A 144,179-nucleotide genomic window follows, 5' to 3' on the forward strand; every position below is an offset into this window, starting at 1 on the left:
GAAAATTGATATATAAATGGACAGAATTTTGATTTCGTAAATATAGATATTTATGTAGATAAATATATACTAAATTGCCTTTTTTTGGAATACACCTAAATACACCATTAGAGACAGCATGAATATATATTTTTGCTATTGTTATCAGTTTTTATTTAACTTTGACTAGGGTAAGGGTTATTGTGTTTTCCAGCTACTTAGTCTTGTTCACTCAGCCATCTGCAAGCCTCTATTTACAAAATCAATATTTAGGTGAAAAAACACCCTCTACTTCAGTGTGTTTAAACTTCTATTGCTCAATGCCAGTAGCACTAACAATAATACTGACTGCTGGGGATAAAAATTCAGAGTGTTACCTTTCAAAAGAAATTAAAACCATGCATTTACGCCAAATAGCTCAAGAACAACCATGAATTTACTTTGGACATGCCTTGTATAGGGCGTTTTAGGCTCATCTTTTACTGGAAAGGTAAGGGGTCAAATGACTCTGCAGTAGTCATAGGTATTTATTGGTTCCAGTTCCAGTCGGCTGTGGTGGAAACATGACACCTGGATAGAAGTTGATGTTGGTGCATAAATAGCCAGGAAACTCGAACAAATGTTCGAACATTGTTCAGTTAATATGGAGGTAAGTTAGAAAGAGAGACTGACATAAAAGACATGAAGAAGTAATCACTGTAGCATTGTCACTGGCCTCCATGCTGCTTGCTACTGTTTGCTGGTTTTGGGCAAGTTTATGACGTTGACCATAGCACACCAGAAAAACAAAACAAAACAGAAAGGCAAACTTGTGTACTGGCAAACACTGAAGAGGAGTCAATTGCCTCTTTTAGTGAGTGTTCCCGCATTTAAAAAACCTGTACATACGTGCTTGTTTTGGTGTAAAATTGATATTAGAGATAAAACCTCATTCTTGTGTGGTATGATGGCTGTGTGGTGTCATGGTGTTTATTCTTGTAGACAATTATTTGCATAGATGAACAAGGTACATTCAGGCATTTGGAAATAGGTACGATTGTAATAATCACTTGTGTCAAGCACAAAGTTTGTGTCTTAACTGACTTTCCAATTCAGTTAAAAAATATATTACAACCTAAGTGTATGTAAACTTATGGCTTCCACTTTGTTGTTACAGTGGAACGAGTGAGTTCCACAACACAAACATTAGGGTGACCAAGTCTAGTCAAGTGGAACAGCTGCACCAGGCCATCAGGAGCCTTGAATCCACAGTTTTACATGAAGGGAATCTAGTATTCTAGTATTTTTGATCTGTGGGTTGCCATTTTCAGTACAGTACATAGTGATGTATCAATAATAAGAGGCTCACGCGACCTCTAGGCCAATCAAATTTCCTTTTGTGTGCTCTTTATTTTCCACATTTTCTTAGATTGTACACCACTGATTCTACATGCAAAATGTCGGGTTGTTTCTGCAGTATAATTTTTAGACTTCCCTACACTGCATTCCTACATATATCATGAAGTAGGAGAAACTTTGTTTTGTGTAGTTAAAATACCAAGCTGCATATTGTTGGTTTTAGGCAATCATATTAAAGAAAATATACATTTCAGGTCTGTATGTTGGATGTTGGTCAATGCAGAATTTTACTACTAACTGAAAGTGATTGTATTTATGAAAAATACTTGACTGTTTTCTGTGGTTTTCTGTACTAAACTTTGAAAATACAGCTGTGACAGGGATGCAGTATTTCATGATGTGAACTTAACTGTGTTCTTTGTGTGGTTTTGGGAAGGCTGTATAAGTATGTAAGTGATGTGTATCTTTTTAGATAAATTATTTTGCTGTTGTGTTGTGGAAGTATCCAACAAAACAAAATTGTGGAACTGAAGAATGTAACATTAATCCCGTAGTGGTGACTCATTACTGGGCACATGACCTCCCTAATTTGTAAAATTAATAAAGTTTGCCCTCATCAAAGGGACTGAATTATGTTATCTTTACTGCTACACTGACATGCATACAAATGTTCAAAATGCAGACTCTAAATCATGATACAGTAATGCAGTTTAGACAATGACAAGACAGTAAAAAGATGCTAAAATAGCAAGTTAAGATGTGTTGTTCAACACAGATGCTGAAGGATCCAGATAATTTTTTCAGGAGTGGAGGGTGAATATTGGGCTAACATTCATCACACAAGCTGTCTGCTGGGTGTGTGAACAGGGAAAATGCTATCATGTTTACCGTTATAGTATACAATATGGTGAAAACATATCAGGGCTGTGGGTCCATCAGTTTGCTTTAGAGTTCATCTACTCCAAAGGGACACAAACAAGGCAAACAATGCAGCTTAATAGTTTGAAATGAGGTGGCTGTTTCTGTAAAATAATAATTCTACAAAAATATCAGTTACAGTTTTTTTTTTCTAAGTTTTAATATGCTGTACTTGCATAAAATCTTAATGAGTAACTGTTGATTGGTTGGATTTTAGTTTTTGTTCAGTTTTTTCAATATTCTTTTATTTCATTTCATTTATTTTCACATTGTCATATACCATGATCACTGCAAAGACCACTAAATTATGAAACATTACATTTTCCACTTTAACCTTCCACACTTAATGCAACCCCAGTTACAACACTAGATGGCAGCTTTTTCCTGATCTTATCTTTTTCTCCTCATCTGTTTAGACTGACTTGACATTTACTGAACTTTCTTAGCATCTTAGTATCAAGATTGACGCTAATTGGTAAACAAAGATTTGTTATTTTAATAGGATGAAAATGATTATTTTATGTTCATTTCAGGTCTTGCCTTATTTAGCATTTTAAAAATTGTTTAACCAGCCTGTTCATATTCTCTGCCTTCACAAGAATTCCCTCATAGTAGGTGCCTATACCAAATTTTAAACTACAGGTCTATTTAGAATGTTTAAACATTAGTACATAGGTGGGAACACAGAGACAGCTCTTGTGACAGTGTCGAGGTTCGCCTTGACCTCTGTCACCACTGTCCCATATAAAATACACACAAACATGGCCTTTACCGTTTCACAGTTGCAAGATTCCATACTGTATTTGACAGTAAAGCTCAGTGTTTTTTAGCATCTTTTTGGGAGAATGTTAATTGTATGGATTATATTAGGTATACAAAGTTTGGAATACGTTTTGCATCCCTGAATAGTGTCTGAAAGTATTCCTTTCAGGATGCTAACACACACAGCAACCTTCACCAATAAGATTTGGCGGTTTGCCTGAGAAGCAAAAAGAAGCAAAGCAAAAAAAGTCCAAACAGTGCTTGGTGCACCACTTGCTACTCCTTATTAAACTAATTGCTTGGAGTGCACTGTAATAACTGAAAACAAGCATATCAACATTTTTGTCAACTCTTCTCTTATCAGGACTGTGGTGGCTGTGCAATAGAGGACAATGTTCTGAACCTAAAACAACAAAAGTGAGTGGGACGAAAATCGGATTCAATGCTGCAAAGCAGTTTGACATGTAAACTGAAAGAGAGGAGATGGGTGCTAGGTTTAGCGATTAGGAATAGACTTACTGTCAGTTATCAGGCCAGGGATCAAACCACGACCTTCTGATAAGTGAACAATGGCTCTACCTCCTGAGCCACAGTCGCCCCTTACCTTACCTTTACCTTGCCTTTTTCCAGTTTGTTGAGTTGAATATATAAGTGCTGTTCTTCCTCTCATCCCAGTTGCACCAGTTTGCATGGTGCTGTTCTTCTCTCCTGTTATCTGTGGTAGGTGTTGCGTGAAGTGGGTACTCTATGCCAACATGTTTCTCCACATTCACCATGGATGGCTACTACCAGCCATCCTTCAGCACTCCCCCACATTCTGGCACTGTCAGCAGGATACAGTGATGGTTTAGGTGAGTTTATGAGAGTTCAGTTAGTTAGTTCAGTTAGTTTAGATTTTTTTTTTTTTTTTTGTGGTTTAAATAAAACAGTAGTGTGCACAGTGAGGGACCTTCTGAGCTGCTGCTTTGCAGCCTCATAAGTTAAAGTGCTTCTATGACCTGTGCCCCTACTGACTCTCCTCATTTCAGCCACAGCCAACAAGCTCGAAGAGTTTAATGACTTGATCCAGATGCTGCAGGCTAAAAGGGATCAGCTAATACCAGAGTGAGCAGCAGCCAATCCACCTCAGTCAGAGCTGGAACCACAGTAGTCCAAGTGGTTCTGAAGACACTGTTCCCAATCATCCTTGATGATCATCTGGAGGGGTAAATTAAAGACAAGATTAGGTACCAGCCTTTGGTAAATAAACAACTGCCAACCATTAAGCATGTGAGAAGATGGTCAGAGGAGTCCAGCATGGCACTGAGAGACTGCTTTGACACCACTGACTGGTAAGTGTTGTGCAGTCCACAAGGTGAAGACATTGACAGTCTGACAACCTGCATCACAGGCTATATTAACTTCTGTGTGGAAAACACTGTGCCTACCAGGAAGTTGCAGTATTTCCCAAACTACAAACCCTGGGTGTCCCCTAACCTGAAAAGTCTATTGAATGAGAGGAAGAGGGTTTTCAGATCTGGGGACAAAACTGAGCTGAAGTGGGTACAGAGGGAGTTGAGGAAGGAGATTAGGAGAGGCAAGGACAGCTACAGGAGGAAGCTGAAGGAGTGCTTGCAGGGGAACAATGACAGAGAGGTTTGGAGGGGCCTAATAACCATCTCAGGCCATGCAGTGACAGCAGCAGGGGCTCTGAATCTGGAGATCAGGAATGGACAGTCCTCTACCCACCACAGCCCAGACCAGGTGGTGTTACTTCTCTCTACTCCCCCCGCCCCCCAAGAGCATTCCTGACATCAGCAGCTCCATCCTCACAACACATTACCCCCTTCCACTCCACATCACAGACCACTGAACCCTCCCCCTCCTTTTCAGAGATAATCTCTGGGCATGAAAGCATATGGCTTTCTAGACGACTTTATTCAAATGCTCAGGTGTCTGTATTTCAAATCAAGTGTTTGTGTCAATGTAAATGGAGTTTTAACTGAGAGTTTTGAAATTGAAAGAGGAGTAAATCGGGGTTGCCCTGATTTGTGTGCTAGCAATGAATCCTTTAATTAAGAGAAGTAACACAGACAGTCCGATTTCTGGCACACATGTGGGGCATGAGCACAGGGTGTCCACCACTGCTAATACAGATGATGTCTCTGTCATAATGAAAAATCAAGCTGAGATGTCTATTTTAACCAGTCAACGTATATGAGCAAGCATCTGGTGCAAATTTGGCAAAACAGAAGGAATTTGGATTGGAGAGGAAAATAATAGACAAAAACTTGACATTCAAATCAAACAAGAGATTCAAATTCTGGGTCTGATCATCTGTAATGGTGATATCAGCAATAGAGCCTGGGAGAAAAAATGTGTGAAATTAAAGATAAAGTACAGAAGTGGGACAATAAAAACACAAATTACAGAACAAGAACAAGAAAAAATATTGTAAAAACCTTGATCTTGTCCAAACTCATTTTTCTACACCCTTCCCCCAGCTCACAAAGTGATTACGTTAAATAAATTGTGCGTCAATTTAATTTGGGGAACAACCAGAGAAGTCACCAAAAGAGAATTATTATATAAGAGCAAACAACATGGGGATTTGGGAGCCATGGACATAGGTACCAGACTGAAGATTTCGTTTATTAAAAATGTATCTGCCGCCATCTCCAGAAATGCTCTGTTGGTCAGAGACATGGTCCTGATTATAAATTACTGTATTGAGACTTTACCGTACAATACCAGCATCTACATTGAGACTGGTGTGGCTTACCAAGCTAATTGATTTTTAAAAAGATAAATGATTTTACAAATGGTAGTTTAATTAGATAAAAAAAATTTAGCTGAATCAGAGAGACCTGAGGTGATAAAAATTAAAAAAAAAAATCTTCTCAAAGAGCATTAGAGATGACTTATCGCTGACATATCTCTATTAACAGACTCGAGCTGTTGTCTCATGGAGTTGTTATGTGACAGCAAAAAAATGTCCCATGATTTACTGTTATGAAGATGAAACAAAGCAGCACCTTCTGATGGACTGTTACAGAGCTCAGATGGTCTGGACTATGATCCAAAGCCGTGGCCTGGTCTTGAACTACAACTCAGTCATGTATGGACTGCTGGAAGAAAAGATGCCTTACAAGAAAAGAGAATTATTTCAACTGATCATTGGCATTGTGTGTACTAAACTTTGGAAAACCAGAAGTGCTATGATCAGTGTGTATTTATATATTTTTAATATACTTTTGTTTATATACATATATATATTTACTTCTGTGAAGTATGTCGCTGCTGTTTTTTTTACTTCCTGTTTGGTCATACTTCTTGTTTGGTTCTCTCTTTTCTTTTACACCTGTAAACTGCAGCTGGACGGAGTCCAGGAAAAATGTCCCCACGGGGACAATAAAAGTTATCTTGTCTTGTCTTATCTTATCTTATCTTATCTTTTTTTTATCTTATCCAACAGACTGTAATTGACAGTGAAATGGTCATCAAACAGGTCCTTATTGGCCTCAGATGCAGAAAAAACCTTGGATATAGCACAGAGCCTGCCTTGGTATGTATTAGACCTTTGATCTGGGAGAAATCCTCACACATTGAATTTGGAGATAAAATATCTGACTATTGAACATTCAGCCCTTTAGCAACTCAATTTATTATTATTATTGTTATTGTTTTTCTGTGTTGTTTTTTTCTGTATGTATATTTCGCCTTTGAACCTTCAGCACTTTAGCAACTATATATATTTTTGTATTGTACCTTCTGTATATTCTTCCTTGTGTCTTACTGTAAACATATTGAATAAAAAAAAAGTTTTGTTTAAAAAGTGAAAAAAAAGAAGAAAGAGCTTCGGAGGATGAAGGCGAGGAAGGCTACTAGCCCTGATGGCATCAGCTTCAGACTGCTCAGGGACTGTACAGGTCAACTTTGTTTGCAGCACAGGGGCTCCGCATGGCACTGTGCTCTCTTCTGTCCTCTTCAAACTGTAAACATCAGAGTTCAGACACAACACTGAGAGCTGCCACCTCCAGAAGTACTCCAATGATACATCCATTGTTGGATGTGTATCACAGTTGAACGAAATGGAATACAGAGAAGTCATCACTAACTTCGTCGACTGGTGTGGATATCAATGGCAGCAAGACTAAGGAGATGGCGATGGTGGATGGTGAATTTTGTTTTTTTTAGTTTACTTTATTGATCCCTGTAGCAACCAAAAACGTATTAACGGCCAATAATGTAATAACTACCAATAACGTAATAATTTTCGCCATTTTAAATGTAATAAAACCAATAATGTAATAACTTGCCAATAATGTAATAAAACCTTTGAGCCAATAACGTAATAACTTTTTGCCAATAATGTAATACATTATTACATTATTGGCTATTACGTTGGTTATTACGTTATTAGCCTAGTATTTAAAAACCCTTTGAAAATGTAATAACTGGTGCTGATAATGTAATAATATTATCTATGACTGCAGTTCTTGGGAATAATACACTTTTTTGTGCAGTTCACTGAATTAAAATAAGTACAGTAGACAAATTTAAGATTTAGATTCTCTCTCTATCTCTCTCTCTCTTGCCTGATCTCTCTCATTATTAATATTGATCAGATAAAAATGATATTTGATCCTGTAAGATCCTGTGATGTCATCCAGGTGTTTAACAGAGGGTTTAGCACAACTCTATGATATAACAGCCTATAGATCACATCTGGACTATGTAAGGAACTGGAGCTGTTTTAAAAAATATATGTTTATATTGTTGATATATATCTCATCAATTAATATCCATGTAATGTAAGGTGATGAAGGATTTTCACTTCCACTGCAAACCTCTTCATTAGCTCTCTCTCTCTCTCTCTCTCTCTCTCTCTCTCACTCTCAATGTTGAGGCGTCAAATGAATTAACAATATTTTTTCTTGGACTTCTCAACTGTAACATACAATATACAGCATACTGTGTGAACAACAAAAATAAAATTAAAACTGAAAAATGGCTTCACAGTATGTGCATTCCAAAAAGCTGAACTGTATATATATGTATATATATACTGTGTGTATATATATATATATATATATATATATATGTAGAAAAACATGAACAACAAAAATGAAACTAGGGGGCTGCTGGTCTTATTAACTGAATCAATAAACATGAATGAATGTAATGGAAATGAACCATCTCTATTATCATCCAAAGTTTCCTTTTACTAACAGAGCTAACAGTGCTAACGCTATTGGCACTAACAGATCAATGAAGCTAATGCTAACAGAGCTAACACTAACAGAGCTAACAGCTAACGGCGCTAATAGAGCTAACGGTGCTAACATTTCTAATAGGGCTAGCAGAGCTAATGGTGCTAATGCTAACGGTGCTAATAGAGCTAATAGAGTCTATGTATATGAGGCTGTCTGTGTGCATTTAACTGTATTTGTGTGCGACTGCGTATGTGTGTGTCTTCGTCTGTGTGTGTGTGTCTGCTTGAACTACACATTTATCAAATTGTCCCAAGTATTTTGAACAAGCAGCCCAACCAGTTCCTACATGGAGATGTGTCTGGTATATGTGTGTCTGAATGTGTTTGTTTGTGTGTGTCTAACTTCTGCCCCACCTGCTGATAATTACCTCGCTACCTCTCCCACTTTTTACCTGTTCCTGAACAGCTACTTTCTCGCTGTCGGTTTCTTCCGAACAACTTGTGATTGTGACAAAACAGTAGCTGCTACCAAAAAACCGATTACACTGTGAGATGCGGACAAGTCTGGGCCAGATGTACGTGTGTTTTATGTCCAGATATTCTTTAGTAAAATGACTAAATGGTTGATTTAAAAAGACACTGTCCGGCAGGCTGCGACTCGGAGAACAGGAGATTGTATGGGTTTAAATGGAGCAGCAGAGCAGGGCAGCTGGTGCAAGATCCCTCTTTATTTAAATTTGGTGGGGGCTAACCCTTTAAAATTGAACTTTGACGAGAGAAGAAAGGTTTGTCTCCAAAAAGATCCAAAAATGATGTGTCTCCTATTCACGTTTGGATTTTACGGCAATTTTAGAAAAAAATTTCAGGCGATTTCACTCTAAGTGATGATGTCATCCACTCTAGGGGAAGAAATTCTGAGCATTTTTTTGAGAAACTTTATGGTCTTGAGATGGTCCTAGGTCGAAAACCGTAAGAGATATCAAAAAATGTGCTGAGGTTCATTTCGACCCGACAAAATTATCTACGTTTTAAAGTTTGAATGAAGTCTCTAGGAGAAAGTATGGCAAAGCAGCGGACAATTGAAAAAGGCTGAAATTTGAGGACATTTCCCATTCATTTCTTATGGGAAATTCTTTGCAGTTTTTTGCGTATAACTTTGCGAATTATTGACAAAAGAGCTATAAAAGTCGTAGCACACCATTCCCGATTGAGCCGCACGTTTTGATATATAGTTTGCGAGGGTTTTCTCAAAGCTGCGGGACTAGTTACGCGCCGAAATTCTGGTGGAAGATGAAAAATGGGAAGAAAAAGCGTGCAGGATAACAATCTTTGAGCTATAGAGGCGAGTGGCTCTTGCGTTGCCTTGTGCCACTAATAAGACTGGCATTACTTTTTCCAGTAGATATCCTTAACTTTGTACTGCCCAAAACTCAGATAACTTAGAATTAGCCAGGCTTTCATCCATTGGCTATGTTTGCCAAACAACTCCCTTATCCATGCACTGAGACCACTGCTGCGTCCAGCAGCCTTGTATAGCTTCATAATACTGATGGTGAAGTCATTTTCTTTGTCCAGCTCTAGGCTCTCCTCAAGTGTTTCTCTTATATAGAGGTTGGGATAAAATGCTGCCGACAGTGCCTGGAACTTGACTGAATGTCCCAAGCATGGACATATCTTGGATTAGAGCAAACTCAATAAATTTGGAATTTTGAATGGGTAAAATTCTGCTGCCACTTAATTAGCAACTTCAGTGACTATGAGTGTTCTGGAGATAACACTAAGCATCATCCATTGCAAACATATAATTAGCATGGTAGAAGTTTGCATCTCAATGTAGATTAGAAACAGGCATGCAGTGCACTTAAAATGTTTCACAATTGTGTTGAAGTCACTGTGTGGTCATTCAGTGGCATCAACCTGAGCATAAACTAGACATATTTGACAGCGAAAATAAAAAAAATAACAGTCATATATAATATTATTACATTATCAGCACCAGTTATTACATTTTCAAAGGGTTTTTAAATACTAGGCCAATAACATAATAACCAGCCAATAATGTAATAACGTATTACATTATTGGCAAAAAGTTATTAAATTATTGGCTCAAAGGTTTTATTACATTATTGGCAAGTTATTACATTATTGGTTTTATTACATTTAAAATGGCCAAAATTATTACGTTATTGGTAGTAGTTACATTATTGGCCGTTATTACGTTTTTGGTTGCTACAATCCCAAACTGGGAAATTACTTCTCTGAATTTAACCCATCAGTGATTGAAACACACACATGCCACATTCAACATGCAATGAAACACACAGGAGCATTTAGGTGCTCGGGGAGCATATTGGGGGTTAAAGCGCCTTGCTCAAGGGCACATCATCAGCTAATGGAGGGGGAGGGGAAACCACCACACCCAAATTTTCCACCCCCGGTGAGGGAATCGAAACAGCAACCTTCCATCACAAGCCGCTTCTCCAACCTCTAGGCCTAGGCTGCACCCTAATTCCACAGGAAAGTAACACGGACTGCACCCGGTGTACATCCAGGGTTTGGACATTGAGACCATGGGGGAGTACAAATACCTTTGTGTGTACCTCAACAATAAACTGGACTCATCCACCAACACAGATGGCCTGTACAGGAGGGGCCAAAGTTGTCTTCATTTGCCGAGAAGACTGAGGTCCTTTGGAGTTGTAGGACACTGTTAAAAACTTTTTATGACTCTGTGGTTGCATCTGCAAACTTTTACACAGTGGTCTGCTGGAGCTGTGGAAGCTCTGAGAGGGACAGAGAGAGAGTGAACAAACTGCTCAGGAGAGCTGGCTCTGTCCTGGACTTCCGTCTGGATGATGTTAGCCAAGCTGACATCTATCGTTGACAACTCCTCTCACCCCCTGCATGATGCAGTGGGGGCCCTCAGCAGCTCCTTCGGGGACAGACTGCTGCATCCATTCTGCACTGGGTCCATATTCAGACTTCTTTTTCTGCACTTATGTGTGATTTATGTTTACTTTAGCCTGCAATCAAATGCATAAAGTATCTTGTGCAATTACCTGTCATTCTCTTTTAAGCACTCAACCTATACATATATACTTTTTCTGTGACACATATATATGCATTACTCTCAGAGTTCTTTTGTGGCAATATATATTTTCTTTTATATTTTTTATAGCTCTTGTATAACAAAAAGCTCCGACGATACTAAGGGACTACTATGCGGCTAAAGGCAAGCAAAGAGTGATTAGCCTGTACACTGAGCTAAGTTCCCTGCAGAAAGGTGCAGATGAAAGTGTTATGGACTACTTAATTAGGGCAGAAACGGCAATAACAGCACTCCGAAATGCTGAAGAGAAATTAAATGACGGACTGTTGATTGCCATGATACGAGGTGATTACTCGAGTCTTACAAGCCATTTACTATCCACATTACTCAAGGCGAAGAACATTTAACATTCGCTGAATTCAAAACCAAGTTAAGGAGCTTCGAGGACACAGAGAAATATTGTGCCAACTCAGATGATAACATGATGAAGGCGAGTGCTGCAGTACGAGGGAGAGAGATTGCTAAAGGCTCCATCATTGTCTGTTACAACTGTGGAGTGAAGGGACACATTTCCAGGGCATGCCCAAAAGAGCCACAGGAGAAGCAATGGTGCCGGCATTGCAGAAGTGCGACGCATAAAGAAACACAGTGCCTCCGCAAAAGAAAAGACAAAGTGAAACAAGTGCTGATGAACAAAGTGAAAAACATGCATTTATTCAAAGGGAGCCATCTCCAGCCAGGCGGATTGAAACATGGAAAGCTGATGGTCTACACTGGAGCCACATCGCACATTATTACAGACATCGGAAAGTTTAGAAAATTCGACTCCACGTTTCAGCCTGAGAAGCACTTCATTGAATTGGCGGCACCAGAGCCAATGACGTGGCAATGAAGAAGGGCGACCCGGAGGTGAACCTGGTGAGCCATGAGGGGAAGACGGTGAAAGCTACACTGAGAGATGCGCTGTTCGTCCCGACATATCCCCAAGACATCTTTTCAGTGAAAGCGGCGACAGCCATCTGAGCTTCAATCAAGTTCCAGCAAGGCCATTACGAACTAATTCATGAGACTGGTGCTGCGTTCGACATAGTTGAACACAATAGACTATACTACTTGGACACTGTAAGTAATGAAACTGATGATTTTTGCAATGGTTGTTATGACATTCAGACTTGGCACAAAATACTAGGTCACTGTAATTATGATGATGTTTCCCGGTTGCAGGATCTGGTAGAGGGAATGCAGATAAAAGGAAAATTTGAAAAGTTCTCAAACATCGATTGGTGAGGTTCGTTACAAAGAGTGTAGCTGAAAAGGAAACCCAGACGGTCACAATGATGGATGATTTTACTGAGAGAAGGTATGTGTCACCCAGAGCCAGTGCATATAGCAAGACTAGGCAGGAGGCAGGGAGTTCAGGGAGTATGTCACAGATGTTCAGTCTAATGACCAGGTGTCAATCAGTATTGATTTTTGTTAAAGGATGTGTGATGTGCCACAGACATACTAGGAGGCTATGAGTTCACCAAAAGCTGAGGTTTGGGCTAAAGCCATGCAGGAGGAATTTGAGTCTTTAAAAGAAAATGATACATGACCACCCTACCAGAGGGTAAACATGAAGTGGGGGGCAGATGGATTTATGCCATTAAGACTAATGTAGATCACTCAGAAACTTACAAGGCCAGGTATGTAGCCAAGGGTTACAATCAGGTGATGGGTATAGACTATAAGGAGACTTTTTCTCCAACTGCCAACTTAACGTCAGTTATGATCCTAATACAAATGGCAGCACAATATGATCTTGAATTGCACCAGATGGATGTCAAGACCGCATACTTGCATGCGCCTATAGATTGTGATGTATACATGGAACAACCAGAGGGGTTTGAGGTGAAATCTGCCACAGGCGAAAAATTGGTCTGTAAACTGAACAAATCATTTTATGGTCTGAAACAATTTGGCAGAAACTGGACCAAATACTTAGTGATTACTTGACTGAGAATGGATTTGTGCAAAACCCTGCAGATTACTGTGTGTACACAAAACAAGCTGGAAAAGAGAGAGCAATACTGGTCATTTGGGTTGATGATTTACTTATTGCCACCAGTAGTGATGATTTATTGAATGATGTGAAGAATACACTTGCTATGAAATTTGAGATTGAGACATTTGAGACATTTCTTAGGAACTGATTTCGAACAGAACGATGGAATGGTGAAAATGAATCAGACAAGGTACATATCAAAGGTTCTTGAACAGTTTGGAATGTCACAGTGTAAACCTAGGTTAACCCCATGTGAACAGAAAATTGAACATGACTGTGATGCTGATTATCCTGTTGATGCCAAAACTGTGAGGTTGTAGGCAGTCTGATTTACATAATGACGTGGACAAGATCTGATTGAAGTTGGGTTGTGAGTAAGTTGTTACAACGTTTGTCTTAGCCAAATGAACAACACTGGGTGGCTGCTAAACATGTGATGAGGTATCTGAAAGGTAAATTGGACCGTGAATTGTGTGACAGGAAAAGTGAGACAAACCTAAAGCTTGTAGCATATCGTGATTCTGATTGGGCTGCAAATTTGAATGATCCGAGAAACACAACAGGCTATTGCTTTAGCCTAACTGATGAAGGTCCACTGATTTAATGGAAATCTAAAAAAAAAAAAAGCAGGCTACAATTGCTTAATCTACTTGTGAAGCAGAATACATGGTGTTGCTGCGACCACGCAAGAGAGATTGTAGTTTACACAATTGATGAATGGGATTGAGAAATATGCATAAGTAAAAATATTTGAGAATAATCAGGGAACAATCGCTTTGTCAAAGGACCCAGTTTGCCGCCAAATGTGTAAACATATTGACACCAGGTATCATTTTGTCCGTGACGCCGTCAATGGTTGAGTACTGTCCCACTGTCAATATAGTGGCAGATGCTATGACTAAGCCAATACAAAGTTCAAAATGAAAAGATTCATGAAATGTATGTTTGGTGACTGAAGGTATGAATTCCATCCAGAAAGAAAAGGAATAGGCTCTGTTCTGTTCTATACTAGTGTATGTGTAACAGAGTTAAAAATAACCATCATGAGTTTCTTCAAAATTTATTTGCTTGCCCTGTACATAGTTTTGGAGCCACCTGGTGGATTAATCATGTAACAGCACAGATAGGGTTTCCTCATGCGCACTGTCGTTGACTCGGCAAAGGAAATATATCCAGGCTGGAGGTGCGTGCATGTGAGCGATGTTGCGATCGTTAATTCTTTGTTTAATGTTTTAAAATTGTTTTTGCAACTGTCCGTCACATACAACATGACTATAAACAATACTAGCATGTAGCGTGCTTATTTAGAATATTAAATAAAATAGCTCTTGGGTGCTCTGTGTAAGGTCATATTATATAATAATACCACTATACGATCATGTTTGGTTTGTAGAATAATGTATAGAGAAAGACTGTAATGACACTGTGGTGTATATGGGTGTTTATACCAGTCTTTTAAAAAAGAAAAGAAGGAAATATATCCAGGCTGGAGCTTTCAAAGGTTGCAGCTGCGCTGTTGATGACCACTGTGTGCTGTGTGTTAAATTTTCTTTACCAGCTCCAGAATAAAGGCAGTGCAAGAGCAAGAGCAAATGCTGTGTGGGTGTGCCATTCTTCCTCACTGTGACACTGGTGGTGACTCCATGATTCAAGATCAGCTCAACGCAGATCACCTGACCGAGGTTGCAGCATGGACTACATGGAAGAAGTTCATGGTGGATCATCATCAGTCTTGGAGTTTAAGTTATGGTCAGGTACACTAGACTATCAAATCCCCACTGACTAAACAGGACTCTCGCTGAACTTTTTATATTTACGCCTCTGAGTCAGAATTTAAGTTTTATTTTATTGTCTTTTATTTTTCTCTGTGTTTTCATGGTAAAATGGCTAGCAGGTTTCAGCCAAGTGATAAGTCTGAAAACAGTCGCTTCCCTTTGGGGAGGGGTAGAGGTGTAATGGGAGTTCATTCACAGTCTGGTGGGTTTGTTGGGAGAGATGTGTCATGTCATGTCTCCCTTCTTTGTCCCAGAACCAGCTGCAGTCTTTCTGCCCAATCCCTCAAAGCCATCAGCCATATCTCCCTCCCTTGCCACGGAACCAGCAACAGACTCTCGAACCAGCTGCCACAGAGTCAACAGCAGGGCGGTGATGCTATGCTTGGTGAGATGATGTCAATGCTCAGGGAGCTTCTAACGAAAGTGCAGGTTGGAGATGGAAGATGCCCCTAACGGCGTGGTGGCAGACAAGTTCGGAACCAGGCCCACTCTGTCCATGAAACCAGCTGTCGGGTCTGCAATGATGGAAGCCACATCACAGAGTCCCACTGTCGTTCTGCCCGTCTCTGTTTCACATGCCTCAGGCCTGGTCATACAAGGCGCTTATGTCCAAGTAAAAATGAGGCCTGTGACAAGGTACACGGAAACTAGATGACCTGTGCCTTGAGGGAGACCGTACAGTTCATGAAGAAAACTCCCACTTGCATGATGCAGCTGAGCTTTACAATAGTGTTAGGAATTTGAATGAGTCTGAGACTGTTGTTATTCAAAACACACAAAAAGTTAGGAGCAGTGACAGTCTATTTTATACTACTGCTACAATTGGGAACAGAGTGACTCTTCGTGCCATGCTAGATAGCGGTTCGATGGCCTGCTCATGAGTCTGAGACTGTTGTTATTCAAAACACACAAAAAATTAGGAGCAGTGACAGTCTCTTTTATACTACTGCTACAGTTGGGAACAGAGTGACTCTTCGTGCCATGCTAGATAGCGGTTCGATGGCCTGCTCATTGAGTGAAGAAGCACAAAAGAAGCTTATCGGAGCTGGTGTTGTAGATCTGAGCAGTCAGGAGGTGACCATTGTTGTTTTCGTCGGATGTGGTGGTGCTCGTGTGAAGCCAAAATCTGTGGTGAATCTGGAGATAGAAGTCTATGGATGTAGAGTATCAGTCCCCACTTTTGTTGTTAAGAATCAACAAGATGATTTGATCATTGGCTCAAATGTCATCAGGCATTTAATCCGTCAGTTCAAGAAAGATGCAAGCTACTGGGAAGCCGTGTCAACATCGAGCTTAGGTAACCATGAACTTGAACGGTTCCTCTCTCTACTCGCTGGCCTGGAACATTGGTCTGGTCAGACATAGTAGGCACAGTCAGATGCAACAGAGCCATCACCCTGCCGGCTGGCAGTGAGTACTTAGTGTGGGGGAAACTTCCTAAAAATGTAAGGATATCCCCAGGCAGTACTGTTGTGACTCCTCTCTGGGGGTTCCACTTAAGATCCTTAACATCTCGGACCGCCCTGTTACCCTGCGGAGGAACGCCAAGCTCGCTGATGTCCACACCTGACTTGCACTGGAGGATATGGAGGTCCCAGAGCTCAGCTGCTCTCACCAGGCTACATCTGTCGAGCCCACTGGAACATCTACTCTGTCAGGGGATGTCAATGCTGTACAGGAGAGGCTAGAGCATGTCTGCCTAGGGAACCTAGACCTCAAGTCCTGTGATGTCTCAGCAGATTGGCAAAGGAAGTTGGCTGATCTTGTAATCAAGTATGAGGATGTCTTCTCTCGCCTTCATCTGGACTCTGGTGAGGCTACAGGGTTTGTGCATAGGATACGGCTCACAGATGAGAGGCCATTCCGGCTGCCCTACTGACGTGTGCCACCTGCTGAATACCAAAAGCTCCGCCAGGTTCTTAATAAGATGGAAGAGAAAGAAATAATCAGAAAATCCAGCAGCGAGTTTGCCTCACCCCTCGTCCTCGTGTGGAAAAAAAATGGTGACTTGCGGGTGTGCACAGACTTCCAATGGCTGAACAGACGCACACTGAAGGACGCTCATCCCCTGCCTCACCAAGCTGACTTTTTTTCAGTACGATGGACCTGACCTCTGGTTTTTATAACATGCCACTTCATGAGGAGGACCGCAAGTACTCTGCTTTCAAGACACCCATGGGTCTATATGAGTACAACCGTCTCCCTCAGGGCCTGTGCAACAGCCCGGCCAGCTTCATGAGGATGATGACTTGTATATTAGGTGACCAGAACTTTCTCAGCCTGCTCTGTTACCTTGATGACTTGCTGGTATTCGCACCATCTGAGGAGTTAGCTCTGGAACGGCTGGAGTTGGTTTTCAGTCGCCTTCGTCTACACAACCTGAAATTGGCCCCAAAGAAGTTTTGGCTGCTCAGGAGGTCTGTGAAATTCCTTGGGCACATCGTTGATGAGTCTGGTGTGTCCACGGATCCCGCCAAAGTCAAGGCCGTCAGCAACATGACCACTGCAGATCTAATGGAGCCTGATGGAGCCACCCCGTCTCAGTCTCGCATCAGATCATTTTTGGGAATGGTGACCCCCAGTAGATATCAGCCCACTGCCCCTCAGCACCGGGAGAGTTGTCTGGAGCCAAACCCATCTGTGAGTGAGAATGAATCCCGTTGACAGAACAAATTAACGACTGTCCATTAGGAAAGGTCACAATCAAACCGTCTGACCCACACAATATGGAAGCACCACTCTTCACTAGCAGGTCCCTGCCCATTAAGTTCACAGGACAACTTGGAGATGACACATATCTGTGCTTAAACACTCAGCCAGCAACAAGCGTGCACAGTGGAGTGGTCAAAGGCAGATGACTTGGCTGTCCCGAGAAACCATTTAGTTCAACAGTGTCTTTGGTCAAACAGGAGCTCCACCAGAAAAGGCAAATTCTCTTCCAACACATTCAATGACAGGTATGGATCTGCCAACCCCCTGTCTGTAGTTCCCGGACCCCCTCATTCATCATCAAAATCATGACCATCAGTCCAAGGCGTCAGGATAGGATCATTGTTGCGGGGCCCTAGTGCTAGGTTATTGACTGCTAAGGGCAGCAGCTAGATGCTTGATGAGTGGGAGGTTGGTGTTGTGCAGGCTGTGCTGTATATGCTTGTGGAGCTGCATAAACGTCGTGAGGTGGATATACAGGACATATTTTCGGCCAGTGGCCACAAGCATAACAGATTGTAGATTGCTCTTGAGGCATCCCTCTTCCTCGTCCTCTTGGCCTAAACCCTCCCTGGCCCGCCCCCAGTACCACGTGTCCCTGACGCCAAGGCTGTGTATAAACAGGCTGCATGGGCGGATACGCCGTGCAGGAGGAGCCTGATACACTGCTGGGCTCTGCTGTGGGACAACTGGCTGCTGGACTAGTTGAGCATACTGCTTCAGAGGTGTTTTCTTTGGAGTGGTTAGTTTGCGGCGTTCATTGTCCAATTGTATTTTGAGCAGCTGCTCAGAGTTGTTAGCAACCTCTGCATCATGAGATCTTTGTTGTTCATCACTTGGCCGTACATAATGAGTCAGGTGTTTTTCCCATTTCTCAGTGCTGCAGCCTTGTAGGTCGGGATTTGCTCCCATTTGACCCTGTACTGATTTAGGCATGCCAATATTGCTTTTCTGAACAGTATGAGTTGCAGTTTATCATTACTGGGGTGTGTTCCCACCATTTCAGTCCAAATGGTTTTACATTGCAGTAAAAACTCTGGCATACTCTCCTTGTCCTGTCTACAGAATGTCAAGGTAATGTAATGCTTCTTCTGACACAGGATATATGTCACGCTTTGCTTTTCCAATTTGTGTGGCATATTGGAGACATGGTGTATCGCACACAGCAGTTGTTCTGGCTGAATCTTCAATTCTTTGTTGCTCATGAGCAGGGAGTTGGCGGCCAATTAATTCTCTCCAATCTCCCTGACCAATTTCCAGCCATTAGTTAGTTGACAAAATTTGTTAATTCAGGTATGGCCCCCCTCAGTGTTAGCAGGCATTTTCTCTGATATGCAATTCATGTCAGTGAATGAGAATGGTTGATATACAACAGTGCCATTACTTTTAGTTAGAAGAGGCATATTGAATTTTCCTCCTTTTGAACCTAAACTGACCTGATGAAAGTCTTCCTGCTCTCTAGCGCGTGCATGTGTGCGTCATGCTGGTGGGGGTGTAAGAGGGAATGCAGCTGCGTTTGTGTCTTCCTCTGTCTGTCAGGGTAATGCCTACACCCACGACTGGCTCTCATATCACAACAGTCACCAGGAAGAGGGGGAAACACTCTCAACATTCCTGTAATCTCAGCTGCATAAGCCGTCTTTCCCTCTAACTCTGTCTCCTCATACTCTTCCTCCTGCTCTCTCTCCCTATTTATCCGGTCTGTAAACGTCATGTTTGCACAGTTACTGAACGTACACCCTGAAGTTTGTTGCTCTCTTGATGCATCTAGAACCTCCACATGGAGGTTTCTTTGTATTTTTTATGGTATATGCAGAATAAGGCTATAATTTTTTTAACTTTGCTTGCTACTGAAATTTTTTCAATAAAGTCAATAAAAAGAGGTGGATGTGCATATTTGAGGCTATATAAGCCAGTTGAGTTCATGTAAACATTAGAGAAGGCAAGGCTGGGGGTGAGTGAATGAATGTAGTGTGGCGAGCGGACACGTACAAATGGGATAAGGTACAGCTAAGTTTGGAAACAGCCCAGGAGAGCCAGACAACGTCACCCTGGGAATTTCGCCCAGGGAAATAGTTAACTTGGTACCAACACAAGGCACTCAGGTTCGTTCTACTTGAGGCAAGAGCCGTGGTTCTGGGTAAATTACAATATTCTTTATTACAAATGTTCAATAAAAATATCTATTTAAAAAAATACCATGCATTCAGGACATGAAGTGAAGGAAGGACTGTGACAGGGCTGGAGCTTACCAGTGGAGGGGGACTGGGGCAATAAGGTGAGAGGGATCCCAGGAGAGAAGCACCCGAGTCACTCGTGACACTCACACGCACAAACACACAAAAGGTGAAAATGAAGACCGGGGGTTGCAAGGCACACAGGAAGGGGGACACCACCACCAGGACACCAGGACCGCCACCATAAGCTTCCAGCACCTGAAAGGGAGAGGGGAAATTAGTGGGGTCAACTCAAATGAACCAAATAAACAATAAACAAAACTCTCAAGGGTTGGCAGCAACCAAATACACGAATTAACCAGATTAACAAAATAGTTTGCCCCAAAGATAATTCAAAATTACAGTTCAAACAAAAACAAACAGTTTAACAACTTAATTTTAAAGAAAAATGGCATAACCAAAAATACCAACACACAATAAATGAAAAGTAAACTAATTCACTTTAATCAAATGATGGGAGAGGGAATTGCACATATAAAATATGGTTTTAAAGAAACAGGGCTGCCGAGTATATCAGTCCATGCTTCTCAGTCTTAGCTGCGCAAGTCTGGTCTCCAAGCTAACCACCCATGCAGTATGGCAGCAGTGTTGCTGCCCCCAACAGAGCAAGGCAGGGAGGAAGCCACGCGAAAGCAGGGCACGGCTAGCAGCAGTGTGCACCAGGCAGAGCAGAGCAGGGCCAAGCAGCGAGCCAGACAGGGACCAACGCACGAAGCAGCAGGCACAGAGCAAGCAGAAACCAACAAACAAAACAGAGGCAAAACAAAGACAAAGCAGATGGAGACCAAGCAAAGCAAAATAGAACCAAAACAAACACAAAACAGCAGCGGTTCCTGACAAGCAGCATCACACAGCCCACCAGTAGTATCTGCCATAAAAACAGAAATAAACTAAATTAAAATAAAAGACAAACTAAATGCTAATGAGGACAGCAGAGAGACAGGATGGCATGTGCGATACATACCGATCAGCCGCGTCAGACCACATGTGGGAGAGGAGAGGGGAGCTTCATGCTCAGCAAGCCGCGGTGGCAAACAGTGGCTGCCGATAAACTAGGCATGTCAAAGCGGGCATTCCCGCGAGCTTCTATGTCGGTATGGCGTCCGACAATCCCACTCTAGAAACAAACAGCGACTGATATAAGTTGGCGGGCCTCAGAGCCAAAGAGCGATCATCAACATCAACATAAGCCGTGCAACATGTTAGTGCCACGTTAAAAAAGCTAACAAACAAAACAGTAACATTTAAAACATGGCAAAAGTTACAGCTTCCAAGTTTTAAGTGAGACAACCTAATCCATTCTTGAGTTTACCAGCTGCCAATGACATAGCAGTCCAGCAGGATAATGTTAAAATGCACAGTTTTTCAGTCATTGTGTGGACATCACATTTCTTCTTTGTGCTTGAACATCTATAACAGCATTATATTTGTATCTAGTGGAAAGAGAAGGCTTGTGATCCTGGCTGTGAAACACAGAGTGTCTTTGTCTGGCAAGGGTTTTCTGAGCGTTGTGGCTATGAGGGCATCCTTCACTAACATCCTGTCTGAATGAAACAGGTGTGTCTGCAGCAGAGATTAAACTTTCTTTGACATTTTGAGGCTATTGACTTCAGAACACACATGTAGACAGACATCCAGTAGCAGGCACCTTTCACTGCTTCAGGCCTCAGGACACTCAACAAAATGGACCTTTGTATGATTCTATTTTGGTCTTTTTACTTAGCATGTTTGCAGAAGATGAATTCCTGCAGCTTTTGATGTGGCTTTCCCCCTCTCTTTGATGTATACAATACAAATAACTGTATCCTCATATATATATATATGAATGAATGAAATGAAATTTATTTTTGAACATGAGAATCAGCAAGGAAGCATTTTTCACATGACATTTCTCATTGAAATTAATAAATTAAAGGTCTCTACATGTTTAAAAAAGGAGAAGGAAGAAGCTATATATATATATATATATATATATATATATATACTATATAAGGGAATATGAACTGAATGAATTAAATACTTGTAGTTGAATGTGCTGACAACAGCAAAATCACACAAAAATAATCAAAGGAAATTAAATTTATTAATCCATGGAGTCTGGATTTGGAGTCACACTCAAAATTAAAGTGGAAAAGCACACTACAGGCTGATCCAACTGTGATGTAATGTCCTTCAAACAAAATAAAATGAGGCTCAGTAATGTGTGTGGCCTCCACTTGCCTGTATGACCTCCCTACAATGCCAACCACACCAGCAATTGGTCTCAAAGAGGTCTGAGGATCTCATCTTGGTACCTAATAGCAGTCAGGATACCTCTGGCGAGCACATGGAGGGCTGGAGGATGTTGCAGGCAGCAGAATGTTCTCCACGGAGTCTCCAGACTCCGTCACATGTGCTCAGTGTGAACCTGCTTCATCTGTGAAGATTGGTGTAGTCTGGCAAATGCCAAACATCCTGCACGGTGTTGGGCTGTAAGCACAACCCCCACCCTCATGGAGTCTGTTTCTGACCGTGTGAGCAGACACATGCACATTTGTGGCCTGCTGGAGGTCATTTTGCAGGGCTCTGGCAGTGCTCCTCCTGTTCCTCCTAGGTAGTAGTCCTGCTGCTGAGTTGTTGCCCTCCTACAGCCTCCTCCACATCTCCTGATGTACTGGCCTGTCTCCTGGTAGAGCCTCTATGCTCTGGACACTGGGCTGACAGACACAGCAAACCTTCTTGCCACAGCTTGCATTGATGTGCCATCCTGGATGAGCTGCACTACCTGAGCCACTTGTGTGGCTTGTAGACTCCGTCTCAAGCTACCACTAGAATGAAAGCACCGCCAGCATGCAAAAGTGAGCAAAACATCAGCCAGAAAGCATAGGAACTGAGAAGTGGTCTGTGGTCACCACCTGCAAAACCACTCCTTTATTGGGGGTGTCTTGCCAGTTGCCTATAATTTCTACCTGTTGTCTATTCCATTTGCACAAAAGCATGTGAAATTGATTGTCAATCAGTGTTGCTTCCTAAGTGGACTGTTTGATTTCACAAAAGTGTGATTGCCTCGGAGTTACATTGTGTTGTTTAAGTGTCCCCTTCATTTTTTGAGCAGTGTATATAAATTAATACAATATTATCTCATTTGTTGTCACCCATCCATCTTTTACCCACAAAGTTTCAGATTTTCTTTTTACTGAAATTAACCTTTGGAGTTGTATTTAAATTCAGTTTTAGGAGCAAATATGGTTAGTCTCTGAGTGTTGTGGTGAGTAGACTTAAGTGACACCCCTTAATGTAAGTGGTTTGTTGATGTGTGGATGCTTTGCTCTGAGAAGCTAATAAAGCTCCCAGTTGAACTTGAAACTCCAATTCATTGAGTACTTCAGAGATACAACCTTATCATGCCACAGCAATTAATAATTTTATTCTTAATAAAAGCTTATTTTCGAAAAATTAATGATTGGACACGGGGTGTCCAATCTTTTCTATACGGTTTCTATATCAGTTTCTATACCTTAAATGTTCAGATGAGCAGTGACAGTTCTTCAGCTGTCACTGCAACAAACTGTGGTGGAAGTAGTAGTGAGATCCTTTGTTAGATAAAAGCAGCAATACCACAATGGAAAGTTACTCCAAAAGCGGTTAAAGTTCTGTAAAATTACTGTACAATAATATTTGTTATAGAAATGTACTTCTGTATGACAGGTACTGTGTGCCTACCACAGATCCATTCAGTGTTAAACTGCTACACCCACAGAAAATGTCACTACTTCCCTCATCTTTATAGACCTTTTACTACTGTCTGTAAGCTCATTGTTCCACTTTTACGGCTTACACACTCATATCAATGCTATGCTCATATCAACCTGGTTTAAAGCAGTAGCAGCAGGCCCCTGTTTTCAGTTAAAAGCTCTTAAAATCCACTGTACACTACCTGCCCAGCACCAAGCAGCAAACAGACACAACTAGCTGGTGACCATATGGAGCATTTAGCAACTAAAGAGATATATATTTTCCTCAGGAGTTGGTGGGGACAAAATCACAACTGACAGAGAGTAAATGTTGGACTTACCTTCATCAGGTGGACACAAACATGACTGCAAATAAATGTTGATGTTGCTCTGTGTCTGCTGGTTAAATGTTTGTTAACACATTAGCCATAACAACTTTGGTGTTGTCACTGTTGTGGAGTTAGCCTGTAAGCTGTATTTCAATGTCATAACTAGCAATACCTACATACTTCTGCCATATACTGTAATGTGTATGGTAGATGTACAGGCAGATGTATAGATTTAATCAAAGCAGTGTGAACATTTGTGAATTAATATAAAACATTTTGCCTGTAAGATGTTGAAGTATTTAACAAGGGCCACCATGTTGTGGTTAATATGGAATATTTCCATTTGAAATTTAAAGCATCAAGAAAAGCATTTACTCTAGAGTATTTATGTAAATGTATTGATTGTCACCTTTAGCAATTAGTTTCTGCTACCAACCGTATAAATACTGTTCAAAGATTTACCTGAAAAAAAAGTTTAACATGTTTTTCTGTCTATTCTATCTATGTCTATTCTGTCTTCTCTGTCTATTCTATCTATGTCTATTCTGTCTTTTCTGTCACACCTGTCTATGAAAATTCTGAGACTTTACATTGTTCTGGTGCCCCTTTTACAGATAGGATATTATTAACAGAGGGACATCAATTCTCTTTTCCTCTGCAGGTAACACCTGCAAGTTAAACATCCTGTTGTCATCCAGTGCAGGTGATTCTATTCACTGCCTACATTAGCCCACAGCATTCAGGTTGAAAAAATGAATGGATACTCAAGATAATAAAGCGTCTTAACATGTTGCTGCAGCTGAAACAAGCCCCACTAGCCTGGAGGTGGAGGTTTCCCCTTCACAATAAAACAAAATAGGGTATCTCTTGAAAAGAGAGTTTCATCAATGACTAATGCCTCTGTTGTTAGGAAGTTCCTGTCTGCTGTGCTCATGACTGGCATGCCTGCACCATTATGTCAGAAATACAGTCTTGTAAACAATTTTCGTCTAACTATTTATTTCAAACAATGACAAAAAACAGAAAAAAGAACATCAGCAGTTCTAACTTGAAAAAAAAAACATTACAGATGATTCAGTCTGAAAAAACACCATAAAACCCACGTATTGTACATTGCATTCATACTACAGGCTATCAAAGCATTACTATACAACATAAATTTTGCTTCACATTTGAAAGTTTTATGAATCATGGTAACATTATGTTTTGCATGTCTTGCATCCAAAGTCTACATGAGTCTTTGAATGCCTAATGAATTATTAGGGCTCAAGCCCCAAAACGGACAAAACCCTATTGTGTTTGTGCTGGTTTATTGTTGTTATTATTATTCTTTGTTGTTGTTGTCTTACACCGCGACTCAAATGGTCTGTAGATGGAATGAGCTAGAAATATGAAACTCAGTCCAATATCTGGAATGATGTGCAAATGCTTCCCAAGGAACATGAACCCAATGGGTCAGATGGTAGTGCTGTAATTAAGGCCCAGAAATGCAAGCCCAGCTCACCTCTACAGTTATATGAATAAAACTTCCGACTGAATCAGTACCAAAGTGGGTATACACCATCACAGGACTGAGATACACATTTCTGTTATACATGAGCAACATTGGTTGCAAAACATGGTTGAAAAAAGTGTACTGAAAAAGTTTTCACAGAGCAGGGCTTAGCAGGAAAATGGCAGTAGCTCTAATAATTTCTCCAATCAGGTGAGTACATATCTTGAGGCCGTGTTTGGGAATAGGTTTACTCCAAATTTTGAAACCAACCCAAAGGGGGGCATCACAGAAATCAAAAAGGTGAAAGCCATCCATTGTTGTGCACAGCATTAACTTTGGCCCATTCAACTGCTTCCTTCTGTTTAGCACCAAAGGGTTTGAACCCAGAATTGATGCCTTCGGCTATTTTTCATGTAGATGTTCTTTGGCAAAATTGCCATCAGCGACACAAACAAAACCTATCCTGGCATTTCTTTCCAACACACACCAAACCTCCTGTCCAAACAAACTGTTGTATATTGCTATATTACACCGCAACCTTTATTGCCAGAACCTCCATTAATGTTACACACTTTATAAATGTAGCTCTTCAGTCTCTCAAAATACTGTACATGGCATGGAAACATAATCCACCCAATTACATTGAAAATCATTTAGTAATATAAATGTACAACAGGTGACAGTGATAAAATCATTACAATATTAATCGTCTGGTGGAATGGGAGAGCAGAATGGGTGGGTGAGTGAGTGAGTCACATAGCTCAGGGAATTCTGATCAGCAAAAAATCCTCCTCCATTATTGTGTACAGTAAATTTATCACCATAATAATTTCTGTAAATGTCAGAATCCCATTAAATGCACTTTGAGGAAGTTGCCTACTTTTGTTTTTACTTTGGTTGCAAAACCTGGCAGAAAATCAGCATAGTGTGTGCTGCTATGACTTGTAAAGCTGCCAAAGAGAGCACATTTTTCAGAAAGTGCTGGCTCTGAGCAATGTTGAACTTATAATTCATAAATCGCTCTGTGTTTAGATATGGTATTGTCAGGTTGTATCTACAGCATATTGTCAAGTGTCCACCACAGTCAGATTTACTGTATATACATGCAATTTAATCCAGTTAATGCTTTTGTTAGAATTTGACACCAGTTTCATGTTACAAGAACAGATCTTCTATTTTGGGATATCAGATAAGCACATCCAGGACGTTCCTTTGTACCGAATGAGAGACTACTCTGACTGTGGCATATTTTAGAAAATGTTTAAATTGAACATCATTTACTTTACCAATGGACTATGCTGGCTAGTTAACAGGTATCAACATATCAAAAAATATTCATTCAATACATTTTTAAGTCATGATGTGGTTAACCTAACTTAGCATAAAGGCTGGAAGCAAGGGCTAAACAGCAACAGCTTGGCTCAGTACAAAGTGGAAAAAAAGCAGTTGTAAAACTCACTGACGAGACGAATGTATCTTTTTTCGTAGTCTGTACACAAACAAAAATGACATTACATGGGAGTTGCTGGAACAATTTCTTGACAAAACAAACAGCCAGGTACACTGACTGTGTAAGGCTTCCTGAGGTCTTGTCATCACAGTGAAGTTGCTTGGTTTGGTGCCATCGTGCCTGTACATATAGACCAAAACAAAAACCTGTGCTCACTTTTCATATCTGGCAAACTGCACTATAGCAAGTGAGCGGGCGAATAGATAAACTGTTTCTCATCAAGAAATAGTTCGAGCATGCATCTAAAATTGTGATTTTTACATTTCTTTTTGTGTGCAGGTCAAACAAAGATACAACATGTTAATCAATGAGGTAAAGAGGTGCTGGTAGATGTATCTTTTAAGTTAAGACAGAACTAGGCTTCTAGTGCTTACAGCACACAGACATTAGACTGATGTCCATCTGTTGTCTGATGTCCAGTGAGTTGTTTCCCAATGACTCCCAAAACACATATGACCGCTGGAGAGTATGAGCAACAAGCATACCAGGCAAACATTAATGTTCTGAAATGGTCACAGTTTGGTTAGGTTTTGGTAACAAATAGATTTGGTTAGGTTTGGGAAAAGATCATGGTTTGGGCTAAAATAAGTATGTTAGTAAGTTCAGTTATGTATGTGAGTTAATTTACATACGTAAGTTAAAATAAGTCAGCTGTCAACTTTTGGTTTCAGATGGGACACAAACAGTGGTCTCCTGGGTGACAGTCCCCAATCTCCTCTCTGCGTAGACTTTGTTGTTCTTTATACTATGTCACCTGACATCCTCCTTTGATCCAATCATAATTACTATTGCTACTAGTGGTCACCACCTAACAATAAAAGTAAATACGGGTCATAATAAGATGCTTGCACAGACGACCTATGTGGTTGTTGTTCTGGGAAGGACAGTTTGAAATAAGTGTATTTCCCAAAACGTTGAACTATCCCACTACCTAAGGTCATCTAAATATGAAGGCAAATCTGCACTATCCACTAACCTGATTTGGCCTGCCCCTTAAATATTTAGATAATGACTTGCACACTTACAATTCATTAATAAACTTCATGATAAAGACAGGAGTGGCTGTTCTGAGATTTCCTGCCTCTCGGCTCTCTCCTCAGGGAGTTCAGCCTTCCTTGGATTTTTACTCTGTCTGCCACTGTGGACAGATGTGTCCTTGTGTCTGGAGTCATTCTGCTGTCTGGAGTAGCGCTTGCACCTGCAGGAGGTCACCACAGTGATCTTGTAGGTCCTAGAGCTGCTGTCCTGACACTGCAGCCGGATCCGCTGGGTCCTGGTCTGATCAATGACGCAGCGCCACTCCTGGGCATCACGGCGGCTCCAATACCTACCAGTGTAGCCTCCACCCCCGATCCAGTTGGGCAGCAGGTGGGCCGGCAGACACTCTCCAGCACACACCAGCTCCTTAATGGGGTTGACGCTGGTGCACTGGCCATCAGAGATGTATTTTGTGGACCTCAGCTCCCTGCAGCCCATCTGGCTCTGGTCGGGGCCTGAGACATGAAAACTGAATTACATATACGTATGCTCCACTTTATTCTTATGTGGCACTATTATACTGCTACTGTTCAGATCTACTTCTGAAAAAGCAGCTAGACTTGAGGTGGCAGAGTTCTCCCTTTTCTCTGACTACTCTGAAGTCCCATGGTTTGTCCACCTGCCCCAACCACCTCTCTGCAACTCTGGTGCGGTACACAAATGTAGCTTCTTATTCACTTGATAAATGTTGCCTGATGGAATCAGACAGTTGAGTCACATAACTCCAAAAATTCTAATTGGTACAGTAAACTCTTTCTCCATTCTTCTCTACAGTACCATTATCACTATAATAACTTCCGCCAATGCAGAGTTTAAAACTAAGGTGTATGGGTGTATGGAGTTTGAACATATGAACATATGAACATAATACTTCCATTCCCAAATCTCTGCATTAATTACCGGTTAGTCAGAGAGTTGATTTGATATACTGCTGCTTGCCAACAAATTACTTGCAGGGCTGATATTATACTTTCTGTCTTAAAAAGAAGTGAGTCAATACCAAACATAGGAACCTGCATTTCGTTACTGCATCAAATATATTTGAAATAAGCTGCTTGTTGTATGATTAATGCATGTTTTTTGGTCAAACTTTGGATTTTAATATTCACCCTTTATTGATTTCATTTTAAGTTTGTTACTTTGAAAGGTTAGTGTCAGGATTACCATTTCTTGTCTTATCCTGTTTTAATTCTTCAGTGCAACTTCTAAAGCTCCTTCAATTGCTCCAATGCATTAAATGTGACATATAAATAAAATTACCCTGCCCAACATCTCTATGTGAATGGCTTTTTGGAGTTTTATTATTTGCAGCGCTGGGAGTCACACATTACAAACATGAATGTAAATCCACTATTTTTAGCGGTAACAAACTGTGATGCAGCAGTTCATCTTACTGCAGCACTGATGCTGAACGCTTACTAATGTAGCCTAATTTTTCACATATCAGTTTGTTATTTAGGAAAACTTTATATCTAAGAACAACGAAATTAAACGTCCTTTTAAACGTTTTGAAAGTCCACCTGCTACACACCACAGTACACCGAGAGAAATAGTGTCATCTATTTCCAGTGGTCAGTTGTCACCCATACATCAGTTTAAAATGTGTCAAGCTTTGCTGAGCAAGACAAAAATATGACCTCAAATGATACCGTAACCACGTCATGCGTAACCGTTTGGACTCACCATTACGCACAACGTCAGGTAGCCGTCTCCCGCCGTTGCTCGCCTGGTTCGTGTCTTCAATAGCCTGCTCGTCATGAGTGTCGGGGGTCAGCTGAGTATTAACTGACTCTGTGGCGTCGTTGTGAACAGCTGAGCTGCTCGTGCTCAGCAGCAGCAAGAAGGCGAGGAGTTTGAGTCCGCTGGCAGGACGGAGCATAACTGCACCTTTTGATCTGGATGCTGCCGTCGGTAACAAAATTACACCTGATGAATGACTAACATGCTGCAGCTTTGATTTATATATCCTCTACTGTGACGCATTATGGATGCACACCCATCTGAACAAAAGCCTGTGACTGTTTTTTTTTTTTTTTTTTACGCCTAAGTGCTTCTGCGTCTGCATCAAATATTGTTGTGGTCATTGGTCGAATCACTCTAAGTTTACGGTCGTCTCCAATCTAAATAATCTTCTATAAAGTTATAATCTTTACTGTTACTTTCAACTTTTACTTTGAAATATGTCAAATAGGGCCTATTCACAAACTCCAACTTCCCATTCCCACCCAAACAAGCAAACAAGGTTGTAATCAAAATATAATGTTGTCTTCTTAGAAATAAAGAGAAAAAGAAGCAATACTAAGAGAACGAACAAAAGCAGAACTCACACTTTGAAATCTATGTCAGTAATATACCTCCACGCCATCTTTTCTGCTATGCATTTATTAAAGAAATCTGCACTAGTGACACTGAGGGAATAATATCCTATGTAACAATCTTATATGCAGCAACGTTTTTGACTTTCTCACCCAGTCATGAAAAGGCAGCTTTTCAGTGTGGTCTTGGGTCAAAAGTAATTTGATGGCCAATCATTATGGCTGTCTGTGTCCAGTCCATCAATGATTGCGGAAAAAACGATATAACCATACCCCACACTATCACATTTTGGACATAATACAAACTGCAGACCTGTGATGGTCACAATGTAACAGTGAATCTTCATTCAGAACTGTTGGATTGCCCACAGTTGTACTAGTGTCCCCTCATCTTCCCTACATTTCCAGTAGGCTTTAAACTTATGTGTAAATAGTTGTGGGTCAGATTAAGCCATAGGTCTCTCTGACTGACTGTAGTGGCTACATTGGTAGCTCACCATTTGTGGGACTGCAGGAAACAAAGAAGCGTATTTGTCTCCACCTACAGACTGAATATCCATTTCATGGAAACTATGGTTGATATAGGCCTAGCTTACAGAGAGCAAAGTTTTTAGATACCATCCCTGACCACCAAATAGCTTGAGTTTACCATCACAATATTTCTTACTGAGGTACCTTACCTATATTAATTGTTACAAAACTGTTAACTAGATTCTGCCACCTTGACTGGTGCCAATATCTTGTCTTACCCATGGAATAAATATGAGTAAGGGGTCTTTGTACAGATGTATTGAGACAGGTGACTAGGAAAATAATAAAGTACACTTCTGTGTACTTAACATGTAAGTACACACATGTTTGCGTAATTGTCAGCTGCATTTGAATATATACATTTAAGTATTTTCAGCTGTTTTTGGTATATTTTTATTGTCTTAGAAAATTTTTATTTCTTAGTATATTTTTATTGCATTTATTCATATTAGTTTATTTTATTCTATTATCTTTATTATTTTATTTTATTGTATTATATTTCTTATAATCTTTCTTTCTAACACAGGGGTTGCAATGCAAATTTCGTTGACATGTCCATGCTCAATGACAATAAAAGCAATTTAGAATCATGAATCTTGAAAAATCCCTTCAAATGTTGACAGTTTGAGGGAGCTGATTTGAATTAAATTGTCCTCCATTAACTGACACAGAAAACGTAGGGCCTAGTTTCTTTTTCTGGGTGCATGGGCAAGTAATATTTCTGCTATATATGCTGTATTCACAGCATGTAGGGTACATATTCCAAACACAGAGGTGGGGGTGGAGGGTTTGGGTGGTCATAGAAGGCCCAATTCCTGGGCCTGCAACTCACACAGTCCCTATTGCGCAACATGAAAATATACAGGATAAGTATTCAGATTATTTGCTTGGCTAAAAGTAGTTAGGCAACAATGCAAAAATACTTTACAAGTCCGTCCTACATTCATACAATTCGAGGAAACAACACAACCCCCAACACACCAGGGGCGCTGCACTGTCTGGAGACTTCCTTAAACTGTCCGTCGGTACACGTCATGCAACGGCAACTTTAGGCATCTGAGCATGCGTGTCCTTAGCTCCTTCACTAGTCGTGGCTGGAAGAGCAAATTGAACGGTAACGGTATGTACCTCTACTTACTTTAACGGTGAATACTGCACGAATTTGTTAACTTTAGATTTTAGAATCAGATATATCAACATTACTGGTTCCATTTCTGTATTGTAAATGTCGACAGTGAGTGCTGTGTAACGTTAATTCGGTCACTGAAATCTAGATCTGTCTCGTTTGGTCCACGTAAGCGCCAGTAACAATCCGTGTTCGGCACTTAGACTTTAAGGCAAGCTTAAAGGTAACGCTTTTCACTTTATGTACTCATTAATTCTCTCAACTTTTCCATTAATTATTTTTGTAAACCAAGCTTCGATTAAATGGCTATAACGCTAGCGGCGCTTATAGCTAGCTAACTGTTATCCATCTATCTATTGAAGTCTAAGCCGGGCTGCGTCAAATTTGGCATTTTTTTTCAGCGAAATCCAAGCTTTTACATATCTCAGGGTTTTTTCCATGTACATGTGTGCACGTGTTTTCTACAAATTGTCTTCTGATATGTATTTCATGTAACTAATGGCTAGGTTAATTTATGTCAAAATTGAGCCTTCAAGGCTACATACCCAAATGTAAGTGGACACCCTAACATCACAGCCGTATGGACTTTTAATTCTATAGCCATGGCCATTGCTCTGCTGCCATAACAGCCTCTTCTCTTCTGAAAAGGCTTTCTACAAGATTTTGGAACTTGGCTGTGGTGATGGGGGTGTCCAAATACGTTGAACCTTAGTATGTGCTTTTCTACCCCATCTTGCCACTACTTTGTATTATTTATGTAATTTATTGCAGCCTGTTTTCTCTCCAGATGAAGATGCTGCATGTGTTTTTGGTCCTGGCTCTGCTTGGTCTGGGCTCAGGAGAGGAGGGAGCCCGTTTGCTGGCCTCTAAAACCCTGCTGAACCGCTATGCTGTGGAGGGCCGTGACCTCACCCTGCAGTACAACATCTACAATGTGGGCTCAAGGTCAGGGCTGTACTGAGCGTGAAAGAATATTCTCCTATAGCGACTATGAAATTGTTAATTAACTTGATTGGATAAAATTTGACTCCACTTGAAGGTATGATACAAATTCATAGAAATTTGACATTATAACCTGAAAAGTACACACAACAGTATGCTCATGATTCATGTAATAGTATTAGTATAAGTAAACTAAACCTCAAAAATCTCTAAGATGACCTGCTAGTTCATTTTCCAGCTGTGGACAATTATATTGTATATCACAATTTTATTGAAGCAAAGTTATACCACAATGTGAAAACTTGAGACTGACTTTGATGATCAGTCAAAATAGGCCAAAATGGATTAATAAATGCACATTCAAGCTTTAGAATCTGAAGCAGGATAGACTCTACAGGTCTCATGTAAATTGTTTTTGACAGATGTAGATAACTGATCACTGGCATATCAGGCTCAACATCAACTGATGTAATTCATATTTATTTTTATTTTTTGGAGTCTGACTGGGAAACAAAAAATGCTGCATATAAGCCCCTCTGCATCCTCAGAGCTTTGCCCAAAATAATCTTATCAGCACCATAGAGTGAGGACACATGCTGCACATAGCTTTTTCTTTCTCTCTCTCTCTTTGCAGGCCAGCAACCACTGAACTTTGATGCATGTTTGGATGTTGAATGATGCACTTGGTGGCACAGCTGTCTGGAGGAAATGTCTCCAACTCAGCTGTTTATACAGCATCATAGAACTGGTCTGATTATGACAATCAGACATCTGATCTACACTTCTCTTATATATAATCTTGTGATCAAATGTGTGACACTGCAAAGCAAAAGCATAGAAAAATCACTTCCATCATTTGCATAGAGAGACCTATGTGGTGAAACTCCACCCTGATTGATCCTGGCAGGCAGGAAAGTCCTATCTTAGGAGCAGAAATACATGTTAAATCATAGCACTGTGTCAGGTATTGTTCTGATACTGCAAAAAGCCATGCTTTATTCTGGAGACATTTGTCATCCAGTAAAATCTAATTTAACACTGTCCCATTACACATACAGTTCTCTAACTCTGTCCTCTTCCTTTCTGTCACTACAGTGCTGCTCTGGAGGTGGAGCTGTCGGATGATTCTTTTCCTCCTGAAGATTTTGGAATCGTTTCAGGAATGCTGAATGTTAAATGGGACAGGATTGCACCGTATCCTTGAACCTAAGTCTTCCTAATGGTCCTCTCACTTTGCAGTTGTAGGTGCTACAGGATAAAATCAGTAATGGTAGTTAAAAGGGAGAAAAGCCTTACATTACCAGACAGTTCATCAAATACATCTCTGTATCTCAGGTTACTAAGGCCTCCACACTGACACTGATTTGGTCCACTGTTAATCATTGTGTAACCTCTTGGTGCCTCTTGCGCACATTGGCACACAGGCAGCTGAATCTACAACACAGTCAAGCTGATAGTGAGACAGTTCGGTATTTATAGAAGAACTAGAAACAATCAAAGCTTGGCAGGTGAAGTAAATGGACTGTATTTATAAGAGACATGGACAGTCAGAAAAAATTCACCTCCATTACAGAGAAGACAAGTTTAATTATTCAAGGAGCAGAGATCAGTGGGGAAGTTTCCCTTAAACTGGTCAACACCACACATAGGAATATGGACACAGCTAAGAAAAACAAGTTTTGAAAGGATGCCCTTTTGTTGCACATTGTCACCAAGAACTCTTTCAAGCATATTGACTGAGAATTGACTTGAGAAATGACTGAGAATCTACAGACAATGTAGGAGGTTGTTATAAATTTGAGTTGGTTTCAAATACACATTGATGGACTCTTCATCCTTTTCAAGTTGTCAGATTTAACCCTGGAACTTTCAGAGCCAGCAATGTCTCTCACACAGTGGTGTTGCGCCCCCTGAAGGCTGGTTATTTCAACTTCACCTCTGCTTCTGTCAGCTACCTGGCCCAAGAGGGAGGACAAGTTGTGGTAAAATTATTATTATTATTATTGATTATCTTGATGAATCAAAGCAGTTAACGTGTTTAGTGAAGGAAGCTGAACTGTCTGTCCTTCCTGCAGGTTGGCTACACCAGCGCCCCAGGCCAGGGAGGCATCCTGGCTCAGAGGGAGTTTGATCGGCGCTTCTCTCCACACTATGTGAGTGTTACAGTCAGGAAGTGTTTTTCGCTCACTCGATCAGGTTCCTGACTGAGTAGACTGACTGCAGTGAAGCAGAAGAAATGATCAGAGTTGGTGGAATTTTTTCCACAAAACCTCTGAAGTAGTTGCTGTTCCTTAGCCGAAGTAACACAGGACCAGTATTAACTAATGTATTATATTTTATTATAAAATGGGGCTATTTGTATTTATTGGATGAGTAGTGCAGAGACCTGAACAATTAAGCTGTTCACTCTTCTTTGCATGGATGCCCAGTTCAGGACAATGAAAGCAGAAATTTTACAAAAAGCACCAAGACGAAGACACGTAGAATAAAAGGAAAGGCACGTTACACAAGTAATAGATTGAATATAACAATCTGTGATGAAGGCCTTGTAACCTGTAAAGCTTTGCATTTTTATTTTACATCTCACTCACTTCCCTATGTCTCCCTTTTTGTAGCTTGACTGGGCTGCATTCGGTGTGATGACTCTGCCCTCCATAGGCATCCCTCTGCTCCTCTGGTACTCCAGCAAGAGGAAGTACGACTCACCAAAGTCCAAGAAGAACTGAGAAGGCACAGCCAGCGGTGGGCTGTGGATGGAAATCAAAGGGTTTAGTTGGCACGGGATCTCTGGATAGCTTAATAACCCATATTGGGGATGTAAGTTGAACAAGAAGAACGTGGACCAAGGAAAGTGATTGCAATTTGATCAAACAAGCAGTATGATTAAGAGAACTTTGTATCAAGAATAAGAATAAGTAACACGAGCAGCTTTAGTGGGGTCATCAAACCATGAACGTGTACATCTACAGCCTGAGCTTCACCAGCTGCTGGTCATTCCTTCATATTTGCAAATGGGTTCATGTGAAACATTACATTACAATTACAGTGGCTGTTACTATTGTAACAGGTTTTTGTATTTTTGTAATTGTGTGAGTAATGAACTGAATTCAGATTTTAAGTTTACAGCCAGTTGTTGAACTTCATAATAAATTAATAAAAACAAGATAGTTTTTTTCTAAAGATGTGTCTGATTAATTTCTGAGGTTTTGCATCCCATGGAACCACTAAAAAAGATTTAAGATGCTCCTTTGACCCACAACAAAAGATGTGTATGCATGGAATCACATAATTTTAATCAAGTAATTAAAGACAGCTCAGCTCTCTGAACAGAAAGCTATTGTTAACAAACAAGGCACTATGTGTGTAGGTAACAGTTACAGAAGTACAATGGTAAAGTGTGTTTACCTTTTATTATTGACAGGGTGATAGGGGCAATCTGGGAGGGGGGGCATATTATAATGAGGAGCTCCCATGTTACCAGAGGGTTAGTGTTACAGAGACTCAGACCCCTTCAGGAACTGGTTCTCTATAATCACTCACTTAACACTAGTCTAATTTTCCTTTTTGCTTATGTGCAACATCCAATGCATTTACTGACATTTAAATAGCCACCATTATATCGCATAGTACCTTATTACCCCACTAGAACACTATATTCCCCAGAATGCAGGCTTACTTGGGGTTCTTGAAGTCTCCAAAAGCACAATGGGAACTGGAGCCTTCAGCTACCAAGCTCCTGTCCTGTGGAGCCATCTTCCAGTCTTGGTCTGGCAAGCAGACACCCTGTCTATGTTGAAGAGCAGGCTGAAAACTTTCCTTTTTGAGAAAGCTGATAGATAGGGCTGGATCCGGCTTGCCTAAGAACGGCCCCTAATTATGCTGCTATAGGATTAGACTGCTGGGGGACTTCCTATGACACACCAAGCTCTTCTGTCGTCCTCTCTCTCTCAATCTGTTCGCATTCATGTCCCACGAATGCACATTTATGCATGTTACTAACTTGCGCCGGCTGAGGGAAAATAAATTATTTGTCAAAGCTGAGAAATGCGACTTTCATGTTTCTGGTGTACATAGTGGAGAAGGGTCAGCTCAGGGCTGACCCAGCCAAAATCGAGGCCGTCCAGGCATGGCCAGTACCTACCACACATAAACCACTTCAAAGATTCTTAGGGTTTGCCAACTTCTACTGAACTCTCATAAGAAACTATAGTGAAATAGCGTCACCACTGTCACAATTAATCTCCGGCTCACTTTTACCTGGCCACCTGATGCTAATGCTGCCTTTGAACACCAAGAGTGGATGTTTATCAACGCACCTATCTTTATCCATCCAGATCCTGAGCAGCAGCTTGTGGTCTAGGTTAATGCCTCGGACTGCGGGGTCAGGGGTGCTCTCCCAACGCCTCCCTGCGGACTACAAATTACACCCCTGCGCCTTTTTCTCTCGCCTGCTCTCTCCCGCTGAGGGCAATTATGATGTGCGGAACCGGGAACTGATGGCGGTGGTGCTGGCCCTGCAGGAGTGGCGTCACTGGTTGGAGGGGACGACTCAGCCTTTCGTCTTATGGACTGATCATAAGAACTTGGCCAACCGCCGCTCAGTGCGCCGATTTAACTCACGTCAGGCTTGTTGGGCACTGTTCCTGGGGCATTACAACTTCACCCTGACCCACCGCCTTGGCTCCAGGAACATCAAGCCGGACGCTCTCTCCCAGCTGTTCACTCCTGAGGGAAACACAAAAGGTGCTGGACGCTCAGGAAGGCCACCTAATGCCGGACGACTGTCCCCCAAACCTGCTATTCATCCCTCCATCGGCCAGATCAGCAGTGCTCACCTGGGGGCGCTCTTCCTGTATGGCATGTCACCCTGGCATTCATCGCACCCTTACCACAATCCGTCAGTGCTTCTAGTGGCCCACCAAGAGCTCAGACATCCGGGGCTTTCTAGCAGCCTGCCCCGAGTGCACCCAGAATAAGCCCTCTCATCAGGCGACTTCTGGCCTACTGAAGCCAGTACCCAGAGTATGGCGGGAGGCGCCGGCTGCTCCAGGGAGAACGGCAGACACCAGAGTTGCATTTTTCACTATTTTTTATTTTCATTGATTCATATGATTGAACATTTTTGTTTTCAATACAATTTAGTTTCAGAGTTTGTATGCTCATTTAGTTTTTTAGCATTTAAAAATATTTTGTATACTTTTATTGGTTTTAGTTCTTTATTATAATACCAGGAGTATTTGTCATGGGGAATATTTAAGAAGTACGGATGAGGTATTACAATACAGACACAACACGACACAAACCTGAAATTTCAATGTGCTGAGAATTAGGTTCAGTCTGGATATGAATATATTTTTGTAATAATGACAATGAAAGTCAGAGACAATTTTTTACACCTCGAATGCCATCTAAACCTTGCGTTAGATCGTACATATATATAAAATATTTAACTCAATGTAAAAATGGCTACAGATGCAACGTTTATGTTTTTAGTCGTGATATTGAATAATAATAAAAAAAACAATACTTTATATTGTGACTTTAAACATTTTCCCCTTTTTTTGAGGTCCGAAACAAGAAGTGTTATTTTTATATTGCTTATCAGTTTGACAGTAAATAAAATCAGTATTTACAGTAAATTTACAGTGTCTTAGTCTAAATTAAGTAAAAAAGACAAGGCAAGTACAGACATGATCTTACGGGGAGAAGGTACCGTGAACGCCTCTCCAGGTCGCTAAACTCGTGGTATTTACGGTAAATCGGACATGACATCAAACTGTGAATGTGGGTGTTTTCCGCATTCCCCAACCGTTTGTGAGCTCCAGGGCAGAACGCAACGCACACAGGGCAGGTTGGTGCGACGCAGGGACACATCCACGGGAAAGACGACGGTTCATGGGAACATCCAGTGAAGAAGCCGAGCAGTTACAGTGGGTGAGTACGTTCTGTTCAAAGGCTTTGTTGTTGAGGCCAACGTCACTTCTACATTCCCCTTTATGGTCAGTGTGCAAACAATATTTTTTCGGTTGATTTTTACGCATTTATATCGAATCGGTATGCTGAAATGCAATGGCCAGCCTTCACTTTAAACTGTATAAATTTTGGATTATAAAGTATCGTGTTATTGCAGTAACTTAAGACTGTAGGATTTGACCGATTTTTTTTTGACGTAAACCATGTCACAACAAGTTCAGATTAAAAAAAAACCCAAAAAACTGTAGCCTACTTGTCATGTCAAACATGGTCCACATGGTGGGAGACTCAAGCATATTTAAACACTTATTTATCACTAAACTAAGAAAAGCATATTTGACAGGTTTCCTCATTTAGAGACATGCTGTAGCTTCCACTTTCAAATTTAGGGCAGTTGGTCTCCTCAGTTCCAGTTCTCTTAAAGAGTATTGTTAAAAGAAGAGGCGATGCAACAGAGTGGTAAATATGACCCTGTCCCAACTTTTTTGAAACATGTTGCTGGTATCAAATTCTGCATGAGGATATAATTTTGAAAAGCAATGAAATTTCTCAGTTTCAGCATTTTATATGTTGTCTTTGTGCTATTTTCAATTGAATATGGGGTTTTAGTCTTTTACAAATAATCATATTCTAATTATATTTCTATTTCTATTTTACACAGTGTCCCAACTTTTTTTGGAAACAGTGTTGTAATTGTTAAAAATATAGTTTAAATAACTTTTTTGTTTTGCTTGTCTTGTGTATGTAGAAAATACAACACTGATTTCACAAGTTACAACATGTCTAAATGAGGAAACCTGTCAAATATGTTTTTCTTAGTATAGTAATAAATCAGTGTTTAAATACACTTAAGTGGTTACACAGGTTTTTTTTTGTTTGTTTGTTTGTTTCTTTTACATCAAGATTGAAAATATCTACAAAAGCCGGATGCACTGAATGATGATGATAAAAACGCGATGTATGAAACAATAACATGACATCACCCAAACACACAGACCCACATGCACGTTTGAAAAACTGGGTGGCTTCCCAGCTCCTAATTCCCCCCGGCTGTTACCTGTGACTCCCCTATGTAGACTAGGCACAAATGCTCAAAGGAAGTGAAAACCAATGTATACACAGCTCACCACAAACACCCACAGGGATGAATATACAGTGATTATCTATCGAATAATTGCCTATGCAACATATAACAAGTGCCAGTGGGGTAATAAAATAGGGGACCTTTTAAGTCTAGCATCAAGAAACATGAGGCATACACCCTTTGCCTAAAATGTGGACACTTCATCACGTCACAGTCAACACTGCCCTCTGCTGGGCTTAATTGGCACCATTGACTCTAGTACATGTTTGACCTACTTCTGCACAGGCAAACTAAACAGTCAGGCTATTCAGCTAATATAAGTCCAAAGTCCAGTACATATCCTCTCCAGTGCAATATAACTCTTATACCTTGTCTCATTCTTAATTAATTGTGCTGCTGATAGGGTCTGCAGCTGTGTAATATTGGCTGTCAGCTGTGGTAGAAATTGCAGCTGATTTTTTTTTTTAAAGAAAAACCTTTCAGAGAAGAAAACTGGAGGACAGTTGTAGAGTAAAAGCCAGAGAGCTGTCACCACATTACTGATTATCATATGAAAAGGACTTTGTTGAAGTATTTAACTAATATAAAATGCCCTAAAAATATGTGGAATTGTTTTTTTTGTTTGTTTGTTTTATTTGTTCCAGTTTGTTCTCCAGCTGAATTTTTTTATTTTGTTTTGACTGAATAAAAATGTTTATTCCAAGAAATAGTGCATACTGCATATAGTAGCTATGATGCAGCATGACTAGGGATGCACGATAACTGTTTTTTAAAACTGATACCGATAACTTTCACCTCCTAAAGGCCGATAACGATAACCGATAACACACACATATACCTAACATCATGATATCAATACCATGAACAAAAACAAAAACAGTTTTGACTCTTTAAATGAAGAGATATTTATTTTTCCAATTAAAAAACTACTGGCAAGCCTCTCAAACATGTTCTTAAAGCTATCAAACAAACCTATTTGATATCTCACATCAATTTAAATAAGGTGCATTACTTACTGATATAAAAAAATAAAGGCCCCTTGAAATGATGCAAACACATGCATCAGAATGACAAACTGAAAAAGTGCATTCCAGAAGTTTACAAAAAATAAATATACATAGAAAATTAATGCACTGGCACAAGTTAGATTCAAACATTTCTATTTAAACAAACTGAAAAAGTGCATTCCTCAATGACAACAAAGATAATGCACAGTGCATATTGTACTGACACAAGTTAGAAGACGCACTCTTAAATACTCAATTCTGATTGGTCAATTGTGAAAATTCAGCGGTGTTCCTAACAGTAAGAGACTAAAGGGGCAATCCCTTAATGTACCAAGCTCAATAACAAATCGCCAGCTGATTTGAGTGGCATAATATGGAGCATTTTCCGTACATTATTTTTAATTTGTTTGGAGAGGACCAAACACTTGGCTGGAGAATGATGTCCTCAGCAAAAAAGACGAGAAAAGTAAAGAACAACGCTGGACCGACAGCAGGAGCAATATTAAGACACAAAAGACTTGAGGACGCAGAGATTGACCAGATTGAAGCCGACAGACACGTAAAAAACACCAAGAGAAACACAGCATGGACGATCTGTCTGCTAAAAGACTGCTAAGTGGAGACAAAACTGGAGACAGATTTTTTAATGTCTGACGCTGAAAGCAGAAATCAGCTGATGCAGGACTTTTATCCATCAGTCCGAAAAAATAGCGGTAAACCAAACTGTCTCCAGCTATGTCTCTCTCAGGTCTGGGATATCCCGTCACTTCTCCACATTTGACATGATTTCGCTAAATAGCTGTAAAGAAATACGTTTTCCTGCCTGCCGGCGCACAGTGAGAGGCGGTTGCTACGCAACGTACGTGTTTACTTTCAGAGCCGCTGCGCAGTGAGAGCGGTGACAGGAGGCGAGAGTTGGCTCATTTTAAATCAATAAAATATGTTTTAATCAGTATTTTGTGTCACACTATTGAATGCTTTAGTAGTAAGCCGTGTTCTAAGCGGGATAACGTATAGTGAGCAGTTTCCTACGGAGAAGCGTCGCGTCGGGCTTCTATGTCATCCTGAAGAAAGATACATGATCCCTTACTTAGACTTACCTATGTAAACAAACTGAAGAAGGGCAGTCAATAGTAAGTCAAGCACCATCACGTCCATGATTAAATCTTCAATAACCTTGGCCCGTGGGTCATCTTTGGCAAATTTCTTGGACTTATTGAAAGCCTCGCCGACGCGTAAGTCCCGGTGGCTTCTTTGCGGCTGGCTTGCTAACGTTAGCGTCTTTAGCAGGCCGGGCGTCCTCATACGCTTTCCAAACTCCGTCAAAGCGGTGGTTACCTTTCAGGTGACTGATCAGGTATTAAAGCTTGTCCCATTTCTCGCTCCTAGTGGAACTTGCTTGGAACATTTGTTACGAATAACCAGCGAACTGTCTCCTTCGGAAACTTTGAAGAAGTCTGAACTCATAAGCACGCTGTGCCGCATGCTGCATTCAAGGTGTAACGTACATTCCCCTGTTCCCTCGTTTGCCAGCCGTTCTTTTGGCCTATTTAAGTTCATGTTTCTATTTTTGTGTGTAACATGTGAAAAAATACTGCGAATATTAATTCAAGTCAGCAACTAGCAAAATTATGACCGAGTTAACGAGTTGTTTTCTGGCATGAGGGGGTATTCATGATTTTTCCCAGTGAGATGGAGTTTTTCTGATTATGCCAACGTCACTTGAACGCAGCATTCACTGCAGGCCATTCGGGTCTCATAGTGGGAGCGAGGCATTGCCGTGCTGACAAAAACATGTATATTATCGGGGCTATTCGTGATGATATCGGACTTATCGGAATGACGTCATAATTTCCTGTTATCTGCCCGATATTTATCTGACCGATAATTATCGTGCATCCCTAAGCATGACTGAACTGCATTTGGAAGAATAGGTTAAGGAGTCACCTTAGTTAAGTTCTGTTAAAACTGTTTAGTTTTAGACAGTAAAAAAGAGTAAAGGTTTACACAAAAATGCTGCTTTAATTTATATAAAAAGGATTATTATAAGTTATTTGAGTTTTGTTTTATAGGATGTAAATTCTTCTGTATGATTGAACAGTCATCGAGGGCTCTTTAAATTAATTGATAAAAATGCACTTAAACATGAGAAATGTGAAGCTAAAGTGAACAAGTGGTCTATTTTTATTTAATTAGTTTTTCCTGAATAATACAGTTTACATTGTTTATTTAAGGCCTGATATCTGGAAGACCTTAGAAATAAAGTGGTCAAATCAAGGATCAGGGAAATTGCCTTAACATAAAGAACTTCAAACTTTGTTCTGTAAAAATTGCAAAGGTCAGCTACAAATCTGACCAATCTTTATGTTTTAAAGTTGAAACTTTATCACAAGAACTCCTCAAGTTTCATAGAAATCAAGGCTCACATACACTTTCATTTTCCAGTCAGTCAAAGCACAAGCAGAAGCACCTTGTATTGATGTCCTTTTTTTCACTTCCTGCTCTCTTACAGAGCAGACAGGTCCCTTCTTGCTTCTGCTTTGCTTACCTTCTTTTGCCAATATCCTTGTTTTTTCTGCCAAATGTTTTGGAACGTGGATCCTGGATGCTTAAAATTATTGGGACCTAAATTTATAAACGACATGTATGGCTACTACCAGTACTGTGCAAGTGTGGCCTCGAAACAACACAAGAATTTTGGTGCCTGCTTGGGATCAGGATGGAGGCAAGATGTCAAAATCTTTGAACTGCATAAAGTGTGAGCGACAGATTGAGAATATTGCACAGCTTGAAAAGAAGACTGAAACTCTACATCAAATACATGACAATGAGCAATTCACTGACTCTGTAGCAGCTACTGTACAAGGTGCTTTCATACACAGGATTACATTAGCTGGCACACCTTTGGGTGACACGCTGCCCTGGATGTGTCCTAATGCCACTGAATCAACTGTTGAGGCTCCCAAATAGGCCTTCCTTAACAATGTTTCTTACTGGCACATCACCAGAGCTAGACCTACAAATGAGAGAGACCCCATTTTGCTTATTTAGGCATACCAGTGATCTTAAACAGCCGATGACACGGTCAAACACATCGTAGCAATTACAGTCTATCACCAATCTAGTCACCCTCAATCTGGTACCAGTCTTACTAATCTTAAATTTGTCGATTTCACACCCATTCTCTTTCCCTGTCACAGAATCTGTAGAGCTGAAATTAGCTCTTTTTAATGTCAAATCTTTGGCTAGCAAATCCTTTTTTGTTAACAATCTGATAAGGGAAACAAATTTGCATTTAATGTTTTAAGTTGAGTTGCCCTACTGGTGTGGCAACGCTGATAGAAGCTGGTAGAATTTTTATCAGTCAGTCAGACAAAATGGAAAAGAAGGAGGGATTGCAGACATTTTTTCTACACAGTTTGCGTGTAATGAAATCGACCTGAGTGAATTTCCATAATTTTAATATCTTGCTCTTGAGCTCAAAGCATATTTATCAGTGCTCACACTATATAGACCACCAACATATCCATTGCTGTTTATGCACTGATTCTCAGAGCTGATCACACTTGGTATCACTAGATGTGATAGACACACACTGGAGACCTGGAGCTTATGAAGCTTATGAAGTTGCTGGAGTGAGTTGAACATTGACAATGTTTCAGTATTAGAACGACATATTTCTGGCCTGTTTTTTTATGACAAACTAATCTTAATAAAGACTAAAAAGTAATTTTGTTCAAAAGAAATTCCTAGATGGGGGACTTCCAGTGGGTTCTGAGTGGAGTAGATGTGTGTTAGGGGAGCTCCACCGTGACTTCACCATTTGCCTCGCGCATAATACATTTAATCATCATTTCATGAGCCAGAAGTGAACTACAACATTTTAGTTAAGATGATGAAAACTGGTAAAGGAAAGAAGCAAAACAAAGGTCAAGGTGAGGATGATTCCGCCGACCACGGTACCATGCTAACAGATGCATGTGAAGCTGGCTTCAACATAGCTAGCTCCCCGACCCCTTCTACCATTGAAGACATCCTGGCAGCCATAAAAACGCTGTGCAGCAAGGTAGACATGAGGTTCATGGAGTTATCTCAGACTTTAAAGCTGCCCTAACTGAAGTAAGCAAGCAGGGGTGTCAAATACAGAGGCCGCCAGTGAGCCACATGAGAGGTGAATAGAGGGACTGGACAAGGGATACCACGAATTAGCTTCCCAATACAAGCAGCAACAAACCAAGCTAGATGATCTTGAAGCCCGCTCCCGCAGGCAGAATATTCATATTGTTAGAATTCAGGAGAAGACAGAAAATGTCTGGAGAAAGATGGATAGTTATGCTACTAGTCTGGACCGCCAGCAGGTTCCCAAGTCTAGCTTTAACTTCAAGTTAGGGATATGGAAGTACTACTCCAGTGTTCATAGGGAAAAGTTTTGTGTTTGTTATGAGGTGTTTGGGGTGTTGTAAGGCAAATACAGGCCTCTAAAGCCATACATTATATCAAATCTGAGAAAGAAACCTTGCATACAGACCCTGTGAAGATCAATGACTGTTTTGCAGATTTCTATGCTAATATCTACCGGTCACAGGGCGACCTAGATTTTCAAGCTTTTAATGCATTTTTTGAGAATCTGGAGTTACTTAAATTATCATTGGACTCGTCTGACATGCTAAAGAAAGCCATTAATCTGGATGACAACACCCAGGTTATCTCCTGCTTCCCCAATAACAAGGTGCCAGGCCCAGATGGTTTTAATTTAGTTTGAGTTTTAAATGAGTTTTTTAAAAAAATTGGCTCTAAGCTATCACCCCTACTCCTACATGGTCAATCACATGATGCTATCCTTGAGTTTGCCACCGACCTTATAAAAAAATATTTCACTAATCCCAAAGCCAGGCCGTGACCCTCAGATGGTTTCATCGTATCGCCCGATTCGTTATTATCCATCAAAACCAAAATTCTCAGAAAAATTCTGGCCAACAGACTTAAAGAATGCATATGCTCTACTTCCAGCTCAAACTGGCTTTATGCCATATGTATTTTAATCTACGCCGCCTTTTCAACATACTATATGCTGAGCATTCAGAAGAGGCAGCCACATCAGTTAATACAAATCAGACTCTCTCCTCCATTTGCAGTTCACCGTGGAACCCATCAAGGTTGCCCCCTCTCCCCCTTTTTGTTCGCAATTATTATTGAACCGCACGCTGCAAGTATCAGCATCAGTAGGAGAGGAGGTACTGATGCTTGTGGCTGAGAAATGTACAAGAGGATGTCGTCTGCATATAATGAGAGATAATGATAGATAGATAGATAGATAGATAGATAGATACTCTTTGGAGATGAATAAAGTATCTATCTATCCCTCTCCCCCTTTTTGTTCGCAATTATTATTGAACCGCACGCTGCAAGTATCAGACAGAGACCTTTAATCTCTCCCATCAACATGTTTGCTTATAAACATTATCTCTCATTATATGCAGACGACATCCTCTTGTACATTTCTCAGCTACAAGCATCAGTACCTCCTCTCCTGACTCTCATTGATAAATTTGGTGGCCTTTCAGGATTGTGAACTTATGCCCATCTCCACAGCAGTGAACAAAACATACTTGCAATCCATTCCATTTAAGAAATCCTACAAAACTTTTACATATTTACGAGTGACTGTCACTAAAAACCTAGATGATCTTCTCTGACTAAACTGGCAAAACAAAATTGAGCAAATCAAAACTAATATTGGGTTTAGGAAAGCCCTCCCAATTTCCAGTTGTTGGGAGGATGAATGCAAACAAGATGATCGTCTTGCCCTGCTTTCTCCATCTTTTCCAGTCCATTCCTTGTTTTAATGTGCAAGCACATTTCAAGCAGTTAGGCTCGATTATTATACCTTTTATTTGGAGCTACAAAACTGTTAGAATTTCTAAAAAGCACCTATGAAAACAAAAGGATATGGGAGGTTTCGCTTAGCCAAATTTTAAGTTGTGTTACTGGGCGGCACACATCTTTTCTTATGTGGTGGAGGAGGGGCCCTCCCTCGGAGGCAGACTCCTGCCCTACATGGTTGTGTATGGAAAGAATGCTTTGCAACTATCTGCTCTTCTTAAAAGTCCTACTGTTGTTAAAAAGGTGTTGTTAAAAAGCTTTCTTGGTGTAAACAGTGTTTACACCAAGAAAGCAATGTATACCATGAAATAAAAAGATAAACACCATGTTCTGTGTAATATGTTAATCTGTTATTCATACTCAGGTCCAACTTTGCTGTGTGTAGAATTCGAAGGATCGTGAGCCACTTGAAGATGACTGTTAAATAGCCAGGAAGGGACCAACAAAGGACCAGAGGGATCAAAGTGAAGCAAATCAGCATGGCAGCCTTCAAACCCGAAAATGTGTCAGATTTCTATGAGATTGGGGAAGTTCTGGGAAGGTATGGATACGTCTGATTGTTTTTAAGATCAACCAGGATTAAGCCATGTTTACCACAATGCAGTCATTAAGTATTTGGTCATTTATTTGTTTTTGGGTTTCTTCTGTACTCCAGCACCTTGGATTTGAAATGAAACAATGACTGTTAAGGTAAAGGGCTGATTTTCAGCTTTAATTTGAAGGTGTTCCCTTATCCCAACAATCCCCCTGATACGGTAAAACAATTCTAAACTAACTAAACTGTGTGCATGGTTATTAAACTTTAATGGGAAAAAATATCCAAAATGGTTTGATTAACAGAGGAGTAAATAAATTAGACAGTCTTGTGGATTGTTAACTAAGCCTTTAACATCCAGTTTTTCCAGATGTAGCTAAGTAATTTACAGTACATGAATATGAAGTATGTAAAGTAGTATGTGATTCCACTGAGTTAAATAATGAAACTCAAAACTGTGTTTTTATGGTTACACCATTACATCAAATAGGTCAAATGCTATCTTTGGAAAACAGCTCCACAAGTGTTTATAATAAAGGACTGAGGGTTTGAAAAATATTTGATGGGACAGCACAATATCATATTTTATACATTCTAAGTACAGACAAAAGGAGATGATTTGATGTATCAACTGTCAAAACCCAAAGGATGTTTTTATAAATTCTGCTGTGACACAAATATTATCACTGTTTTATATGCAGAATATAGGATATGAGTATTTTTGCTATTACCGTTATATAGGTGGCATGACAGTTTACTACTGTATGTTATTTTTATCACTTTACAGAATTCCCTCCTTTTATTCCAAATACCAGGGGCCAGACAAATACAACTGTCTGTGTAATATGCGGCCACATGGGTAGGCATTCTTCCATTCTATAAATCTCAGTCAGTTTTAAAAATGGGTGCATATTCACAAGCCTGATATCTATTCCAACAGGTAACCATAAATGGACAAAGATGTGCACTTAATCACGTTTGCACATCAATACTTTTTTCCTCCTCAGCAGTCTTTCAATTAAAAGAAGAATGAAACACAATTTCCCTGGTTATTTTAAATTTGTGAGGTTCTTTAACAATGCCAGAGCAGCATGCAAAGCTGTGGCTATTTATGGAACTGGTATCATTCATGAAACATATGGACCCCATCTTCAATCATCAAATGAAATTTCATCGAATGAAAAGCTCAAGGAAATAAAATGTTTTGTAAAATGTAAATAAAAATAAGGATGAAACCTGTTAACTAACAACATCCTGTTACTCACAGTATTTTTTTTATTTCCCCAACCTCATATCACACTCTGCTTGCTGTGGAAAACCATATGCGCTGGTCTGATGTATGCTTGGGGTGTGTACATTCTCGCTGCACATTTGATATTATATAAATACCTGTTTATCTATGGAAAATAGTGAATGTATTGTTTTTGTGCACATTATTTTTACAATGGGTTGTGTTTTGGAAATCTTACTGTTGCCGGAAGAACCCATACATTCTTGCTAGGGACTAACAGGTGGTTCTGTAACATGCACACTGGGTCAGTAATACAGGAACTGTAGCCTTGTCATCGTCTTCCTGCACTGTCCAAATATTGAGGAAATTTTAAGATTTCTAAACCAAAAAAAAAAATAAAAATACATATTTATACAACACTTTTAAAGCTGAAAGTGAGCATAGATCCAAGAGGCTAAAGTACAGTGGCAAACAATGGTAAATGTGTCAGTGTCCAAATATTTATAGACTGAACTGTGATTGAGATGTGATTTTTGTTGGTGGTGTTGGCCCACCAAGCAATCTTTTAAAAGTGTTTTTTTTTTATCATTTCTTTTGTTCAAGTTTCTACATGGAAATGCTACAGTGGATTTATGGGGATGGCTGAAATTTTGTTGCATGTTCTGTCATATAGGTTCAGAGAATGACTTTTTAAATGAGACTTTTAGAATGCAGCGCTATATGGCAGAGTTTCTGGGGGTTCGCCTCAAGTAAAAGAAAATTAGAACATTTATGTTGTTCCTGCTATATTTCAAGCTTGGTGCTTACTATGAATTATGTTCTTGCCCCACCCAGGGGACATTTTGCTCAGGTTCGACAGGTTTGTGAGCGGGCCACTGGCACTTGTTGGGCAGGCAAGTTTCTGAAGATTCGAAAGAACGCTTGCAGTCGTCTGGGCCTGGAGAGGAGCAGTGTAGAGCAGGAAGTGGAGATTCTCCAGGCTGTTCAACATCCAAACATTGTGACTCTCAAAGACGTTTTTGAGAGCCGAGCCGAAGTGGTACTTATTTTGGAGCTGTGAGTTGTGTGTGTGTGTGTGTGTGTGTGATTTTGTCCTGTGATTGTAGTTTGTTGTTGATCGAGGACCAATCCAGTGTGCATCTATGTGTCATATGTCAAGGCAGTTTGGTCAGAATGAACATTCTGAAGGTGTGAGTATCAGACCTTTCTCACAACAGACATTTTGACTTGTTATAGCAGGAAAAGCACTTGTAGCACAAAGTGTTACAAGTGTAAGATAATTGATGGCTGTGCTCCATTTAGTTGTGTCATTAAATCCTGAAACTGGTACAAATGCAGACATTGTATTATGATATTACATTAGACAATGTTATTAATTGGACTTGTTTTTGTCAGGCTCACAACTCTCCCATGTGCAGCAATAGCAGTTGCATACTAAAACTAACCTGAGAATAGGCCAGGTGAGGAGCGATAGAGAGGTAGAGAGTGGGAAAGAGGGATACACACCAATGACAGTAATAATAACCCCTATAATAATAGACAACTGACTAATAATACAATAGTATATAATACATAGTATGCATTGTATATAAGTATGTGGTATAATTATGTGTATAGCATATAAGACAAGATAATATAAAACTTTTTAATCCCATGCCGGAGGAACTGAATTGTTATGGACAGCGAAGAATAAATGAGAAAATGGAGGGATCAAAAAGACAAAAAAAGGATACAGAATAAAAATCAATTTTATATAAGTACATTATATATACTACTGCAATACAAATACTATTGCCATGTTGAGTTGCACACGAGTAAGATATGATAATATATGCATATGTTTTGTACTTTACACAGTAGAGAGATATATAACACAGTAAAAAATCTGTAATATTGCACAAGATATTTGCATAGATGTAATGGATATGAGCGAATGTTAACATAAACAGCAGGAGTGCAAACAGTGAGTTTCTGATGTTGTGATGCATATATTAACATCAGATAGTATATTACATAATAACAATACTATGAATCTTGTAATTGTAGAAATATGGGAATATGAGCCAGTATCAATGGGAACCTGCATGAGATGTCATGTACATATTTAACAAAAAAATGACATTTGACTATATAAAAGAAAAAAATTGTAGAAAAAATATAGAAAAAAATATGTGTATTGCCCCAATAGCTGTGGAAAAAAAACAATGTATGGTACCTTCAGATTAAAAATAACAAGTGTTACTACTATTGCACAGAAGAATAAAATATACAAATCAGTTGATGATATGTAATATTGCACAAAATGTAAAGGAAATATGTAATATTGCACAAAATGGAAGGAAAATGAGCGTATGGTGGCATAAATGACGAGAGAAAAACAACAGATTATTTGGCAGATAACATCAACACAGTCTTAAATTATGTGTTGCTGGAGTTGAATAATCTGACAGCTGATGGAATGAAGGACCTGCGGTAGCATTCCTTCTTACACACTGGATGCAGCAGTCTGTTACTAAAGGAGCTGCTTAGGGCCCCCAATGTGTCATGCAGGGGTTAGGAGGGGTTGTCCATGATCGACATCATCTTGGCTAACATCCTCTTCTCACCTACATCCTCAGTGGTGTCCTGAGGGCCAGTTTGTTTAATCTTTTTCTGTCCCTCTCAGAGCTTCCACAGCCCCAACAGACCACTGCGTAAAAGACTGCAGATGCAACCACAGAATCATAGTCCTCAGTAATGTCCTACATACTCCAAAGGACCTCAGTCTTCTCAGAAGATGGAGACGACTTTGGCCCTTTCTATACAGGGCATCAGTGTTCGTGGACCAGTCCAGTTTATTGTTGAGGTGTACACCCAGGTATTTGTATGATCCTCACTGTGTTACGAGTCCTCTCCAGGTGGGAAAGATGGAGGAGGTAGATGATTGCGTTTTCCACACAGTTCGCTGCCCACCAGGTGACAAAGATGGTTATCCAGTGTTTTCATCAGGTGGGAAGTTAAGGATACAGGCCTGAAGTGGTTGGGCTCCCTGGGATGCACAGTCTTTGGCATTGGAACCACACAGGAAATTTTTCAGAAGGCAGGAACTCTCTCCAGACTGAGGGTCATATTGAAGATGTGCTGAACAACTCCACAGAGCTGATCTGCACAGTCCCTGAGCAGTCTGGAGCTGATGCCATCAGGGCCAGTAGCCTTCTTCCTCTTCCTCACCTGATCTGCTGTTATGTAGAGGCCGGGTGGGGGACAAGGGGGTGGCTCCTGTTGGGTGAGAAGGGGGGCTGGGTCCCAAGTCTGTGATGAGGATTGGGAGGTGGGGGTGTGTGAGGATGGAGCTGCAGGTGTAAGGGATGCACTGGGGGGAAGGGAGGGGATGCTGAGGTAACACCGTCTGGTGTGGGCTCTGGTGGATGGGGGAGGGAGAATGAAACCTGTTAAAGAACAGGTTCAGCTCATTTACCCATTCCTGGTGATCAGATTCTTGGCTACTGCCATTGTCGCTGCTGTGGCCTGAGATGGTTTTCAGGCCCCTCCAAACCAAGCCATTGTTCCCCTGCAGGTGCTCCTCCAGCTTCCTCCTGTAGCTCTCCTTGCCTTTCCTGATCTCTCTTTTCAGCTCCCTCTGCACCCTCTCCAACTCAGTTATGTCCCCAGACTTAAAAACCCTTTTCTTCTCATTCAGTCGGGTTTTCAGTTCAGGGGACACCCAGGGTTTGTTATTTGGGAAACACCGTACCTTTCTGGTTGTCACAGTGTTGTCCACACAAAAGTTAATGTAGTTTGAGATGCAGGTTGTCAAGCTGTCAATGTCCTCCCTGTGAGGACTGCACACCCCTCACAGGAAGGGGGGGGGGGGGGGGGGTGAAGAGCTGTAAGCATCCTTGGTGTTTGCATACAGTAAATCCAGTTTCATAGTCTCTGGTGTGGCATTTGACATACTGGGTGAAGGTGGGGAGAATTGAGGACAGGGAAGCATGATTGAAATCTCCAGAGATGAGAAGGGAAGGCCTGGGGGTGCGTTGTCTGCAGCTGTGAGACCACAGTGTGTAAGAGTTCGCATGCTGCTGCCGCGTAGGCCGAGGGGGGGTGTACACACTTATCGCGAAGACATGGAAGAACTCCCTTGGCGGGTAATACGGTCAGAGGCTAACAGCTAGCAGCTCAATGTCTCTTGTGCAGCGCTGCTCCTTTACACTAATATGCACTGGATTCCACCATCTCTTGTTCACAAACATCATTATGTCTCCACCCTTCCTCTTACTGCACTAAGTCGCTTGCCTGTCCACCCTCAGCAGATGAAAGTAATACAAAGCAACATGCGTGTCTGGCATGAGTTCGTTCAGCCACGTCTCCGTGAAGCATATGACGCTACACTCCCAATACTCCTGCTGCAGTCTGGTTAGTGCCATTAGCTCTTCCATCTTATTCGGGAGAGATTGTACATTCCCCATAATAAAAGACGTTATGGATGGTTTATACCGTTGTCGCTTGTCCCGGCACTTAACTCCAGCTCTCCATCCCCTTCTCAGTTTCCGGATCTCTGGTCTTTCTGCTGGGAGTACGCCGGTGTTGCACAGTGCTAACAGCTGGTCCCAAGTGTAAACAATGAAGCCGTGGCTGAATGGGTCACCCGATGTCGTTTTTAAAAGTCCGCAAAAGAGTAAAATGCAAATCACTAGTCTCGCCAGTTGTACATCCGTAAGAACGCATGATCGACCGAGACTAGTGACAGAAAAAAGACGAGAAACACGCAACAAAGCACTTAAACAGAGAAAAACGGTCGGAGCTGCCGTAACAGGCTCGTGTGGCCCCATCTTATGTGAGATATGAAACTCAACAGCACAGTTGTGCTGTCCACACTACACGTGCCTCTGTATGCTGCTAGACAGCCAGCGAACCAAACAAGAAAACTCTGCACACGAGGCTTTCTTTTCTTGCTTTATGGAGCTCTTGTAACATATTTGAATGTGGTAACTGCAACATACAAAAACTGCGATTACAATACTGAAGTGCAAGCAGTTAGCTAATACACATATAACTGCTCGTACAAATATTAATGATTGAACTAACTTACATCAAACGTCTTTTCAGAAACATTGTGACCTCTATAAGTGTTTTGTACACATATGGTACTCACAAAGACGAAAATTTCCCAAGGTCCAAAACGTTTTAGAACAAAAATGCAGTGTGGCACGAGTTGTTCAAACTTCGTTTCTGCCGTCCGACTAGCTTGTTTTCACCGAGAGGAAAAACACACATAGCTTGTCTATAGCTGGAGGAGCACTCTGCTGTGACCAAAAAGGTCTTTTATGGAGATGTCTCACTTCATAACTTTTAACCTTAGCTTTTAACCATTTTTTTTATCATAAATTTGTAACTTATTTATTTCCATCTATGAACTTATTTAAAACTTTTTTTTTACTAACTTGTTATTCTTATGAAGTGCTGATATCTTTGACCCAAAGACATGCAAGTAATGTCACATAGATTAGTACGTAGTAATACGTAGTGGAATTATTCACCATGCACAACAGTGTTTGAGTACAGTATGCATAATGTGCATGATGTGCAAGTATCTCATTCTCCTGCTCTGCTGAGATGAAAGCTGAGAGGGTGAGTTGGGTCATCAATTTTTCTGTACCCTCTTCCATGTCCTGAATGAGTACAGCTCTGTCAGAGGGGTGAGCCAACATCCCACGATTTTCTTTGCACATTGCACAATGAGCTTTAGTTTCCGCTTAGAGTGTGATTGTGCAGGGCCAGGGGGATACTGAAGAGATCATACTACATTCATTATAGCAGTGTAAAGGTGAAAGAAAGAGAGAGAACACAGCCATATGGGGTGCCGATGCTGTAGTATTGTGGTTCTGAGATGTATTTCCTGTTGGAAAAGAGGTTTGAATCCTCCGACAGACAGAGATGGAGACTTTGATGTACATGATTTTTTTAACAGTAGGTGATGGATAAACTGAAATCAGAGCTGAGATCTACAAACAGTCTGTGTCTTGTCATGGTACTGTATAATGTATTGCAAGGCTAGGTTTATGGCATCAACCACAGATATATCTGTCCTTCCTGCAAACTGCACAAGATTTGGGCTTTAGGGCATTCAATCGTTCGCAACTGGACCTCGTCAGTTTGTCTTAGAAGACGTTTCGCCTCTCATCCGAGCAGGCTTCATCAGTTCATACACAAACTAGATAGGACAGCTCTAGTCAAATGCAATGGTGTTAGGTTCAAGTATTTATCCCCTGAGTGAGACCAACCCACTCATCGTCGGATTTTTACCCAAGTGTCAACCACATATCTGTACCAATGACTTGCTGTTGTTCCCTTGAAAGAGTTCAGAGCCGTTCTTTCCATGTTCTCCATGTAAAGATTAGCCACAATAGGGGATACTGGTGAGCCCATCGCACGTCCATGTTTTTGCCTGTAAAACCTTCACCTAAATTGAAAATAGGTGGTTTTTAGGCAGAGTTCCAGTAACTGGCATATTTGCTCTGGGGTAAGGGTAGTTCTGTTCCGCAAAGTGTTGTCTTGTAACAACTGCTGTCTCACTGTTTCCACAGCATCCTGAGTCGGAATGCATGTGAACAACGATGTGACATCGAAGGAAACCATTGTTTCGGATGGGTCTAGTTTCAAGTCCCGGACCTTATTTGCAAAGTCCATTGAGTTCTGGATGTGGTGTGGTGTTTTGCCAACCAGTGGTGCTAAGATGTTGGCCACAAACTTAGCAATGTTGTATGTCACAGAGTTGATGCTGCTGACAATGGGTCTGAGAGGCGCTCCTTCTTTGAGTATTTTTGGAAGGCCATAGATGCCCGGGATGGACTCTTGTGGGTATAACCGATGATATTGCAAACGGTCAATGGCTCCATCTTGCAGACTTTGCAGATATTCTATGATTGTTCGTTTGTACCCACTGGTTGGGTCTTGTTTCAGGCATTCATATGTGTTACTGTCTTCTCATGGTAATCGTTAGTGTTTAGAATTACCGTGCATCTCCCTTTGTCTGCTGGCAAGATTATGATGTTTTCATCCTTGCTCAGTGATGTCACGGCTTTTCTTTCCTCATAGGTGAGGTTAGAAGGTGGAGGTTTAGCGTTGGAGAGAGCTGCCGACACTTTCAACCTGAGCTGTTCGCCTTCTGTTGCTGTTGGGTTGTTTTTCTTTATAGCTGATTCTGTTGCCGTTATCAGATCAACTATTGGGACTTGTTTTGGTGTCATGGCAAAGTTCAATCCTTTAGCTAAAACCTCCTTCTCCAGCTGGGTAAGCACTCTGTCAGACAGATTCTTAACCTATCTATTCTGTAGCTCATTTTGTGTTGAGTCACCACTTTTTTGCCTCCAGGTGAGACATTGCATCTTGGAAGTGTTACGTCTTGACTGCAAGTTCTGAAATTTCTTTGCTTGTCTGTCTTTCGTTTTGTTGTGTTGGGCAAGTTGGGCTTTCAAAGTGAATTCTAAGACTTTCTTACAGACATCCTCAGGTAGTGATGACCTAAGTTTGTACTGTAGGTTGTCAAATTTCACTTTTAGACTGTCAATGGTGAAATTGACCTGCCTAACTCTCTCATTCAGCAGTTGTTTTTGAGCCTTTTCCAGGATTTTGTCAGTCACCACCTATTTTCAATTTAGGTGAAGGTTTTACAGGCAAAAACATGGATGTGCGATGGGCTCACCAATATCCCCCATTGTGGCTAATCTTTACATGGAGAACATGGAAAGAACGGCTCTGAACTCTTTCAAGGGAACAACAGCAAGTCATTGGTACAGATATGTGGTTGACACTTGGGTAAAAATCCGAAGCCAAGAAGTGCAAGCCTTCACCGAGCACATTAACTCAGTGGACAAGAACATCAAATTCACTCGAGAGGATGTCAAGGACATGAGTTTGCCTTTCTTGGACTGTGATGTCCACATTGGAGAGAACAGGCGCCTCCAGATTGGGGTTTACAGAAAACCTACTCACACAGACCAGTACCTCCTTTTTGACTCACATCACCCACTGGAACACAAACCAGGTGTTATCAGAACCCTACAACACAGAGCTGATAATGTTCCAACCAGCCAACAGGCAAGGGACAAGGAACACAAACACCTGAGGGGGGCCCTCAAAACCTGTGGTTATCCCAGCTGGTCTTTTGTGAAAAGTTCAGCTGCTTTCAGAAAGAACAGGGTGACAGAGGAAGAAAAGAGGGACAGACGACATAACATCGTCATTCCATATGTGTCTGGTGTATCAGAGAAGCTCAGGCGAATCTTTAACAAACACAACATCCCAGTACATTTCAAACCTGGGAACACTCTCAGACAAAGGCTGGTGCACCCCAAACACCGGACACCTCACACTCAGAAAAACAATCTGGTGTATGCAGTCCAGTGCAGTGAGGAATGCACAGACTTGTATATTGGGGAAACCAATCAGCCACTGAGCAGACGCATGGCACAACACAGAAGGGCTAACTCTTCAGGGCTGGACTCAGCTGTTTACCTGCATCTCAAGGAGAAAGCACACTCCTTTGAGGATAAAAATGTGCATATTCTGAACAGAGAAGACAGATGGTTTGAAAGAGGGGTAAGAGAAGCCATCTATGTCAAGGTTGAAAAACCATCTCTGAACAGAGGGGGAGGTCTGAGACACCACATATCTCCCACATACAATGCTGTCCTTTCATCTCTCCCAAAGAGATTCAAAGATTTAGCCTCTGAGGATAAACAACAAAGCCATTCACACATGGCTCCAGGAGCCTCCCAATGACAACAATGGGACACTAACGAGGCTAACCACTGTCGTTGACACCAAAGGGTTGCACCCCACCCCACCTTAATGGGGGGATTGTTTGCCTCACAATAGAGTGATACCATTCTTGTTTTTTGTGGGTTGGTCTCACTCAGGGGATAAATACTTGAACCTAACACCATTGCATTTGACTAGAGCTGTCCTATCTAGTCTGGTTGCGTACGAACAGATGAAGCCTGCTTGGATGAGAGGCGAAACGTCTTCTAAGACAAACTGACGAGGTCCAGTTGCGAACCACTGAATGCCCTAAAGCATTCAATGACCTGGATGAATGAGAATATTCACAGGCATGCACAAGATCTGGTTTAAAGGTCTCTGTGTTAACTTCCAAGCTAGGCTGTATGTACTGATGACACCACTGACCAGAGGACTGCTGACAATTTTGTTGCTGTGGATACTTCTGAGAGTTCTTGCTGAGTCAGATTAATTTGTCACACTGCCGTGTGCTTGCCACAACTACGGGAATGCCACAAATTACACACAAATGACAGAAACACCTTACTCTTGTTTTTTTTCGAGTAAGGAATTTGCTGTCTTGTCAATGGCCTGCACAGAAGGACAAAATAAGAGAAGCACAACACACTTCTGCTTGACATTTCAGTGTTAGTGGAGGGGAGTTGTTTGACTTTGTTGCTGAGAAGGAGAACCTGCTGGAGAGTGAGGCCATTGAGTTCATGAAGCAGATCCTGGAGGGACTGGGATTCATGCACAGCAAGAACATTGCCCATTTTGACCTCAAGGTACCAGTAAACTCACCTGAATTACTTCTCTGCTGTCTGTTAATTTAATCATTTTTTTTTTATTTTTTAAGGAAATGACGTCAAGATATATGACTCTACCATCACAGCATTATTCTTTCTATTCAGCCAGAAAACATCATGCTGTCAGATAAGATGTCACCACACCCCAACATCAAACTCATCGACTTTGGTCTGGCCCACCATTTTTATCAGGGGGAGGAGTACAGGAGCACAAGTGGCACCCCACAGTACATCGGTAAGCATGAATACTCCTTTATTTGACATGATGTTTTTATTGTGGGTACACCAGGCTGGAATCAATTAAGCAGCTGATCTCTGTCTTCTGCTGATAACTAAGTGATCCCTTGATGTTGATTGGTTGGCCTGGTGTGCTCCTCCTTGGTTGGAATGAAAACCTGCAGCCACATGGCCCTTTAGGTAGGTAGGTAGGTAGGTAGGTAGGTAGGTACTTTATTCATCTCCAAAGAGAAATTTGCAGTTCCAGCAGCTCAAAAGGGGGACACACAAGGGCATGCAAAATAAGAACAAGAACTACTAGTAATGTAGTAATGAACAACTTACAAGTAGAGATCAACTTTCTCGTAAAGAGCAACTTTCAAGTAAGAGGTAAAAATGCAATACAAAATAACAATATAGGAAAAAATAGTGAAATAAAAATAAAGAACTAGGCTATACAGGATAAACATCTGTAGTACAAGATAAACATTCGAGCAGTTAAATATGTGTACAGTAGTGCAGTTGTGCAAAATAACAGTGTGCAAAAGTTGGTTTATGGTATCGGTTTGACATGCCTGATCTATACAATCATCCTTGATTTAAACGTGGTTTTGGGCCATCATTCTCCGCATTGATAAAGCTGTCTTTTCTATGTCTTAAAACTTAAGTCTCTCTCTCTCTCTCTCTCTCTCTCTCTCTCTCTCTCTCCCCCTGTCTGTCTCTTTGTCTCTCTCTCTCTCTCTCAGCTCCTGAGGTGATCAACTATGAGCCTCTGAGTCCAGCAGCAGATATGTGGTAAGCATTCTGGGGTAAATTCCTGTGTTAGTGACATGTTCCTGCCTGTTACCTAGTTGCCAGGACGCTTATTCTGCCAACATTTTGAAATAGCAATAGAACAATGCACTATACAGTATCTCACCGAATGACTGAGGGAATGTCCAAACAGTTACATGCTGTATTTGTTCAATGTTTTTCATGTCTTGTGTTTCTTTCTCCTCCAGGAGCATCGGAGTTATTACCTACATACTGTAAGTTGTTGTTGTGTTTGTGTGTCAGGTAGCATGTATGTGCTCATAGGCATTAAATATGTTGTTGTACACATTTAATACATTTAATAATCACATGGAAACGTCTACTGTCTGACAGTCTTGATCTTATGAATTCAACCACAGCAATTCACTCTCACTGGTTCATAGATCTTTTCCATCATCCATCATGTTTATTTTGGCCTTCATCTTTCAAACCTCTTTTATTAGAGGTGTGGTCAAATAGATGTGGATAAACTGTAGTCTCACTCTTACTGTATACTCTGTCCTCAGATTGAGCGGTTTTTCACCTTTCCAAGGTGAGACGAATGAAGATACTCTGAGGAACATCATTGCTATGAATTATGAGTTTGACACACCGTATTTCAGCACAACCAGCTCCATGGCCAAAGACTTCATCCAGAAACTCTTGGTGAAAAATCCCAAGTAAGTAGTATAGTTACAGAATTTGTCATCAGTATTTAATATATTTCAAGATGTAATTCCCTAGTCGCTCAGTAGGAATTACGAAGTAAACAGATGGCCGTGACAGTGCCTTTTTATTCCTACTAAGTGAAACAGGACACATTATGGAACTCGTATGATGAAAATATTGCAATTATTATTGATATTATCTTATTATTTTGACAGATATTGGGACTATGATGAGTCACGGTTTTAGTGGGGATGCTAATTTTTGCATTTTCACTGAAAAAAAAAGAAAACGATGATGATGTCATTTAGACTGGGGTCTATACCAAACAAGCTTCATTTATAATGGTATAGTGTGACGCCTCTTACCTTTCTCAAATAACTGGCAGCTCTTGGATGGTGCACTTGCCATGTTGTGATTATGTCAATAATATTTGGATTGAATTGTTCAATTTTTTTGTTGCTATTGTACTGTTACATGACATAACAACCATAATGTACAGTTCCACAATTTCAAAATGAGAGTAAAAAAGTCACTTAACATAAGTGAAATGCCCTGTTATAAGAAATACTGTGTACTCTGTCTATATTGTCTTGGCTGTCAATTTTGCTCAAACCACAATAACCTAATCAAAAAGAAAACTCAATGTATTACCTTTAGTCAAAGTCAAAGTCAGCTTTATTGTCAATTCTGCAGTATGTACAAGACGAACAGAGAATCGAAATTGCGTTACTCTCAACCTCTGTGACAAGACATATATTAAAAAAGAAATAAATAAAAACTACAATCTAAACAATGACATATTAAGAGAATGTAGTAGTGCAAATGTATATGGTAGTGCAAGAGAAAGAAGTTAGCTTAACAACTGGTGGTGATTAAAGTGTCTGTGTGTTGTTTTCCTGAGGGGAGGAGTTCACATCAGTGAGAGTTTGTAGAGTCCAGTCACAAAAAACAAAAATAAAATTTGATTTGACCACTTTATTTCTAAGGTCTTTCAGGTATCAGGCCTTAAATAAACAATGTAAACTGTATTATTCAGGAAAAACTAATTAAATAAAAATAGACCACATATTTTAGGGCATTTTATATCAGTACTGATATAAATCAGCTGATCAACATGTTCAGGAGACAAAACACTGCGCTCCGAACACACAATGTCACCTGCAGTGCTAAATACACGCTCAGAGGGTACACTGGTACCAGGAATGCATAGATACATCATCTTCATCAACTTCATCTTTAGCTTCATTGTACAGTCTCGGTATGCAAGTTTCACTGAAGTGCTGCCTCGAGGGTATTTTATATCTCGTTGAGCTGTCTTTCTGTTGGAATCCGAAATATTATTAACTTTAGTTAGCTAAACTCAGGCAAAAGTTAGAAACTAGCTATTGTTAGCATTCATATGTAGACACTTGACACAGTATAATTTAGAACTCTCAAGGTAAAGTGTATGAGCCTTGCTAGCTACATTAACCTACAGTGTCTCCATTAGCTTGTGTGATACAGCGTAGACAATGAGGAGGACACAAGCCACTGTGATAGTGAGGCAGGCAAAGGAGATGTTCAGCGAACTCCAACACTGGTCCATAAACATTATAGAGAGTGTAAAAAACACAAACTGCTTTACTTGACGGAACAACATAGATAACAGATCTCTCCCAAATCACAAAATACCTTCAAGTATGTTGAGTTTAGCCTACAATTTCACTTGCACATTCTGTAACTTATTAGGGAGGGCAGACACAAATACATTTCAGAAGGCACAGGAAAGCACTGACAGTGAAACAATAGTGCCTGACTGCCAGTGAATATTGAGGGGAATGGTCTTAGATTGAAGCTCCAAATTAGGAGGAGTGAAAAGTATGTTTAAATGAGTGTGTTTCTGATTCAGTTGCTCACAAACCAATCAACCAAATCAGTTTGTCCACAATTAAGTCCAGCATATAGATGTGTGTGTGATAAAGTCCAGCATATAGATGTGTGTGTGATAAAGTGCGTGTGTCCATGTTGTATGGTGTGAGCGTGTAGTGAGTCCGGAGTTGTTGTGTTGATTATTAACTACTGGTCTGGTGTCATTATTTCCGTGCTGATGTGCATTACAGTGAAAGAATAACAGCTGAAGAGTGTCTGCTTCATCCATGGATTAAGGTTACTATACGTCTTCTACCATTTTAAGTTCCACAGACCTGCTTTGGTTGTTTGCTGCGTCATGCTGCCTAATGTTACTGAATGTTACTTAAAATGTTCTGTTGCAGCCCATCACACGCAAACAGATGACCAACAGGAATCGATCCTCAATCAATATGAAGAACTTCAAAAAGTTCAACGCCAGAAGGAAATGGAAGGTGAGTCCGGATATGTATGCCAAATCGATATATTATACTAATTATGTTTTTGCATATTTTATACCTTTATTAGAGAGCTGGCAGTAGACAGGATGACAGAAAATGTGGGAGGGGAAAGATGAGGAACAACATGCAACAAAAGTCAGAGGCCAGACTCAAACCAGAGAGGAATGATCATCTGGAATGAGGCATCGACAGCCAGGGGAGAGAGAGGTCATCAGACAGCCGATAGTCAAGCATAGCAAAGCCTGAGAGAAAAGAGGACAAGGAGGAGAAAATAGGGAGAGAGTAGAGAGAAAGAAAGCTCTGGTCTGGTCTATGCCCCAAAAGCACACAGCTGCACTTGAGGGGCACAAACAGAGGGTTCAAAAGACAAACATGGACTATAAGGACTCGGGTTAATATATTCATTGAGACTGAGACTGACCTACAGGAAGGAGAATGGTAAGTACAAGACCTGAAGTAACCAAGGAACAATCAACTAAGTGAAAGTTAAAGCAAAAACATGGTTGGGTAACACATCCTGTTAACAATATAAATGAAATAAAAATTCTGGTTGGTTGCATCGCTGGTAAAACATTCTTTCTTCACCACCCGGCCCCGCCTAGATGTCCTATAACATGGTGTGGATGTGTAATCGGCTGGTCCAGTTGAAACTGCTGAAGGGCAGTCCAGATCAAGGTCCAGATCCAGTACAGGTGAGATCACTCAACTTACATATTGAATATGAAAACAAAATCTTATTCTTTTCTATTCATACTCTAAAAATTCAATTTTAATTTTAACATTTCATAAAAAAACCTATGTTTTTTGATAATAATGTATATAAAACAGGTGACAGAAGAGAATATGATAGCTAAGTCGTGATTGGAGCATAACAAGAACCAAGACACTATCAAGAAAAAAAACCCTGTATTAAAAGGTTGTTTTTCTATTTTTTTTGTCCTGTGCAACATGAGTATGAGTAAAGGAGTATGAGTATGTATATGAGTTGCAGAAGCGTGCATCAGATTCAAATACAACTGTACTAATCCTCTTCTCCAGAGACAATGTGAAAGTGACACAGAAGACACCGAAAGCAAGCCTGCCTCTCTGTTGCGCCGAAGACTAAGCAGCAGTTCATAGAGCTGACCAGAGGAAGGCAGAAGAATCCAGGATGTACAGCAGAGCAGTGAGGTCTAGGCTGGAGGAGATCTCTGGTGGGAAGTTTTTTCTGTTAACACTGTCCAAGTGAAATAGACTTAAAATATTGTTAAGTTTTACACACTGTCTCAGAAGAGCCGCTGATGTCTCTCTGATTTGTCAAATAAATGCACACTGCCTCATCTGATGAACATTTCTTTATGAAGGACTTTTGGAAGATAAACTTTTCTTTTAAAGTCTAGCTCACTGGGGTGCATACCATGTACTAAGGCTGAGTCTGGGTTAGATACCAGCCTGGGCCCGTTGCTGCATGTCATCCTCCCTGTTTCTCTCTCCCCTGCTTGTCCTGTCTCTCCCCAGTCTCCAGTCCTCAATAAAGCAGAAATGCCAAAAGAAAAAAAAACTATAGAACCCAAAAGATAATTTTCAGTTGGGATACATGCCTTTAATGATGCTTGTTTGAAGGATAGAATGTATTTGATTGGTTACTGATTTGGGGGAAACTCTTTGATAACCCAGTGTGCAAAGAAAAACTTTGGGTAAAACTATATTATAGATATAATGGAAAATGAATTGTATGTTCATGTCTCATGTCTGTTGTGGTTAAATCTTTTAAACTGTTTACCATATGTCTGATTGCCTGACCGCTCATGTTTCTTGCCCTGCATGACATGTAGAACAGATAGTTCGGATGGGGACCTACAATTATTTATCCACAGTCAATGTGTTACCTGCATTGGGTGGTGTGCTAAGCAATGTACTGTTGTGAACAAGGTCAGGACGGAAACCGACACCAAAAAGAAGACACACCTAAAATACTATCAGTTTAAGTGTACGCTATATTTTCAATGTTTTCACTGCTTGACTATGCTGACAGTCCTTTCCATTGGTACTAACAACAACCAGTAAAAATATGCAGTTACCACAGAAGTTTCCCCTCTTTCTCTTTTGGCCCATTCAGGCTCCATCTGCAGAAGCACTTCTTTTGTATACTCTTGTTCATAAAGGTATCCTCGTCTCCACAATGAACTGCATTTATTTGTTGCTGCTGTCATAATCACTGATTTTTATTTTCTTGTATTTGTTGTCTCTTCCACAAACTGCTGAAAGCCTGACCTATAATAAAGTGTGAGGCACAGTTCCAGTTCTGTTGAAGTGTATTTACTTCATTGATCCCAAAACTGGGAAATTATTCCCTGCTTTTAACCCATCACTGGGGAAACACACATGCAACATGCAGTGAGACACACACAGGAGCAGTGGGCTGCAATCAAGCACCCAGGGAGCATATTGGGGGAGGGGGGTTAAGGGCACATCAGCTGGCTAATGGAGGGGGAGGGAATACTCCACCACACCCACATTTTTCTGCCGGTGGGGGAATCGAACCGCCGATCTTCTGACCACAAGCCGCTTCTCCAACCTCTAGGCCACGGCTGCATAACAATATTGTTAATTTAAACACAAGATACTTGTGCTCAAAAAGAGGATTCATTCTCAGTGAAGAACCTTGGAGCTCTAATCTGCCTCTATACATGCCAAAGAGCAGTGATTCCTAACACGTCTCTGGGGGTCATCAGGTGGAAACCTCCCTTCAACAGTGTTTCGCCTACTTAGTCCCACTACACCTCCGGGAGGTTAGGCAGTGAACTCCGGCGTCCCAGAGTCACCCCCCCTAGTGCCAGTTCACACTGCTCCTACACAATCCAAACAGCACTGCCACGTTCAACTGACCCAGAGATGCTCCAGGTAGTGGCCAGTACCGATGCTACCATTTAACTATTGCTAATGCTAATGCTAGCCGCTAAGAAGAACAGAAGAAGACAATACAGTTCCGATGCTACCATTTAACTAATGTTACGTGCTAACCGCTACCTGCTAAGAGGAACAGAAGAAGACAATAAAGCTAGATTCACCTATACTGTTAATGTTTATTGCTAGCTACCAATACTAACTGCTAAGATACTATCATACTCTCACCGCTTTAGCTATTGTTAGCTGCTACAATGCTACCACAGGCCTAGATGCCACATGTAACTGCCGATTGCCACACTACCATCATCTACACCTGCCTCTCACCAACTGCACCAAAAAAGCGGGGTGGGAATACAAACCCTGGTTCGGGTAGGGGGTAGAAAATAAAGAGGTAGAGTCAAAAGATGAAAGTAGGGATTGGATACAGACCCTTGTTCGGGTAGGGGGTGGAAAATTTAGAGGGTGCTGAAGGTGGAGGCCTAAACCACAGACTAGATTTAACAGCCTCTTCTAACATTTCCTTCAAGAAACAACAAACCCTACCATTTCCTTCAAAAAGCAAACAAAGCAGGAAAACAAACCCTAACATTTCCTTCAAGAAGCAAACAAAACAGGAATACAACCAAAAAGATCAAAAAAACAAGCCAACTCTGTATCTTACAACGCAAACTCACCTGAACAGGCCGCATGGTCCCAAAGAGAGACTCTAGCTGGCCACACCCCCACCTTATCTAAACTTCCTCTTCCTGGTTCTCTTCCTATTGGCAAAGCGAGAAGATGGGGCGGGGAAAGCAGAGCAGAGGAGAGGTGTCTTGTTCAGACTTTAACCTCTTCTCCCGCCGGGTTAGGCATGCATGTCCTCTGCCTTCTCTGGTCTTCCATCCCCTCTGCTCAGATTCTGTCTTTAAATCTGCATACTTAGTCTTCTTCCTTTCATAAGCTGCCTCCACTGAATTTTCCCAAGGGACTGTTAACTCAATAAAAAACACAGTCTTTTTACTCATGGACCATAAGACAATGTCCGGCCTCAGATTGCTATAAGCTATTTCCTGGGGCCCAACTAGCTTTCCTCCCAAGTCGACCTGCATTTGCCAATCATCATCCCCTACCAGGCAGCCACCTACCTGCCTTCTCCCTGACTTAGAAGCTCTATTTTTCTCCCCCTCTCGAACAAACTGCACATCTAACCTCTCCTTTCGAGAGCTTCCAGAATTCACCTGCTTCCTTCTCTCTTCAATGCCTGCGGCTAAGCTTCTCAGCACCTGATTATGCCGCCATGTATACCGGCCTTGTGATAAGCTAATTCTACAACCTGACAAAATGTGCTTTAAACTTGCTGTACCTGAGCAGAGTGGGCACGATTGATTGCCCTGTACCCAGAGACTTAGGTTCTGCGGGGTTGGCAACACATCGTATGTCACCCCTATCAGAAATTTAATACGGCCTTCCTCCATATTCCACAGGTCCCTCCAACTAAGTTTCCTCTTCTCAACACCTTCCCAATTCAACCATTGTCCCTGTTTGGCTTGACCAACTGCTTTTGCCCCCCTTAACAACTCCTCCTGCCTACGCACCTGTTCCACTACAAGCTTTCTTTTCTCCTTTAGACCTGCTTTATTCCACACTGGTTTGCCTGGGCCAAGCCCCAAGCCTCCCCGGCCAAATTGAACATTTCCTACTATTTCTGCATGCCTAAGAGCTGCCTCTGCCTCCTGCACTGCTGCCCTTGGGTTCCATTTCCTCCCCCCAGAAGGATTCAGAACCACATTGCTAACTAACATGTCCTTACTCCCAGATATAAAAAGGAGTAAGATAATAAAAGTTCTGCACTAAGGTTAGGACCTTAGTGCATTTAAACTCCTCTGTTAGACTGGATACTGTTAGACTGGATACTGGCAGCTGAAGCATTCCTTTCCCATACAAAGCTACATTGCTTAAGCACCTCGGAGCACCCAACCATTTTCTAATATAAGAGCTAACTAGCCTTTCCATTCTCTCTGCTACAGATAATGGGACTTCATATACTGACATTGGCCACATTAACCTAGGATACAAGCCAAACTGCAAGCACCACAACCTCAGTTTTCCTGGGAGCCCTGATTTATCTATTCTCTCCAGCCCTTCTGCAACATCCTTTCTAAATTGCACAACCTGTTCAACGTCATTCAGGTCCACATTGTACCACCGTCCTAGACTCTTAACTGATTTCTCCCTAATTGTTGGGATTTCCTCACCATCTATAGCAAACTTCCTATCACTTACTTTCCCTCTGTATATTGAAATACTCCTTGACTTACTAGGCTTGATCTTCATACTAGCCCACTTGAGATTCTGATTGACTTTATCTAACAACCTCCTTGTACATGGCACTGTTGAAGTTAGCAGTGTCATATCATCCATATAAGCCCTAATTGGTGGAAGACGCATTCCATTCTGCCGTCTCTCCCTACCTACGACCCACTTGGAAGCCCTAATAATTACCTCCATAGCCATTGTGAAAGCTAGCGGGGAAACTGTACATCCTGCCATAATACCAACCTCCAATCTTTGCCAGCCTGTTGTGAGCTCTGCACTACTTGCACACAGTCTGATGTCTTGGAAATATGCTTTCACCAAGTTAACAACTATCTCCGGCACTTTAAAGTAGTCAAAGGAACTCCAAATAAGGTTATGTGGCACTGACCCAAACGCATTAGCCAGATCTAAAAATACAACATTCAAGTCTCTTTTCTCCCTTTTAGCTGTCTGAATCTGATGCCAAATCATGCTAGTATGCTCTAAGCATCCCGCAAATCCTGGTATCCCTGCTTTTTGCACTGTCGTATCTATCATACCATTCCTTTCTAAGTAATTAGCCAGCCTCTGTGCTACGATACTAAAGAAAATCTTTCCCTCAACATTTAGGAGAGAAATCATCCGAAACTGGCTAAGGTCCGATGACTCCTTCTCCTTCGGGATGAAGACACCTCCTGCCCTGCGCCATGCTCTTGGAATACTTTGTTTCTCCCAAACTATTCTCAGGTATCTCCATAGTGTCCTTAAGATGCCAGGTGCACTCTTATAGACACGGTAGGGGACTCCATTAGGCCCTGGGGCCGAAGAAGCCTTTGCACGCCTAACCACCTCCACCACTTCTCTCCACCTAGGTGGGCTCACATCCATCTCCTGCTCCACTTCCCCTAATGGTGGCATGTCAGGTGGAAGACCTATGTTCCTATTTTCCTTTGAATCTGAATACGTCGACTTCAAATACTGTTCAATCTCTGATTTCGTTGCCTTAAGTTGCCCTCCTTTTTCTTGATTAAACAAGCCTTTCACAAAATTAAAGGGGTTCCTAAAAAATGCTGACCTTGCACGTTCCTTCTTCTTTCTCTTCTCCCTAAGGTGTTCTGCCCTTCTGAGTACTGCTAACCTGCTTCTCAGTTCCTCCTGCAACACCTTAATTCCCTCCCTTTCTTCTTCTGTCGCCTTCTTCCACTGCTTTCTTAACTGCCTCCTTTCCTTTACTAACTTCTCTATTTCTTTTTGCCGCCTAGACTTGCCGACCTGCACCCTCTCGCCTTTCCTTTTGACAAGCACCCCAAATCTCTCTCGACCATAGGAGTAGATCACATCTCCAATTTTATCCAATTTCTCCACTACATCTCCTCTAAGCCTGCTTAATATGACTGATAAATCTCTATCAACTGCCTCCCACTCTTTGCTATCATTAGCCCTCGGCCACCTAACTCTAGCTTTCTGCTCCATGCTTCTCTCCTTGGCTGGCCTGTTGACCTCAACACCAACTGCATCCCCTCTCCGTACCTCCTCCTCTCCAGGGATAGTGTTACTGATATCCTGCGAACTGTGGTTTTCTACCTGTCGCTGGACTTCATCCGACTGATTCGACTGACTTCTCAAGAAATACTGGTCGATTTCTATCCTATTATGAAGAAGGACTTTGCCATAACTCAGTCGGCCAAGGTGTAATGTACTCACAGCAGGACTAGCAAGATAGTCAGATCTTTGTCTTGCTGCACACAGTATTTGTAGATGTCCTTCTTTGCAGGTGGAACGAGATTTCTTCAGGTCATACTGGGGAGCTTGGCGAGTCTGAGCACAGCGCCAGTAACAATTGTGCTCCTTTATCCAGTTTACCTTTTTGATCCTTTGTCATGTTAGTTGTCATATATACACAGGTTGCTCTGGATTTTGTAAAGAGTTCTGAGAATGGTGGATTCAGTAGGTTTTATTTGCTCCATGTGAAATTGTTGTGAGAGTAGGTATTGTCTTATGGGTGTGTCCTTGCTGACTGGAAGATTCAAGAGAGATCTCTTCTCTGGTTCTGGACACCAAGCTTTAGTTTGCAACCAAGATGAGATCATAAGCAAGTCATACTTCATGACATCTATAGACATGCTGTTCAAAATGGCTGAAGTGTTCTGCGGGGAGCTTTTAAATAAGACGATCAACATGAGAGTGAAGCTCTGCATGTCCTTGATCTCCCATGGTGCAGACCAACAAATGCTTGTCCATGAAGGGCAAAGTTATTGAGAGTATGACCGTCACCTACTCTGATAGGTGGGAGATCCGTGATGTTCCTGAGCTCCTTCAGTTGCAGTTGTTTAGGTTGCCCATAACGTTCTTCAAGATGGCTTGGGTGTATGGGTCAGAGGCATATGAGAAAGCAAGAGCTTGTAGCTTGGCTCGGTGCACTTTTAGGTGATCAAGTCAATCAGGTCAAGTAGATAGCATAATGCACTGCATTTCATCCTCCCTAGTAAGGTGTGGAAAAGTAGGGCCTTCAAACTTGTAGACATTCTGCCAGTAGTTGATTAACATATATTTTCTGCCAAAAATATATGTTAATCAACACCTGCACCCAATCTAAACAAACCAACTTTATGCATTACAGCAGCACAAATATCGGCACAACTGTCAGGATCGCGCTCCGATCTGCTTCCTGCTCTCCTACAGGTTCATCCTGCTACTGGAGCGATACTGTCAGAGTGCATTGTTGTTTATCCCCCACCCACAGTAATGGGAAGGTTTAGATTTAATAATAATTTAATATTATGTTCATGATGATGATGATGATGATTATCATTATTATTCTGGAAATAGTGACACAATGAATATCTTTCAAATTACCAAACATAACAAATTAACCTACAGTTATTGATCACATTGTTACTATCTGAAGTTGTTACTTCCACAGGCCTCCACAGATGGAACCAGGACTGTGAGGCTGCATCCCTGGCAGTCAAGCCCCAGTCACCGCTCATCTACTCAGGGGACCTTGTTCACTGTGTCAACATCTACAGTGTCAAGGTGCTTGGAAGGAAGCTCGACCCCTCTTTTCAGCCACCTGCTGTTTATGCTGGTGAGTTTTAGCTTTCTATCATGATGAGGTTATTTTTCTTATCCAAAAATAGAATAATCTGATGTTGTGACAAGTTACACTCTGACAGGTGTGTTATTTTCTGCCTGTGATATTGTGTGTTTTTGATTTTGCTGTACTCTTATATTCATAAGGGTGTGAATGAGCGCAGTGTCCCAGGGATGGACCAAGTGGACAACCTGGCGAGTATTTGGTGGGGCTGAGGACTGAAACTGGACAAACACTAAGCAACCTGCAGGCCACCACCATCATAGCCCTGTGGCAGAACCTTCTGCCATACGACCAGGCTTTCATTTAAATGCTGTTTTCAATCATTGTGATAAATAACAAAACCTCACCAGGAACTCACAGGAATTTATTGTACATTGGGACAAGCTCATCAAACAATTTGCGGTGGTTCAATCCCTGGCCTTGGCAGCCTACATGTCGAAGCATCCTTGGGCAAGATACTGAATGCCAATTTGCTCCTGATGCTGTACATCAGTGTGTGTGTGTGTGTTGTCTCAAAAGCTGCAGCAATTTCAGTCATTTGGGGCTTCAATAATCACATAAAAATCTGCAAGATTCTGTAAGGACTGAATACTTTAAACTACTGTTAAAGTGCTTTTTTAATGGTAAAATAGCCACAAACAGCCATAGACACAGATGCATTAACTTAAGCATTTCTCCCCTCCATTGTTTAACACTGGTACAGAACAAAGTTGATACAGAAGTAAAGCGAAATTAGACAAAGTGTCCTTAAACAGAAAACATACAGTGAACAATGGTGATTGAAAAGAAGCACGTTCAGCAGATGCACTGAGACAGAATAAACTGGAGGGAAGATGGGGAGGGACAGAGAAAGAAGTTGAGCCAAGACATGATGTTCAGCAGCAAAAGGCAGAGTCTTGAACCCACAACCTGACAGGATGTTTGAGCTTCTGGACGTTTAGCTGAAAGTACAAAAAATTGAGACACATATTAGTAGTGCAAGCAATACAACAAGTCAGTGGAATGTCATTCAAGTTTTTCAGTCCTCCTGTGTCAGTCTTATTTTCTATTTTGTTTTGCTATTGCTATTTCTATTGCTTGCTGCCTGTAACACTCTAATTTCCCCATCTGGGGATTAATGAAGTCCATTTTATCTTATCTTATTTTATCTTATCTTAACCAGGGGCCCATTTCACTAAAGTGATTTACAATTAATGCTCAAGCATGCACAGAAATTATGTTTTTGGATTAACTATCTGTGTCATAATGAATGAAAGGAGAAACTTTTTTTCTTTAACTATTTTGTGTGACCTTTTGCCTTTATTTGATATCACAGCTGAAGAGATACAGGAAAGGAGGAAGAGAGTAGAGATGACATGCAGCAAAGGGCGTTAAACTCAAAGCTACTGAAGTTTATCAGACAGGTCCTGCCAAGCAGTGGTATGATGATGATGTAGGAATAACTACGCTGATACAAGCTTGAGTTGAAGAGACCTTTATTTACAAGCAGTATCAGATCAGATGCCGGCCATCCGAGAGAGCTTCAGGGTCAGATCAGAAGACTCTGCCCTGAACATACAGACAACACAATATATAGCATGGCGTTTTGTCTAACTCCACCCAAATCTTTCCTATCTCAAAGACCAGATCATGCTCTGGGCATTGTCCCACTGAGGAATGTTCTCCTTTGTGACAATCTATGTCTATATCTATAGAAAATTTAGTCCTAATAGCCCCCTCTATAATCTTTACCACCTATGGTTTATCTTTTCCTGATCTGACCCTACATGGCCTCACATACCACAACTAAAAGTGGTCAGCACTTTAAACATCAGTTTACCCCTGATCATGCTTAATCTGACATATATTTGATATTTGATTGATCTGATCACATACCTCACTACGCTGCTACAGTAAGGACAAAGTTGCATGGGCTGCATGGGGTGCGTGAGATATGCATTTAGCAAGTTCCGTCTTTTAGTGACGTCCTCGCTAATCCTAGTGTTGTTTACACGCTTGTCTGTTCTGCTAGCTGCCTTATCTAAGCAGTTACCGGTGGTTTCTCTCTCTCCCTCTCACTGTCCTGCTGTCTCTTGCTCGGTGTGTCAGATGTATGGATTTAGCTCTTAGCGATATAGTGATATTGGATACATGTACTAAATGTAGTTTAGTTGTCAGGTTGAAGGTGAGGCTTAGTAAATTGGAAGCATTGCTGCGAACAATGAAAACTCAATCGCTCCATTACTTAGCCAGGCCTCAGGAGCTGGTGCAGACCGACCAAGTGTAGCTCCTGCTAGCCACCTCTCAGCACCTCCCAAGCAGCTGGGAAACCAGGGAGGCTGGGTGACTGTCCAAAGGAAGCATAGCCCTTCACCACCAACCAGTTCATGTTTCAAAAACATTCTCCGCACTCAGCAGAACACACCCTGAGAGACCAGCTCTGATAATTGGCAGCTCTATTTGAGAAACACCGGCTACCATAGTCAAAAGTATTCCTGGAGCCAGAGCGGGTGACTTTGAATCCGATGTGAAACTGCTGGCTAAGGATAAACATAATGCAGTAAGTTGTTCTTGACATCGGTGACAGCGACACCAGATTACACCAAATGGAGGTCACTAAAATTATTGTTGAAACAGAAGTAAACAGAAGAGGAGTTATACATAAATACATACATACATACATAATAAAAATTAACACCACTGCAAAACTAAAAGACAGAAGCATTAAATGTAAATGTAGACTCTAAGACTTTAAGGTTCTTTTATTAGTTTTTAAATGTCTTAATGGTCTTGGGCCCACTTATTTATCTGACATGCTTTTATCATATCAACCCTCGCGGGTCCTGAGGTCCTCCGGCACTGGACTTTTAATTATTCCGAGAGTTAATACAAAAACCCACGGGGAGACTGCATTCAGCCATTATGGCCCTCGACTATGGAATAGCCTGCTGGAGAGCATCAGGACTGCAGAGACTGTTGATGTTTTTAAAAGGAGGCTCAAGACTCACCTTTTTGGTTTGGCCTTTAACTGATCTCTTTTAAACTTTGAATTCTTCTATTAGTCTATTTTTACTTCTTATATTTCTTATGACTTGTTCTTAGTTATGCACTTTATCAGTATTACATCTTAAAATCTTATTACTTTTATTTATTACTTACTATTTATTAGTTATTTATTTGTCTATTTTTCCTCTACATTTTTAACTTTCTTAAAGCTTCTAATTTTTGTGCATTATACCTGCTTTTATCTTTAATTTATTTGGTTATTTATCTATTTATTTATTTTTTCTTTAGTCTTTTAATTTCTAGCTTCAGTGTTTCCTCATGTGGGGGCCTCCACACTGGGGTGTATGCCCGGTCTGCCCACGGGGGCCGTTGCTTGGAGGCCGCCTGGGCCTGAGGGACTTGGGTGGCTCTGCATTAAGTGCGGAGTCTGCCCCTGTCCATCGGCGTCTGGGTGGTCTCTGTGAAAGCTGTGTCTGTGTGTGTTAGCCTAAATGAAAATACTTCCCCCAGTCATGTCAGTAGTCACATTCCTAGAGGCATCCATTTTTGACTCAAGCCTATTAATCAACCCAAAACCTAAACTCAATTATTAAGCATTCGAAAGCCTTGTTCTTAGTCTTTCACAGCCAGCCTGGAAACCACTCCAGCCAGTTCCATCTGTTATAGTGTACTATGTTCCTGGTCTGTGTTTTGAATTTTATCTGAATTCAAAGTTTTTATCAAGTTTAGACCTTAAACAGATTAAGTAATAATTGTAAGTAATTCTAATATTCATGTGGATGTCAGTAATAATGGCTATAGTACTGTGTTTACCTCATTATTAGATTTGATGACCTCTGGAATAGCCTCTTCTCAGAATCCTCTTTTATTGAACCATCATTTAATAACTTTTTAATTCCTCGTTCTGGACTACATGCCATTCAGCAAAGTTCCAATGCTGGATGTCTATCTGATAGTGCTGTAGCTAAATTCAAGAAAGTGATTCCATCAGCATTTAATTAAATACCATGCCTAAATATAACAGATGACTACCATGCTAATTTCAGTTCCTCCCAAACTGATCATCTTGTTGATCTTGTTGTTGTTGATCGTAGTGCTGCAGGGTAACTGCGTGTGACAGTCGACTCTACTGACCCTCTTAAAAAAGAAAGTTAATAGCAGAACAAAGGAGGTTAACAGAAAGTCATAACTCTCCTGAGCCATGGGTTACATCATTCGCTTCTTCATTGATAAAATTATAATTATTATAGACAAAATACATCACCTCTTGCCCTCCACTGGCACCTGTTTACCCTCAAACACAGAAACCTTAGAAATAGCTGTTAAACCTGAGATATGCAGTATTTAGACTTCACCAACTAACTTCAATGATTTCTTCATCTAAATCTTCAACCTGTCTCTTAGACCCCATCCCAACCACGCTGCTTTAATAATTTTGCCCTTAATTGCGCTTCTTTACCAGGTGATGAATCTTACCTACTGAAACATGCATCAATAACTTCCGAAGCAATCTCAAGAGGCTACTGTGCAGATACCATACCATCTTCTTCCACTTATCGGGCAGCAGTCTAAGCAGTTATGCCCAGACTTCCCTCTCCCCAGACACTTCCTCCAGCTCTTCCGCGGGGACCCCGAGGCGTTCCCAGGCCAGCCGAGGGACATAGTCCCTCCAGCGTGTCCTGGGTCTTCCCTGGGGCCTCTTACCGGTGGGGCATGCCCGGAACACCCTTCCAGGAAGGCGTCCAGGAGGCATCCAATATATAGATGCCTGAGCCACCTCAGCTGGGTCCTCTCTACGTGGAGGAGCAGCGGCTCTACTCTAAGCTCCTCCCAAGTGACAGAGCTCCTCACCCTATCCCTAAGGGATCGCCCCGCCACCCTGCGGAGGAAACTCATTTCAGCCGCTTGTATCCAAGATTTTGTTCTTTCGGTCATGACCCAAAGTTCATGACCATAGGTGAGGGTAGGAACGTAGATTGACTGGTAAATCGAGAGCTTTGCCTTTCGGCTCAGCTCCTTCTTCACTACGACAGACCAGTACAACGACCACATTACTGCTGCCGCCGCACCGATCCACCCTTCAATCCCATGCTCCATCCTTCCCTCACTTGTGAACAAGACCCCAAGATACTTGAACTCCTCCACTTGAGGCAGGAACCCTCCTCCAACCCAGAGGGGGCAAGCCACCTTTTTCGGTTGAGAACCATGGCCTCGGACTTGGAGGTTCTAATTCTCATCCCAGTCGCTTCGCACTCGGCTGCAAACCGCCCCAACACATGCTGGAGGTTCTGGTTCGGAGGAGCCAACAGGACAACATCATCTGCAAAAAGTAGAGATGAGATCCTGTGGTCCCCAGACTCCCTCTGGCCCCTGGCTGCGCCTAGAAATTCTGTCCCTAAAAAGTAATGTACAGCATGTCCAACATGCACTGGGGACAGGTCTGACTTACTGCCGGCAATGCGAACCAAGCTCCTGCTCCGGTCATACAGAGAGCCCCGGACTCCATACTTCCCACAGAATGCCACGAGGGACACGGTCAAATGCCTTCTCCAAGTCCACAAATCACATGTGGACTGGTTGGGCAAACTCCCACAAACCCTCAAGCACCCTGCGGAGGGTGTAGAGCTGGTCCAGTATTCCACAACCAGGACGAAAACCGCATTGTTCCTCCACACCCTTCTATACCGTTCTATAAAAGGGGTTAATCCCTCCCGGCCAGTTCTCTCTCGCTGCTCCTGACGGTGACGTCATTTCCGGGTCGGACCGCGTGGACAGGTAATGCGGTTTGTCTGTTCACCTGCTGCTTTTGGCTCATGTGGCAGGGAGTTGATATTTGTGTGTCATGCAGAGCGGCTGACTTGGGGCTTCCAGAGACTCCTGTGTGTGTGTCACCTAGATGGCCTGCTGCGGTGAGTTTCTCTCCCTCTCTGTAACTGTTACTCATGACTGCATGATCGTAGGTGAACGCCAGTTTGGTGTGTCATATCCAGCCAACCCTGCTAACAGTATGTAGCCTCCAGCATTCCTAATTGTTGTAAGCATGTGTGAATGTGTAGATGATGATTTGTCAGGTCCTCAGATCCCAGCCGCCCAAGAGTGTATGAGCGTCGTTTGCTGAACCATGTGCGAGTGACGTTGGCATCAGCTGATCGGGTGCGGCAGGTTTAAAGGGACACATCGCCAGAGCTACAGTTGTTGTGTTTTCTGTTGTGCTTTTCATGCTTTTGCTTTGCACCAAGGTCTTAATTGGCATTTAATGCACCTATTTTAATGAAGTGACTCAATAGTGGGGTTAGATCCTCTCCACATTTGTTTCTTTCATTTTTGTTCTCATTACTTTATTCAGTTTCTCTGTCTGCTTAATTAGTTATTTAATTTCTTTGGTTTTGATATTTTGGTTGGGCAAAGGTTTATTCTTTTAGTATTTGTCTTTATTTCTTTCATTTGTGGTTAGTAGTTTGTATTGTTAAGTTGCTGATTTGCATATAAGTTTTGGATATTTCTGTTCATTGAATTTTGTTGTGACCCCACTAATTTCCTTTTGTTTTCCTCTTTAGTTGCTGAGGTCCGGTGTTGGTGTTGGTGGATAGGATAGTCTCTCGCCGGATGGACAGCTGTGTTACCGTTGTCACAGAGACCTGGCTGGACGACAACATCCTGGACGCAGCGGTGGAGATAGCGGGGCGCTCTCTGTTCCGGGCGGACAGGACTGCAGCTTCAGGTAAGAGCAGAGGCGGAGGCTTGGCGCTGTATGTACACAATGCCTGGTGTACAGCCACACGCACCGTCAGCACGTTCTGCTCTCCTGATTTGGAATACCTGGCGGTGAAACGCCGACCGTTCAAGCTGGTTAGAGAACTCTAGTACATTGTTATTGTGGCCACTTACATCCCACCACGGGCAAATGCTAAGTTAGCATTAGAGGAGCTGTACTGCCTAATCAGCGGGCAGATGAACAACAACCTGGAGGCGGCTGTGATTGTGGCAAGGGACTTTAATCACGTTGAACTGAAGGTGGTGTTTCCCAAATTTCACAAGTACATAAAGTTTCCTTCCAGAGACAGTAACATTTTAGATCAAGTTTACTGCAACATCCCTGCTGCTTACAAGGCTGTAGCAGCTCCACACCTGGGCATGTCAGACCACATCTCAGTGAAACTCATTCCTGCCGACAAGCCTCTGGCCTGCAGAACAAAGCCAACCACCAGGACAGTACAGATATGGACTGAGGAGGCCTCCTCTGCACTTCAGGACTGCTTTGAGCTGACAGACTGGACTGTGTTGAGAGAAGAGGCAGACCTTGAGGAGTACACATCATCTGTTTTGTCCTATGTTCAGTTCTGCACTGATGCTGTCATCCCAGTCAAGACCATCACAGTGTTTCCCAACCAGAAACCATGGCTGGACAGCACAGTGCGGTCCCTGCTGAAAGCCCAGGATACTGCCTACAGAGCTGGTGACAGGCTGGCAGGGCTCAAGCAGAGCTGAAGAAAGGAATCAAGCAGGCCAAGCTCCGGTACAAAAACAAAATTGAAGATCACTTAAATAACAACAACCCCCAGAACATGTGGAGAGGCATCAGAACCATAACGGACTACAAGCCGAAACACTCAGCTTGCCAGCCACGACCCCACCCTGCCTGACACCTTAAACAGGTTCTTTGCCCGCTTCGACACATCAGGCAGCAGAGAAGTCACACACCTACCCCGGCTGGAGGAGCAGCACCAGCCCCTCGTCCTGCAGCAGCACCAGGTGACATCCACCCTGAGGAGGATCAACACCCGCAGAGCTACAGGACCAGATAAGGTGTCAGGCAAGACTTTGAGGACATGCGCTGACCAGCTAGCAGGAGTGTTCCTGGACATCTTCAACCTGTCCCTGCAGCTGTCTACGGTTTCTAAGTGCCACAAGTCCTTCACCATCATTCCGGTGCCGAAGAAGACATCCATCACCTGCCTGAATGACTACCGGCCTGTTGCTCTGACCCCGGTAATCATGAAGCGCTTTGAGTGGATTATTCTCAGGTACATCAGAGGCTTCATCCCCTCGGACCTAGACAGCCCTCAATTCGCCTACAGAGGGAATCGGTCCACAGAGGATGCTGTCTCCATCACCCTGCACACAGCCCTGACCCACCTGCAGCAGCCTACGTCAGGATGCTATTTGTAGACTTTAGCTCAGCTTTTAACACCGTCATCCCAGACAAGCTGGCGCTGAAGCTACACGCAGTGGGTCTGCCTGCGTCTCTGTGCCACTGGATCTGAGACTTTCTCACCAACAGGCCTCAGGTGGTGAGAATAGGGAACATCACATCATCCCCTCTGGTCCTCAGCACGGCACAGGGTTGTGTGCTCAGCCCAGCCCTCTTCACCATGTTTACTCACGACTGTGCTGCCATACACCCCACCAACACAGTCGTGAAGTTTGCGGACGACACTACAGTAGTGGGTCTCATCTCAGATAACAATGAGACCCACTACAGAGAGGAGATACGCCAGCTCACCCAGTGGTGTTCAGCCAACAACCTGGTGCTGAACACAGGGACCAAGGAGGTCATTGTGGATTTCAGGAGGTCCAGGAAGACGGATCCCCCCTCCTCATGGACGGAGAAGTGGTGGAGTGTGTGGACAACATCATGTTCCTGGGTCTCCACATCACATCTGATCTTTCCTGGTCCATGAACACCTCCCGCCTGGTGAAGAAGGCACAACAAAGGCTCTTCTTCCTCAGGAAACTGAAACGGGCTGGACTCTTCTCTCGGTTGCTCGTCAATTTCTACAGGGCCACAATTGAAAGCATCCTCTGCCTTAATGTGACAGTGTGGTATGGCAGCTGCACGGCACAGGAGAGGAAACAACTGGCACGGATGGTTAAAACTGCACAGGGAATCGTGGGCTGCCCCCTTCCTGACCTAGACTCTACATATGAAGGCCGGGTCAGGAAGAGGGTGAGATCCATCGCCACGGACCCCAGCCACAGACTGTTTGTACCGCTACCATCAGGAAAGCGGTACAGGAACATCCGCACCACCACTAACAGACTGAGAGACAGCTTCTTCCCCAGAGCTGTTAGAGCTATCACCCCCAGCAGCCCCTCACTGCAGTGAGAGACTGTGAGAACTGTGAACCACTGCACACTGCACTTTACACCTACACCTACACCTCCACCACACCTGCACCTTCTGTGTACTTAACTTTTAAGCACACACATATACTTAACTAAATTATATACATTTTAGTATATTGGCACATTTCATTTTCATTGGTATATTTTATTGTTTACTGTTTATATGTGTTTTAGTATGTTTCAACTGCTGTCAGTACATTCCACTGGTATATTTTATTCTGTCGGTACATTTCACTGTGTATATTTTATTCTGCTTGTATATTTTATTCTGTTGGCACATTTTACTTCCAAATTGTATTGTTTATTGTTTAGTATATTTTATTGCCTTAGTATATTTTCATTCTGGTATATTTTTAATTGCTTTTACGAATATTTTTATTGCATGTTGGTTTATTTTATTTTATTGTAGTTATCTTAATTTTGTTCTTTCTAATCTTCTTATCTTTCTTACTATCTGTTCCTAACATGGGGGTTGCAATGAAAATTTCATTGACATGCTTCATGACAATAAAGACTCTTGAATCTTGAATCTTGAATTGAATGATACAATAAGCTCCTGTCTCCCCTCTCTTTTATCTGGACACATTTAGTCCCATTAAATGTTATTAACTCTTTCCACTACTCCTTGTGCTTTCTCAGCTCACAGATTCCCATGGGTTGTGGCTGTGCCTGGGCTGTGGTCATAGTTGCACCTGCTGCCATGGCCCTGTTATTATTAGTCCTATTTCTATTATTGCCATATACATACTATTATTCTATACATATACTATCATATTAATACTGTTTGTACAAATGCTGTCATAGGTACACATATTATCATATATTTGATTATTATTATTATTATAGATGTTATTGTTATTGCCATGAAAGTTATGAGCTTGTAGGCTCTCTGCTCTATATGGAAAGTGTTCCGAGATATATTTTCTTGTGATTTGGCATTATTTAGATAAAATACAACTGAATTGAAAAAGTTGCTCATAGCTCCCCCATGTCCTTATGCAATCAGACCCAATATCAGCTATCCAAAAAAAATAGAGAAAAAGTTGTAAAACACAATTTTTCAGCCTGATGTTAAGTTACTCTTTAAGTATTCTTATTACATTGTGATGTTAATTTTAACTGCATCATTCATCCCTAAAACAAAGAAAATAAGATCGAGGAGCAAAATGGTAAAGATAATATTTATCTCATTAAATAAATAACTTCATTAAACTCAACAGTTATCATTGCTGTGGTAACCCTTGACTCGATTTCACTGCCTTTTTTCCGACAAATAACTGACTCCATAATGTGTCAAATATTCTTAAGTCTAGATCCTTTCCTTTTTAGTATAACACAATGCTAATGTCTTAAGCTATTTTCACTGTCGCTGTAGAGACAAATATAACAATTAATTAAATATCTGACTAAATAAACATGTTATACATTAACTTTTATTTTTGTTTAACCAAAAAGATCGTTTTTCTTCTCAAATATCGGAAACTACAGCAGCCAGAGAGATTGGTGTACCACAAAGTAATTTTTATCCCAATGAAAAGAATGTAACACCAAAGGGCTCAATAAGCATAGTTCTTACTCACACAGCTTATATCACAACTTACATGGAGGTCATGTCATTGAGGGCGTGGTCCAGTTCCTCACTGATGGCTTTGTACTTGAGTTTCTGTGCATAAAGCTCATCTGTATGTCAATACAGAAAAAATATGTTGCAAAGGAAAAGGAGAAAAAAGAACAGAGGCTGAAAATAGTATTGTAGAAAATGAGGCATTTATGATAATAAAGACTTCAGAAACATGAAAAAATGGAAACCCATGTAAGTGTATCGCAATTCAGTAGAATTGAAAGTTAAACCCTGGTTAAAACCCAGGCTAAACTTTTATTCACATGGGTGACACATGCAGGAAGGGAATATTTCGTACATCTTTCAATGCAATGCAATTATTATTAAGAGGTCTATCGCAAACAAATACGTCTGATAGTCTCTTACAATTAAAATGCTATCTTAACTCAAAGTGATATGATTTGATTGAAAAACAGTTCTTGATGAATCTTGATGCAGCTCAACTTTCGGTTTCATATGATTTCAAAGTCAGATGAATTCACCTACATTACCATTTATTAACAAATCAGATTCATGTGAAACTGCCATTTGCATTGTGTGTTCACCATAATTCACCAATATGGAAGACTTTCATTTAGCCAGGCAAGATGGTCTTAAAACATTTAGGAAGGACCTCTGCAATGCCAGGACAGCCTATTACTCATCATTAATTGAGAAAAATAAGAACAACCCCAGTTTTCTCTTGTAGCCAGACTGACAGAGTCATAACTCTGTTGAGAGTATTCATATAGCCCTCAGTGGTAACAACTTCGTGAGCTTCTTTAATGATAAAATTATGATTATTACAGACATTCATCACCTAATGTCCTCAACTGGCACTGATTTTTCTTCAAACATAGGAACTTTAGAAACAGCTGTTAAACCTGATATATATTTGGGCTGCTTTTCTCACATCGACCTTGACCAACTCACTTCAATGATTTCTACATCTAAACCAACCTGTCAATTAAACCCCATCCCAACTAGCGTGCGTAAAGACGTTTTAGCCTTAATTGGCACTTGTGTACAAGATGATCAGTCTCTTTTTATCAACAGGCTATGCGCCATAGACTTCTAAAGTAGCTGTAATTAAACCTCTTCTGAAACCGCTTTGTAGCTCTTTATACAGGGGTTCAGACCTTAATCTGACCTCTCCCTTCTCTCTAATATCATTGAAAAAGCAGTTGCCAAGCAGTTGTGTCACTTTCTACATAACAATTGTTTTCTAGGGTTTTCAGTCAGGATGTAGAGTACATCATAGCACAGAAGCAGCACTGGTTAAAGTTACAAATTACATTTTAATTGCCTAACCAGACTTTTCTTTTGTACTTCTCTTCTTAGAGCTTAATGCTGCATTCAATAGCACTGACCGTCACATCCCATTACACTGACTGGAACATGTAATTGACATTAAAGGAACTGTGATAAGGTGGTATAAGTCCTTAGTTTCCTCTTTATTAGATCAGTTTTAGTGTGTACATGTTAAAGAGTTCTTTGTGCATGCCCATGTTAGTCACAGAGTACCACAAGGTTTTGTGCTTGGACCAGTTCTATTTACCATATACTGTATATGCTGTATATGCCATTGGGAATTATCATCAGGAAACACTCCCGCTAGTTATATTTATCATTGAAGCGAGACAAACAAACAAACAAACAAAAAAGAAGAATCAGTTAACTAAACTTCAAGCATGTCTTAAACACCTGGATGACCTCCAATTTTCTGCCACTAAACTGGGATAAAATTGTTGTTCCAGTTTAGAAAAACTGGGAATAATAAAAAGTTATTGTACTTGGCCCTAAAACACCATAGTGTTTACTATTTACTACTTACTATTTAATGATATAGCTACTCTGGAGGCACTTATTAACTCACAAATGCTGTGCTCCTGGAATGCACGCTCTTATAATTTGTAAAGCCTCCAAAAGTAGAAATGGATCTAGAGCCTTCAGCAGCAGAGCAGCAGAGCCTCCTTTGGAACCATATTCCAATTTTAGTTATTATTATTCGAGGCCAGTTATTATTATTGTTGTCATTGCTATACATATACCTCTCTCTTTCTTTCTAAACCCTGCATTACAAACATTAATGCACATTTAGCATTCAGTGATGCAAAAACCATAGGCACTGTTCTACATATCTGTGGAAGGAAGTGACATGGTTAGATGAGTCACCCTTCACCATATTTTGTGGTGTGTTACCATGCCACCTTTGACACCTGTCACAACCATCGAACTGCACTGCCCTCAACAGCAAGGCACTGCAGAGGGTTATGCAAACTGCCCAGAGCATACCTTTACAGAAAGAGAACATGATGTACTGCATTTGAGTTCATTTTGAAACACGGTGTAAGCATCAGTCTCAGTGTCTTAATCTAAATGCGTATCTGGCCTGCAGGTTGCCTACATTTGAATGTTGACCCATTGGTGAAGGAAAGAAAAGGAGAGACATATTTACAGAGAGGCAGTAATACATTTGAAAAATATTCTAAAGTTGTTGGAAAAACAGGAGGTCTTTATTTTTTTGTTTTCATACTCAAGGATTATGCTAAAATTTAAAATATAGCTCAAGTTTGATATTCCACTTAATTGCATGTACTTATGCTATAATTTTGCAGATGCCATGATTTGCACAGGGATCCTTGGAGACCCTGTCCACAAAAGAACGAGGGTAAGTTTTGTAGCCTTGAATGGGTCATACTGTGACACCTGGTGGACAATTTGCATAATTAAAGCTTGCTGACTTGGTTATAGATTGACAACTGATTTCCTTATGATATAGAGCAAGCATTCATTGAGAATTACTTATTTAAGACAGTGAAAGCTTATCCTTGATTTGACTCAGTTTTCAATTCCCCCTGTGCAATCTGTACTGTAGGAAATATTGCTGATGTATTAGCCCAACATGGCATGCTCTACTTAAGCGGTAAACTAAAACAAAAAACAGATGAAACACAAATGAAAAAACATTCTAATATAGATATATAGATAGCACACAACCATTGGCTGAGCAGCTATGCATTGTCACATGGGAGCTTGCGGTCATGAAAGGAAAGGCAGAATTATTATTATTAGTTTGCCTTTGCCAAATAAAGTCAAAACTTTCAATAATTTAGACCAGGCTGTTTTTTCTCCAAAATAACAGGTGCAGGGCCCCCGAGGCCAAGGTGAAAAAAGCTGCCAATTAAGTCTATGTCCTCTGTATGAATATCTCACCCATAGGACGTAATATCTCTGACACTGCCCACAATTTTTTTTTCATCTCCATAGAGGCACTGGTACTTAACTTTACTAAAAGTCAGCATAATACACTTTGAGTTTGGTGAATTTAAAGTGTATTTAAAGGGTGCACATAAGAGTACTGGGAAAAACTGTAATAAATGTACCTTCCAGATCATCAATAGTCTTTTCCAGCTTGGCCACAGATCTCTCAGCAAACTCAGCTCTGGTCTCAGCCTGAGATGACAAAGCACAAGTAAACTTCTGATCAGGTACCATTTGAGGCCAGCAAATTATAATAAACAGAATATGCAGGAATATGAACCTTTTGTGTCTCAACACATCTTACTGTAATCATTAAGGCTGTAGGATAAATGTTTATTTAGAATAGAAATATATAAATTGAGGATTTACAATATCTTAAGGTTGTCATTCCTTCCTACTCACCTCTTTCAGCTTGTCAGTCAATATCTTGATCTCTTCTTCATACTTGTCCTCCTTTTGAGAGTACTGTGGTGAAAAATGATATTCAGATGCAGATCTATATGAAACCAGTTTGACATGTGACTCTATATTAATTTCTTAAGTAAGAAAAAAGAAAGAAAAAAGAATGATACATGTGCATTTCTGTAGCCTGTGCTGATGTTGGACAGTTCTTCAGAGTACAATCTAGACCAGCATTTAAAAAAAAAGGTTTCCACAATATCTGTGCAAAGCAGCTACAGTAATGTCAGTGTTAAGGAAGGATCATGGTTATGCGAAAAGAACAGCAAACAAACACATCATTAATGAACACCACACATACTCTGGCTTCCAATAGGAATGTCTAATGTGTGAAGCAATGTTTAAACCTTGCTTCATAAAAGTGACACTACTTTCTAAAAAACTGAAATTTGCCACTGGACATAAATGTTCAATATGGATGCAATTCCTAATGCCCAATTTTGTCAACAAATTTTGGCATAAATTCTCAAAGTAGGCAACCTGATTGTAACTGTGCAGATCTTAAATATTAAACTTTATTGCTAGGTATAGGACCCTGAACTTTGTTTGTGCCGTTTTTGGAAATACAGTGTATTTCACCAATAATTTCACTCATGACGTGATCCAGATGTACCATGAATACCATGAATGGAGATAACCATTGTCCCATGCATGTAATCAAGTGGATAAGAAAACAGCCAGTCAAAAGGATGTGAATTTAATTCTCTTATTGGGCAAGGTCTATTTTGTTACATAAGCAGTTAAAATACTTTTAAAATAAAGGGGAATTTAAAGCCAAGCGTAAACTTGAGCCTTTTAAAGAAATATTATTATAGCAGATAACCTATATAGGCTAATTAGAAGATCAATGCTATGTTTCTGTCTTTGGAAAGTGTGCTTGTTTTTCCTCAATGGCTGTCAACAACTCTCACACTCTGGATCTATTTCTCTGTTGACACCCCCCCTTACCATTTGTGCCCTAACAATAATCCACTCAGTCAAAGTCACTAAACATTTTTATACTTTCTACAGAGCATGGGGTGTATAATGGTGGCATCTCGATTTATTGTGTGTTTCTCCTCTAATTTATGCTGTCATGCTGGTTTGAGTGCTGTACCCTCGCCCCACCTTTTCAGCCTGGGCCTCCAGAGACTTCAGGTTATTGGTGACGTTCTTCAGTTCTTCCTCCAGTTCAGCACATTTACTTGTGTGGTTTTAATTTTGGGGAAAGATGAAGAGAAACATGTAGTGTTAAGTACATGAGATTAGTTTGGAGAAAAGTGTGACCAGTAGTCATAACTGTACATTCTAATTGTCCAGTGTGTAGGATTTAGATGCACCTAGTGTTGAGATTGTAGTTTACCAACTGAATACCCCTTGCCTCAGCTCACAGTGGTTACTAAACATGTGAAAAATGTAACAGACCCTCTTTAGAGCCAGTGTTTGGTTTGCCCATTATGTAGAAGCATGGCAGTGCAACATGGTATACTCCATGGAAGAGGACCTGCTCCCTATGCAGATATGAAAGGCACATTCTAATGTAATAAAAGCACAATGATTATTGTCAGGTACACGAATGAAAACATAATCATGATTATTATAGTAAATTTCTGCCACTGCCCCCCCCCCCCCAAATCCTACACTGGACTGGACCCTCAGGCTACCATTGTAAAAAGAGATAGTGGTGGAAGCAATATTTAACGCCATTACTCAAGTAAAAGTAGCAATACCACGGTATACATATATTCCATCTAAAAGTCCTGCTATCAAAATACAACTAAAACAGAACTACAAAAGTATTAGCAGTAAAATAAAAGTGCTCATCATGTAGAATGGCCCCTATCAGTGTGTTTCTATATATGAGTACATTATGTGTTATTGGATCATCATACTTATTAATGCATTAATGGTCATGTAAGAAGCATTTTAGCGTTATGGCTGAGGTTAAGTTGTTTCCAGCTACTTGCACTTCATGTACTAGGTGAATCATATATTTTTTGTGTGGAACCTTAGATACTCACGCCTCAGCCAGCTCTGCCCTCTCCTCTGTACGCTCCAGCTCTCCTTCTACAATCACCAGCTTCCGAGCCACCTGGACAAATGCATCATATGTATATAGTCACCAGTAGAATGATTGTTTATGCAGGACTAGTCAGTTTGAGAGCTGATCTCACTGTCACTTAACACGTTACCATTTACATTTCAAACACCAGATGTATGCTGTATCATTGTCAATACTGCTTTAATTGGAAAAAAAAAAAAAAACACTGCGGCAGGACTTACAGTGTGATGGGTTTTTTGTTGCTGAAGAAGCTGCATTATTAGAGCTTCTCTCAGTCACCACCTGGAGAGAGAATAACACTACAGATTCAAATGGCCAACAGCAGAAAACTCACCTCCTCATACTTGCGGTCTGCCTCCTCAGCGATGTGTTTAGCCTCCTTAAGTTGAATCTCCTGTAGCTCCATCTTCTCTTCATCCTTTAGAGCCCTGTTCTCGATCACCTTCATACCTCTGAACACAAAGATCATTACTTATTTCTTACAATTTTTCAAAAAGTAAAAACTTTTTAATTATTCTTCTGTGTGAAGCTAAGTACAAAAAATAATTACTGACTGGTACGTTACAGATAAAATAGTCAGTCAATATGCCAGACACTCTTCTGACAGCTAAGAGCACTTTGAAGGTGAGATGCTTTGGTTGCTATGATATGCATTGCAAGTACCTCATTTCACTGATAGTTTGTGTTATCAACAAATACTGAATATAGACATGTTGGCACAAGGTAGAGTACTTGCTATATAATAATGATATGTCACATATGTATATACTATGCAATACATACTTCAAATAGCTACAAATCTATTAGAGCTGTCAATGCTACTGTGATTGCATTACATGAATTGAATTGCTCTGGCCTTTGCTGCAGATGAAGGAAAGGCTGAAGCACATAGGGAGAAAGGATGGACTGGTCAGCCTTTGTGGGTTCATGAGATTTTGTGTGGGAGGAAATGTCGGTGTCGGTGACAAATTGAGAACCATCATTTGGTTCAAGAGCTGGAGTAACAAGGATCCCGTTTCAAGGTGTACTTTCCTATGAGCAGGACAGAGTCTTAAGTGTTACTCTAGTTGTTCAGCCTCAAAGGCAGTGTGATTGGATGGCTGGGTCAGTGATGAGTACAGCCATCGTGTGCTGATGAAAGATGAAACAAAACCATGTTTGCGTTGAACAATCTGAGGCCAGCGGAATTACTTTGGTCTGTTCCCCGCTCACCTTGTCAAGCACCTGTTGTACCATTGTTTGTCCAATGTGACTCATGGGAGCAGAGGGTCGTTGTTCTGAATGGAGAATCACAAAGGGCAGTGAGTTGTGTCCCATGAGACAAACAGGTCCACTTATGCTGACCAGAGCCATGCCAAAATCATTTCCACAACCTTTAGGTAGTATGTCATTACAGGTTCCCTGCTGCCTGTTTCAGCCTTCCCAGGGACTGAAGTTGTATGTGAGCCCACATCAGAATCTGCCCAACCAATTGTTGAAAGGTTAAGGGGCCTCAGACAGAACAATAGAATCTCTCAGCATTGCAGCGTGAGAGATCTCTCACTTCTCTTACTGCCTGAACTCGCTGGCTGGTAAACCAGTGTTGCAGAGGTCTCATGTTGGGCACTGTGTTTTTGAAAACACAGTGAGCTGTCGTCAATGGCTGCTGAGCAAGAGATTGGCTCAGCTCAGTGCATAATGTGTTGTGTAGCATGTCTAGTTGCGCTAGTGAGAGAGAGAAAGTAAGCAGCAGAGAAATGACGATGAATTTGATAGTAAAAGAAAAGGTTAGAATTAAGTTGCCATGTAAATGTAAAGTATTGGTTACAGTGTGTCAATTAATAAATGCTGCAGCTTCCAAGACCAAAAAAGTCTTGTCTGTTGTTTCCAAACTGCTGGAACAGTGAAGGGGGATAGCCTCGAAGTTCTAGTAACAACCCCAGCTACAACCACCTTCCTCTTTGTCTTCCTCATCAGAACCCCACTGAGCCTCATGGAAGTCCCCCAGTTCATTGTGGTTGCCACATGAAAACTCCTCCTGCTTTTTCAGGCATGAGGGCTGAAAGAGAGACAGGGAGTGTTGGCGAGAGGAGTCTTTTGCTTCGGCACATGGCGGCTCTCTTTTCTCCCATCCAACCCAAACCACCTGTAGGCTTTTCAATGGTACAAGAACCCTGCACTTCAGTAAAAGCAGGAAATGCAGGAGAAAGGGTCTGACAGAGTTGCTCTGTGGAAAGCTTCAGTAAAAGCTATTGTTATCTAGCTATGGCCAGTGGTGAGTTAAATAAGCAAGAGGAAGTTTTATAGTATGTGTTAGTATATATAAACTGCTGTGCAGGTTCAGTGATGTTTGCCCTGGTGGAAATGGCAATCGCTTAACACAGCTGCCTGGACACAGCAAAAGACAATAGTAGGCACTAAGGTCCGAACGAAGTAAAACCAGTTGTACTCTTCAAACTGTGGCTGTTTGAGTAGAACTGCTCACTTAGCATTACCTCAGTTCCCAGTGCTCTTCACCTCAGAGCAGCTGATCATTCAGAAGCTGCATTCACTCATATGTTCAGTGATACTGTACACTATTCATCATCTGGGTTTAGCTTGAGAGGAGAAGCTAAAACACTGGACAACATATTGTATTTTTAGCAAACATCTGGAGGAAGATTTAGATGGTTCGCTTTCGACATTAGCCAAATCAACTTCAAAATAACATATTTTGGGTGGTAACTTTTTTCTAGTTTTACTTTCTTTTACCATAAAAACAAGGTTAGGAATGAGCATGTTTTATCAGTTTCCATTGATTCAGTTAAGTTAAATTTTGTGCAAACTGATGGAACACTACACAATAGTATGTTTGTATTGTCATGTTTAATCCTTCAGGAAGCCGTTAGAATGTGTGTGCTTTCTTTTTTGAGGAGTTTGCTATGTTTTAACACTTCAGCATATGCCTAATCAGGACTGATAACTTAACACGTCCAGAAAATCTTGTAGTTACTCAACACCAGTGGTTTATAATAGTTATGTACATGTGTATTCCAGGACCTGTGAAATCACTGTTGGGTGTGGTTACAAGTGCAACAGAGCATACTTCTGAGGAAAACAGGCTTGAAACATTTAACTAGATAGGGGAGTAAAGCAGTGCTTTTCAGCCTGCTGTTAAGTTACTCTTTAAGTTTACTGTCCCAATGGGTTGTAAATGACCCTGGGCAAAGGGGCAAACCATTCTGAAACATGGTCAGCCATCTCTAAGGTACATATCCCTCACACTGATCATATATGCACAAAGCTGTTAACAGTCATTAAATGTTAGCAAGAATTCACCTCTCACTCTCATCAGCTGCCTTCTCAGCCTCCTCCAGCTTCTGCAGAGCCGTTGCCAGTCTCTCCTGAGCTCGGTCCAACTCCTCCTCCACTAGCTGGATACGTCTGTTTAGGGAAGCTACTTCTGCTTCAGCCTGAGCACAGATAAACATAGTGCAGACTGATTCAAACAAACCAGGATCCTTTTTTTTCTGAATACCAATGCAAACATCAATTACACATTTATTCTGAATCCAATGTCAAAGAAAATGTTTTCTTCGAGGATGTAGATACACTGAAGCTGATGCAAAACATGTCCCTCGATGAGAACCAACACATCTTGTTTGATTGAGAGTGATTAATATTACCCTTACATGTGTGACAGTCTGTGTTGGCTGGCCTATACATGTTAACTCTTGCCATAATGATTTATAATACAGCCTGAACAGTATTTTTTGTATATGCAAGATTAAAAAAAAATCTAAGGACATTTATTTTCTTGAGTAATTATGGCACACAGTAATGTTGCTCAGTAACAGAAGAAGAAAAAATGGGTAACAATACAGTTCTTGTTCTTCTATACTGTTCATTTATTTAAAATAGTTACATGCTATAGTATATGCTAATTTATTTCAAATTTCCAAGTTAGAAAAACATCTGGGGTATAGCAGTGAAAGAAAAAGACAAGTTTTTGGAAAATTACCTGGTAACGTGGAGTTTAAGGAACTAATGAAATTGTCATCACAGTATGAAATGCATACATTCACCCTATTCCTCCCTGATCTCTCTGTCATTCATGCATTCTGCCTGTTTTTTTCCCTGTTAGCAACTCTCCTGTCATTGCAGAGACACCCACACTTCCCACCAGTTTCATCACTTGACCTGCTCCATACTAACCTGCTCCCAATTCCTCTAATTACTCCAGTAGCCCAGCTGAGTCTACAGGTGAGAACATTCCTGGACGCCCTGCAGTTACCTGCTGCAATGAGCCCATATGCATCTTGATGGTGGAGGAGGCACTGTAAGGATCACATTCTTTGATTTCTCCACTGCTTTCAACACCATTCAACCTCTGCTATTTGGTGAGAAGCTGCGGGGGATGGGTGTTGACGACGCAGTGATCTCCTGGATTACTGACTACTTGACAGGCCGGCCACAGTTTGTCCATCTGGGCAGCGGGCTGTCTGATGTGGTGGTCAGTGATACAGGAGCTCCACAGGGGACTGTGCTTTCTCCCTTCCTCTTCACCTTATACACCACTGACTTTAAGTACAACTCTAAGTCATGTCACCTGCAGAAGTTCTCTGATGACTCAGCTGTTGTCCGGTGTATAAGAGAGGGACAGGAGGGGGAGTACAGGACACTGATAGACAACTTTGTTGAGTGGTCCGAACAGAACCACCTGAGGCTGAACATCAGCAAGACCAGAGAGATGGTGATCGACTTCAGGAGGAAGAAGACGCCTTCACAGCCACTATGGAGGGGAGGTGGTGGAGTAGGTGGAGGACTACAAATACCTTGGAGTGGTGATCGACAAAAGACTGGAGTGGAAATCCAACACAGAGACTGTGTACAAGAAGGGGATGAACAGACTCTACTTCCTGAGGAAACTGAGATCCTTCAACGTGTGCAGCAAAATGTTGGAGATCTTCTACCAGTCTGTTGTTGCCAGCGCCATCTTCTTGCTGTTGTATGTTGGGGCAGCACCACCAGAGCCAGCGACACAACAGACTTGATAAGATCATCAAGAAGGATGGCTCTGTACTTGGACTCAGACTTGAGTCTTTTGAGACTGTGGTGGAGAGGAGGACGCTGAATAAACTGTTATCCATCATGGACAATGATCAGCACCCTCTCCATCACACAGTGGACAGACAGCGGAGCACCTTCTCCCACAGGCTGCTACAGCTCCGCTGTCGAAGGTACAGATACAGGAAATCTTTCCTGCCACATGCCATTACACTGTACAATAACAGCTAAAAAAAATACAATACTTCTCATTACTACTGTTTGCTATTTTTGATATTCATCCAGGCCAGAGCTCTGTGCCACAGCCTCTCCAGCCCTCCATCATGAATGCATGAACGTACAACCAGCTCAGGACAGGCTACAGATGGGAGCGCCAGCTGGTCTTCCGAAGCAAACACACCATGCACACGGCATTTGATTACAAGGACGTATATAATTTTTACTGCTCGCTATTTTGATATTTTATTATGTATAGTTTGTTCTTTTTAGTTTTTTTAGTCCTATTTCACAAATTTTCACTTTTTTCACTGTGTGTATGCTTACAGTCACGGTACACTTTATTTTCTCCACACTGCCATTTGCTGTAGATATTTTTTTTGTGCAATACTTTTCAGTACCACTGTTTGCTATTTTATTATTATATGTATAATCATCCACTAGTCCCCTGCCAGTTGTCTTTGCACTTTTGAAGTATTGTCCCTGACTGCCTGATCCTTCCTGGCTGAACCCGTGTCTGATCCCCAGTGTGTGCCAGCACCGTAACAAATATAAGATGATGTGAATGTGTGTAAATATAAGTGTGTGTGTGTGTGTGTGTGTGGGGGGGGGGGGGTACTGCTCATAATGAGTGGGTGGCATATTGCCTACTCACCTACTCATTATGAGCAGTATAAGCAGTTCACATTATGTGTGAATGGGTGAATACTGGCTTGTGTTGTACAGTGCTTTAAGTGGTTTGTAAGACTAGAAAAGTGTTTTGTAGGAAAAAACAGTGCCTTTGCTGACAGCTGCACTTTCTATATGTTGACTCTGAAATGGCTTTTTCAGCAATGGCTCTGGATTGACTCAATGATGGAGAATGAAAACAAATGGAAGACAACAGACTGGAATGTTTGTTTTCCTTTGTTTTAAGATTTTATCTCAACATGTTTGATGGTCCACAGCAGCCATAGTCATAGTCATAGAAGTTAATTGTGCTGTAGTAATAGTGCTGTAATCTGACAAAATGTGTGAGAACTGAAAGTATACTTATTTAATTGTATTAAGTAGCAAAATCCTCTAAAAAGAGAGACACTAAAAATTGGCAGATACTGTAACCCAGGAGGTATGGATGATGTACCTAAAATGGACCGGTGCCATTGTTAAGTCAAGGTTGAGTGGCTGACATCATGGCCAAAATAAGGCTCTGAATCCCCCCAACAGCTGTGGGGAGTCCATGCAGGGCATGATGGGAATGGAATGCAAGGGAGAAGGGAATCAGCCAGGCTTGGTTTACACTGGCAGCATCATAGCTTTTATCAGAGCCACAGGTCAGGGCTAATCTGTATGTCAGCATGAGAAGGCACCAAATTTAGAGGTTCATTTGTTCTTCCACCTAATCAGTTAGCAATAATCAAAGAAAAGAGAAAAGGCGCTCAATCAACTGCTGGATCTCAAAGAGGCACCTCAACACTTGCCTTGAATATCTGGACCTTTGTTTTGGTATGAAGGAGAATGCTTTTATTATCTGGAAATACTGGTCAAGCATAGACAATATGATATCACAAACTGTTAATTAATAAAAACAATGCCTAATTGCACTTGGGAATTGTATTACTTACATCAGCAGCCTTCTTATCGGCCACCTCAAGCTTCTCCTGAGCATCCTTCAGGGCCTCAGAATATTTATCAAGCTCGTCCTCTGTCCCCTTCAGCTTCTTTTGCATTTGCAGAAGTTCATCTTCATGCTGATGTGGGAAGTCAAACTCAGAGTTAGCAGGTTTGCAATATCATGTTCAAAATGCATTCATGAGATAATTTGCTTACATGCATAACAGTGGTTAAAATGTCCTAGAATATAACAACTATGTGTTCTATTTTTCCTGCCATGGTGGCAGTAGCTCCATATTTTCTCCAGGATTTGCTAAAGGAACACAGCTCCATACCAGTAATCCAGCAGCTTGTCGCAAGGGTAAATAACGCCAGCTACTTTCTGCTGCAGTACGGTAGGCAGCCTACCTATTGCAAGTCATAGTCACACTATGATTAAGAATAAAAATACCTATCTACCAAAAAATACATTTCAGTTAGCTTTGCAATGAGTCTTAAGGGGTCCACTTGATTCCTGGTATTCGAGACCTGACCAAGAACTTGGGAGTTGGGCCCTGTCCAAATTGTTCTCAGTCTTACTGGAACAGATAGGTTCCCATTGTATCGCAGCATGTCCCAGTGTGTGTTTATGTGTCAATTTATCTAACACCTGAGTGGATCCAAGACATGATCAGTTTTACACTTGGCTTTAACATGAAATCAATATCTGGATATCCTATTTGAATAAGGAAAAACATGTTAATGCCAGGTGTAAATGGACGAAAAACACTTTGTGATCAAAATGTATTCAGATCACCTCCACATGTGGTCTGCTAACATTGTGATTGAATATCAGCTGCGTGTAAAAGTTACACAGCAAAAAAATCCACCCAGGAAATTGAAAAGTCACCTCAGGCCACATAATCCTGCTATCTCAATCTGTCTGGTGAAAGCTAAAAATAATAGCAGTAGTTAGCAGATCTTTCTCACAAAAAGTACTTTTACAATGAAATCTCTTGAAATGATGAAAATGCTAAGTAATTACTATGCTATGATGTACCACAACTATGTCTCAGGAGAGCAGTCGTCCACAAATCAGATGGTTGGTGGATCAATCCCTGGTCCCTGCAGTCTACATGTTGAAGTGTCCAAATTGCTCCTGATCTGTTAGCTGTGTGAGTGTGAGTGAATGGTTATCACTCCTGGTGAGCAGGTGGCACCTTGCATGGTAGCCACACCCACCAGTGTATGAATGTGTGTGTGAAAGGGTGAATGCTGGCTTTGAATGGTCAGTAAGATTTGAAAAAAAATCTGTTTGGTGGTCAACACAGCTGTGGCAGTTGAACTGCTGTAAAAATTCTGCTACACGCCTCACTCCACCAAGTAGACGGCTGGCATGGCCTATGTTCAAACTTGCTTGCAGATTTAAAGTATTGGCAAAAAACATTTGGGGACAGTCCGCCCTCTCTCCACCACATCCATATTTGGTGATTGTCTGTAACGACAGACAGTGGGGGTGCTGCCACATATTAACTCTAAAAGTTGATGGAGCATCCTCAATCGTGTTTTCATTATCAACACATTCATATTCATTTACTGGTTAAGTTTATTTTTAGTGGTGCTTGGCTTGCACACAGAGGATAACGGCAGTCTGTCTTCTTGACTACTATAATTGCACCCTCTACTGTTCAAACAAAAACAGAACAATTTTTGAAAAGGACAGATAGTAACCATGTAATTTCACAGTAGATAGCGTTGCAGTCTGAGTTGTCATGAGTTGTGTTATCTTTTTTGTAATAATTAGGTTTTAAAATTCTACCAGCCACCAAAGCTCTAGATACAAATTATTCTCAGAATATGAACAGAAAACCCCGGTATTCATCTTTCAGTTTTATGGAAAGATCCTACAAAGAAGTCCTTTATTATACACGATGGAACAGATGCTAGTGGAAACAAAACCAGCTTGTACAAGGGACAGGATTTCTACTATTCTATTCTTTTTGCAATTTAACGGCCCCCTATTCACAAAGTTGAGGTTGAGCCCCCTCCTCTCACTCTTTAAATGGCTATGTTTTGGTTTTATATCTAAAGTATTAATTAATTTAGCATTAGAGGCAATGCTCAAACATAATCAGACTGCTACCCAACTTGAACCCAGCAAAGTATTAGGTTTGTGATTGGGGTTTGTTTGTTTAATGGAATTTATTAATTTCATATTGTATCATTATGTCTTTCCATGACTGTGCCAATTTTTAGTAGATGCATAATGCCCAGCAGGAAGATCGAAAGCAAAAATGTAACTCTAGGTCACTGGTTGGAATTGTTTCTAGTTGGATTCAGCTTGTTCTGGTTGGGCTGGGTCTTCAAGATGCAGATATAGGCCAGAATCAAGTCTCAGTTTTAGGCTTGTGACAAACTCTTTGTTAGACTGATCAGATTGTCATCGTCCAAAGCCATAATATGAAATAATTCGAAGATACCATCCAGAGGTGATATGGCAACATCCATTCACTCTATTGCTAGATATTACTTTAAGTAATAGCTTCATGAGGCAGTTGAAGAAAAAGCCAGTCTTGGTCACTTGAAAGAGTGACAGATAACTACTACTTGTCCTCAACCTATTTGATAAGACTACTTGGATGACTCTATTCAATGAACCATGCTCTTCTGTGTTTTTGATATATGATTTGCATCTGTTTTCATCACCCACCTGCTTGCTTCTGTCTTCGGCCGCCTTCTTGTCTGCTTCAGCTTGTTCAGCCTGGTCCAGTGCATTCTCCTTGTCCAACTTTAGCATAAGCATCTTCTTTTTGATGGCCTCCATTTTGACAGAGGTTTAATTCGATTTTATGGCTACACAGAGTGACTAGAGCGAGCAAATGGATGACCTGAGAGCCTGGCAAACTGGTGGAGACACTAAAAGATACAGAGACACCATTTATAAGACAGAGGAGGAGACACTCCCACTCTGAAGCCACTCAATTTACCCACACAACCGCACCCTCCTCCATACTCCACAGTCATGACTTAAATAAAAAGTGAACCTGCATACTAACAACATATGTTTGCATATGTTACAGTTTCAAATACTTCATAAATCCTTAATTTGATCAACTGTAAGTCTAGCCTTTTCCATAGGATGTTGGTTCTAAAGTGAAGAAATCACTGGAAAGACATAGTTATAGAATAAGAATAAGAAAAAGCATTTTCCTTTGTCTCCTTTGCCTCCTTTTACTTGAAAATAGATATTCTTTTTGTGTCAGACAAATGCTGCTCTAATTATTGACAAGAAAAAGGTGGGATGTTAGTCATAGGAATAAAAGAATCTGTCAGTTGTGGCTTTGTGATTTCCCGACTACAGTTGATGTGTTATATTCAAAATGTTTCAGGATCCCATGAGTGCTCTAAATGTCTCACAGAAATTCAGTACTGTTTTTCTTCAGAATACACCTCATAAAAACATGTAACAGGTTTCCATGTTTAATTTTATTATGGCCACCATACAGTTAAGTTACAGCTGTTGCTGCCATTAATTGAGCGCAGCACTAATACAATCTCATATCCATTTGACACTATTTAAATTTACAGTGAAAGACATGTGATGTGGGATTAAGGAACCATAACTATTGGTGCCTGTGGCTGCCATTATGAACTGCAGCTTCTTCACAACATATATAACATACTGGAGAAGGAACAATTAATCTTTTGATCTTTTGATCAAATCACCTGATGTTCATAGGGTTTGGGAAATTAAGAAAATGCGTTTAATTCTGTGCGCACTGATGCCATGATTTTTGGAAGATGTTGATACAATATAAAACTCCCTGACTTTAATGTATTAGCTGGGTTATGGATGCAAAGGGACTGAATGGGATGTTTAACACACTTTAACATTAGTATATATATGAATATAATACGTGTGTATGAGATTTTTTTTAAAATGTTAATAATTCATAAAGTATAACATTTATCAATGAAAAAGGTCAAACCACAACAACAATTTGCATATTAGACATTTAGATGATAATAGAATATGGATAGTCAAACCCCAATATATATTTATTTATTTGGAAGGACTGATGAATGGAAAGTTCAAAGAGAGGTTGCATTAACTTAAATGAGTTAGTGGTTAGACATGAAGTAATGTCAAGACTATGTCTCATGTCATGCCTTATAGAGTTGATTTGGTAAATATGTTAGAAAATGAGGAAACAAGGTTGACTGTCCCAAACAATGGGATGACAAATGGCAAAAGACTTCTTAGAGATGGGAGATACTGCATTTTACATAAGTGCAGATTTAATACTGATAGTCTATTATGTATCTAATTTCAAAGGAGGTACTAGTATTTTCAGTGTTTTTCAGGTTAGAGCCTTTCAGGACTAGACAAGTGCTTGGAATTCTGTTGTCTAAATGTTTCTGTTGACCTAAAAGGCAATAGGCTTTGTCTGAAAAAATATGCTTGAATTCATTACAAAAACAATACACTGTCATATGAAATATTCTGTTTTTTTATGTTTTATGAAATATTGTGTTTTTTATGAGTATTTCATGAATTAATCATACTAGAACTGCCTTGGTGATGGGTGAGAAGTTGTGAGACAGAACAAACACAATACAAACTGACACTGGGGAGGAATGCCTGTCCTGTAACCCTATTCCATCACCTGGCCTGTAATGCCTATAATTGGATTTCTCCAGGGGATGGACAGGGTACAGGGGCAACAGGGTGACTATGTCAGTTATTCCCCTCTCTAGGCCCCAGTTGGTTATTAATAAACATCTTTTGGCTGACATTGTCTAGAGGATTAGAATAAGAGACTGTATCTGCAGCTGTGCGCACAAATACACAGGCAGACATGAACACAGAGAAAATGGAACAGAATTACTTTTGAAGTTTGTTCCTATGTTTTTGAGTTGTAAATGACTGGACTCTATGACATCCGAGAAAATATGTTTGATTGACATCATAAAACAACCAGACAAGACCGATATAAATTTCCCTTTTGTGTGTCTGTGGGTTGGTGACCTTTTCTATAATGGGGTCTGAGGGAACTCATAGAATCTTATTGTGCTCATGTACAGTACAGTGACAGTGCTCCAGTGTGACATTAAGGGGAAAATACTATGTATAATCTTTGGAGTTGTTTAGCATTCATTGCCAAATCTGAGACAGTTAATCTTTATCGAAATGGTTATTCAAAAACAAATCTGCTGTTGCGTTTCCATCAGGAAAACTGCACTCTGCGTTCCTTTCATTGGCTGTCCATGTTTGATCTGACTAAAGGTGCCACTAATGACTTATAAAATACTAAACAGGTATACAGTGCTCTCTGCTGTATAAGAGAAATCAGCAGATTGCAGGGTGTTCTCTACAATAATCTTCCTGCTTGTACCTGTTACTGTTATCCTTCTGATGGTTTGGTCACAGTCTCCATGTATTCATTTAGCCAAATTAATTAATTAATGTCCCTGTGTGTACTGCCAATGAAAATGTTGTCAACATTCTGAAAAATGCTGTGCCTCTGTAACCCTCTGATTGTTCTCCAGCAACCACAATCATGACCTTTCAGTATGCTCTGTGTTCTCATGGGTGTCTGTCTATAATGGTCTTAAAAGTCTCATAAATAACGTAACTCGTAAAAGACAATGCATAAATAAAGCAGAGTGATTTGTATTGGGTAGTGTATTTTTAAGCAGTGCTGCTTTCATAATCAACTGGGCTGTGTTACTGACTTCCATTCATGATTCACAGTACTTAACTGACATTTAGCGTTTACAGCAAGCAATTTTTGTTTCTTCTGTCCAAATGGCAATAAAAAACATGCCCACTGACTGAGTTTTTACTGGATGGTGTCCACCTATTTTGCTGTGGTTTCTTGGTTTAACAACAAAAGCAGCGATGTGTAAACCCTGCATGTTACGTCAGTGAGCTTGCGCTAACCATAGATAGAGCCACTGTGAAGCCCAGTGACAATGGCCCTTACCATCAAATGTTGGCGCTTGGGTGGAGCTGAAAGAGGCTGAATAAAGCCTGGTGGCTGAAACCTAGTGACTAGCTATCACTCAAACCATTCGTTCTGAAAATTACCTATACCAAGATGTTAACATGTTTATTTCCTATGGAATGTTGGGCATTTTAATATGGGGGTCTGTGGGGTTTTTTGAGCCATTCGACTGCAGTTTTTTTGCTGCAGTTGGCTTCACATTTCATCCCAGAGGTTGGTACTCACACAACAGGGTGTTTAATGGTGTCTAGTGTTAATGGTTAAAACTTACTGGACTACGAAGACAAAATAGGATGAAAAAAAAACAACCTTAAAGCAATCCAAATAAGGATGGAAACAACTGGTCTTTATAATCATAAATTGTCAGGTGTTGCCAGTAGTGAACCCACAGGAGAACGCACAGAACAGGCACAGGCAGATCAGAGTTTAAGCAAGTTTATTGGAAAACTTAACTCTCCGTATAGCAGGTGGAATGCTGGGGAGGAATGAGCGTTCAGTTCACTGGGGAATTATAAGTGTAAGTCCACAGCGGCTGCTTGTGGAGCAGCGGGGAGACGGAGCTCCAAGGTCCAAGGCTGGATGCGCTGGAGCGCACAGACTGACGGGGAAGGGATCAGCGAGTGGCCGAACAGAGGGAAGGCGGCGGAGTCGAGGGGCTGCCGAGCTCAGAGGCAGTGGGATTCTCAGCTGGTGTTTGTGGCAGAATACTGATGAATGCAGGATCTCAACGGAACAGTCGAAGGACTGCAGACAGAGAGAAAACAACGTTTTTTAGAAAAAACTTGACACAAAAACGTGCAAGCGGCTCAATCACTAACAGTCGGAAACTGTTAGTGATTGAGCCGCTTGCACGTTTTTAGTTTACGATCTCGCAGGGAGTGGAGTGTTGAGCCCGGTTATATGGAGGTGGTGATAATCAGTGAGATGACGCGCAGCCGTTGGGAACCCTATGGCGCTGATTGCAGATGGGAGCCGCTGCTTGAGCTGCAATGACAGGAGCTGAGACAGGTGAGTGAGAGAATATGGAAGGAATGACACAGGATCAGAAGGAGGCCTAAGCAGACACAGGGTGAGCCCTGACAGTACCCCTCCTCCTGGCGCATGACGGGCCAGTTCAGGGTGCTGGCGACGGAACTCCGTGATCAGGCCGGGGTCCAAGATCTGGCGGCGGGGTACCCAGCAGCGTTCCTCAGGGCCGTACCCCTCCCAGTCCACCAGGTACTGCACTCCCCTGCCACAACGACGTACGTCCAACAACCTCCGGACGGTGTAGATAGGGTCCCCATCCAGAGTCCTGGGAGGAGGTGGAGCAGGGCCAGGGGGTTCCAGTGGGCTCTAATGAGCAGGTTTGACTTGAGAGATGTGGAACGTGGGGTGAATATGCATGGAGCGAGGCAGCTTCAACTGGACAGCGCAGGGGTTTACTACTGCCTCCACCTCGAAGGGACCAATGTACCGGGGGGCCAGGTTCTTAGAGTCGACCCGAGGGGGCAAGTCTTTAGACCGGAACCAAACCCTCTGTCCTGGAGTATAGATGGGGGCTGTGGAGAGATGGCCAGGTCTCTGATTTTACGTGACGCCTTCAGCAGAGCAGCATGTGCCTGGCACCAGGTCCGGGCACAGCGGCACATGTGAACGGCCACAGAGGGGACCGCAATCTCCTCTTCTAGCTCTGGAAAGAGCGGGGGCTGGTACCGTGAGAACACTGAAACGGGGTTAGGCAGGAGGAGGCATTGGGGAGCGTGTTGTGTGTGTATTCCACCCAAGGAAGTTGGGTGCTCCAGGACAAGGGGTTGTCTGAAGTAATACAACGCAGGGCGTTCTCCATCTCCTGGTTCAGCCGCTCAGTCTGGCCATTACTCTGGGGATGGTATCCAGAGGAAAGGCTGGCCGTGGCTCTGATCGCTGTGCAGAAAGCCCTCCACACCTGTGAGGTGAATTGTGGCCCACGGTCCGACACGATGTCCACTGGTAGCCCATGGGGACGGAACACGTGGGCCACCAACAAATCTGCAGTCTCCCTGGCAGAGGGGAGCTTGGGCAGAGCCAGGAAGTGGGCCATCTTGGAGAAACGATCCACGACAGACAGGATGACAGTGTTAGTCCGGAGCTGGGTTGGTGGACCGGTTTACTGCGAGCACAGACAGAGCAGGCTGCAACAAACCTTCGTGTATCCTGGACCATGGAGGGCCACCAGAATCTGGCGACATAGGACAACGTGAAGTTAAACCGGCCGAAGAAGAGAGCCCACCTGGCCTGTCTGGAATTTAACCGTTTTGCAGTCTGGATGTAAGACAGATTTTTGTGGTCAGTCCACACCACAAATGGCTGTTCGGACCCCTCCAGCCAGTGTCGCCACTCCTCCAGCGCCAGTTTAACAGCCAGCAGTTCACGGTTTCCGATGTTGTAGTTCCTCTCGGCGGGTGACAGTTTCTTGGAGAAGAACGCACAGGGGTGAAGCTTGTTGTCAGAGGGGGAGAGCTGGGAAAGAACTGCTCCAGCACCCATATCTGAGGCGTCCACCTTCACCACAAACTGCCGATTGGGATCGGGCTGAATCAGGATGGGCGCAGACACGAAGCAGACCTTGAGCTACTGGAAGGCTGCTGCGGCCTCAGGATTCCAGGCAAACCTTGTCGCTGTGGAGGTGAGTGCCGTAAGGGGGGCCGCGATGTTACTGTAACCCTTTATGAAACGGCGGTAAAAGTTTGCGAACCCGAGGAAACGCTGGAGCTGCTTGCGGGTCTCGGGTCAGGGCCACTCCTTTACTGCCACCACCTTGGCCGGGTCCATCCTGATCCTCCCTGCAGAGATGACATAACCGAGGAAGGAGACTGTGTGAGTGTGAAACTTTTCTGCCTTTACAAAAAGGCGGTTGCACAACAGACGCTCCAGGACCTGACGAACGTGCTGCTGATGCTCCTCCAAGTTGCAGGAGAAAATCAAGATGTCATCGAGGTACACGAAGACGATCCGATTCAGAAAGTCCCGCAGCACATCATTTATCAGATTTTGGAAAACGGCTGGGGCGTTGGTAAGGCCGAAAGGCATTATGAGGTACTCTTCCACTCATCGCCCTCCCTGATGCGAACGCGGTGGTACGTGTTCCAGAGGTCCAATATGGTGAAGATGGTGGCTCCGTGGAGGGGGGCGAAGGCCGAGCTGATCAGAGGTAGTGGGTATTTGTTCCTTACTGTTATACAGTTCATTCCCCGGAAATCAATACAGGGCCGCAGGGTTTTATCCTTCTTCCCCACGAAGAAAAATCCCGCTCCCACGGGAGAAGAGGAGGGCCGAATCAGACCAGCAGCCAAGGAGTCCCGAATATATGTTTCCATGGCGGCATGCTCCGGCTTGGAAAGGTTGTACAACCGACTGCTGGGTAGGGGGGCTCCAGGCAGCAGCTCAATAGCGCAATCGTACGGGCGGTGGGGGGGCAGGGAAAGGGCCTGGTCCTTGCTGAAGACTGGGGCTAAGTCATGGTAGACAGTTGGGACCCCGGACAGGTCCACCGGATTGGGTGGAGGTGGGGAAACTGAGGAGGCAGGTGCCGGAGCGGAGCGGAGACAGGTAGCATGACAGGCGGAGCTCCAGGTCAGGATCCTTCCCTGGGCCCAGTCGATGTGTGGGTTGTGTTGGTGTAGCCAAGGGAAGCCCAGAACGAGGGGTGTGTGAAGCGCATCAATGATGCAGAATGCCACATGCTCCTGATGGTTCCCAGAGAGGGTGATGGTGACTGGAACAGTTCTCTGGGTGACCTGGGCCAGGCATTGTCCATTAAGGGCACGAGCCACCAGAGGCGTGGGCAGCGGCTCCGATGGGATGCCGAGCTTAGATACCAGAGACCGGTCCATGAAGTTTCCCTCCGCTCCGGAGTCGATAAGGGTGGCATGTGTGGTCTGCTGCTCCCCCCAGCAGATGGTGGTGGAGATCCGTAATCGTTGCGGTGAGCCTGGTCTATTACCTGCTTGGCTGGGCAAGCTGCAGCGTAGTGTCCAGCCTCCCCGCAGTAGAGACAGGAGTTGGAGTCAGACGGGCTCGTCCGATCTGCATGGGCTCATCCTCCGCAGCCACAGCGGTGGCCACCGGTGTCTGGGGAAGAACGTGGACTGGGACTGGTTGGTAGGTTCGTGCTCGAGTCACCGGAGTGGGACGGGCTCCTCTCTCGCGACGTCGTTCCCGGAGACGGTTGTCAATCCTAATGGCAAGAGAGATGAGTTGGTTGCCAGTCCATCCTTTAATTCCTCACTCAATCCCCTCTGGAAGGCGCTTTGAAGAGAGATGTCGTTCCAACCGCTCTCCGCCGCGAGGGTGCGGAACTCCACCGCATACTCCACTGCGCTGCGGGCTCCTTGCCGGAGGGTGGTGAGCCGCCGGCCGGCATCCTGGCCCCGAACAGGATGATCAAAAACCTTCCTCATCTCCAGAGTGAAGGCTGTGTAGGAGTTACAGACGGGCTCCTGTGTCTCCCAGATAGCGGTGCCCCAGTTGCGCGCTGCTCCCGTGAGGAGACCGAGCAGGTAGCCAATTTTGGATCTCTCAGTGCGGTAGATTGATGGTTGCTGCTCGAACACCAGAGACACCTGGGTGAGGAAAGCCCGGCAGGTCCCCAAGTCCCCCGCATAGCACTCAGGAACAGGTACTGAAGGTGCCCTCATTATTGGGGGGCTCTGACCAGCCCCTGCGGAAACAGAAGGCGGAGTTGGCTGCGGCATTGTGGACGGAGCTGGTGACGGAGGTGGCTGGGAAACAAGCACCGCTAGCTCCGCTACTTTAGCGGTCAGGGAATTAATCTGCGCTTCCAAGGCTTGATTGGTCTCCGTTAAGCTCTTCAGGACTTGTTCATGCTGTCCCAGAAGGATTCCCTGGCTGGCCACAGCCTGGTGTAGCTGTGGGAGAGGCGGTGCAGGTTCTAAACCTGCCTGCGCGTTCTCGGGGTCCATAATGGCGAGATCGTACTCTCAGGTGTTGCAGGTAGTGAACCCACAGGAGAACGCACAGAACAGGCACAGGCAGATCAGAGTTTAAGCAAGTTAATTGGAAAACCTAACTCTCCGTATAGCAGGTGGAATGCTGGGGAGGAATGAGCGTTCAGTTCACTGGGGAATCCGCCGGGCAGCTGTAAGTCCACAGCAGCTGCTTGTGGAGCAGCGGGGAGACGGAGCTCCAAGGTCCAAGGCTGGATGCGCCGGAGTGCATAGACAGACAGGGAAGGGATCAGTGAGTGGCCGAACAGAGGGAAGGCGGTGGAGTCGAGGGGCTGCCGAGCTCAGAGGCAGTGGGATTCTCAGCTGGTGTTCTTGGCAGAATACTGACGAATGCAGGATCTCAACGGAACGGTCGAAGGACTGCAGACAGAGAGAAAACAATGTTTAACAACGTTCAGAAAAAACTTGACACAAAAACGTGCAAGCGGCTCAATCACTAACAGTTGGAAAACTGAGTTTACGATCTCACAGGGTTGTTGAGCCCGGTTATATGGAGGTGGTGATAATCAGTGAGATGACACGCAGCCGTTGGGAACCCTATGGCGCTGATTGCAGATGGGAGCCGCTGCTTGAGCTGCAATGACAGGAGCTGAGACAGGTGAGTGAGAGAATGTGGAAGGAATGACACAGGATCAGAAGGAGGCCTAAGCAGACACAGGGTGAGCCCTGACATAAATATCATATTTTATCCTGTGACCAAGGGTTAGAGTTAGGGGTCTCCTAGTCTGCAATGTATTGCATGTGCAATATTACACTATTGTTTCGTTAAATACTACAACTATGTATATAGACTGCCCTCTTCTTGAGTGAGGCCACATGGACCACACTAGCCTTGACCTTCCACATCCATTCCAGCTGCTCTTTCAACCCTTGGTACTTCTCAGTTTTCTTGTGTTCCTTCTTCCCGATGTTGGTGTCAGCTGGGATTGCCACACCTGTTACCACCACCCTCTTCTGCTCTTTGTTCACCACCACTATGTCCGGTTGGTTAGCCAGGAGCTGTTTGTCAGTCTGGAAGCTGAAGTCCCACAGAATCTTGGCCCTGTTGTCCTCAGCCACTTTCTGTAGTATGGCCCATTGGCTATACATATATTCAATGGGCTATGAGAGAGAGAGAGAGAGAGAGAGAGAGAGAAAGATAGTCTTTTGTATAGAATGTTCACACAGCATATATATTCAACCTCTTATTTTGTGTTTTTTTTTCTCCATTGCCTTGCTATTGCTCTTTCTATTGATGCTGCCTGTAACACCAAATTTAGTACTTAGGATTAGTAAAGTTTATCTAATCTTATCTTTTCCTGTCAAATAACAATGACCACAGACATCATGACTTAGGTGTCAGATCAGATATTAGACATACCCCATGTCGCTTCCTTAAACATATTGGTGACATGGCCAACACACCATAACAGTTACAGACCACCTGGTATCACTTTGCTTGGGCAAATTAATTTCACCATGCGTGCTATTCCCCAGGGATGCTCCTTTATATACAGACTTCTCAACCTATCCAAATCTCTAAAATGCAAAAACTGCTGATCTAACCAAATGTAATAATCTTACATTTAGATTAAAAAAATGGTCTTTTCATGGTATAAATGGATGATCTAGTGTTGTCTAAGGAAGATCCTTTGACTTAATTCAAGTAAATATCACTTGCTTTGTCCTAAAAAGCAACTTTGTGGGACTTCCGGTTATGGCGGCCACGTAGGAAGACGCATCCCGCGCTGCTCTGTTTTAGTTGCTACAATTTCTACTAAAAACTCTCAATTTTGCAACTCAGCTTCATAACACAGCGTTAGTGTGGATACTGTAATGCCGAAGATTGGCAAGCTAAGTAAAGATAAGAGCAAAGCGTCAAAGCAGCCGAAGTTAACTGACTATCAAGTTCGTGGTGAAACACCGAAAGCTAGTGCTGATATGGCGCAACAGGGGGGCAAGAGAGTCGGAGAATCCGGCGATGTTACGACGGAAACTATACTGGCTGCTATTAACTCCATGAAAACTGAATTTTTTTACAAGATTTGACGGGATTATGGCGCCGATAAGTGATATGAGGAAGGAGATAAGCGACTGCTATGAACGAATGTCACAAGCTGAGCTACGCATCTCCAGTGCCGAAGTTGAGGTAGTTAACCTGCAAGCTAAAGTAAACAGGCTGGAGTCAAAAAACAAAACTTTGGAAGAGAAGCTTCTGGACTTGGAAACCAGATCTCGTTTGAACAACCTGAGGCTTGTGGGACTACCAGAGGGAGCTGAGGGCCAGGATACATGCTCTTTTTTAGAGAAGTGGATTCCAGAACTACTGGATACTGCAACTCTACAAGCCCCAGTGGTAATTGAAAGGGCACAATGAATAGGACCGATGAGGGACAACAAGGCGCCGCCGAGAACACTAATAATGAAGTTCCTCAACTACAAGGACAAGACGACGGTGTTGGCTGCTGCACGGGCTAAAAAGGAGATCTGGTACAAAGACCAGCAAGTCAGGTTTTACTCAGACTTGGCTACGGGAATACATCAGCTGAGAAAACAGTTCGATCCGGTCCGGCAGGAGCTGCGCAATCTAGGGATCTGACATAACTTATAAAGGACAAACCCACACTTTCAAGACCCCAGGTGAAGCACAAACGTTAATAAAGAAAATCCGGGAAGATGCTGTGGACAGTTAAATGACTAGAAGCAAAAATGGTAATCAATAGATGACACTGTATACACTTTATAGTCTTATAGTCTTATTTTCTTATTTTCACTTATTTCACTGTGTGTAATGCTGCTGCTGCACTGCAATTTCCCAGCTTGGGATAAATAAAGTATATCTATCTATCTATCTATCTATCTAGAAGGATGGTGTTATAATGTAAAAATACACTTTAAACATATGCCACATTTATATGGGGGTAAAATATGTGATAGGAATGAGGCGTAATTTCAGAACAAGTTAATGTCTTATTAGGAACAGCAGCACAGATTTGTTAGTTGGTGGAAAGTAAAGAGTGGATTGACTGATCCTCACTGAGTGTGGAACTGTCGCTAGACATAACAGGAGTCAGGAGTTTTTTTGGGGGGGGCTCCCACAATTGTGGGTACGGGGGAATTGTTGGGGTTCACAGTGTTGGGTCTGTTCTAACACCCGGGTTTATTATGCTTCTCAATAAACTTATTTCTTTATGGCAAGGTAATCTATTATTTTCCATTGGGAATGTCTCAAGGAGTAAATCTTAATTTTTTTTTCTTGGAACTGTAGAGGTCTGCAGCAGCTTAGAAAAGTCAAACAAGTCATGAATAAAATAAAGGATATAGACGCCAAAATTGCATTTTTACAGGAAACTCATCTATTCGATGAGGATAATAAAAAGATTAGGAGGAGGTGGCAGGGTAGTGTATTTACAGCACCATTCTCATCCCAAGCTAGGGGTGTTATGATCCTTATTCATAAAACAGTACCATTTCAAGTAAAAAATGTAATCAAAGATAAAAGGGGAAGATACTTACTAGTCCAAGGTTCCCTCCTTTCAGAAAATTTTAATTTAGTAAACTTGTATGGCCCTAACACAGATGATTCTAATTTTTTTGTAAATTTGTTCTTTATGCTATCGACACTAGCAGGACAACATGTAATAGCTGGGGACGTTAATTGTTCGTTAAACCCCAACATGGATAGATCCACAGGAGCGGATCAATCACATAACAGATGTAGAGCAGTAATTAATCGTTTCATTAAGGAATTAAGTTTGCTGGATATATGGAGAGAATTAAAACCAAATGCCAAATCTTACTCCTGTTATTCTCATGTGTTCAAGACATATTCCAGAATAGATTATTTTTTAATTTCTTCAGATCTACGATCAAAAATTCTAAATTGTTTTATGATAATATTGTGATTTCAGACCATGCACCATGTTGCTTAGTGTATATGGATAATAAATTGACAAAAGACCCACACAGATGGCAGTTTCAGCATAAATGGTTACAAGATGAAGAATTTGTAAAATATATAGGAAAGCAGATAGAGGCGTTTTTTGAAATCAATACCACACAAACATCTGCAGGAATAAAGTGGGAAGCATTTAAAGCCTATCTCAGAGGACATATTATTAGCTATACTGGGTCAAAATCAAAAAAGGCTTGTGAAGAACGAGTACAGCTGGAACAGAAATTAAAGATTCTCCAAGAAAAAATTAATGAGAAAAGTAACCCACAATTGGAAAATGATTTACTCATTTTGAGAGCCGAATATGACAAGTTATCTGCCTCTAGGGCAGCTGCTAGTCTTTTAAGGCCAAGGCAAACATTCTATGAGCAAGGTGATAAATCAGGTAAATTATTAGCATGGCAGATTAAACAATTGGAAACCAAAACACCAATCTATTTTATCCAATGGGCAAGTTATTGTGGATCCTCAAGAAATTAATGATGCTTTCAGGGACTATTGTGAGGGATTATATAATGCAAATAATGAAACGGATTTACCAAATTTGAATAGATTTTTAGATGTACTAACTATACATATACATATATATTTCACAAACGAAATGAAAAAAAAAGATCTAGAGCTAGAAATTACCAAAGACGAAATAGGACAAGCCATTGATAATATGAAGTCAGGGAAAAGGGCTGGACCAAATGGTCTTCCAATTGATTTGTATAAAAAATTAAAAATAAATTGCTAACACCACTTTTTGAACTGTTTTTAGAGGCATTTGATAAATGGCAGTCTCCCAACCTCTATAAATAGTGCTTAAATTATTTTACTCCCAAAACCAGGTAAACCTTCTAATAAATGTGAAAACATGAGACCCATAAGTCTGTTAAATTCTGATCTTAAGATAATATGTAAACTCTTAGCTAAACGCTTACAAAAATTATTGCCAAATATTATTGATAGAGACCAAAACGGATTTATAATGGGAAGACAAGGTTTTCATAATGTGAGAAGGGTATTGAATATTATTCATGCAAATAAAGAAACACCTGACACAGCACTGCTATCATTAGATGCCGAAAAGGCCTTTGATGGGGTCAAATGGCCTTATCTTTTCAGGGTTTTAGAAAAATTTGGTTGTGGAAATACCTTCATAAAATGGGTTAAGGTAATATATAAACATTCTACAGCCGAAATTAAAACAAATAGAAATGTTTCAAAACCAATAAGAATGTCATGACCCGTGCCATGCACGTCGGTTTTGTTTAGTTTTCCTCTTGTTGATTCTTGCCATTGCCTCATTTAGTTAGTGTTGTCTCAGTCATGCCATGTTTTATGTTAGAGAGTTTTTGTATTGTCTTAGTCTGTACCCTTGCCCTGCCTTGTTTGTATTTTGTTAAGTTCCCCATTGTGTCTTGTCTCTGCCTGGGTTTTGTTACTTCCTGTTTTATTTTGAAGGTTCATGTTATGTGTTTTGGTTTACTTTACCCCTGTGTTTTCCCACCCTTGTGATTATCTGATTGTTTCCACCTGTGTGTCATTAGTGTTCCCTCCTTGTGTATTTAAGTCTGTGTCTTCTCCATTGTCTTTGTCGGGTCGTTGTCTGTGTCTCCTAGCCAAGTCCATGAATCCTTGTTGCCCATGATTCCTTGTCATAGTCCTAGCCAGTAAGTGTGTGTTTGTCATTGTGATTCCTTTGTCCTGTCCGAGTTGTGTTTCTTGTTGCTTTACCTTTGTTCATGTCCGTGTTTCTGTTCAGGTCTGAGTTGTTCCTTGGTTCGTTTTTGTCTTTAGTTTGCCACAGTTCTAGTTAGTTTATCGTCTTGTTCTTGTCTTCGTTCGTGTTCATGTCTTGTTTTATGTAGTGTACCCGTCCTTAGTGTTGTCTGCCATTCCCTAGCTGTTTTGAGTTTCCCAGGCCATAGTTCTGTTGTGCGTGTTATTTGTTACATTAATAACTTAGTTTCTGTTTTCTTTTCTTAGTTCATAGCCTTGCCGATTTGTTCTCCTCGATAAAGAGTGATTTTCTGTTTGTTATTTAGATTCTTGTTTCTCCGTTTTCTAGGAATGTATTTTGAGTTGTGAGTTTTTCTTATCTAGTTCTTTCAGTAGTCAGTTCCGTTTTCCATAGCCCTTTGTGTTTTCCTCCTTCGGGAGCGTTTTCTGTTATCTTATTCTTTGATAGTTATTCATTCATATATGTCTTGTCCCTAGCTCTAATGTGTATTGTGTTAATGTGTTGTCTTTCCCTGTGTTGCGTCGTTGTTGTGTGAATTCTGGTACCATTGTGTGTCAGTCATTAGTCCCCTGAGTTTTAGTTGTCTTGAGTTTTCCTTGTGTTTAATAAATTTATTAATTGAACCTAGCGCCCCCTTGTGTGTCTGCATTTGGGTTGAGTTCCCCTTAGTCCCCACTTTCCTGACAAAGAATCAGTAAAGGATGCCAGCAAGGTTGCCCTCTGTCGCCCCTACTGTTTACACTGGCAATAGAACCTCTCGCAATAGCAGTGTGCTCTCATTCTCAGTTTAGTGGAATAAAAGTGGGGCCAACAGAGCAAGTCTAATAGAAGCATTTGGTGATGTTTCAGGATATAAAATAAATAATTCTAAGTCCTCTATACTACCATTTAATGTAAAGGGAAGAAAGAGCCCAATCCCTGAAGTGGTTCAATTTAATGTTGTAGAACAATTGCCTAGGCTTGAGCATGTTGTCAATGTTAATTATGAACCTTTAATGACAGAAATTAATGAGTCTGTCCATAAATGGATGTCACTACCAATATCTGTAATTGGGAGAATTACTATTTTAAAAATGAACGTTCTACCTAAATTACTTTATTTCAAAACATTCCTCTGCCACCACCATCAGACTTATTTTCAAAAATTAAAAAAATATTCTTAGGATTTATATGGAACAATAGGAGGGCACAACTTCGTTTGTCTCTGCTGTATTTACCATTTGATCGAGGAGGTTTAAAATGTCCAAATTTGTTGTGGTACTACTGGGCGGCATAGCTGAGGTCTGTTATGTTCTATTTTTCAGAGAACGATCCTCCCCACTGGACAGAAATGGAATCTAGTGGTCTAAAACTACCTCTTCCCTTATATATACACTCAAACACTGAAAAAAGATTATGGAAACAAGTTAAAAATCCAATTGTAAAACATGTGGTAAAGATATGGTATGATATAAAAAAATACTTAAGAGAAACACACTCCATATCACAATATAGTCCAGTGTGGGGTAATCATTTTTTTGTACCAGGTAGAGCGGATGCAACATTTAAATTATGGCACTCTAAGGGACTTAGAATGATCCAGGATCTATATATGGTAAACTCAGATACAATGATGTCCTTTGATGAACTGAGGTCTAAATTCAAGCTCAATAGAAAACATTTCTTCAAACACCTCCAGATTAGAAGCTCTGTTAAAGCAAATCAAAATAATGCACTCATTAGATCTCCACAATCTTTGTTGGAAGAAATGATGACAAAGGACAGTTTGAGTTTTACAACTTGCTGACTCATCTGAAAGCTCACAATTTATCAGCCTGGAAAGAAGACTTACAAAGTGAAATTCCAGATGAAGATTGGAAAATAGCCTGTGCTGCTGCCCACACTGAATGTAACGCCTAAAAGTAATACAATATAAATGGTTAATGCGGACATACGTGACTCCGGTGGAATTAAATCGATACAGTGAAAACATACCAGACATTTGCACAAAATGTATGGAACATAGAGGGACATTGTTTCATTGTATATGGCAATATACAAAAATTCAAACATTTTGGGAGGAGGTAAGAACCATAATTGAGAAGATAATTTCAAAACGGATTTCACTGGACCCTAAGCTTTTTCTGTTGGGCTTATATCCAGAGACACATAATTATAGTAAAAATGAACAAGCATTTATAGACCTCAGTTTACTGTATGCCAAAAAATGTATTGCACAATTATGGAAAAACATTTATAGACCAAATACTGCTCAATGGATAAGACAGATGTTATCAAACCTTACTTTAGAGAGGATAATTTATATACTAAAGGCTAAACAGCACATATTTGAGGATATATGGAGACCTTTCATTAATTTTGTAAAGAACTGTGATTTAACGGATGATCAAGATGTCTGACTGCTGTAGGCGGTGAAGTTCCTAAATTTGTACAAGTTTGTTTTTTTTCTGAAGTATATGTTACATTGTGTATCATAAAATCCACTAAGTAAAGATTACCTTATGTTAATATAGGAGGAGCCAAATGTTGAGTCTGTGTTCATTTGTCTGTTTTTGTTTTTTTTGTTTTTTTTTTAGAGCAAAACACTTGTTTATATATATATATATATATATATATATATATATATATATATATATATATATATATATATATTCAGCTGATCAGTCTGTGTACTGTCCTATTTTAAAAAGGTCAAGGTTCTGAATCTGAGTGATTGATGGTTGCTGGGGGGGGGGGGGGGGGGGGGCATCTTAGAGCGCTATTTTGGACCTCTGAAAAAACTATATTTTAGTATTTTCTGAATGTTAGTGGCCAGATTAGTTCATTGGAGATCAGGAAGATGATCAGTAGGATTATTGGACAAACTTTGCTATTAGAATGCAGCCCTTTTTTAGTTATTTTATATTTTTTATTTGTGGGTTAATGAAGCAAGTTGAACACATATAATAATAATAATGAATGTAAATGGTTGTATTTTTGCTGTAAAAATGACAATAAAAATATTGTGGCAAAAAAAGCAACTTTGTATTATTTCAGTTTTTTTAACTAGATACAAGGGACATCTATAAAACATTTCAAAGCTTATTTTAATCAGTAGTTTGTCAGGACTAAAACATCTCATTTCAAGCATCAGCTCTGTGGTAACATGAGTTATTTTCCCAGCTGGTAAAGTTACAGTGAAAGTCACAATTCAAACAAGAATGGTGAGGCTTAAATTGTTTACATCTCTTTTGATTATCACATAATTTGTACATTGCACAATGAACAATGAAGTGAATGAGCATCACAATGCGTGTTTTAATATTGCAAATTTGCAGTCCTTAATAAAAACATGCTTTTTTTCCTGTTTCCGTATTTTAAGAGTATGCGGTCTAATTTAACTCCCTGAAAACAAGAATTTCATAGATCTCATTTTAAGTAATTTGATGCTGAAGTACCCTAGTTTTGAGTGATAATAGGCTTCTTTTGCATTAACTAGGCTTAACTAGATTGCTTGAAATTAGCCTTTTTGATCTTATTTCAATATTTTATATGATACAATGACAGTCGGACATCCTGACTTATATTAATTCATCCACTTACTGCACTAGCAGGCAAATTTGCTTGTTTTAAGCACAAGCATGTTTATATCTAGAAACTTTTGTCTTAAATTTGACAAAGCACTTTTGGATTGCAGAGAAACTTCATGATGTGGTGAGCTGCAGATCCGAGCTCTGCATCTGGTCTCATCTACTTGACAAGTGGGATGGCATCTCATGATTTCTAATGAAAATCTAGAACCTTTGTTGGCTCTTAAGTTCTACACAGACACAGCTCCTTCCATCGGTTTTTGGGTCTTTTTTAATAATGAGCGGTTTGCTGATGCATGACCGAAAGAATTGTCATCCTTACTAGCTAACGTTTCTTCCACAGCTCTTATGGAAATGTACCCAATTGTGATTGCTTGTATTATTGTAAAGATTAAACTGCTGCTGCTACATTCAACACAATGATACTGCAAACTTACATGCTGTCTGTAGCTTGCTGTATGCGTTCTTTCATAGCTAAGTCCACTTTTAAAATGTATGATTCTGCAAGGTCATACTTCACCTCATTTTGTGAAACATTCTCTGTAGCCACCTTGCCTGCCAGTATTTCTTTCACATGTGCATTCACCATTCACTGTTTTACAGCCATCCTCCATTAAAAGACTTCTCTCAGGTATTCAATTTCACCTGTGCTGTTTGGATCAATTTACCATCAGCCTGTGTGAAAACCCGTCTGTTGGTCTTCTGCTAAATAGCCTTAAGAGGGAGAAACCACACATACATCTCCCTTTCATTCAAGATATAATCACTTACTTCAGGGATGGATGCTTTAGTTCTTATACAGACTTACTATTAGAGACAGTTCATCTCACAGCTTCTGTGTTCGCCACACGCATAGACTCTTTTGATGCTTCACAAGATTTTCACCACAGTGGATCACATCTAAGACATGTTCCATGTTCAAAAAGCTATGAGTGACCCATGATTTGCAAAGCATATCCAATAAATGTTATAGGTTAACCATATGGGCTCTTTTAAAACTTTTTAGTGAACAACCTCGAACCAGGATCAGCATTGTTTCAATTGGTCTAACTGCAAGTCAAGTAGTCTAATTTGCTCTTAGCACCTGCTGCTGGCACTTCCTCATCAGCAGCTCGGGGAAGGCCACATAGGTTTGCCGGTGTTGTTGCTTTAGCGGTCTTTGCTGCTGTTCTCCTTGCTATAGATGTTCCATGTAGGCACGTGGGAGAGCAGGGAGGTGCTTCAGGCTTTCCACTTGAAAGGGCAGGGAGGTATTATACTTTAAAAATGACATACTTTGACTAAAGTGGTCCTGACTGAGATAAATATGATGACTGATTTGCTGCTTCACACCCAACTGTCACATCTCAAACAGGGCACCCTTAAGCTCACTGCCTCCTGTGCAAGCCGTTCAAAAGCGACCTGCACCCCAGCTACACGTTTTATGCTATGCGTGACTTTATGGATGCCATTCCTTGTAGGAACATGGGAGAGCAGAGACTGGCTCCCTGCTTCAAGCTTTTCAGGTTAGCACGTGAAAGGGCAGGGAGGTCCCAGAAAAGAGCCATACCGCCAAATGTAATTTATGCAGTATTAATGAATCTACTAAAGAGATTTAAGATTCAAGATTGCCTTTATTGTCACTGAGCAAAGATAATCAGAAAGATAATAAACTAAAATAAAGATAATAGAATAAAATAAACTTATATGCAGTTAAAATATGTGTAAATGCAATAAAAAATACCAGAAATAAAAATATACTAAGACAATAAAAATATACTAAGAAAATAAAAATATACTAAGAAAATAAAAATATACTAAGAAAATAAAATATACCAAGAACAGCTATGAATATACTAAAATGTATATACTGAAATGTAGCTGACAATTATGTAAGCGTGTGTGTGCTTAAATGTCGAGTACACAGAAGGTGGAGGTGGAGGTGAAGGTGGACAAAGTGCAGTGTGCAGTCGCTCATACTCCCCACAGTCTCTCACTCCAGTGAGGGGTTGCTGGGGGTGATAGCTCTGACAGCTCTGGGGAAGAAGCTGTTCCTCAGTCTGTTGGTGGTGGTGTGGATGTTCCTGAACCGCTTTCCTGATGGAAGTAGTACAAACAGTCTGTGGCCTGGGTGGCCAGGGTCTGTGGTGATGGACCTTCCCCTCATTCTGACCCGGCCCTCATATATAGAGTCTAGGTCAGGAAGGGGGCAGCCCACGATGCCCTGTGCAGTTTTAACCACCCGTGCCAGTTGTTTCCTCTCCTGTGCCCTGCAGCTGCCATACCACACTGTCCCACTAAGGTACAGGATGCTTTCAATTGTGGCCCTGTAGAAGTTGACGAGCAACCGAGAGGAGAGTCCAGTTTCAGTTTCCTGAGGAAGAAGAGCCTTTGTTGTGCCTTCTTCACCAGGCGGGAGGTGTTCATGGACCAGGAGAGGTCAGATGTGATGTGGAGGCCCAGGAACTCGATGTTGTCCACACGCTCCACCACTTCTCCGTCCATGAGGAAGGGGGGCGCGACCCGTCTTTCTGGACCTCCTGAAGTCGACAATGACCTCCTGGGTCTTCCCTGTGTTCAGCACCAGGTTGTTGGCTGAACACCACTGTGGATCGATTCCCTCTATAGGCGGACTGAGGGCTGTTTAGGTCTGCTCAAAAAAATAAAGGGGACACTAAAAAAACACATCCTAGATCTGAATGAATGATATATTCTTACTACTGAAAATACTTTGTTCTTTACATAGTTGAACGTGCTGCCAACAAAATCACACATAAATCATCAATGAAAATCAAATTTATTAATCCCTGGAGGTCTGGATTTGGAGTCACACTCAAGTGGAAAAACACACTACAGGCTGATCCAACTTTTATGTAATGTCCTTAAAAAAAGTCAAAATGAGGCTCAGTAGTGTGTGCCTCCATCTGGCTGTATCCCTACAATGTCTGGGCATGCTCCTGATGAGGTGGTGGATGGTCTCCTGAGGGATCTCCTCCCAGACCTGGGGCCTGTTGCACAAAAGTAGGATTTAGACATCCAGGATAAGTTATTGAGCCTGGCTCAACCAATCCAAAACAACAGAGTTCAGGCTTAATTGGTTGCACAAACGCCAAGCCAGGATAAGTAGACACGGATTCATCAAGCCAGGTGAAACCAATCCTGGATAAGTTGCAGCACACAGCTCCTCAAATGGGGCCCGCAATCAATCACAGATTCACTGATTCACCATGGCATCCCGTGCAGCTTACTTTTCTCTGTTGGAGCAGGAGATAATTATGGAGGCATATGAAGAGGTGAAAGACCAAATTTAAAAAAAAAAGGAAACACCGCCACTGCCGTAAAACAACGAGAGAAAGCGTGGCAAAGTATTGCACATCGCCTGAATGCGTAAGTATTGCACAAACACACACACACTACTCCACTGAATCCATCACAATTACAATCCAAATAGTTTATTAACCCATAAGAACCCAGACCCATTTCTGCTTTTAGGAAAATTATGGGGGACATAAGACAGAGTAAATAGACCACATATACACATTTCTCACTTTTTTTTCACAACACCACCCCCTACTGTCCAAGATCTCAAATGATGTGTCACATTGGGCGTTGAGAACTCGGATTATTTCATGTTTTAGGAAAATTTGGACTTGTGACACCTGTGTCACTGTGGGTTCTTATGGGTTAACATCCCCAAAAACGTAGTTGTATTCTGATTATGAAACAGCTGCAACTACCAGTGAAATTGACTGCAGATGTGAGTAAAATCATGTAAATGCAGCTCCGTATTTGCTCCTCATGCTCCCCTGTTGTTTCATTCATTATGTGTGTGTGTCCTTTGTTCATTTTTTTATTTAATTTATTATTTTCAGATTAAACATGACTGGGCCCAAACGAACTTGGCAGCAAGTACAAGAACATCCTGCAGAACGGTAAGTGCCCTGAAAAATATTATGCATGTACATACTCTGTACCCAGAGGGTGCCTGCTCACATATTGTCTGTACTTATAGCAATTAAAAAAAAAACCCACAAGCAAGGCATGGGTGGTGGGTCACTACTAGCTGACCTAACCCTTCAGGTGCCCATTAGGGAAATTTTGTGAACAGGAAATCCTTTCACAGCATTAATGTTCAGGTGAACATGACTTTATGACATTAATGAACACTGTACACTGCTTGTGATGTGCATTGATTGGTTTAATAGTCTACATCTTATAATTTCAGATGGTCTGCAATGCTGACTACCTCATCAGCAAAGCCAGGCCACTTTGCCTGATGCCGCACGCTGCTGGGGGACAGAGGGTATGCCTGTGAGCCTTTTTGCCTCACATCTTACGCAGACCCTCAGGGAGCACAGCAGGCATATAACAATGCCCGTGCCAGGACAAGGGCTCGGATCGAGATGACCTTTGGCCTCCTGAAGGCACGCTTCCAATGTCTGCACCATCTGAGGGTCAGTCCAGACAGAGCATGCGATATTACTGTGGCTTGTGCTGTCCTCCATAATGTGGCCTGTCTGAGGAAGGAGAGGGCCCCCAGAGTGCCCTCAGATGACGACAGTGGTCGGCTGATCAGAGACCAATATGTTTTAAATTATTTCAGTTAAAGTGCATTCTGTATTCATTCCATTCATTTGGCCTATTGTGCTGTGTACTGTGTGTACAGGCCTAACATTTGTCTGTTCATTTGTTAAGTATGGAGTTGTCCTGCATTTATTCCAGTGTGCAGACATGCAGGGTGTTTTAAATACAGACCTTTGAGAATGTGTATTTATTCTTGTGATGAATAATATGCTTTGATTCTGTGCTTTCTATCTTGTAGAGCACTGTGTGACTTCACTTTTGAAAGGAACTGATGGATTACTTGCTTTGATTTATTCTATTCAATAAAGGAACGTCATGTTACTGTATGATGTGTATTTTATATTGATTCCTTTTTTCGAACATGTAATAAAAAAAACAAAGCAAACAGACGAAAAGTGATAATAATAAAAATAAAGAAGAAAAAAAGGTGTCACCCTCTTCAATTCATGTTGATCTCAGATTACATGAGCGAAAGGGAGTAGGAAGAAGTGTAAACTTATTAAACCCTACCCCTTAAGTACGATTACATTTTTATCAAAAAACTCATGACTGTAACATCCTGATTCATCCTCAACCTATACATGATCCATATATTCAGCAATTACCGATAAATAACGTGCACAGTATGCAGGCATTGACAGTTACATTACATATACGAAAAAGTGTTGCGATTCACAAAACACACCCAAATACCTATTAGTCATTACTATATCACGCAAGAATCAATTCTTTATACCTTTTTTTAAACTGACTTATGTTAGTAATTTGTTTTATCTCTACACACACTTTGTTCCATAGTTTTACTCCACAGATCGTAACACAAAAACTTTTCAGTGTAGTGCGCACTTTAAGAATCTTAAAATTTAACTCACCCCTTAATTTATAACATCCCTCTCTATCACAAAACAGTTTTTGAACATTACCTGGCAAGTTATTCTTTGCTTTATACATTATTTGCATAGTATGCATAGCATAGTATTTGCATATATATATATAATATATGATGATGATGATTTAAACCATTTATTTATTATAACCATTGATCCAACAAATGAAAATATCCCATGGTCTTGCTATGTGTTTGCTTTTTAAAACAAAAACTGTGCTCAAACAGTCTCTTCATCACCTGACTTGACAGTAGTGGCAGTTGCATTGCTGTTCTGTCATGGAATGACATGGTTTTATCTTCTGTTGCTGTATGTTTTGGTCCAGTTTCAGATGTTTTTTATTTGTTTTGAGTAGAATGTGGTATCCAGCTTTCGATTCATCAACAGTTCAGCAGGTGTAGTAGAGTTTGAGTCCAGCTAAATCTGAGTCACTGTCAGCAGCTTTCTTCAGAGGTTGCTTGAGAATATGGATTCCCTCTTCAACTTTTCCATTTGGCTGTGCTTACAATGGACTGGATGTCATATGCTTGAAATCGTACTGCTCTGCAAAGTCCTGCTACTCTCTGTTGCTGAAACATCGTCCATTGCTCACCACTGTGTTAGAAATGCCTTGTCCGGCAAAGATGGATTTTGTGTGTGTTATGACACAGGTTGACAAAATGCTTCATGGTCGTGCCATTTCAGGGAAATTTGAGTAATAGCCAACGACCACTAGTCCTTACCCTTGCGATGAAATAAGTCCATTCCTACTTTATCTCATGGTGCTGTTGGCACATCAGCTACCAGTATAGGATCTTTGGTTTACTTGTTCCTATGTTTCTGGCATGTGTCACATCTGATCTCCCAATGTCTTTGTTTATTCCAGGCCAGAACACTCCTGCCCTTCTTTTGCCTTTTTCAACACAGAGATGACCTTCATGGATCCTTTGTAGTATGTCCTGTCTACATTTTTGTGTTTTGCTTTAGCAACAGTCCAGCAATGACATTCAGTTCACCTCTAACATCATACAACAGTGGACAGGAGCCTAGAGGCCATCCATCTTTCATGTTCTCAATGATACTAGCAGCTCCACATCTTTTGCTGTTTTGTCTGGACTTTGCTTGGACTGTTACAGGAAGTGTAGGAGACACTGCCTTCACATGGCTTTGAACGTCCTCTTCAGCTGTACTTGTACTATTCCCTGTTGGTGCTTGCATCAGCAAGTATCAGGTGCTTTGCCACTGATGTCCAATGCTCACCTTCAGCCTGTAGAAGTACTTGACATGTGTGCGATGATTCTCATTCATCCTGGTCATCAAAGGAAGCTTTTCCTCGCAAGTGTCGCCAAGTGCTTGCTCATGAGGGAATTGTTGGATCTTTGTAAATAATGAGTTTCTTTCCTACTCTATCTGGAAAGTGTCCTGATACAACTTTGGTTGTGATTTGGTGGTATATAAATAAAAAGTGAATTGAAAATTGTCATTGAATTATACTTCTAAGTGCTTTACAAAAGCAACTGGACTTGCTTGAGGTTCCAGAGGATATTTTTCCTCTCAACCAGGAGGCTTCTCTTCAGTTTTTCAGATACTCCCTTCTGGAGAAGGAAAGACAGAAAGAAACACATCAGGGAAGCACAAGATGAAGAACATCCGCACCACCACTAACAGACTGAGGGACAGCTTCTTCCCCAGAGCTGTTAGAGCTATCACCCCCAGCAGCCCCTCACTGCAGTGAGAGACTGTGTGAACTGTGAACACTGCACACCGCACTTTACACCTACACCTACACCTCTACCTCCACCTGCACCTTCTGTGTACTTGACTTTTATGTACACACATATACTATAATTATATACATTTTAGTATATCAGCACATTTCAGTTTCATTGGCATATTTTATTCTGTTGGAACATTTCACTGTGTATATTTTATATTTTATTCTGCTTGTATATTTTATTCTGTTTGCACATTTCACTTCCATATTTTATTGTTTATTGTTTAGTATATTTTATTGCCTAAGTATATTTTCATTCTGTTATATTTTTAATTGCTTCACGAATATTTTTTTTTTTTTTTATTGCATGTTGGTTTATTTTATTTTATTGTAGTTATCTTAATTTTATTCACTCTTTCTAGCCTTATCTTTCTTACCATCTAACATGGGGGTTGCAATGAAAATTTCATTGACATGTGCAATGACAATAAAGACTCTTGAATCTTGAATCTTGAATCTTGAAAGACTGTAATGGCACTGTGGTGTATATGTGTGTTTATAGTAGTCTATTAAAGGAAAAAAAAGGAAATATATCCAGGCTGGAGCTCTCAAAGTTGGCAGCTGCACTGTTGATGACCACTATTCTGGAGCTGGTAAAGAAACTGAACAGTGCACAAAGGCAGTATGAGAGAGCAAATCCTGTGTGGCCGTGCCATCCTTCCTGCACCATAAACTGAGACATATCCATTTTAAGTCCACAAATGAACACTCACTGTTACAAAAGCATGTCACGAGTTAAAAATGTATTGTGTAATGAGTTTAACAGTGATAACAGGTGACTTGTTAAGTAAGATGAGTATGTTTTTTCCCCTCCACTAACAGAGACTCCTAGCCCTCAGAGTAAAAGAAGAGTATCTGAAGAGTATGAGACTCTGCAAGGTACAGATTGACTATAGAATTAATCTTGATTATAGAAGTAATCACAACTACCTTGTGTTATCTTTACATATTGATATTTTATTGATTGTTTGAATATACTTATGTTTGCTTAATTTAAGCCCCTGTCAATTAAGAGCATATGTGAAATGCCTATATTGTAATTGCAATCTTCAGTAGTGATGTTGCATTTATGACATGTAATTGCCTTGTCTTTCAGTCTCAGGAAACCGGGGCCAAAAAACTCAAGTATTCCAGGTACATTTTGATCATTTTGAGGATGGCTTGTAGAACAAGTCATTTTATTTACAGACAGAACTATTTTAAACTTTTTTTATGAAAGTTTAATGTTATTGATATGTAGAACAACCAAATTAAAACAAAACATATCCCAAAGCATATGCAGAATGTCACATACTTTTTAGATAGATAGATAGCAATTGCAGTGCAGCAGCAGCATTACACACAGTGAAATAAGTGAAAATAAGACTATAAAGAACAAACTATACATAATAAAATATAAAAATAGCGAGCAGTAAAAAGATTATATACATAATAATAAAATAGCCAAATAGTAAACAGTAGTAAAAGTATTGCACAAAAATAAGAATATCAAAAGCAAATGGCAGTGAAAATAAAGTGTACCGTGACTGTAAGAACAAACTATATATAATAAAATATTGAAATAGCAAGCAGTAAAAAATTATATACATAATAATAAAATATCAAAAGCAAACATTAGTGGTAAGAAGTATTGTATTATTAATATTAGATTTTTTTTTTTTTTTGCTGTTATTGTACAGTGTAATGGCATGTGGCAGAAAAGATTTCCAGTTTCTGTCCCTTCGACAGCGGAGCTGTAGCAGCCTGTGGGAGAAGGTGCTCCGCTGTCTGTCCACTGTGTGATGGAGAGGGTGCTGATCATTGTCCATGATGGATAACAGTTTATTCAGCGTCCTCCTCTCCACCACAGTCTCAAAAGACTCAAGTCTGAGTCCAAGAACAGAGCCAGCCTTCTTGATGATTTTATCAAGTCTGTTGGTGTCGCTGGCTCTGATGCTGCTGCCCCAACATACAACAGCAAAGAAGATGGCGCTGGCAACCACAGACTGATAGAAGATCTCCAACATTTTGCTGCACACGTTGGATTTCCAGTCCAGTCTGTTGTCGATCACCACTCCAAGGTATTTGTAGTCCTCCACCTACTCCACCACCTCCCCTTTGATCCGTAGTGGCTGTGAAGGCGTCTTCTTCCTCCTGAAGTCGATCACCATCTCTCTGGTCTTGCTGATGTTCAGCCTCAGGTGGTTTTGTTCAGACCACTCAACAAAGTTGTCTATCAGTGTCCTGTACTCCCCCTCCTCTCCCTCTCTTATACACCCGACAACAGCTGAGTCATCAGAGAACTTCTGCAGGTGACATGACTCAGAGTTGTACTTAAAGTCAGTGGTGTATAAGGTGAAGAGGAAGGGAGAAAGCACAGTCCCCTGTGGAGCTCCTGTATCACTGACCACCACATCAGACAGCCCGCTGCCCAGACGGACAAACTGTGGCCGGCCTGTCAAGTAGTCAGTAATCCAGGAGATCACTGTGTCGTTAACACCCATCCCCCGCAGCTTCTCACCAAATAGCAGAGGTTGAATGGTGTTGAAGGCACTGGAGAAATCAAAGAATGTGATTCTTACAGTGCCTCCTCCACCATCAAGATGCATATGGGCTCGCTGCAGCAGGTAAATGACAGCGTCATCGACTCCTAAATGGGGCTGATAGGCAAACTGCGGAGGGTCAAGGAATGTCCTCACCTGTGGACTCAGCTGGGCTAGGACCAGTCTCTCCAGGACTTTCATCACATGGGATGTGAAGGCGACTGGTCTGTAGTTGGCTGGGTCAGATGGCCTCGGCTTCTTGGGGACTGGAACCAGGCAGGACGTCTTCCACAGCCTCTGGATTTTCTCCTGACTCAGGCTCAGGTTGAACAGATGTTCAACTTGGCTCCTTGGCGTGATGCCATCGGGGCCTGCTGCCTTTCGCTGATTGAGTCTTTCCAGTTGCCTCTTTACCTGGCCAGAAGTCACAGTTGGGTGGTTAATGCTGGTGTCCTCAGTGGGGGAAGGGGAGGAAGAGGAGAGGGAGGGGGGGGGGGGCAGATGGAGAGGTGTTGTGCAGGAGAATGCTGGGGGGTGGTGCTAGCCATTTGGGACAGTGTGGGTGTGTGGGAGGCATGGGGCGTCTGAGAGGTGGCAGGAGGTGAGCTAAACCTGTTAAAAAACTGGTTAAACTGGTTTGCTCTGTCCAGGCTCCCTGATGTCTTCCTGACCTTCCCCTTCATCCCTGTGATGTGCTTCATTCCCGTCCACACATCTCTCAGACTGTTCTGTTGGAGTTTGGCTTCCAGCTTCCTCCTGTAGTCATCCTTACACTTCTTCAGCATATCTTGGAGTCCATGCTGCACTCTCCTCTGCTCCTCTCTGTCTCCAGACCTGAAAGCCCTCGTTTTCTCGTTCAGCAGTGCCTTCAGGTCGCTGGTGATCCAGGGCTTGTTGTTGGAGAAGCAGCATACGGTCCGGGATGGCATGGTGGTGTCCTCACAGAATCTGATGTACTCTGTGATGCAGCTGGTCATGTTGTCAATGTCCTCCCCATGTAGCTCACAGAGTACATCCCAGTCTGTCGACTCAAAGCAGTCCTGCAGTGCTTTAGTGGCATCATGTGTCCTGTAAAATATCCTCTGCGATTTTTGTCATTAAACAAAATGGTCATCTGTAGTAATTAAAGGGATTGTTATTTCTATTTTTCTCAGAGTTTCAGAAGGTAGTTGTGGAGACCCTAATGGCCATCCTGAATGAGTTGAAGAGGCTCAACTCTAGGGGAGAAATCGAAGCTGAGAGTGGACAGTTGGCCATAAAAACTCGGCATGATGTCCAGGAAAAGACGAGAAACAGGATGTACGACGGTCAATGGTAAATCAGAATAATAAAGCTTTAAATCAGTGTTTCTCAAAATTTTGGATGTTGGGGTCTCCCCTTTAGTCTGACAGCTTACAAATGGAACCACATGGAACGGAGTGTAGTTTATGGTCCAGCATCAAACCATGGACTGAGGCGGTATTCATGGCAGAGGGAGAACAATGGAGCAGAGGTAGACCACGCCCCGCCGCAGGTGAGTTGAGTCACTAATCGGCAGATTCACCTGTCTGTGCCTCACACACCAGCCTGCACACGCCCACCTGAGGAAAGAGTGTAAGAGAAAGAGGGAGAAAGAACCTGTTTTTATGGCTGTCGCGGCTCACAATGCGGTTCGACAAGCTTTTGATCTGGTCTGTACTCGCCTGGATTGTACTGTGCCTCCTCTGCCATCCTGCTTCTGGTCTGCTCCAATACTCGGCTGCTGAGCTCCTTTGGCTACAAGGCTACCTGTCCCTCCGCCCGGCCATCGCCCTCCTGCCTCCCCTCCTGCCTCCCCGGAGATACACCCATCTCGTCGGAGCTTCCACTACGATGATTCCACAGCCACACAATCCATCTGGTCCACCACTCGCTGCCCCCGCAGACCAGCCGAGCGTGCTGTTAATCACAGTGTACTAGCCAGCCTGGCTAGGTCAACAGCTAACGCCTCCTCAATAGTCAAACAGGACAACACCACAGTCAACTTCGGTCTGCTCAACATTCGCTCACTCACGAGCAAAGGTCATTTCATCCAAGATCTCCTCACTGACCACAAGCTTGACTTTCTCTGCTTAACTGAAACTTGGCAACAACCTGCTGACTTCTCACAACTCAATGACTGTACTCCTCATGGTTTTGTTTACATCTGTCTTTACTTTGTCCGTGCCCGCCTTCAGTTCACTGGAGTGTACTGTCTGTCAACTACCCGGCCCCACTCCCACCATCATTGCTTGTGTTTACCGTCCTCCTAAGCCACACAAAGAATTTTTAAATGACTTTGCCACTCTTCTCACCCATCTCTCCACTCTCTCTCCTAACATTATTCTGTAAGGGGACTTCAATATCCACATGGACAATTATAGTCTTTCCTGACCCGTGACTTTTCATCATGACTTGATAGTTTTGGTTTCCAGCAATTTATTGATTTCCCCACCCATATTAAAGGACATACACTGGACTTAATCTGCTGCTCTGGTCTCTCCCCCTCCAACTGCTCAGCTCAACCTTTTGTTTTTTAAGTGTTTCTGTCCGAGAAGGGAATGAAAAAGATTTGTCTTTGATTTGTCTCTTCTTTTAAGGCAGCGTGCTCTGCTCTTCTTCTGCAATGTTTTTCTGTTGCGTGACTGGCTACCGTAACCGTTGATCCAGTCTACACACAAATCGGGGATATTTTCGGGAACAGCTTTAGCCGGGGACTAGTCATCCAAAACGCGGACTGTCCCTGGAAATCTGGGACGTCTGGTCACCTTAAGAAAAAATGCATGAATAAGGAGTAGTTTAAAAATGTGATTAATCATGATTAATCACAGCCTAAAATTGTGATTAATCCGATTAAATGTTGAAATCGATTGAAGTCCAGATAAACGATGTTTGAAATTATTTTTTAAAAATCTTTAAGAGAATGTAATGGTAAGAGCAGATATTTAGGGATGCAGTTCAGTTCATTTTTTTTAATGATCTGAACATGTGGAATGTTTAAAAAGATGAATTTATGTTAAAAATAATAAAATCTCTAAAATTATAAGATGGTGAGCAAAGATGGAAATGTTAAAATGTATGTATGTAATATTATAATATAAAAATACATGTAAGTTTTATGTGCCAACCATGAAAGAGGTTTTTGTTTGTTGTGGTTTGATTGCTTTGTGTCTCACTTGATAAATGCAAAGCCAGAGGCTTAAAGGTGGTTGCAAAAAAATCTTAATTTAAGTCCATTAATTACTATTGGTAAAAATGTATAGGTCCGGTAACTCAGAGAAGCACAATGTCTAACTGGTATCCACAATGTTCCATATCTGTTCTACAAGAGATTACTAATTGTAGCAGTAGGGCTGTAGCTGTGTGCTGCCTTAATTGGTGCTGCGGTCTCAGCTTGATTCTGCTTGGGGCACAGTCTATAAAGGTGGGTGGTTGTGCCCTGGGAGCTCTCTTGCCTGAAGCTTCCGGTTGCCCCGCCTCCACCAGTTGCTCACCTGGTCGCCTCATGCCGGATTGCTCGGCTCGCCGGTCCTCGGGTATGTGTAGTGCTGCGTTGTTCTGTGCGCTTTAATGTTTTGCGGACATCATTAAAGTTAGTCTCTTGTCCCTCATGCAGTTCCTGCACTTAGGTGTCCCCTCTCCATGGTCGGAGACAATCGCGGCCCATTGAGTGTCTCTCCCTCTGCGCCTCGTCTCACGTGCTGTAGCGTGGAGGTGGGTGGTCCGCGGTCCTCGGCCGCATTTGTGGTCGCGCCGCTGCGGCGCGGAGCTCTCCTCTTCCTCACCTTGTGATGGTCGTTCTCCTGACGGTATGTAAACCTCATGATGCGAAAGTTACCAGCATAGTTGATAGTTTTAGTTTCTGAAAAGGTGTCTTTCAATGGCAGGGTGCACGTGTGTGCAGTCCGCTCTGCCGGCTCTAACTCCGCCCCTTGGCACGCCGCATCAGCTGGCTGCTGTTTCGCCAGTCTGTGTCACCTGCTGTTTTGCCTATCGGTGTCACCTGCTGTTTTGCCGATCTGTGTTACCTGCTGCGTTTTGTGTACCTGCTGAACAATTATTTGTTTCCATTCATCCAACCCTGCATCTCCAGCGTTGCTGTTGTTGGCACTCATCAGGGTGGTTGCCGTTCTTACCCTGGGCTGTGCACACCTTGACTGATTTTTATTAACAATTTCTCTTTTAATTGAGTCGCACGTGTATTGGGGTTTAGTTAGTTATTATCTTAGTCCTTTGCCTTGCGTTTGGATTGCTTTGCATGTTTATTTGCTTTACTTCTTCTTTATTATCATCTTTCTTTGATTGCTTTGCATGTTTATTGGAGTTTATTATTTTTGATAAATTCAAGATCATTTCTGATTATCTTTGTTTATCTGCTGTGGGTTATTTGACCATTTTCTTTTGTTTGCATGAGTTTGGTTCTGTTAATTTGTGTGGTCCAATTAATTTAACCCTGATTTAACCCAATTTAATTATTTGTCCTTTGTTGTGTATTTTGTGGGGTTTTGTTAATTTGTGTGGTTTATTAGGTTAACTATGAGTTAAGCCCAATTTAGTTATTTGCTCTTGTGTTTATTTTGTTGGGTTGGTCTCGGGAGTGCTTGAATGTGTTTGTGTGCGTAACAATTTTATTGATGAATTGTGTTAAACTTATAATTGTTAAATAAAAGAACATATTATTTATACTGGACCCAGTCTCAAGCCTTCATCAGTAAAACGAACTTGTGTGCTATATCTACTGTGGAAAGGGTTAGCATAATTCTCCAGGTGAAATTCCTGGGGTGGCGTTGTCGGTTACTATTGTCAATTTGACTATCAATCTCTCCAACTGTTTGGGTGTGATTGGCCTAATCAAAATTCGCGTAACAGTTACTAGATTAGATCCAGCATTCACCCCGACCCCCTCTGCTGCCACATAATCACTGTCTCTCTTCTTTTTAGGCTCTGGATGTGGAGGTGGAAACAGTGCTCTGAGACTGTATCTGCGAGGTACCAGTTACTAAAACACTACAAATTGAAGCATTATCATTTTGGTCAGACACTAATATCCATGCACATACTATGACTGCCCATGCTCATTCAAAACATGGAATGCTCTTAAAACTCATCTGAGTCGATGTCATGTTGATGTGCTACGTACTAGAAGTGCAGAACAAGGAGTTTTTACGTGCCTTTTGTGCCCTGGAAATGAAATACCATCTAGTAGAGAGTATTTTTCTCACATCAACAATCACCTTAAGTGTTATGAAACAGTGACTTGTCTGTTTCAGAATTGTACATTTCAAACTAATACTACTTACAAATCACACAAGAATAGGAGGCATCCACATTGCACAGACTTCAAAGTTGAAGTAGTGAAAGGTGGTACTGTGAATGATGACCCTCATGCTTCTGAAGACCATCCAGCTGATCTTGGAGAAACTGCTTCAGACTTAGATTATCATAATTTGATTGAAACTGACTCACCAAATGCGAACTTGCAAGAAACAATCATACAAAAACTGGCATTTTTTTTTTTAATTAGAGGTTTTTTCACATCTGCCATGTTCAGCAATTGATGGCTTGCTTGAGGAGTTACATTTCATTTTGACCTCTGCAGTGCTGCCTATATCACACAGCACAGCTTTTGACATTTTCAATAAACATATTCTACAGGTTGACCAGTTGATAATTGATGAACTCAGTGTTGCCATTTCTACTAATAATCCTTTGGTAAAAGCTATTGCTAAGGGAGGTCCACTGGCATCTGCCTTCAAACGCAAACAATACTACCAGGAAAAATTTAAGGTTGTGGAACCTGTCGAGTACTGTACTGGAGGCGAGGTCCAACGAAACATTTCAATACGTTCCCTTACTAAAGTCTCTACAGCAGTTACTTGCCCGTAAAGATATAATTGATAAGCTTGTTGATAATCATACAACCTCATCTGCAAATGCAAACCAGTATGCATGTTTTCAGGATGGCGAGCATCACAAAAAAAATACTTTTTTTGGTAAGGATTTAAGGATTTCCCTGTGTTTTTATATTGACGACTTTGAGGTTTGCAATCCGTTGGGGACATCGCGCAAGGAACAAAAACTGTGCAGTTTACTGGATTTTAGGTAACTTACCCTCTGGTTGCAGCTCAACCCTTTCCTCAATCTACTTGGTGCTATTATGCAAAAGTGATTATGTTAAAACTTTTGGCTATGAAAAGATATTTGAACCTCTGTTGCATGATGTAGTGATTCTGGAACAGCAAGGCCTATATATTCCAGTTTTTATCAAGGGCACAATACAGTGTGTAGTTGCTGACAATTTGGGCGCTCATGGGCTAGCTGGATTTGTAGAGAATTTTTCACGAAAATATTTCTGTCGGTTTTGTACAGCTCAGCTTTCTGACATCCAGACGCAGGAAATAAAAACAGGAGTTTTTGAGTGCAGAACCAAGGAAGTTCACCAGTTTCACGTCAAAACAGCTCAAGAAAAGGAGATAAGCTGTTTTGGGGTAAGAACGTCTTGCATTTTAACCAACAGCCTTTCTCACTTTAATGTGACAACAGGTTATCCCCCAGATATTGTCCACGACATATTTGAGGGCATAGTTCCTGTCGAACTAGCGCGGAGCATTGCCATACTGGTATCTAAAAAGTTGTTCACTCTATATCACCTCAATAATCTTATCCATTCTTTTCCTTACGAAGAGGGAGATAAAACTAACCGGCCTCATTTGTTACAAAAACGTTTACAAAAGCATCACACAGTAGGTGGCAGCGCCCACAAAAACTGGTGTCTCCTTCCGTTACTCCCTTTTATTGAAGGAAAACTTGTTCCCAATGAGGAATCTGCTTGGCAGGTGATTTTGGATTTAAAAGATATTGCAGAATTAGTTGTTGCACCTGTTTATAGTCTAATCAATTGCTTACTTGGAGTACAAAATATCAGATCATCGAAAACGTTATCAGGAACTGTTTCCCGATCAAAGGTTGTTGCCCAAACATCATTTTCTGGAGCACTATCCAGAATTGATAAAATGTTTTGGTCCCCTTGTGTCATTATGGACCATGCGTTTTGAAGCCAAACACAGCTTCTTTTAAGCAGGTGGTTAGGCATTTAAACAACTTTAGGAATGTAACTTTGTCATTGGCAACAAAACATCAGTTAATGATGGCACATCATATGCTCTGTCCTGACAATGAAAACCTCTCCTTGGATGTTGTTCAAATCTCAGAGGTCCCCATTGATGTCCTCAATGATGATGTTGTGAACACACTTACCCAGAAATACCCTGAAATCACTACTGTAAACCTTGCTCAAAGTGTCATTGTTAATGGCATTAAGTACAAAAAAGGTATGATAGTTGTGCATGGATCATGTGGTGGTCTGCCAGAATTTTCAGAAATAATTCAGCTGTGCAAAATCAGAAATGATTTAAGTCTCATCATTAAAAAACTGACCTTGTGGTACAGAGACCACTATCGAGCTTTTGAGTTGCATCCAACAAGACAGTTTGCAGTGGTTGAGTTAAAAGAGCTTTCAGACCAGTATCCTCTGGCTGACTACAGAGTTGGATCTGTATGAATGGTGACTTTAAAAACATTTTTACATGTCACAGGTGATTTCTTTAAATGAAATATGGTAAAATGGCTTGTCAGTTATTAAAACTCAGTTACTTCTAAATAAAGTGTTGCAATGCTGAAATCCATTATGCAAAAGCTGATGAGATTTGCATGAGAAAATTAAGTATTTTGTTTTTGTTTTTCAGAATGAGCACATGATGGCTGTTTCACTAAAAGTTGTGCTTGGAGTGGACAATGCATCAAAACTAACTCTGCCCAATGGGATGCCGGATTCAGTAGAGGCTCTCAAAGAAGAACTTAAAAGACAATTCAACTTGCGTGGATGTTTCAGACTGCAGTACAGAGACATTGAATTTGACAATGAGTTTGTGAACTTGACAGAGATCTCAGAAATGAAAGACAGGAGTACTGTTAAAGTAATTAACTTAACAGATGAGTCAGACACCACCACGCATCAACCTGTTCCACAGTGGTTAGATGGCACTTCTTTGTCCTCAGCATCAGACACAGATATACTTTCCTCATCTGAATCCACATCTTCAGGTTCTTCCCTAAGGTCACAACCATGGCCCCAAAATTTCCAGATACCCCAGTTTAATTATGAGGTACAGATTCAGTTGGAAAGGGCCAACCAAGCCTTCCTGAACAGTCGCACTCTTTTGAGTCCATGTCCCTAACTAAAGTCAGATATACTTGATGGTTTGGCTTTAGAAATTGTCAAATACAAAGTTTATCCTTCAAGTTTAGAGTTCGATGATGTCGCCCAGGCCCTGATAACAAAGTTTTGTTGTTTAAAGGAGCAGGGATCAGTAACAGGCTTCTATGGATGGAAAATTAGTCTGAAATATAAAATGGCAAACTACCACACGAGACTGAGGAACATTGGCTGCCCAGAGTTGAGCATGAATTCTGTCAAAGAAAAGTGAGGTGCCATGGGTCAAAGTCCAAACCAGGTAAAGAAGCCAAAGAAAGCAGAAGTAAACTTCTGTCCTGATACCCAGCAGGCGAGACCAAAGAAAGCCTTGAAAAGGAAAGGGAAGCACTTACATTAGAGGTGAAGAAGAACAACCAGCTAATCAACTGTAAAATGGAGAAAACCTTCACCCATAGGAGACGAGAAGTCATTGAAGATATGCCCTTCATTGCTGAGTTCAGAAACAGATGGCCAGCCCTGTTTTCTGAGAATCAGGTAATGTTCACGTTTTTTGTTTTTCTTATAGTTGTACATTTATTGAACAAAATGCTCTTGATTTTCAAGTATGTCAGTGTTGGTGTAGTTCTTTTGAACCAGGTGAAAACCATGGAGCCATGGAGAAATTCCATGCATGTGGTCAATCTGTCTGCATTACAATGCCCAGTACATTAGAATAAATGCAAACCATTAACTCACCACCTCAAAAGTTAGAACCAATAGCAGACTTATGGTTACATTTCCACAAGATGTGACCAGTCAAAAGTGATGTGAGAGTTTCACGTGAGATTCTGTCTCAATGTGTTTCAGGTAAATGCAGAGTTTACCCGCATTACCACAATCCCCCTGCTGTCAACCTTTATGGCTCAACTGGATCATCACATCATCGCCAACTGATGAAGGTTTACAAAAAGAAGGGAGGAGCTGCAGGACGCAGAATCAGCCAGATCATGGAAGCCATAGACCAGGTGTGTGTTTTTCACTTAAACCCTGACTTAGAGTTGAATGGTCAACATAAATAAGCTGTTTGGTGTTACTGTTTTACCACTATACCTCTTACTACAGCTTTCACTTTCAATCAAGTTCAAATATGCCTTGCACCCGTATCATAATCAAATATAGTATTATAAAAGAATGAACTCATGAGCATCATTAACACAATGTCTAATTCTATTTCATCATTCAATATCCTCTGTCAACCTCTCTTCAATATTAAGAATTACAAATCTAAAACCATCAATTATTTTAAAAAGGGTTGGTAAAAAAAGAAACATTTCTTTTTGGTCTCTGTGATGGATGCAGGAGGTTCCTCCAAACCCTGGTGCTGCAGAAAGTGTCATCAGACAGGATTGCTCACACCTGGCAGGAAGTGGGTGTGTTCACTGAGTTGGGATTGGAAAATGCTGCTCAGGGCAGTCAGTCTCTCTCTGGCTTCTCACCTGGTTGGACCTCCCATACCATGTGCTAGTTTGGTTTTGTGTCTTTTGTTTGGAGAGGTATGTTTGGTTGGCTCTTAATTCTTTGTTTTGTCATCCAATCCAATCCAATCCAACTTTAAAACTTTTCCACTTTAAAAAACAACCAAGGTGGACCAAAGTGCTGTACAGAAAAAATAAATAAAAACAGAATAAAATACAATAAAATACAATAAAACAATAAAATAAATAACAATAAAACAATGAATAAAAAAAATGAGTGAAATAATAAATACATTCAACATCTCAAAGTGTCAAAAGCCAGGGAGAAAAGATGGGTTTTTTAGATGGGATTTAAAAACAGACAGAGAGGAGGCCTGTCTGATATGGAGAGGTAGATCGTTCCAAAGTTTTGGAGCTGCTACAGCAAAGGCACGGTCACCTCTAAGCTTGCGCCTGGTTTTTGGTACACTCAGGAGCAGCTGATCAGCTGTCCTGAGAGAGCGGGGGGTGAATAAGGCTGCAGCAGCTCAGAGAGGTAAGGCGGGGCGAGGCCATTGAGGGATTTAAAAGTAAATAAAAGAATTTTAAAATGTATCCTAAAAGGTATTGGCAGCCAGTGTAGTGAGGCCAAAATGGGAGAAATGTGCTCACGTTTGCGTGTGCCAGTTAAGACGTGCAGCAGCGTTTTGCACCATCTGAAGACGGGCGACGGAGGACCCACTAACCCCCACATAAAGTGCATTACAGTAGTCCAGCCTAGTGGTCACAAAGGCGTGGATTACTGTCTCAAAGTGCTGCCTGGAAAGAACTGATTTAATTTTGGCCAGCTGCCTCAACTGTAAGAAGCTCGATTTAACAACAGAGCTAATCTGATGGTCAAGCTTGAGATCCATGTCCATTTTGAATCCAAGGTTTGTGACGGTGGGCTTAATATACTGGGACATGGAACCAAGATTTACAAATGGGGGCCCACTGGTGCCACCAAAAACCATCACCTCTGTCTTTTTTTCATTGAAATTTAAAAAGTTCATAGCCATCCAGGCCTTTATGTCATCGAGACATCTGAGTAGTCGTACAACAGAGTGTTCATTCCTCTTTTTGAGAGGGACATAAATCTGACTGTCATCTGCGTAACAGTGGAAGGAAATCCCATGCTTCCTAAGTATGGAACCCAGTGGGAGCAAGTAGAGAGAGAAAAGAAGGGGACCTAAGACTGTGAGACGAGCAGAGGAGGACACAGAGTCACTAAGGCTGACACAGAAAGTTCGATCAGCTAGGTATGACCTGAACCACTCGAATGCTGTGCCCCTGATACCCACCCACTGTTTTAAACGAGAGATTAAAAGTTCATGGTCCACTGTGTCAAATGCAGCAGTCAAATCTAAAAGCACAAGAATAACACAGTCACCAGAGTCAGGGGCTAAAAAGATATCATTAAAAACTCTGAGAAGAGCTGATTCAGTGCTGTGCAGGGTTTTAAAACCGGATTGGAAGACCTCAAGAATTTTGTGCTCTTCCAGAAATGCCATTAGTTGTCTGCAAACTATCTTCTCGAGTATTTTTGAGAGAAAAGGCAATTTAGAAATAGGCCTATAATTTGCAAGAACAGCAGTCTCTAGTCCTGGTTTTTTAATCATAGGCTGCACTACTGCATGTTTGAAATATTCTGGGACCACACCTGAGGACAAACTGCTATTGATGAGTGACAAAACAGAGGACCCTATAGTGGGGAGAACCTCTTTAAATAGTCGGGGAGGGACCACATCATCCGGGGAACCTGAGGGCTTCAACTGACCAACAGTCTTCTGTAACGACGACAGAGTTACAGGCTCAAACCTGTCAAAGACAGCAGAGCAGGGCACACAGACTGAAGAGTCATATGCAGGGGGTGAGATTAAAGCCCTAGTGGAGGCAACCTTGTCAATGAAAAAGTGAAGAAAATTTTCACACACAGCAGGGGAGGACTCAATACAGACAGTTTGAGGGGCATTGAGAAGCGAGTCAATGGTCTTAAACAGGACACGAGGCTTATGACAGTTAGAAAGAATAATCTCAGAAAAATATTTCCTTTTCGCATCTTGCACAGTTTTCTGATAATGACGCCAGGAGTCCCTTAACATTTGAAATGACACCTGCAGTTTGTCCCTTTTCCACTTTCGCTCAGCACTACGGCACTCGCGTCTGACAGCACGAGTTGTGTCATTCAGCCAGGGTTCAGATTTAGTCCTGGACTGCCTGGTTTTTAACGGAGCCACGGTGTCTAAAACGGTTTGGCAGGTGGAATGAAACCGAGAGCTGAGCTCCTCCGTATCGTTGTTCAAACACTCAGTGACACAGTTGTGAGTCTGACTGAAAACGGCCGAGAACTGAGCAGCAGTGGAGGGGTTAATGATGCGACAGCGTCGGGCAGCAGCGCGAGGTTTAACTGTATTACAGGCAAGAGCAAACTCATATAATACAGGCATATGGTCAGAAAATACTGCGTCACAAACTTCTAAGTTAGAAACAGGCAAACCAAAGGATAAAACAAGATCGAGTGTGTGTCTGCGTTCTTGTGTGGGACCGGACACAGACTGCGCAAGATTAAAAGAGTCAATGAGGCTTAAAAAGTTCCTTGCCATTGGCTTATCAGGACAGCATACATGAATATTAAAATCCCCAACAATAAGGACACGGTCATATTTGGGCATGATTCCAGCCAGGAAATCAGAGAAGTCATTTAAAAAGTCCTTATTATATTTGGTAGGCCGATAGATCACTGCACACAACACAGTGTGAGAGCAACAAAGTTCAAACAGGCTCAGTTCAAAGCTGGTGAAAGAGGATGGCAACGATAGCTGCTTACATTTATAGTGATTCTTAAAAGCAGTGGCAACTACTCCACCTCGGCCCGACGTCCGCGGGGAGTTAAAATAGCAGCAGTTCGCAGGCAAAAGTTCAGTGAAAACGCTGGACTCACCAATACTCAGCCAGGTCTCAGTCACACAGAGAAAGTCCAATCCTCGGGACGTGAAGAAATCCTTAAGAACAAAAGTTTTATTCGCTAGTGATCTAGCGTTTCCCAGGCCAAACCTGGCAGGAGCCGGCAGCTCTGCGGCGTCAGCTGTCCGGGGAGCCCGGCTCAGAGGCCGCAGGTTACACGGATTCACCCCGCGCCGGCGGGGACGGGGAGAGCAGGGACCGCGGGGCTGGAACATCTCATCTGGGCCGACAACAGGTACCAGCCAGGTGTCAGCAGGGTCCAGCCTGGAGTCGACAGGATCCAGCGGGCGCCAAGGAATAAAAGTGCGAGGCATCGCTCCAAGCGGGGTCCAGGAGGGGCCCTCAGTCTCACCAGCTGTTAGCTGCGTTTACCTCGGCGACGTTGGGGGCGCTTACGCCGGAGAGGTGGAGCTGGGGCGCAGCAAAGATGAGCTGGGATCCCCGATAGAAACGGGGGCAAAGTTTTCCAGCATGATCCAATTTCACCAGATCTTTGGTATAAAGTCATATATTCAGCAGTGTTTGGCGATCGTACACCAGTAGAGAGTTGACATGATGAGTGACGAGTGACAGAAACAGCACAAACACACACAGTATTGGCAGAGACAGACGGCCGGCCACACACACTGGCGCCATCTTGAAGCACAAAAACAAGCTTTTCATATTCATTTGCTTGTTAAATAAATTACTTTATACTTTATTCTGTATGGTCTTCACATGTTGTTGTGTTTGCTACCACAGAATGTAACAAAATGGGGGCTCGTCCAAAGCCAATTTGTTGTAGTACTAATTTTTGTGATAGTGTGATTATTGGTGGAGAGCTTCAGATATAGAGTAGGACCAGAGTTTAGTACAAGGCAGATTTGTCTAAATTGGAGATCGAATGATTGATGTACTGTCGTGAAGTTTTCACTGGTGTTCCCCTCTAGTAGGTGTAGCGCAGTCACTAATAAAGGGGCTGCTGCAGTTTTTTTTTTTTTTTTTGCCTTTTATGGTTTTGGGTGGTACTCCGAGAGGGCCCCTGGCAAACTTGGCAATGCCACTGAAGACTAGGGTTGAGTTTATTTAGTATCTTGGATAGGCAGTTAGTAGGGGGGACCCAGTGTTTCAGCGACTAGTGTTTTTATCTCCACTGAGTGTTTGAATGACCAGGTTTGAGTTATGGCTACCAGTGTCGATGAGTTTGTTGAGGCTCCATCCAATGAAGCTTTGGAATTTCTCACTAAGGAACAGTTGCTCAAATTAGCACAACATTATACAATTGATGTGGATGCCAGACGCACAAAGCAGACAATCAAAAACATTCTCAAAGCAAACCTTCAAGAGGAAGGAGTTCTGGAAATAGAGGAAGGTAAGAGTGATATTTCTTTACCTGGTTTGACCTTTGACCAACAAAAGGAATTGTTATTGTTAAGGTTAGAACATGAAGAGAAGTTGGAGAAAATGAAATGGAAAATGGAAGAAATGAAATTACAAGTTGAGCAACAGAAATTGGGGCTGATTAAATCAGGGGCACTGCCAACGGAGAATGGTGAGTGTTTAACACCTACTCATTTTGATGTTACAAAAAATTTAAGGTTGATGCCTCACTTTGATGAAAGAGATGTTGATACATTTTTTGTACTGTTTGAACGTGTGGCTAATGCTAGACGTTGGCCTGATGAAGAACGAACATTAATGTTGTGTGTTTTTACAGGAAAAGCACAAGAGGTGTATTCCTCTATGACTGCAGAGGAATGCAAAAACTACATAAAGGTAAAAGAGGCTGTTCTGAAAGCTTATGAGCTTGTCGCTGAAGCGTATCGGCAGAAGTTCAGAGGCTGGAAGAAAACAGGAAAACAAATATATGTGGAATTTGCAAGAGATTTGGAACTACATTTCATTTGTTGGTGTAAGGCAGCTGAGGTAGATACCTTTCCAATGTTATGTGATCTGATGCTGGTAGAACAGTTTAAACAGGCTGTACCAGATCACATTGCTACTTACATTACTGAATGTAAGGTTACCACTCTGGGTGAAGCAGCAGTATTAGCTGATGAGTATTTATTGACTCACAAGCGTGTCTTTGGGGAGCGCTCTCATTGGGATAAACATCACCCTAATGGGGATAAAAGTCAGAGACAGGGTGGGCCTCCGAGAGTGGAACCACAGTTTCCCAGTAAAGAGGGGTCTGATGTGTGTCACTATTGTCATCAAAAGGGCCACTGGAAAAAAAATGTCCTGTGCTGACTGGGAAAGGCAAATTGATGCAGGTCAAAACCGCTGTTTTAGTGGCACCAGTACACAAGGCTTAGTGGAACCCACTGTACAGTTCAAACAAACCGCATCCCTGAGATTGATTCATGCTATCAGATCTTTATCTCTGATGGAGTGGTAAAATTAAGGGATGGAAATCAGCAAATCTCAGTCAAAATTCTGAGGGATTCAGGAGCCATGCACTCTTTTGTAAGGGCAGCTGTTTTGTCTTTTTCTCCACGGTCAGACACTGGAGGCTGTGTGCCCTGTAGAGGAACTCTTCATTTACCAGTGCATAAAATGATTTTATCATGTGTTTTTTTCCAGAAGGAGGTGGAGATTGCTGTTCGGGAAGAACTTCCGGTCTGGGGGGTTGATATCATCTTAGGTAATGATCTAGTTCCTGATGGTCGTATGTGGCCCGACGATAAAAGACCTGTATGTGCATCTCAAAATCCCACTGTGGTACTGATTGAACAGCAACAGTCATGTCATCCTGTTGCAGCACCTCTAGGGGGCGTTGTTGAGACTTCTGTATCCATGCAGAATGATCCCTCATGTTCTTTAGGTCCTGTGAAGGTCACTGTTCTAGGTCCTGCGGTGCCACTGGTGGGGGCACGGCAGCCAAAGGAGGGGGAAGAAGTTTCGTCTGCTGTGTGTGCTGTGACTCGTGCGATGGCAGCAGCATTGCCCCATAGTGGTATATCTAAGCACGTAGGCAAAGTCTATTCCTTTACTGTGCCTAATGATCTTTGTGTGTCTCATGCAGACCTGGTGCAAGAACAGAAAAAAGATTAATCCTTGACGGATCTGTATGCGTTGGTGGTGCCATCCAGTCAGGTGGAAAATATGAGACAAGGCTATGTACTACAGGATGATCTTCTGTTGAGGATTTGGACACCTCATAGGGATGAGATTAGTGGAGATCCCATTCTCCAAGTGGTACTGCCTCAGAAATTTAGAAAATCAGTGATTCAGGCAGCACATGATAATATTGCAGGTCATATGGGGGTCAAAAAGACTTACATCATGTGTTGCAGCATTTTTTCTAGCCTCGCGTAAAACATGATGTTGCTGGCTACATAAAGACATGTCACACTTGTCAGGTTGCCAGTAAACCAAATCAGTCTCTGAAACCGGTGCCTTTGAGCCTGATTCCTGCAGAGAGTAAGCCATTTGACCATTTAATAATAGATTGTGTTGGACCTCTTCCCCGATCTAAATCTGGTTGTTCGTATTTGTTAACAATAATGTGCTTGTCTACCCGATATCCAGCTGCTTTTCCATTGCGGTCTATAACTACGTAAGTCTGTAGTGAAAGCTATCAGTGAGTTCATGTCTGTGTTTGGCATTCCAAAAATTATACAAACGGATCAAGGGTCAAATTTTACCTCTCAAATGTTTTCTCAGGTCCTTGCACAACTCAATGTGAAGCACAATCTGTCTTCGGCCTATCATCCACAAAGTTCAAGGAGCACTTGAACGGTTCCATCAGCATTTGAAATCATTGCTGCGCACCTATTGTATTGAGTTAAAGGCTGATTGGCAAGAGGGGTTGCCTTGGCTTTTGTTGGCAGCCAGAGAAGTAGTGCAAGAGAGTACAGGGTTCAGCCCCAATGGACTTGTCTTTGCTCATAAAGTACGGGGTCCGTTATCTGTAATTCGAGATCAGTGGCTCAATTAGATCCACCAAAAAAATCTCATCTCTTATGTAAATGGGTTTAGACAACGGCTTTATGAGGCAGGGGAGTTGGCCAAATAAAACTTGAGGATGGCCCAGAAAAAAAATGAAAAAAATGTACGACCAGAAAGTGAATTTTGTGCAGATGACCAGGTTTTAGTTTTACAGCCGCTCAGTAATTCTCCATTCCAGGCTAATTCTTTTGGTCCCTGCAATGTAGTGCAAAGAGTTTCAGAACAAAATTACATGGTTGAAATGCCAAATAAGAGGAAATCTGTTAAAGTATGTCATGTTAATTCTCTGAAACCTTACTTTGGCTGTGATGACACTCTTGTTTCAGATAAACCTGTTTTGGTGGCTGGGAGTGGTCCAGAGGAGGAGATGTACGACAAGGTGGTGTTACAACCCCGGCTGAAAAATTCAGAATCTTTGGCCAACTTGGACTCATTACTGGAGCAACTTGATGAGGCCAAACGAAAACAATCAATTGAGATAATCCATGCATATCCCAATCTGTTTTCAGATACCCCTAGATGAACCAATTTAATAGAGCATGATGTTGATGTGGGGGATGCTAAGCCCATCAAGGTTTTATCGGGTTAATCCAGAAAAGCGGCAGATACTGGATTCAGAAGTTGATTATATGCTTGAAAACGGCCTTGCTATTCCCTCCACCTCTGGCTGGTCATCTCCTTGTATTCTGGTACAAAAGCCTGACTCTACTTTCAGACCATGCACTGATTTTAGAAAGGTCAATGCAATAACGAAGCCTGATTCCTTTCCTCTTCCGTATATGGATGACTGTATAGATCTCGTGGGGTCTGCCAAGTATGTGAGTAAGTTTGATCTTCTTAAAGGCTACTTGCAGGTTCCACTCACGGCCAGAGCCCGAGAAATGTGTTCATTTGTAACTCCATCTGCTTTATATTCATATACAGCTATGCCATTTGGGCTGCGCAATGCTCCTGCAACCTTTCAGAGGTTAATAATCAAAGTAGTGCGGAGTTTATTTAGATGACGTTGTCATATTTAGTGAAACGTAGAAAGATAATTTGGTGCGTGTAAAAGCCTTATTTGATCAACTTCTTTGGGCCCAGCTGACTGTCAATCTGGCAAAATGTGAATTTGCCAAGGCCACTGTGACCTACCTCGGCAGGATTGTGGGACAAGGGGAAGTGCATCCTGTGCAGGATAAGGTCCGGGCTGTATAAGAATTCCCTGTTCCAACCACAAAACGGGAATTGTTGCGTTTCCTAGGAATGGCAGGATATTATAGGACGTTTCTTCCTAATTTTGCTTCAGTGTGTGTTCCTTTGACTGATTTGCTGAAGGCTGATGTTAAATATGTCTGGTCTTCCATCTGTCAACAGGCATTTACCCAGGTGAAGGAGCTGTTGTCTTCAGCTTCAGTGCTTGCAGCTCCTCGGATGGACCATTCCTTCACACTGCAGGTGGATACCAGTGATGTAGGGGCTGGCGCTGTATTGCTGCAAGCGGATGAGAAGGGTGTTGAGAAACCTGTTTGCTTCTTCTCAAAGAAATTCAAAGGGTACCAACGCCATTACTCAGCAATAGAAAAGGAAGCATTGGCTCTGCTTTTTTGCGCTGCAGCATTTTGATGTGTATGTTGGGTCAGGTTCCAAGCTGGTCCAAGCTTATACGGACCATAATCCATTAGCTTTCTTGAAGTCATTACAGAATCCAAATCAAAGGCTGATGCGGTGGGCATTATTTTTGCAACCGTATCGTCTTGATATCCGTCACATTAAGGGCAGAGACAACAAGGTGGCAGATGCTTTGTCTCGTGCACCTGTCCTGTAAACCAAAGTTGGCTTCTATGTTCCTCTCCTCTCCTGTTTGCAATTGTGGTCTCGTTCCTGTGTTGTGGTGCTTCTTTTGGATCCGAAGTTGCTGGGTCATAGGAATATGGAGCATTGGTGAGGTAACTGGGTGGGGGAGGGAAAGAACCCACTATGTATTATGTGTTGCATAAAGTATATATATTTTTTTGGATAATCTGCAGTTTGTAAGAATGGACTATCTTATGTAAACTGTAGATAGTTTAGCAGTTTAGGACCAAATAGAGGATGGCCTCGTTTAATTGTAGTCTGGTGTATTGTTTTGTGTTTTTTTGGGGGGGTTCTTTCTGTCTTACAGGGTTAGAGGTGGTACCTCTGTGTTACACAGGGGGGTGTGATGGATGCAGGAGGTTCATCCAAACCCTGGTGCTGCAGAAAGCGTCATCAGACAGGATTGCTCACACCTGGAAGGAAGTGGGTGTGTTCACTGAGTTGGGATTGGAAAATGCTGCTCAGGGCAGTCAGTCTCTCTCTGGCTTCTCACCTGGTTGGACCTCCCATACCATGTGCTAGTTTGGTTTTGTGTCTTTTGTTTGGAGAGGTAGGTTTGGTTTTTCCTTTGTTTAGTGCACTGTTTGGTTGGCTCTTAATTCTTTGTTTTGACATATTCATTTGCTTGTTAAATAAATTACTTTATACTTTATTCTGTATGGTCTTCACATGTTGTTGTGAAGTCTCCCACAGAATCCAAGCACTGAAGTAAGACGGGAATGCGTACTGAAAGCATTATGCGTCTAATTAAATGAAGATCCTGACAACCTTTTTAAGAAGTACATGGTGAGCTATGACACTGTTGATCAACCATCACTATTAATAAAGAAAATGACTTTTTGACCCTGATTTCATGTTCCATCCATCCATCCATTATCTTCTGCTTATCCGAGGCGGGTCGCGGGGGCAGCAGTCCAAGCAGGGATGCCCAGACTTCCCTCTCCCCAGACACGTCCTCCAGCTCTTCCGGGAGGACCCCGAGGCGTTCCCAGGCCAGCCGAGTGACATCTCCTCCTCCAGCGTGTCCTGGGTCTTCCCCGGGGCCTCTTCCCGGTGGGACATGCCCGGAACACCCTCCCAGGAAGGTGTCCAGGAGGCATCCGGTAAAGATGCCCGAGCCACCTCAGCTGGCTCCTCTCGACGTGGAGGAGCAGCGGCTCTACTCTGAGCTCCTCCCGAGTGACAGAGCTCCTCACCCTATCTCTAAGGGAGCGCCCTGCCACCCTGCGGAGGAAACTCATTTCAGCCGCTTGTATCCGAGATCTTGTTCTTTCGGGCATGACCCAAAGTTCATGACCATAGGTGAGGGTGGGAACGTAGATTGACCGGTAAATCGAGAGCTTTGCCTTTTGGCTCAGCTCCTTCTTCACCACGACGGACCGGTACAACGACCGCATTACTGCAGCCGCCGCACCGATCCGCCTGTCAATCTCACGTTCCATCCTTCCCTCACTCGTGAACAAGACCCCAAGATACTTAAACTTCTCCACTTGAGGCAGGAGCTCTCCTCCAACCCGGAGGGGGCAAACCACCCTTTTCCGGTCGAGAACCATGGCCTCGGACTTGGAGGTGCTGATTCTCATCCCAGCCGCTTCGCACTCGGCTGCAAACCGCCCCAACACATGCTGGAGGTCCTGGTTTGAAGAAGCCAACAGGACAACATCATCCGCAAAAAGCAGAGATGAGATCCTGTGGTCCCCAAACCAGACTCCCTCCGGCCCTTGGCTGCGCCTAGAAATTCTGTCCATAAAAATAATGAACAGAACCGGTGACAAAGGGCAGCCCTGCCGGAGTCCAACATGCACTGGAAACAGGTCTGTAGTAAAGGGCCCCGGACTCCATACTCCCGAAGCACCTCCCACAGAATGCCACGAGGGACACGGTCGAATGCCTTCTCCAAATCCACAAAACACATGTGGACTGGTTGGGCAAACTCCCATGAACCCTCAAGCACCC

The 144,179-nt window shown here is 41.7% G+C and overlaps 4 protein-coding genes across 7 annotated transcripts; 2 read left to right on the forward strand and 2 right to left on the reverse strand.

Annotated features, from left to right (window-relative positions):
* Positions 1–25,160: 25,160 nt before the first annotated feature.
* On the reverse strand, positions 25,161–29,969 carry LOC121619760 (sclerostin domain-containing protein 1-like). Its single transcript, XM_041955642.1, has 2 exons — positions 29,774–29,969; positions 25,161–28,545 (listed from the first exon to the last, which is right to left on the reverse strand). Exons 1-2 carry the CDS (start codon positions 29,967–29,969, stop codon positions 28,094–28,096), a joined length of 648 nt encoding a protein of 215 aa, XP_041811576.1. The 3' UTR covers positions 25,161–28,093.
* Positions 29,970–31,989: 2,020 nt separating this feature from the next.
* On the forward strand, positions 31,990–36,167 carry ssr2 (signal sequence receptor, beta). Its single transcript, XM_041955518.1, has 6 exons — positions 31,990–32,056; positions 32,850–33,007; positions 34,100–34,198; positions 34,878–34,986; positions 35,080–35,157; positions 35,620–36,167. The coding sequence occupies exons 2-6, from the start codon at positions 32,850–32,852 to the stop codon at positions 35,728–35,730; spliced, it is 555 nt and encodes a 184-aa protein (XP_041811452.1). The 5' UTR covers positions 31,990–32,056; the 3' UTR covers positions 35,731–36,167.
* Positions 36,168–38,807: 2,640 nt separating this feature from the next.
* Positions 38,808–64,586, forward strand: si:dkey-240h12.4 (death-associated protein kinase 2). Of its 4 annotated transcripts, none has more exons than XM_041954930.1 (13): positions 38,808–38,938; positions 47,316–47,492; positions 48,274–48,345; positions 49,552–49,773; positions 58,124–58,262; positions 58,389–58,518; positions 59,246–59,294; positions 59,501–59,527; positions 59,819–59,971; positions 62,060–62,105; positions 62,213–62,302; positions 62,911–63,000; positions 63,347–64,586. In XM_041954930.1, the coding sequence occupies exons 2-13, from the start codon at positions 47,431–47,433 to the stop codon at positions 63,425–63,427; spliced, it is 1,161 nt and encodes a 386-aa protein (XP_041810864.1). In that variant the 5' UTR covers positions 38,808–38,938; positions 47,316–47,430; the 3' UTR covers positions 63,428–64,586. The 4 variants fall into 4 exon arrangements, with proteins under 4 accessions (XP_041810864.1, XP_041810866.1, XP_041810867.1 ...); XM_041954931.1 differs by having other exon boundaries at positions 38,835–38,938; positions 47,337–47,492; XM_041954932.1 differs by lacking the exon at positions 48,274–48,345.
* A 6,334-nt stretch (positions 64,587–70,920) lies between these two features.
* tpm3 (tropomyosin 3) lies at positions 70,921–96,760 on the reverse strand. Its single transcript, XM_041954682.1, has 10 exons — positions 96,567–96,760; positions 93,889–94,014; positions 90,341–90,474; positions 87,378–87,495; positions 87,003–87,073; positions 86,110–86,185; positions 84,946–85,008; positions 84,666–84,735; positions 81,281–81,359; positions 70,921–71,509 (listed from the first exon to the last, which is right to left on the reverse strand). The coding sequence occupies exons 1-10, from the start codon at positions 96,678–96,680 to the stop codon at positions 71,506–71,508; spliced, it is 855 nt and encodes a 284-aa protein (XP_041810616.1). The 5' UTR covers positions 96,681–96,760; the 3' UTR covers positions 70,921–71,505.
* Positions 96,761–144,179: the final 47,419 nt, after the last annotated feature.

The sequence above is a fragment of the Chelmon rostratus genome, chromosome 16, assembly GCF_017976325.1.
Source record: "Chelmon rostratus isolate fCheRos1 chromosome 16, fCheRos1.pri, whole genome shotgun sequence".
NCBI classification, from domain to species: Eukaryota; Metazoa; Chordata; class Actinopteri; order Chaetodontiformes; family Chaetodontidae; genus Chelmon; species Chelmon rostratus.

Bases quoted from the DNA above. Each gene is read 5' to 3' on its own strand.
- LOC121619760 (XM_041955642.1), bottom strand. From the start codon at position 29,969: ATGCTCCGTCCTGCCAGCGGACTCAAACTCCTCGCCTTCTTGCTGCTG. The intron at 28,546-29,773 runs GTGAGTCCAAAC...TTCATGTCTCAG, and splicing joins ACCTGACGTTGTGCGTAATG to GCCCCGACCAGAGCCAGATG.
- ssr2 (XM_041955518.1), top strand. From the start codon at position 32,850: ATGAAGATGCTGCATGTGTTTTTGGTCCTGGCTCTGCTTGGTCTGGGC. The intron at 33,008-34,099 runs GTCAGGGCTGTA...CTGTCACTACAG, and splicing joins ATCTACAATGTGGGCTCAAG to TGCTGCTCTGGAGGTGGAGC. The intron at 34,199-34,877 runs GTATCCTTGAAC...TGGAACTTTCAG, and splicing joins AAATGGGACAGGATTGCACC to AGCCAGCAATGTCTCTCACA.
- si:dkey-240h12.4 (XM_041954930.1), top strand. From the start codon at position 47,431: ATGGCAGCCTTCAAACCCGAAAATGTGTCAGATTTCTATGAGATTGGG. The intron at 48,346-49,551 runs GTAGGCATTCTT...TGCCCCACCCAG, and splicing joins TGTAATATGCGGCCACATGG to GGGACATTTTGCTCAGGTTC. The intron at 59,528-59,818 runs GTAAGTTGTTGT...CTCTGTCCTCAG, and splicing joins GGAGTTATTACCTACATACT to ATTGAGCGGTTTTTCACCTT.
- tpm3 (XM_041954682.1), bottom strand. From the start codon at position 96,680: ATGGAGGCCATCAAAAAGAAGATGCTTATGCTAAAGTTGGACAAGGAG. The intron at 90,475-93,888 runs GTAAGTAATACA...ATCTGTGCTCAG, and splicing joins CCGATAAGAAGGCTGCTGAT to GCTGAAGCAGAAGTAGCTTC. The intron at 81,360-84,665 runs GTACATTTATTA...ATTGACATACAG, and splicing joins GACTATTGATGATCTGGAAG to ATGAGCTTTATGCACAGAAA.